This window comes from Xyrauchen texanus, chromosome 1 (assembly GCF_025860055.1).
Source record: "Xyrauchen texanus isolate HMW12.3.18 chromosome 1, RBS_HiC_50CHRs, whole genome shotgun sequence".
Taxonomy (NCBI): Eukaryota; Metazoa; Chordata; class Actinopteri; order Cypriniformes; family Catostomidae; genus Xyrauchen; species Xyrauchen texanus.
Window position 1 is genome coordinate 25,941,301 of NC_068276.1, and position 144,179 is coordinate 26,085,479.

Genomic DNA, 144,179 nt, shown 5'->3' on the forward strand with positions numbered 1-144,179 from the left:
GGTAAATACATATACTGTATATCATGCATATGTACTGTGTTTTTTATCTTTATGTTTTATTTAAAATAGCTTGTAGAAATGAGATTATTATTGTACTGTATCTTTTCTTTTTAAAAACTGCAAACTCATTGTGTTTGTGTTCATGCTGTTCCAAATCGCTCTTTCAAGCTTTATTCAATTTCTACTTCTCTTTTAACCTCCTCTAGCTTTCTGTTTTTCTTTCTCTGACTCTCATCCTGCTGTGGTATGTCAGGAGGTTTTGACATCGTTGTTTGTCATTGTGGTGTCTGCGATTGTGTGATGTCTGCAACGTTCATCTATGGTCAGCCATTGGTTTATCTGTCACCTGATAATAGGTTGAGGTTTTCAACTGACTAACAAACAGATGGATTACCCTCATCATTTAACCTCTTAACATCTGGCCTTTTTTGTGCTCTAGCTTGAAAATTACATAAAGATCTAAAGATCCTGGGTGAATGGCAAAGCAAAAGTAGTGAAAAAAGACTAAGTCAATGCATTGGCATCGCGTGTGCTCCAGGGTCTAACTCACAGTGAGCGAAGCCAGGGAGGGTGGTTCATTTCGGCTTGAATGACATGTCCGAGCCCCCTGGATGTGCAGTTGAACAGGGGGTTTGGTGAAAAAAGTTTGGGATTACGTGTTCTCTAAACCCTTAGTGATGGTGACTGAAGCCATGGAGGGTGGATCAGATCGCAGGTCCAAAAGCCGAGTTCTTTGTCGACAGTACGGCAGTAACACGCTATAACTGCACATTGTGCATAAAAGTGCAAGTCAGCATCAAGGATGTATACAACCCTCATATCATTGTTTTCGTCTTTTCATTAGCTACACGACCCATCAGTCAAATATTATCTAGCTTTTCACTGGCCGGCTTTATCCAGAGACAAAATGGATGACACAAATCTTTATGTCACTCGTGTCAACTGTCCTGTTTTGCTATTTAGCATGACTACACAATCACAACTGCACAGAACATTTTGAGGGAGGGCTTATTTTTGTTCGTAAGACCCTCGTAAATATCATGTTTGGGTGTTTTGCTACTGAAACTATACACAGTGCAAGATTTCACAGAGAATGAACATGAATGATAACTTGCATTAAATATATAAAACCTGAACAAAGACAGATTTATCAATATTTCTTCATATTTGTACATATTTGGACTAACATCTCTAATGGATTTTATTGTACTCGCAATGAAAAGCATACCGAAGTTTGGAGGATTGTGCTCATTTGTGTTTGGCTGGAAGACAATCAATGACAGAACTTTTTGGATTTTCACTCTTGACACGTTTAATAAAATCTTATTGTTGTAACTTTGTGATCGTCAAAATCTTTAGATCCAATCAAATTATATATTGGATGTCAATATTAGTTTACCATTTCACAGTTTAAACATGCATTAAACATAAATGAAATGTAAATAAATATTCAAACGGGTCATTTTCGACCCACCCGTCGTTAAAAGGTTAAAGACTGAATCATCAGATACATTTGCCTTGTGATTGCTTCTGGGAATTGGTCATTCTTCTGTCAGCATTATTATTTGGTTGACTAGTGACATGCTGTTTAAAGCTGGTCCCATGGGACCTGTGGTCATTTCTGGGACTGCCAGAGCTGCAAGTGATTAATTATTCTGGTTTATTTATAGCTTAGAGTGAAAGGTGGCCAGGGCTGCCTTAATCTGTACTGAAGAGTCCCAAAATCAAAGAAGCTCACAATTCCACATTTGCTTATTGATTGTACACTTATCAGAAAATGTGCTTTGACACAGAGCCACACTTCTATTGTGAAGCCTTTAGAGACATTGCTTGGGAAAAATGTCTGACAGCTTTAAATGTTATGTAACTACTGTACTATCAAATGTCTAGTTGGCGCACCCATGTATTTAAACTGTGTTTTGGAGTGCAGTCCAAATACTGAGCAGAAAGGAAGGAAACACAAATCAAGAGATAGCAGATAACATAGTCAATTTGCGAAAATGATAGGGTTCCACGCCATCTCCTTCAATCAGACAGAGACATATTGTATATCTATCAACCGAAACACACATAGACCAAAAAAGTGACATACAAATTATACAATTTAAAAGGTAAAATAAAAATTCAGTCCATTTTGTGTTTAACTCTGTTACACAAAAGTACAAATTAAATGTAAAGAATGGAACAAAATTACTTTAAAGGTCAACAATGCGTCATTTACTTTTATTCTGAAAATACACCTTGAAGAATATTTTTTTGAAGTTGTCTACATATAAAAACTGACCTAATAACATTCACTAGCACAGTCACCTTATAACACATTTTTAGTAAACCAACAGCTATAAATAATTGTATTCTTTACTATAGCTCTGCAAAATATAAAATTTGTATCCCACAAAATATTCACAACAAAAATAAATAAATAAATAATATCTATATATCTATCTATCTATATATATATATATATATATATATATATATATATATATATATATATACTGTATATATATATATATATATATATATATATATATATATATATATATATATATATATATAAATTATTTGACATCTCTAGAATTCTGACTCTTTTCATGAGCCTATAATGTATGTAACATCACAACAGCCAGTAAGAAAATATTAACAATGTAATGAACCAATCTGCTCTTGTCATTATTCAACATCCAGATTTCAAATAATAATTATATAAAAAAAATATATAAATATATTTTTGAATGCATGAATAACTGCATGTTTACACCTTACTAAGTACATCTACTAAAATACGGTAAGGACTGGTCAAATCATCACTTGGCCCGATATTCCTTAAGCCATAAATATCACCTGTACAGAGCAGTCTACAAACCAAAACAGCTGGAACACCTGAAATAGGATATGAAAAGTATCAAATTCTTGGTAATATTTTAAAATAGTTTATCTTAAAGGTGCAATATGTAAACAATTTCCAATCGCCAAAGTGGATCGAAACCTTAAAGTCCAGGGCCCCCCCGTGCAGTCGAGGGCCACTGGTAGTCAAGGGCCCCTGGGCACTGGCCCCATTGGCCCGGTTGGTAATCCATCCCTGGTCGAGCGAAAACTAGAATGAACATCGGCAGGGCATTCTGATTCCTAGAGGGACATTCGTTCAGTTTTGGGGATCAAAACCGACCCTGAAATAGTGTTCTTCTCATTGGACAGGTAAGCTTACATAACTGCAAAGCATGTGAAATATAGTGCCATAAGTGCAATCTGTGTAATTTTAGCTAACTTTATCTTGCCTGCTAATGCTGACGAATTGCAAGCTACCTTGCTTCGTAACTTTCAAATAATTTCAATGATCTCCTCTGTATACTAAAAGTCAGGTATACAGGATAAATTTAAGCAAATACGCTGGTTTCTTGATCGTTGAACAACATATGACATACAAAACATACAGTAGTGCAACATAACTGCAGTGCAACAGTAAACTGTCTGGTATAGTTCGGTAGTATGTAGCTGTGTATCAGTATGCTGTTAGCTGATAAGTAGTTTTAGTTTAGTCTCAAAGTTTGTAGTAAAACAATCATGACTGTGTAAATGTAATTATGTTACCTATTCTGCCAGCATGATGCCAGTGAATCACGTTCAGTCTCTTTGTGTGTTACGTCATTGTTTTGGATGCTCGCTCACTCATGTCCTTATGGAGTGTGTGCACGAGCATGAGCATGAGCAACAGGAAGCTTGCTGCAGTTCACTTAATGGCCACAGGTGTCATTAACAACAAGGGTTTCTGAGTCTTACATACTGCACCTTTAAGATTAAAAGGTGCACTCAGTGATTCCTCAGAAACAATGTTGATATTCAAACTCAACTGCCAAAACAAACACACCTCCCTTCAGTGTTCCTTTGGAAGCTCCACCCCCAATTTCATGCATTAATTCCTTTTACCTCTCTGAGGTCTGTCCACCATTGAAAAGCCTCGCCGTTAACACGGCTCCTAGTCCTCGACTTATAATCCTTCTTTTTGAGTTTATATTCATCTGACCTTTTTCTCTTGTTCTGTTTCTCAGCCATTTGTCCTCCTTGGAGTTTAGAAAGTTTGCATCAGCCAGATTTGCCGTCATTCTTCTAATTAATTTCACTCTCGCTCTGCCCCCAACCCCCAAATAAAAGACCCATGGTGGGAGAGTAATAGGAATGTGTGAAACAATTCCATAGCCATCCAGCAGAGGGTAAAACCCGTAATCTTACAAACGGTATCATTAATGACATTTGCCATTGTACCAGTAAGAATAAAGAACAGACACAAAAGAAATATTGCCACCACTAAACCATGATCCAGCAATGGTTTGGTTTTGCCCTCCTCTGGATGACAAAGACAAGAGACAGAAAAAAACAATCATTGTCAGACTCATAATAGCCTACTCAGGGGTAAAAAATCACACCCAAGTAGAAGTACTGTTACTTCCCAAACAATGTTGTGTGAGTAGAGTAAAAGTAGCTGTTCAAAAACTACTCAAGTAAGAGTAAAAGATTATTGTATTATTAAGTACTATTATTAGTGTTAAGTACTGAGTACCCAGTTGCAAAACGTATGCCCCATTATAATGAGCACTGTATGCCAACTTTTAAAATACATCACTTAACTGTGATAAACACTACATGAATCTGATTCCAATAAATAAAAGGGAGATATGATAACAGAAATGAAAAGATTTAAAAGTAATTTTCAATACACTGATCAACATTTAAAACCATAATGTATGAAACAAATACACTAAAATCAGTTTACGTGTAGGGATATTTCCCTTAATGCCGACAGAGCGTTACTGTTGTGCATAAACATGTTCAAACATTGCAAGGAATGCAAGGGTCTGAGCTGGTTGAATTCAACATTTGCAAACGAAAATATCATAAGTGTAAGTTCCTGGTTGACACTGACTGTGCTCACTTTTGACAGCACTTCTGACCAATAAATATACTTTGTGTATATAAAATGTATTGTCCCACTTGCAGATTAAAATTTCTGTGATGTGGCAAGCCAGCAGTCCAGGGGAGCAAACATGTAAGCCAATCATCTTACTTTTTTCAGTATACCCTATGCTTACTTTCAACAATTAGCAAGAGGTCATTGTATGTTCAGAGTGCGATAGAACACAATGGTGAAAAACAGGTAGAGCAACAGACAGGAAATTGAAACCATCACATCTGCTCTGCAGTAACATTCTGGTGACGTAATTGTTTGGTTTTAATGCATGCAGAGTGCATCACTGATCTTTGATGCACTGATCTTCAATCATGTATTTTCTGCATGGACAGGGCATTTATTTTGTGTTCATTTTTATATGCTATTCCTCATTATCAAAATGCAGGGGTGTAAAGTAACAAATTACAAATACTCACGTTACTGTAATTAACTAATTTTTCCCAAGAATTGTACTTTTTTAAGTAGTTTAATATTTTTATACTTTTACTTGAGAAAATTTTAAGTGCTGTAACTGTATTTTTACGTGCTATTTTCCCACCATTTGTGTTCGCTACTTTCCTGTCCTGATTAAATTTGTATCTATCAACATGATTATCTAGGGAGAGTCTCATGACTCCCGTCAAATCAAATCACATGTAAAAAACTTGAACAGCAGCTGCAAATCTGTCGCCAACTGTTTTGGATCCTGGAGAAGCCTCAAGCATAGTTCAACACCTGACCATCAAAGCTGCACCTGAAAGGGCTTTTCAAAGTGAAAAAGGCCAATTGCTTGATCGTGTCATGTGAGTTTAACTTGCTCAAGCCAGATATCAGCATTAATCCTGCCTCTAATTTTAAGAAACATATTGAGGTAAATTTCATATTTCTGCTTATTAGATTCTGTGTCTATAACGTAGCCTGTAATTTAACTATCTATCGATGAGATTATTGGGCTGCTGTGAGAGATTAATGCAATATTATCAATAGGGCTGGGCATTTAATGGTCTTGATGTTTATCGAAAAAAAGAGAGATGTCCGCGATATCGATGATAAACTTTTTAGTAATTTTCCACACTTAGCCCATGATATACACAGGGTTGTTCATTACAACAATCGCACAGACAACCACTGGTTGATTGATCTAGTTCAATTATAAAAGATTATTTCCTGAAGTCTGTCTCTGCATGCTGTTTGCGTGACAGGTGCTAATATTTGAGCGCTAATGCAGTTACATGCCTAAACAATCAAATACATTTAATAATTCCACCAATGCCTGTCTTGATGAAGCATTAATGTAAATGCAGTGGGTTTGGTCTAAAGTGAACGTATGTTGTTGGACATATCAAACGTTGGACTTGAAGTGTACACGTAATCGAATTGAGCACTGTCTAGTATGTCATATAAAGTCTATTAATCAAACAACAATTACAAGGAAATGAGAAAACTACTCACTTTTTTTGGCCAAATAACTTCAGTAGCTTTAAAAGTGTTAATGTAATAGAATAAATTATAATCATATTTTAAAAATAATAATATTTGTAATAATAGTGTTAGTTTTTTTATACTGAATACTGACCCCTGATGTAGAGATTGTGTTAATTTGTATAATAAATTATCAGGAAAGTATTCAGAAAATCATAAATTATCAGGAAAGTATCAGAAAATAATTTGTAATTATGCGGAGCCTTAATCATGTTTTTTTAATGCCTGATTGAAAAGTATCAACCTTTTTAGAGCAATACTTCAACAGAATATTCCACCAGTCACAAACTTCAGAAAATTGTGCGTCATGCATTAGAATGAGAAAACAACTATTTCTTGGCTTAAAAGATGCAAGAACTAAATCACCGTTGAACATTGTATCTCAAAAGTGTATCACAATGTGGCCCCCATGTGCTACTTACCCTCATGCCATCCCAGATGTGTATGACTTTCTTTCTTCAGAACACAAATTAAGATTTTCAGAAGAATATTTCAGCTCTGGTCCATACAAAACAGGTGAATGGATGCCAAAAGTTTGATGCTCCAAAAAGCACATAAAGGCAGCATAAAAGTAGCCTAATCCATGTTACTCCAGTGGTTAAATCCATGACTTCTTAAGTGATATGATGGTGTGGGTGAGAAACAGATCAATATTTAAGTCTATTTTTGCTAGATATGTTTCTCCCTGCCCAGTAGATGGCGATATGGATGAAGAATGTGAATCACCAAAAACAAAAGTAGAAGAAAGTGAAAGTTAAAGTGGAGATTGACTGAGCAGGGAGGAGAATTTCAAAATTTTTAATTGCAGCATATTGTTTTTATTATTAAGGGGCTTAGTTTTGCAACTCAGTACACCATACTCACTACTCATGAGTACGTTTAAATGAGCTACTCTTTTACTCTTACTTGAGTAGTTTTTAGGACAGCTACTTTTACTCTACTCAAACGAAATTTTTTAAGAAGTAACAGTACTTCTACTTGAGTGTTATTTTTCAGTACTCTTTCCACCCCTGGTGGGTACTACCTCAGACTTCAATATTGCAATATCAATTTCCTTCCTAATGTACATAGCGAAACCGCTTGTGCCTCAAGTCTGTTTGTATGAGCTTTCTGGTTTTACAAATCCAAACAGAGCAGTAAGAGTCTACTGCATCCTCTACTTTCTTTGACCCATTCTCAACAAGGCATTTGCTAAACAGCGATGATACTGTACTTCTGACATCTTATGTAATTCATCAGGAGAAAAGTGTAACTTGTGAACCACTTTAAACTGAATCAATTTGTGCCATACATTGACTGAGCTCCGATGGATATTGTCCAAACAGGCTTCCTATATCTCCTCTGCGATTTCAATCCCCCATTCCTCTCCCCAAGACATCCTAATGGAGTCAGTTGGTGTTGATGTAGCCTCCAGATCTTGAAAAAGGGCATAGAAAATAGACCCTGCACCCTTTGTGTATGGCTTTAGAGCTGTTAGATTCTCCAGAGGTGATGTCTGCGGTGCTGACTCATATACGAAAAAATCCAGCACACAAAAAGTAGCAAACAATATTAAAAGAGGCCATGCTTCTGGCATGCACTATCGTCTGATTAGGGAAAACAGCATTTCTCTGATCCAGGTGGGTACGCTCACTTCATGATGGCTGGACGTCTGTTACCTAGCTACTGCTCCTGGCAGTTGACAAACAATTTAAAATCCTCCATCCAAAATTAGGTATAAGAAATTTAGAAACAAAACATACTACGTTTCATTGATACAGTTGTGTGTACTGTTGATTAGAGTAATCGATGGGCAAAAAATAATACAAGTGGGGGTGATGGGGGGCCCCGAACCAATCGCGGAGGCCTAAACAAATGCTTAGTTTGTTTATTGGGTCAGGCCGGCCCTGCATGTCACAAAATGACTGTGGTTGAAAAGGTTTTTAGAGATCCTCTCGCCTTTTCAGTTGAAGTTCCTGATGAGCCTGTCATTTGCCCAGCTTCACGTTAGTGAATTAGAGGCAGGACTTCGATAAATATCAGCCAATCAGGACTGCTCTCTGGAGAGACACTAGTCATCATTCTATGAAATAACATCTCCGTTCCTCCTTTCAGGGAACTGGGCTACGTTTACAATAACCTAGACATTTCCTTGAAGAGTATTGCAACAATTTTCTATTATTAAGAAATCATTGACCCATTTGCAACACCTAATTAATTTAATTCCCATTAAAGATGTGATTAAAAAGAAGTTCAATTTTTGACTGTCGAGGGATTTGTCTCTCGCTGGTTGAGGCAGAGGGTCTAGCAAAAGTTTCTTATCTCTTTTCTGTAATGGATTGTCATCATGTCAACATGTTCCTTATTAGATACATTATTATATAATTTCATATGGAAAATAAACCACACAAAATCAAAAAATAATATCTTGGAGTTGTTGACTTTACCCTATTCAACCATGTTTTAAAATTAAATTGGATAAAAAGATTCATCAAAAATACAGACTCTATTTGGAACATAATTCCTAATTTTGTTTTTAATACAATTGGAGGAATTGCATTTTTAACTACCCATTAAATTAGCAAGATTTCACCAACAGGCCTTACTGTCATGGTTATTGGTTTATAAACATAATTTTTCACCTCACCTCTTTTTTTTAATCTTTTTTTTAACCTCTTTGGGTAAGAATCCGCTATTGTCACTTTTTCTGGTTGACTATAACTTCTATATTATGTCTTTGATGGGCATAAAAAACAAAAATCATTGAAAAGTCAAAAAATGCTTTCATTGTTTAACCTTTATATAGATTTTTTGTTTTCTCTCCCTCTGGCTTTTGGTTTTTTATTTGATAATTGTTGTATTTGTTTTTTTTTGTGTGTGTGTTTTTATTATTTCTACTGTTCTTGTTGTCACAATTTAATGGAAGATGTTTGGCATGAATAAAAAAATTGATTCCATCTGTGCTTGTAGAAAGGATGCAGTGGAAGAAAATACTGTAAAGTGATTAGTACTGTCCTCTACTGGAGAAAATCATGATTTTTCCTCATCAGACCAAATTTGCATTATCTTCCTTTAATATATCTTCATAAAGTTCATTCAGAAGTTAAACATTTTGTTTGAGGTAAAAATCTTTCTTGTGTCTCTATTATTTAGAATATATTCCTTCACAATCCTTTACAATTGTTTCTTGATCTTAAATATTCCTTATGCAGTTTTTTATTTCACAAACACATCCCATATAAAGAGGAATAAATCAGAATCTTAATATGCTTAATTGTGAGAACAAAGAGAGACTCACAGGTTTTGAAAGTACATAGCAGATTTTATTTTACCTCATATACGATACAATACAATACTACTTTATTAATCCTCGGAGGTAAATTGAGGCGTTACAGCAGCAGAGACATAGAGACCACAAAACAATAGCAATACAGTAAATGCAACATAATACAATAATAAATATGAAAAAAGACAAACAAAATTTTTCAGTAAATAATTAATCTCCATCGTCATACTACAGTAATGATAATAATGGAAATTAAAAAATGTAACTTGCAGAAATGTTATGTAAGCATGGCAGACAGTGATAATTTCTCTAAAAAGCCCAGTGCATCATATCACACACACACACACACACACACACACACACACACACACACACACACACACACACACACACACACACACACGCATACACACACACACACACACACACACATACACACACACACACACACACACACACACACAATGTCATTCCATATATATCCAACAACCTTGCTGCTCATATTATTGCTAGTCAATGCATACAACCCAATATATAAAAAAAGTTAAAAATAAATTCAGAACAATTTAAACAGTATATACACAATCAGGGCTGGACTGGCAATCTGGCATACCGGGCATATTCAGCTCATTGGCTCTGTCCAAATAACTTTGTGACAATCACATTCTTACAATTGCAAATATCAAAACCAGGTTTTCCTTCTGTTTTTGTAGCCATCTTAAATCTTGAAGTGATAGAACATTAAAATGTTATTTTAAAATGTAATTCAATTAAGTATGTTATTTGTTTTAATATCCTCTTAATTACTTTTACAATTTTACATTTTTGGCTTTGATGAGATGTGAAAATGAAACAACCCTGCTTCCAGAAATGATACATTCTCTTAACAATGTGTATCCATGTTTCTAGTTACTAGCTGATCTATTGTGCAATGTGTCTGTTCTGAGCAGTGTCTCAATAAATGTGTGAAGTAATCTAAGCCTAAGCAAGCAGAAGTCTTTGTGACCATAATTATTATTATTATTTAGTTTTTTTTGTGGTGCATTTTAGCCTATTGCACAGTATTAAATACTTATAAATGTTGAGATGGAGCATTTTTTAAAGCAATTATAGTCTTTACTGTATAAAAGTCTAGGGCATTCTAGGTTAGGGTTTGTGGACATGGCTCCCCCTACTGGAATTTAATTTTACTGGCAGGGATTCCCCAGCCAGATTTCAACTGTGGTTATATGCCAAACGCTATACCTAAATTTCTCAATGTGTATGCCTACCATATTGTTGAATACGGTTCTTACAACCTAAATTAAGATGTTCTGCAAATGTGAATGATTGTGTTGTGACAGAATCATTGCACTAATTTGCCTAAAATCCTGTTTGTACATCAACTTCATCTTAATTTCCACTCATTCTCTTGTGACTCCCCTGAATGAATACAATCTTACTGACATATTCCCTCCCTTTGCTACCAATTATACTGTTTACACCCCCTCTGTCTCCCACTGTGTTGTTTCATTTGCAGGCCGAGCCGAGGTCACCAAATGTGTCTAGATTCTTTCCTCCTGGCATTCTTCTTGTGTCAGGCGAAAATTTAGCACATTAATAAATCATAGCTGTTTTTGCACTTTTATGCATTTAAAAAAAGGTACAAATCAATTCAGTTTATGAATAGCCCTGCATTTAGTTTCTCTCCTATTCCCTTCAATCCTATTTTGCCAAGTACGTTTACAAATGGTAAATTTTTCCAGTTTTGGTTCTTTACTTCTTGCATGAATATTACACGGTATTAGTCTCTACGTGTGTGTGTGTGTGTGTGTGTGTGTGTGTGTGTGTTTGTGTTTTGTTGTTGTTTTTCCAAGAATTTAATTACCTTTAATTACACTGCCAGTCTAATGTCTGGAAAAAATTTAAAGTTCTTTAAAAAAAAGAAAGAAAAAAAAGATTTGACTAAAGGATTATGCGTAAAATGTAAAATTTTCCAACAATAGTCCTCCCTTAGACCCAGTCATACATTATACCCCTATTAACTTGTATTTTTTTTTTTTACACAAAATGACTGAGAGGCTTTTTATCCTAAAATTATGGAAAAAGGACTATTGCCTTGCCATTCTGAATGTAGCAAGTGGAAGACTAACACATGGTCAGTGAATAAGCATTACTTTAGAGATATCCTACTTACATCCAAACCTAATAACAACCAAACATACATAACAATTTAAGTGGTAACTAAGGTCCATCGAAACTGACTATAGTTGTACTGTTATTGCAAATATTTCTGCAGTAACAAAAAAAGTTTAATAAACAACAACAAAAAAATAGAAAGACTGAAAGCCTCTTGCACTGTTTGAAGGAAACACACACCGTATTTAAGGAATAGTTCACCCAAAAATGAAAACTCTCTCAGCATTTACACTCATGCCGTCACAGATGTGTATGACTTTATTTCTTCTGCTGAACACAAAGAGTTTTAGAAGAATATCTGAGTACTGTAGGTCCTCACAATGCAAGTGAGTAGGTACCAAAATTGTGAAGCTTCAAAAGCACATAAAATCAGCATAAAAGTAATACATATGACTAAAATTCTTCTTTTGTTTTTGGTGATTCACATTCTTCGAGCATATCGCCACCTACTGGGCAGGGAGGAGAATGTATAGTAAAAAATAACTTAAATATTGATTTATTTCTCACCCACACTTATGGCACTTCTGAAGATATAGATTTAACCACTGGATTCATATGGATTACTTTTATGATACGTTTATGTGTTATTTGACCTTAAGAGTTCTGGCCACCATTCACTTGCATGATATGAACCTACAGAGCTATGTTCTTCTAAAATAAAATTATTTGTGTTCTGCAGAAGAAATAAATTTGTACACATCTGTAAATGTATGAAAAGTAAATGATGAGAGAATTTTACATTTTAGATAAACTATAATATTGTGCACAGCAGTAAAAATAACTGTATGGTATTTTGGCGTAATAAATGGTTACCATTGTAATTTTTTTAAAAACAAAATTTTGGTAAAATACAGGCTGTTAAAAAAATATATAAAATAAATAAATACATAAAAAATGAAATAAATACAATAAAATAAAATGAATGTGTGAAGCTGTATCCTTCAGACTGGAAGTTTGGTGACGGGCAAGGCACCGCCTTCGCCCTGTTATCCCTCCCCTTCCATCCTCCGCGCGCACTGCTTTTCCTTCGTTGGGAAAATTCCTGCTGGAACATCCGCGGTGGATTGAACTCGACTGTTGTATCGGAACAACAACAGGCATCTGTGACACACGCCAGAGGATTTTCTTGCATGTTTTCACATATTGTTCAGGTAGGTGTATGATAGATCAGGGCGTGATCAGAGAGTGTGTTTCTGTGAATTAGGTGAGCAGCGGTGTCGAGTGACATTCAACACGACAGAAATGTGTACGCAGACGTCGATGTGGAAACGCTGAACTTCTCAAAAATGCCGTTTACCCGTAAATTGCTTCGCTGTTTACTCTACAACCGACGTGTCCCTGTAACAAAAACTATCTTGATCCATTGAGTGACCCCGTTGGAAACGTAGTTGTTAATAAGAGCTACTTGAATAAGAACCACTAAGGAGGGTGAAAAGGTGAAGTTTATGGAGGTGTCATTGTTGTTATTCTCTCTATAACTGTTATCACATTGTGTTTATAGCATTACATTGGTTATATTCTCTTAAAGTAAATAAGGCAGCAATGCAAAGCTTAAAGCTGATTCAGGTACAGAGACACTGTTCAGTGTACAGATCAAAGTTAACTTTTTGTTTAAATACGGAGTCATTTATTCGTGTTGTATGACATATCTAAGATGTTACAGACTTAAATTTAACATAAGAACCCTTGGCAATCCGTTTAAATGTAGACTTTATAAGGGCTGTGTTTGTAGCTTCCAATGCTTTATTGAAAAAGTACAGAATGTATTTAGTCTTGAAACAAAAGAGACCTACAATGCTATCTCTCCATCCACTTCTTCTGCTGTATATACAGTGTACATACAGCAGGCAGTGTTGGGTAACTTACTCTAATAAAGTAATTCATTACTAACTACTAATTAAACCTTCTACAGTGTAATGAAATTGCATTACTAATTACTTTGTCTGCAAAGTAATTGCATTACTAATTACTTTCTAAAACCCTTATCAACCTCAGGATAGACATGAAACTTCAAATAAATTATATGAAATCAAAGAAATTATTCATGAACTGGCCAAAGAATTTAAGGGGGCAGCGTTAAATTAGAAAACATAAACATTTTAACATTAGATGTTAAATTTAGATTTTAAATTCACTATTGTTTTATGTACAATTGTTCTATAGACTTTATGGTATTTAACACAATTGCATCAGAATTAACTATTTAAATTACTGAAACATTCAAAGGCATCCCTTTATTATTTTTCAATGAAAAATAATTTAATTACAGTAATTCATTACTTAGTAATGCATTGCACCCAACACTGCACTTAGGTTGAAGTCATTAAAACTAATTTTGTAACCACAGATTTCATATTAGCAAACTATAGTTTTGGCAAGTTGTTTAGGACATCTACTTAGTGCATGAAACGAGTCATTTTTCTAACAATTGTTTACAGACAGATTGTTTCACTTTTAATGGACTATATCACTATTCCAGTGGGGCAGAAGTTTACATTCACCAAGTTAACTGTGACTTTAAGCAGCTCGGAAAATTCCAGAAAATGATGTCAAGCCTTTAGGCAATTAGCTTCTGACAGGAGATGTACTGAATTGGAGGTGTACCTGTGGATTTATTTTAAGGCTTACCTTCAAACTCAGTGCCTCTTTGCTTGACTGATCAAGCTTTTGACACCTAGAACAATTTAGGGACTTGTACACAACTATTACACAAGGTGCAAACATCCATTGATGCTCAAGAAGACAACACACTGTGCTTAATATATGTAATTATCAGTAATGTAGATTCTGAAGAGCAGTACTAAATAAAAAAATATTTTATTTGTATAAATTCTGAAAGAGGTGTGAACATTTTAGACAAAAGGGAATGCAAATTCATTTTTTTCAACTATAAATACTGTTTATTAAACCTCAGATTAATGGGTTATCAGCTGTTGTACTACTTTGGCTTTCTAACTTGTTTCTGAACAGCAATCTAAATCGAGCAATTCTCTTATTTGGCAACTAAAAACAGCCATTTGGCTCCTTAATGTTTCAGTTTAAGAGCCAATGGCTCCCAAGTAATTTTTTTAGTCTGGAGCCCTGCCAGTTGTAAAACGGATAAAAAAGGGGACCGCCTCCGCTCAAAAACAGTGTTTAATTTGAGGTCGCACAAGTTTCATAAAGCTACAGCGATGCTCACTTTTTCCATTCTCAGAATAGCAAATCCATGACCACCAAGAAATACACTTTGGTAATAAATCCCCTAATAGCTGCTGAAGGATGTTATCCTTCAGAGTTATAATTATCCAGGAATATGGATTTGCTTTCTGAAAACACACCATGCACAGAAAAGATTTTAAATTGTGTGAGGAAAGAATTTGCCTATTTATTGTACATGGGACCAACGTTTCACATATTTCTCTTTCTTTTGTGTCTGTCTGTCTGCATGTTTTTTTCCTGCAGCAGTTTTTTTTAAACAAGTGTTCTTGATCCCACATTTGGAACATTCTGGTCGCCCACAGATGTAGTGATTTCTTCCTCCTCTCTCTCAGTTGCTCCTCTGCATCACTTCATGAAAAAGAGGAACAGTCAAGGCCACACTGAGCCTTGCCCTGTGGCGCCCTAACCACTACCATTCAATTGCAAAGTCCAATGACCAGACAAGATTGAGTTTGAATATAGCTTGTCAGTTCCAAGGACTCTGGTCTTGTGCAAAATAAGTCTCTGTGTCTTTAGATCTTAAAATCTAAAAATAGAGAACAGTCATGGTTTGTTTGGTAGACTAAATCTGCAAACGATTTTGTGATCTTTCTCTAGCAGGATCTTTGTAATAGTGATATTACTGTATTTAGATGTCAATGACCTTTGCATCATCTTGATTTCATTATGCATCTTGTTTTGGTCTAAAGGTAAAACCTGCTAGACACCCCTCAACTTCTCCTGTCATCCTGGCAGTGGTCAGCAGATGGTGGATTGCTTTGTGAAATACCTCTGTAAGCCACTGACCCTCCCTCTTTCTCAAGGAATTATCTTCCGTGACGGTAGCACACCAAGCATTGAGGCAGCTAGCCAGGCAGTTGGAAGGCGAAAAAGCACTAATGCCCTTTCTGCATTGCTTTTCGCTAAAAAGAGAACAATTCGAGTGAGTGATCGCAACCTCACATTTTCAGACAACTCAGACCTATCTGCATGCTGGCTGCACGTAGACGTGAAATCCAGAGAATGAGAGTGACTGTGATTTCATAGTAGGTGCTTGCATGTTTGTTTTTTTATTTATAAAGCTCTTCTTTGTCTAAGCTCATGTACAAAACCCACATCCTTTCCCCATATTTTGATGAAATGCTTCAAAGGCAACACCAAAGTACGTAGGGTAGTGAGATTGTTTCGTTCTACACTTGAGTTTCTGTGCTAAAGGGATAGTTTCTGTCATCATTTACTCACCCTCATACTGTTCCATACCACATGAAGATTTTGGTAGGTATGTGAGTCTCAGCCACCATTCACTTTGAATAATTTTTCCATACAACAAACGTGAATGGTGACTTAGTCTGTCAATTTGCCTAAAATCTCCTTTTGTGATCCATGGGAGGCAACATTAGAGAAAGTAAATTATTTGTAAAAAAAATTTGGTGAACTATTCCTTTATGAGCTTTGCAACTTTCACAGAAAACAACTGTTTTCAGTTGCATCCTGATCTGACTTTCATTCGTCATCCAGTGGTCCATACCCATCCCTTAACTCCTCATGCAGAGTTTGCTCACCTTTAAACCTTTCATTTTCTTCTTTCTGGTTCCCTTTCTCAGCCCTCCATCATCATAGGCTATAATCAGATGTGATACATTTGTAATGCAACCTCTGACGGAAATGTTTCTGTTTTACCCAGTTTAGGCATGTGCAGACAGAATTAATTGGCTACAAGAGATCTGCTTCTTCTGAATGACTGATTAATCTCTGAATGTGAAATACAACCTCTCTGATAGCGGATCAGCAGGAAACCAAACTGTGGTCATTGGAGTTGAGCTTATTGACCTACAGCCCTCTTGAGGTACCTCTCACCCCTATTGTGATAATTCCAGCCAGCTCTGTGTGACCGCAGAAATTTTGTGTGGCCTCTTGACAATTCTTGGCATCAGATACAATTTTACATTCTCTAGCTGTTTGGTATAGTCAGGTCAGGATTTTCCTGTGGAAGCCCCTAATTGGAAGTGACAGCTTTGGGCTTCTAAGCTCATGATTAGCATTTCTATGATACACTGTGATCCAGTGTGATTAGTACAAGTGTGCTGGTGAAGCCTCAAAAGTTTGAAATGTTTCAAAGGCAACACCAAAGTACGTAGAGCAGTGAGGTTGTTTCGTTCTACACTTGAGTTTCTGTGCTAAAGGGATAGTTTCTGTCATCATAGCAATGTTTTTTTTTTATGATACCACTGCCTTCTTTTGCCGCTAATAGTCTTTATCTAAGTATTTGAATTCAATTGAAGCCTATGCTACAGAGGGAGTAGAGACAATAATGCAGGATTTGCTCTTTTTGTGGGTTTATTGGTCTGACCATGTTGTGTTTGCCTTTGGTCTAAAGACCTGGAGAAATAAATGAAGCTTAGTATAATACATTTTTAGAAAATTCAGCCTGTGGTCTTGAGGACAGGTCAAGATAACTGCCCCAGTGGATGCTGCATGAGTTAACACTGCAAATCATATGTTTGGACAGACTTTTCCAAGCATTTGGCTCAACCAGCAGTTCCCAGTCACTTTTATAATGATAAATAATATAATGATAAAAGGCAAATAACAATAAAGCTTCTATTACATACCATTTACAAATATGCAGATATCTCGTTTAAACCGATGTAATTCAAAAACCCCATGAAAATACGACTCTGTCGTAAGGGAAAACAGGTAGTGTATTAAGGCACTCCCCATATGCGTTACTACTCAATGTCAAGTGGATGGAGTCTCAGGAAACCGAGGTTACATGCGTAACAGAGACGTTTCTTCCTCTCGAGCACTCATCTAACATCTTCCTCTGAAGTGCATATTCTATCAGCCAGAATTAAAACTTCAGGATCAGGATCAAAAGTTCCTCTGATTCACAAATCATGGCTGGCAGTTTGTGACGATCCTAACCATTTAAATTATCAGGAGATTGCTGCTCGTGCTGGATCAGAGATTATTCAGCAGAGACGGGCCACTTCTATTAAAATTAATGGGATAAATTGGAAAGCCCAACCAAGAGGCTCTAGCTCCCAATGGTCAACAGATGTAGAATAGAAGCCTGACTTACTGGTAAAAGAGCCAATCACCTTTTAGATACAGACATCGCTTGTCAATCATCTCGAGAACGCGCATTAGCTATACAATCCTGGAAATGTATGTTTTTTTTTTTTTGTGTAATCTGAGTTAAAGAAGCACAATTTATGATTCCAGCATTGTCAGATTTTCCTGCTGATTTGAAATATGTTCTTTGATCATAATCTTGACCAAAAGTTTTTAGATTTCGGTTTTCCCCATTCAAGTAGATAGGAGTTGCTCTGGCATGAGTGGAAATAGTCTACCGGGAGCGTTCCAAAAATGGCCGCCAGTGGACTGACTTGCTAGAAAGATTTTGGCTGGATCCGCACAAGCACGTGAGTGCATCTTCAAAGTAAAAGCACTTCACGTGTGCTGTAAGTAAATGTCATATTCAGTGTGCACTGTATGTACAATGTGTGTACTGTTATTTCCTTCCTAATATATTAGCAATATCTTCATGTGCAAATAAATTCAAAATTTGTATAAAATCCAAATTTGAAATTTAAAATGCAATATATTTTTTGTAGATTATTTTTTACAAAGTTAAAGTTTTGTGTGAAATTAAGTAAATATAGTGCTAAATAAGAGTGTGTTAAAAAACATTTAGCAATTTTTGTTTATTTACTATATTAAATTGTGTGATATATCGGCATTGTATCAACCTATCGGGCACCCTGCTATCCGATATAATATTGGCATCGGCCATTAAAAAACCCATATTGGTCGATCAATAATCATATCGAATCAAGATAATATTGAATCATGTACCTCATATCGTATATCAAACCAAATCGTTAGATAACCGTATCGTCCCATCCATAGTAACCAGAAAATATTTAAAAATATTTTGTTGGAGAATAAATGTTAGACTAAGAATAATATTCCTATTCTTGCATGAAGACTGTTGTACCATTTTGTGAACTGGTGCTCTGTTAATGTTCATTGCACCAGTATTCCTCTCACATTACAGCTTTGCTCCTCATCACTGGTGTTGTTTTGAATTATTGCAATATTCACTACATCAGTCTGCAAGCTCATTCAGATAAGCATTGGGTAAGCACATACTGTGCTCACATACAGGTAATGTTTTTTCAGCCCGTTAGGCCTTTTTTGTTGTGTTCCTGTTCTTCTGTCTCTTTCCCAGCTGTGTCTCTGGACTGTATATTATGGTGATGACCTCAGTGCTTAAGTTAACAGAGCCTGGTCAGGACCACACGAGCTGTTCTGAAAGACATGTGGAAAAAGCCGTTGTTTGTGAAGGTATCATGTGGAACTTGAAATGTTTTTCTGAATTATAATTTCTTAAAAATTGTTTCTTGTAAATTTTAAAAGAGAACATGTAAATTCGCAATATAGGCTATTCATGTTAATGAGACAAAACAATCTATGCCTAAGCATTACAAAAATAAAATGAACACAACAATTTTTCTGATCCTATTTGCTGTTAACCTGCATCTGTTGGATATTGAAGGCAATCTCGATAAAGATCATTGGCACTTTACTGTTGGAGCTGCAGGAAGGAAGTCTGAAAGAATGGGGGTCAGAGTCAAAAGGATGTTGTCTCAGGAGCGCATGACGCCCCTCACTCTCCTTACTGTAGAAACAACTATTCAACAGATCTTCAGAGTGGTTATAAGTCACCTTTTAGCCCTGCAGTAGAGGCCAATCCAGCTGGGAATAAATGCACTACATCATTGGATATTCTCTGCCTCCCTGTGGCCAATTAGCTTGCACCCTAGGCCCATAAGCAGTCTGCCAGATGCACCATAGCAGTGGTCTGTGGGTTTGAGAGGGAAGGGCTGTGGCATACAGTGGTTATTAAAGAGGCCCCTCTGTGAGTCCACACAAGCCTAGAGATTTGGACTGTTAGAGGAACCGGATCCTTCACAGACTGCAAATGTAAAGAATTTTGGAGATTTTGGTTTGGGATATTATGTTCAGTCAAGACCTTTTTAAGGCTTGTCAGACAGTAAATAAGGCATATTCTATTTAAAGAGCTTAAAGGAGTAGTTCACCCAAAAATTTAAATTCATTTTTTTCAGTAGAAAGGGAAGTGATAGTGACTCATTTTAAAGCTTAAGGAGGACTGAAAAGTATCATGAAAGCATCATTTGCCAAGTTGTCTGGGGGCATGTGACAGGTTTTGGTAAGAAACAACCTGAAATTTAAGTAGTTTTTCAGTGAAGGTTTGTTTCATGTTCATGGGCACTATTAGAGAAGCATGTTTACAGCATCTTGTGTTCACATGTGTTCATATGATTTAAAGTGGGTCAAAGATGACTAAAAAGATGACCTTTAGTGTTCTGTAGGAGAACCGGCTTTTCAATGTAAATAATATTTTAATTAGCAACTTAAAACAAGGACACCAACACACACATGACAGACATGTCCGTAAATGATCTCTCTCTGTCCCGCACGATCCCCTGCAGTCGACCTTTATCCCTCTCGGGAGGCTTGATTAGCCTAATACGGGACCTAGTGTGTAGGATCACGACCCGGCCCACCCTCCGCCCTGCCACAATGATATATAATATGAGATAAAAATAATATGAATGCTTAGATTATATTTTAACTAATGTTTATGCTGCCTCATCATCAACAAAGCTTGTGCTTGCAAATATGTGTTCAGGTTAAATGAGTAAAATGCACTTTAAATATGCCCATATTAGAAAATCAGCATATTATAATGATTTCTGAAGGATCATGGACACTGAAGACTGCAGTAATGATGCTGAAAATTCAGCTTTGATCACAAATTGCATTTTACAATATATTCATATAGAAAACTGTTCTTTTAAATTGTAAAAATATTTCACAATATCACTGTTTTTACTGTATTTTGGATCAAATAAATGCAGTCTTGGTGAGCAGAAGAGACTTCTTTTAAATGGTAGTAAACTTTTAAAAAGTAAAGTCTTTATGTAAAGTAAATATATAGTCAGATTACTTTTTAACTTAAAACTTGATTTTGTTCATTAAGTCTCCTCACATTCATTCTCTTTCTGTCACATTCCTCATTGATAGGCCCAGGGGAGGGGTCTTTTGTCTCCTCAGGTGTGAATTACATCAATATTCATGATAGTTCACGCCTCCTTGCATATGACCTTTCTAACACTAAACATGTCTTACAAAAGTTAAATTACTATATTGTTTTGTATTAATGAGTGATCAGGATGGTTTTCACATAATGTTGTAGCAAAAACTCCAAGATCCAGTTCTCAAAAGTCTTGTGGACAAATGTTTATTATGTGTTATATGGCCTTTTTTGAATGACTTAGAATTTTAATTTAAAAAAACCATACATAAACATTATTTTCTCAAAAATACAAGCATGTACACACATGTTGCTCACATATTATTGTTGCACAGTTTGTGCTGAATACAGTGTTATCAGACTTTAGCCATTCATTTGTTTTTTTAAGCAAATGAAAATTGCACAAATGTCAAGGCATGTCAAAATTATCCAGGGCCCAAAACACCCTCAAAACCCAGAGGGTTAATATTTTAGCAGATATGGGTATAATTATCATACCTTCAGAGGGCGAGTGAAGGATTCTGACTGGACGATATCTGGCATGGAATTGGTAGATATTGTGTGGATATTGTGTTTTACCACTGAGGATATAGATGAGAAAACCATGACATGGCTTTAATTTATGCTGGTGTGAGACATTTCTTTCATTGTTGTGTTAGGAGATACAATCAGCTTAAGGTCCCCAAAGTGTCCTCAGATTTCTTGTCAGTGGGTTCGTGGTTGACTGATTTAAAGACAGCTGTATGATTCTGTCCATTGAGAACACCGCTATGTGTGCTTGGCAAGAATGCATTTTGACTGCGAATACTGCTGAACCGGACCTCAATGAAGATGATTTATCTTAACAATCATCTGAGATTCAAAGACATTCTGTTTAAGCAGATTTGCTCTGGATCTCCTCAAATCAATAGAGGGAGGCTTTTCACAAGCTTGACAACTGACATGGTGAAAAAAGCCTCTCCTCTTGAACACCCATAACACTCTTTGGCCCAGCACTTTCTCTGTTGTTGAGCCTTAAGCAGACATGTTTACAACACTTTAATGGTTAGTCACAGATGCAGTGCAGTTGGTGTTGATGATATCTGTCTAATACAACACAATATTCCTGAGAGAAATAATAAGTGTCCCACCAACACTGTAAAACTAACACTGATGCACAACGGCTCACTTTTTAAGTTGACCGACATGTTGCCCGATATATACAGTACATAATGCTTTTTGCTCTGATGTGTTTATTAATGTTTTTGTTTTATGGCCCCATTTGGAGTAAATTCTAGAGACTGTTGTGCGTAAAAATCCTAGGAGATTTGCAGTTACAGAAATACTCAAACCAGCCCATCTGGCACCAATAATCAGGCCATGGTCCAAATCACTGAGACCTAGGGCTGGGCGATATGGCAAAAAATGTATCACGATATTCAATCACATTTGCACATTGCACATTTTTTTGAATTTCCAAATTCCAGTCTGGGGCCCAGGCACAGCCTATGCAGTTGTCTGAGGGATCTTCTATGAAAATATAACAATATTTTATAGAGTTTATCAATTGAGTGCAGTGGGATATGAATGTTATAAGATGATCTGTTCATTTTTAATCATAATGAAGGTATATACAGGTGAAACGGGTTTTCATAAGCTGTAAGCCATAATCATCAAAATTATATCAAATAAAGGCTTGAAATATCTTACTTTGCTTGTAATGAGTCTATATAATATATTAGTTTCACCTTTTAAGTTGAATTACTGAAATTAATGAACTTTTGCACGATATTCTAATTTTTCGAGTTTCACCTGTATATATATTACATTAAATGTATTTTCATATTTCTGTACATACAGATATCCAAGTATGGGGGCATAGAAGCCCTTGTGACTGAGGAATGATACTGTATGGGTGTTCAGGGGTATCTCAAGAGAGAAACTTTTGAAAATGTAAAAGTCTGAATGGACCATTTTTCTATTTTCATTAAAGTGAGAGACTAGACTACAAACTAGTAATTGTTTTGTCTTTCATCCTTGTCAGAGATGATGAAATCTGAATAATTTCACAAAATTAGAACAGAAATCTATTTGTTTATTATTAAAGGCTTGGAACATGCTGATTAATAAAACTAAGTTTAGAAAGAAAAAACATTATGATCTGAAGGCGCTCTGGAAACACGCACTTCATGTTTACGCATGTGGGGAAAAGAGGATGCAGGTGCAGCCCGGAACAGGGTATCAGTGAAGCGTGTTTCAGTGCTAGAGAAAAATATTCAAGAATATAGTGCAGAAAGATCAGATATGATGTAACCGGCACTGTTGTTTTGTCACGCTGCTCATTTGAGAAAACGAGAGGGCGCATCATCATGATGTCTTGCAGTCAAGATGGAATCAATCTGGGGTCCGGAACGGGAACGTGGTGACCTGTGTAGCGAAGGCAATAGCAACTTCATACAGTCTGAGGCTGCGTTTCCACTGAAGCAGAAGAAATCTGCACAAAGCCACTCCCAACACTAGGGAACCGCTTGCCCCTCTCTTCTGTCAATTTTACAATCCACCACACGAGCTTGACGCTCGACTTCCATAGGCAGGAATTGAAAGCGCTCACATTCGCACACTACGCGCCAGTGGAAACATACGATAAGAAAGACAAACTGCTAGCATTTTTAGCAACATGCATGTCTAGATGTAGAACACAGGCTAAATATCGAAAATTACTCAAAAGCTTATCATCGATATCATGGAGTTTTTTTATCATGATAAATATTGATACCGTTTTATCACCCAGCCCTACTTAGACCACATTTTTTCCCCATTCTGATGGTTGATGTGAACATTAACTAACTCTCCTGGATCGCATGGATGATTGTTGGTGCCAGATGGGCTAGTTTGAGTGTTTCTGTAACTGCTGATCTCTCTTGGGATGTTCACACAAACAACATTCTCTAGAATTTATTCAGAATGGTGCCAAAATAAAAAAAAAACATCACTGCCAGTGAGTGGCAGTTCTGTGGACAGAAATGCCTTGTTGATTATGAGGTCAACGGAGAATGGCCAGACTGGTTAGAACTGACAAAGTCTACAATAACTCAGATAAACTCTCTGTACAATTGTTGTGAGAAGAATAGCACCTCAGAATGCTATTTTGAGATGCAGGTTTGTGCTGTTTTAGTGGCATGAGGGGGACTGATACAATATTAGGCAGGTGGTTTTAATGTTTTGGCTGATCGGTGTAAACTTTGAAGGAAATAAGCATCATCAATCAGTGAAAAGTCCCCTTGGGTAAGGGAGTTTTCCATGCTGTGCTGTCAGAAGTTGATAGACTTTGCTTATGTGCTCATCTTTTGTATCTGCTTCATCTGTTTTTGGCCTTGAACACTTTCCATTGCAAACAGTATCATTTTTTCAAAGCTCACAAATAGCAACAGAAGACCACCCCCATAGACACTTCATCTCCCACTTGCGGATGTGTCTGAACAATTCCTCCTGTTCAGTTTATATTGGTTTTTGTCTTCAATTTGATCATAAAGCAGTTCTATATTTCCAGCCTTGTGAAAGTGCAGAAGTGGCTAGAAAAATGTGTTTGTCTGTCTAAAATGAACTTACTTTATGGCTGTGTTTATAGCACTCTATCCTTTAATCAAAGGAAAGTTTGGGAGAGAAATAGGGATGTTTGCTTTCTTTTTGGTGGAGAGTGTTCCGCTGATGGATTTTGTGTTCTCTGGCTGAACCACAGAATGATGTGACGCAACCTCAATTTTCTCCATTCATAACTAGAGGTCACATCAGGTTGTTGGATATTATTAAGAAATGTGTAAGTTAATATACCTGTCCTCCACTGTATAATTCTTTAAAATTAACTGAAATATGGTGCTATGAAAAAGTATTTGGCCCATTCTGATTTCTTCTGTTTTTGTGTATGTGTCATACACAATTTTCAAAGATTAAAACAAAATCGAACATAAAACAAAGGCAATCTGAGTAAACACAAAATACAGTTTTTAAATGATAATGTTAATTATTGAAGCAAAAAATTACCCTATACCAACTAAGCCTGTTTGAAAAAGTATTTGACCCTTAGTTACTAAATCTCCAAATCTATGAAACTGCATTCATAATTGGCTTCATCTGAACTAGACGCACCTAGGCCTGATTGCCAATCAAATCAACACCTAAATAGGTCTTTTCAGCAGCATGAAGTTGGCTAAAAGGTCCTACTCAGTAGCACTCTTTGCCAAGTTCGAAAGAAATTCCAGAAATTATGAGGAAAAAGGTGATTGAAATAGATCAGTCTGGGAAGGGTTACAAAGCTATTTCAAAGGCTCTGGGACTCCAAAGAACCACAGTGAGAGCTGTTATCTCCAAATAGAGATAACTTGGCACAGTAGTGTCAAAAACATCACCCAGAAGAACATCAAGTCTCATCTGAATTTTGCCAAAACACACCTTGATGATCCTCAAACCTTTTGGGAGAATGTTCTGTGGACTGATGAGTCGAAAGTGGAACTGTTTGAAAGACAGGTCCTGGCGTAAATCACAGTCCACCTCTGAATTGTTCAAAAGAAGCTAAATTTAAGTTTGGGAGGGGCCTAGTCAAAGTCCTGACTTGAACCCAATTGAGATGCTGTGGCAGGACCTTAAACGGGCAGTTCATGCTCAACCCTCCAATGTGGATGAACTAAAGCAGTTCTGCAAAGAAGAGTGGGCCAAAATTCCAGCACAGCATTGTGAAAGACTGATCTCCAGTTATTGGAAGCATTTGGTTGGAGTTGTTGCTGCTGAAGTAGGCACAACCAGCTATTAAGTTTAAGGAGGCAGTTAGTTTACCACATGGGTGATATAGGTGTTGGATAACTTTTTTGATTGAGTTAAAAAATATATATATATATGTATTTGAAAACTGTATTTGTTTTACTCAGGGTGCCGTTGTTTTACATTGTCATTTATCAGAAGATAAAAAACAATTTATTATGAAAAATGCATAAAAATAAAAGAGATCAGGAAAGGGGCAAATACTTTTTCCCAGCACTGTAGATTGATTGATTGTCTCAAGATTTCAGCAACTGAAATATATTTAATTACAATATATATAATTCATACTTGCAGTAAAACTTACCACAGACATCCAGTGGATGTCTTTTGATGTTTGTTGCAACAAGACTATTTTGGTGTGTGCGCGCTATGGTTGCTCCGATTCCAACATTTTGGCTTTGGTATGATAACAGCCCTGGTACCTCGTTATCGATACTAGGGCAACAAATACAAACCTGAGATTTTTGATTAAATTACACATAAAATTACTTGATTGAAAGAACTGCATATAGTCATACAGATTCTGTGTTTTCCATTTCCATTTTTCTGGATTCCATGTTAAATGTTTTAAAGAACTTTTATGATTAATACATGCAGCTTTAATCAAATGAAAAAATTATTAATTTTTAACAAATATAAATATTTTTGGTAAAATAAAATGCTCAACTGAGCTTTGCAGTATTGATGAAAACATGAAATAAAAAAATTAGATTACCTCAGACTCCAGGCTGCTATGGCTGAATCACAAGGTGCTGATATTCAGTTCACTTTTGTGATATTGCTTACAGATATTGTTTTTTTTTTTTTCCCCCGCTGGGTGCTGTCCCATCTACCTAACCTTCTCATTTTCTGTACCTTCACTGTTATCTACCTGCTGTTGTTTTGTCTGCTGTCTTTGTCCTCTGCCTTTATTGTTGCTTGTCTATTGTAAAGCGTCCTTGAGCTCTGGAAAGGCGCTATATAAATAAAACTTATTATTATAACTTATTATTATAGATGTAATTATCATAATACAACCATTTAATATTATACTACTGTTATTATGAGGTTTATTGCTCATTTTTGAATATATATTTTTTATACACGTTATATTTTTCTGTCTTCAATTTTCAGGCATAAATAGAGCTTTCATTCTAGCGGGACTTTTTTGACAGGTTATTTATATCAAGCTTCGCATTAATGCTGTAATACTCCTGTTGCTAAAATCTTGAGCTGCATCCGAGGAGGAGATTTGAGTGTTCACATCTTTTATACACACTAAACACACTGCATGAAAATCAAGCACCAGTAATGTGTGTTACGTTTGTGTGTGCGTACGCATGCGTGTGTCTGTGTGAAGTAGATAGGGCAGAGCGGCACCTTCCATTCATGTATATTTGTGTATTATTTATTTAAATTACACCCTTCTGCTGTTTAATGATCACGTTTGGCCATATCGAGATTTTATTTTATTTATATTTTCAAATTGTCAAATTTCATCTCAAAACTTTCACATCTCTTAACATTTTGCTAATGGCAACATACTGTAAAATGGTACCAAAATAAGCAACAAGATGATAACCGGTTAAATTATTTTGGTATCACGATATTTTGTTAGCACCGGTATACTGCACAACATTAGTGGGTACACGGTTGATTCATATTGTGTTCCTCATCTGATCCTCATTAGTGGAGGGGAACTTCAGGAGTCTGTCTGCGGGACTGTACACTGTCTTATCCCTCTCTGCATTTGTCGTAGACTTATGTCACACTGTACCACCAAAGAAATAGCCAAACCTCAAGCATATGGCCTTTATTATCCCTCTGTAAAACTGAGTATGTGTCAGTTGTTTGTCGGCTTTATTTTATTAGTTTGAAACAGGACAAGGAGTCAAAAAGCTTCTTTTGTTCCCAACAACTCCCATTTGAATCCAGACCGTTTGACCCTGCACGAGATGTAGTATTTTAAGGTGTTCATGGAAAAAAAAATATATATATTTTATTTACAATAATTTAGCTTCTACATTGCGAGTAAATCACTTGCATGTGCAACTAAATTTCACGCTACGCGACTAAAATCTGTCTGTTATTAGCCATTGTCGAGTACGTATTTGATTGGAGTTGTGTTGGATTGCGGTGTCTCCATCGCTTTAGTTGAGCCGTGATATGCCATAGGCCAATTACATTTTCAATGCATTTAACAGCGTCAACTCTGATTTTTGTTAAACTTTTCCATGGACTGTTTTCTCAACACTCTTATTTGTTCAAAAGTCTTTTTTTACAAGCAAGTCATACACATAATGCTCGTAAAAGTTTCCTTTTGCTTCATTCTGTGTATTGTGTGTTCAAAGACGAGAACCAAACACTCTTTAAATATCCTTTGTTATTTACTGTCAGTTGATGATTAAAAAGTAAAAAAGAAACTTTAATTCTAATATTATACATTGCACGGATAAAGGAAAAACAACCATGCAACTTGTCCTACTGCGCTCATTCAACTTTTGCTCTGCCTGTTCTCTTAAAGAGACAGATCAATGCAAGCTCAATGTAAATGTGCAAGTGCATATACATGTGATAAATAAATGTAATAAATGTATAAATACATAAATAATTTAAGGCATAATCATAATTTCCGAAATGTAATTGCTTAATTATTTTTTTCATAGTAGCTTTGATGTTGTAACATTTTATTTTAATTAGAGCTGTCAATCGATTTACATTTTTAATAGAATTAATTACATGGTGTCTCGATCAATTAATTGCGATTAATCGCATATACAAATATTTGCTGAGAAAGCCCATCATATAACAGTAATTCAGTATATAATGATTATACATATTTATATCAATATATAATTGAAAAAAGCGGCTTTAGGTTTACTACCATATTATTGATCATAAGTCAATCATTGGCATACAGTTCACAGATATCCATTTCACAAGTGAATTTGTCAATAAGTTGGAGATTTATTATGAGGGCTTGTTTATTGGCCCGTCAGTTTACACCTGCGTCATATGTCTCGGGTGTGTTGCGTCATAAACATAAAATGTTTAGGTCACTGTGTCAAGTTAAATACTCAATCTTTAAACACATCTTGAGATCCCTTAGATCGCATTTGCGCTCCTTCGAGTGTTTGGAACGTAAGAACGTAACGCATGTTTGTGTTGTGTGTCTGCTGAAGGTTGTTTTCTTCACTGTATAAACTGGGCGTTGCTCACACAGCTGAAATATCACTTACTGCCCTCTGGAGTAAACAGGTGGTACTACAAGCTTGCATTTCTCAGGAATCTTCCTTATTATGGTCCATGAGCATGCGATTAATTGCGTATATTTTATTACAAATTATTATTTTTCTAAAATAATTCTTACATGTGTTAATGTATTTTCATTATTGGGTTCAAACCTTGAGAATATTTTGTTAAAAATGTAAATGAATTTTGAAACGGTGACAACAGCTTATAACATTATTTAAAAATGCAATTTCATGACATCATATAAATTGATAGAATGTGAGATTTTAACTTTTTGGTTTTAAGACAGATTTGCCAGCTTGCCCTGTATTTTAGCATTGTTAACCGCACAGATTGTGCTGTTTGCATATACACCACATTTATAGCTGTTTCCGAGGAAGAGTAACTCTGATCTGGAGTGTGTGACTGATGGTTCAAAATCAATAGCCTGCCTACTGTGTCTAATGTAAATCACTCAGTACACTCGTCGATCAACTTCAGTCCAATTAGAGTGTTTATCACATCAGTTTCAGCACTTACACTGCTGGAATGGAACAAGTTCAGATCCCAAGGACAAGGTCTAAAGCTAATGTGGACATGAGTTTGTCTGTCAACAGTCTGCGATCAAAATTGCTGTACACAGTGGAATGGTTCTTTTTTCAGCTTTGTAGCAAAGGCAGGTTGGTCATTTAGTTTGGACATTGCAGATCATCATGGTTTAGGTTGGGAGCTATTTTATTATTTTATTTGCCCTGTACAGCATTCTGGACTGTGCCTAAATGGTCGCTTTTTCTGAGCGCTTTTCCTGACTTAATTGTGTTAGAGGTTGCACCATTGTGACTACAAAATTGTCCCACACTTATTTACGAGATAACATTTTCTGCTGCACATGGGAATCACCAAAAGCCAAATACACGAGGTGTGATGAAATGGTGCTACCCAGTTAAACCAGAAGATTCTGCCGTTACATGTTAGTTGACCATTATGCTCTCTCCTATGGTAAAGCAGCGAAGGGTGGTATCTCAAAACAAATCTCTGATTAAAACATGCAGTGCATTTTCGGGCCGCAGCACGAGAGCAGAGCAAGACTTGTGTCCTGTGCTGCACTGGCGAACCTGCTCAGCTCTGGCAAACCTGCTCTGCCCTCTCGCCACACTGTCCAAGTAGTAAACACAGTGCGAGTCATGCGACCAATTTCAATTCAACACAGAATTCTCAGTTATACACCCGTATGGAATGGGAACCTTAAAGGCTCCGTGCTGAAGCTAGTTGAAACCTGATTAAACAGCCCCGACATTCTAAACCGCAGTGACGAGGTAGACAGGAAAACATTCCATGTACAACAGTCATTACAAGCCTTTTTAATCCATCACTACCCTTATATTTACCTGTAGTTACTATATTCTAACACTAACTTTAGAAATGATGTTGTTTTGGCAGAAATGTTATATATAAATAATGTTACAACTTATAATTACTACACTCACCTAAAGGATTATTAGGAACACCATACTAATACTGTGTTTGACCACCTTTCGCCTTCAGAACTGCCTTAATTCTACGTGGCATTGATTCAACAAGGTGCTGAAAGCATTCTTTAGAAATGTTGGCCCATATTGATAGGATAGCATCTTGCAGTTGATGGAGATTTGTGGGATGCACATCCAGGGCATGAAGCTCCCGTTCCACCACATCCCAAAGATGCTCTATTGGGTTGAGATCTGGACTGTGGGGGTCATTTTAGTACAGTGAACTCATTGTCATGTTCAAGAAACCAGTTTGAAATGATTCGAGCTTTGTGACATGGTGCATTATCCTGCTGGAAGTAGCCATCAGAGGATGGGTACATGGTGGCCATAAAGGGATGGACATGGTCAGAAACAATGCTCAGGTAGGCCGTGGCATTTAAATGATGCCCAATTGGCACTAAGGGTCCTAAAGTGTGCCAAGAAAACATCCCCCACACCATTACACCACCACCACCAGCCTGCACAGTGGTAACAAGGCATGATGGATCCATGTTCTCATTCTGTTTACGCCAAATTCTGACTCTACCATCTGAATGTCTCAACAGAAATCGAGACTCATCAGACCAGGCAACATTTTTCCAGTCTTCAACTGTCCAATTTTGGTGAGCTCTTGCAAATTGTAGCCTCTTTTTCCTATTTGTAGTGGAGATGAGTGGTACCCAGTGGGGTCTTCTGCTGTTGTAGCCCATCCGCCTGAAGGTTGTGCATGTTGTGGCTTCACAAATGCTTTGCTGCATACCTCGGTTGTAACGAGTGGTTATTTCAGGCAAAGTTGCTCTTCTATCAGCTTGAATCAGTCGGCCCATTCTCCTCTGACCTCTAGCATCAACAAGGCATTTTCGCCCACAGGACTGCCACATACTGGATGTTTTTCCCTTTTCACACCATTCTTTGTAAACCCTAGAAATGGTTGTGCGTGAAAATCCCTGTAACTGAGCAGATTGTGAAATACTCAGACCGGCCCGTCTGGCACCAACAACCATGCCACGCTCAAATTGCTTAAATCACTTTCTGATTCACATCATTTTCTTTCCCATTCTGACATTCAGTTTGGAGTTCAGGAGATTGTCTTGACCAGGACCACACCCCTAAATGCATTGAAGCAACTGCCATGTGATTGGTTGATTAGATAATTGCATTAATGAGAAATTGAACAGGTGTTCCTAAATAATCCTTTAGGTGAGTGTATATTGCCATTTATAATTATATTAAATATTCTATATCAAGGGAATATAAGTCACTTTTATGGCTGTTGTTTATATAGTTTTTACATATGTTTAGGATAATGTTTATCATTACTAATTTCATAGTTTGCTTTTTAGAAAGTACAATTACATCTAACCATGGTATTGATGAAGCATGGTTTTACTGTGATTACCATAATCTTAGAAATACCTCAGTTTAACTCTCAATACTATGCAACAACTATAGTACATTTTATATGGGCAAGTACAAAGGACAATTTAACAAGAGTGTTAAAGCCTGGACCCCCATGAATTAAGGATGAAGCTATGAGTTTTCTCCTCTGTAAATGTTCAGTTCTAACAAACTTTAATTGAAGGAAAATGTTAATTCCGTAATTAAGAGCCTGATAAAAGGAAGACCACATCAGTAATTGAGTCCTACTTTCAGGATGTTTAAACAAACCCCTACATAAATTATGTGTTATTTATCTTTGTACAGATTGTATTGCTGTTAATATCAGTAAATGTACATCCCAACTCAAAATCAATGCTTCACTGTCATATGTGAAGAAAAAAAAAAAAAGTGTGTGTGTGTGTGTGTATATATATATATATATATATATATATATATATATATATATATATATATATATATATATATATATATATATATATATATTTTAACTGCATTTAGGATTCAATAATAACACTAATATTATTGTTTCTGTCTTTTATTTATTAATTTATTTGAGGCCTAAAACCTGCTAGTGCTACCTAATCATCTCTAGAAGTTGGTTGCACTGCTGCCACTGATCTAAATGTTAGTCTGGAGACCTGCACTGGATTTAAATAAACCAACTCATTGAGTCATTTGTTCATGTATCAGACATTACTGGTTGTGCTGTATGGTTTGAGGTGTAGATTCAGGAGTGTTGTTGCAGTGCCACTGAATAGTAATGCAGGAAACACTATTTTAGTACGGTGTTCCATCTAGAATATGCTTTCGAACTGTTAACGGAACCAAACGTCATGGCAATAATTTCACTCCGGTATTTTAAAAAAAATACAACCGGTCCCAAGTAAGATCTGGATCTCGGTTCCAAACATCAGTCATTTTATAAACGGAAACAACGTACTCTGATTGTTTTTGACTTCTGCAGCAGATTGAGTTTGATTATATTACAAGACATTATCTCCATTTCATACAATCTGCAAAAACTTGACATGGTATTCTGCTAACTTAGGTTTCTGCTGAGGTATTGGTTTTATTTTAGTTCCCTCAAGACTCCAGATTGAATTGTGCATCTGTGTGTGTGTGGTGTGATGAACTCTTGCACACTAAACACATTCCTTTTTACTTTTTTAATTGGGCCCTTTCAAATCTCAGGTGGAGTTCAGTTGGGATTTTTCTGCAGTTCCCCTCACAGGCTTGATTGTGTTTGATAACCCAAATGAGTCATTTTTATATGTTCAGTCATGGTAATGACAATGTGTTTGTAGTCTGAGGGATCTGTGCCATTACTATGATTGTGTTTGAGGTTTTGAAGTAGTGAGTTTTCTGTCTAGAGATTTAGTTCTGACTCAAAGAGAGTTTGATCTACTCTTATTACTCATTAAAATATCTCTCTCAATCTCCATAATGCTTGCCTAAAGCTGCTTTAAAGAAGATGAGCTTGGGGCTTTTTGGAAATGCATATATGGCTTCAATTTGAATACAGTGTTTTTAAAACTTTAAAGAACAAGAGGATCTGCTTTGCTTTAGGGATGCACTGAATTTTGGCTACCGATAATGGCAAAAAATGCTGTTTTTGGTTTTCGTCTGAAAAGGAAAGGCAGAACATTTTTACAGAACTTTATTTTAAAATCTGGGAACAAAAACACTCACATGGAGAAAAAGCATTTTTATGTTGCACATTAAAGTCCCCATATCCAGAAGTGAAGTGATCGCTCTCTTGTTCACTGGGGCTGCAGTGGGAACATGCTCACCAAAACTGGACATTGTAAGACAGGAAAAACATATCCTGGTCTGATAAATCTCGATTTCTGCTAATAATATTTAGAAGTTGTTTAATTATTCGAAACATAGTTTAATTTAAAATGATCATTTTTGGTTATCAGTTGTCCATAATATTCTGTTTTGCCCAAAATGCATCACTACTTTGCTTTTACATCCACCAATTAGTGTGGCCATGTAATACTCTAGTATGTGTGTATGGAATAAGTACTGCAGCAAAGTGTGTGTGTGTGTGTGTGTGTGTGTGTGTGTGTGTGCGTGTGTGCGTGTGCGTGCGTGCGTGCGTGCGTGCGTGCGTGCGTGCGTGCGTGCGTGCGTGCGTGCGCTTGTCATTGAGTCATTGCTCAGAAATGCACCATGTGTCTTAGATGAGCCACATACCTGAAACCTGGTGTCTGAAGAAACCCAACTATTTCCTGTTGACGCTGAAGAGCCAATTCTACATGACTGAACAAGATGCATGAGCAAGGTGCAAACTAATGGTCCCATCTTTTATGAGATGAATTTGGAGAGAAATAGTTGAACTGGGCACTTGTCCTGAAATATTCCAACCATGGCACACAAACAGGCTTGTTTGGTTGAATAATATGTGGTTTTCTATGAGTCTTTCACCACTACCCTCACTGGTCACAGGCACACTAGTCAACCATAGCCAGAGCTAAATATATAGTTGGGTGTGGATATATGAAGTTATTTAATGCTTGCACTGCAGTTCACTTGTAAATTTATTAGTAAATTACAAGCAGAGTTTCAGAAACTGATATTTGATGTGGAAACTTTGTTATATTTTAGAGTTGTTTCCACTTAAAAGGGCCACCTTAGTATTTCCCAGCTGATTTATTCTGGATAGTGCTAGTCTGCCTGGTTTACCATGCTGTTAACCATGCTGTAGGTGAAGCTGATTGACCAAGAAAGTCTTTCTGGTTGAGCTAGTTTAGAACCATGGTGCAGGAGTACACCAGCACTTCAGCATCCATTGCTAGGGACCAGGATCTAATGCAAATAGTGACAATACAGTACAGGCTGGTCTTTCTAGATGGGTTGTAAAATGTAAATTGGGCAATCACAATTCTGAGATTATTGGCATGAGACAATCCCATTTCTCAAGAAGTAGGTCTTAACATTAATACTCCTGAAAGCACTGCTCTGTTCAAGGAAATTTGCACATGTTCTACGATGTGGGCAGTATTGAACATTGGATACACTAATGCTGCCACCCAAGTCAAACACTCTATAAGTGCAAACACACTTGGGAAATAAGCTTGATTATGTACACATCCAAAAGCTAAGGTGGCTGCATTGATCTACCTTGACACTGGTTTCATGAAACCTGCAAGGCACCGTTTTATATCATGTCTAATAATGATAAACAAATTCAAGTGAGTTTTAGACATAACTAAGCAAGTATTTAGTAAGTACAATACTTATTAATTCGTAGAAATGGAGTCACAAAAAAACAATAATTAAACTACTTACTGTTTTCAGACATTGGATTCAAACATGCCTTGATGTCTTCCTACCTATTGCTTAGGAAGGACAGCGTTTTTCAGCATTCGGACACAGCCTATGTAATGCTGCTGATATGTCTCTGTGGTGGTATGGGCCCACAGATGGACTTGCTTGTATATATGCAATATGACCACACTCCGTATGCTTTGCACAACATCAGGTTTTTTTTTGTTTGCTTCTTGAAGAGGAGCGGTGGTCTAGTTTTTTGTAATTTGTGGATTGCATGCAAAGCTCTGTTTACAGTGTGCTCTTTTCCTGAAATGCATGCTATGATTGAGTTATTTTGTTTGATGTTTGCTCATTCTCGCTGGCTTCATTTTAAAGCTTAATCTAAAATGTAATCAGTGTCATATTTAGACGGGAGAAAGCAAACAAACAAAAAAAAGAAAACAGAATGTGCTTTGAAATTAAAACAAAAATCAGTTTCTCCTGTAGCATTATGACCTAAGGTTTTTGCACTCCTGTTCCACTCTTTCCATCTATCTCAAACCACCTGCATTCCTCACCAGCTTATTGGCATGTTTATCTGAACCCCTACTTTATCACAGAAATACATCAATTGATTTAGGTTTTTTTTTTTTTTTTTGTAGAGATCTTTTGTACATTCCTTCTCTCTTATCTCTTGTGCTCAGAGGAGCTGGAAAACATAATCTTCTAAAGTGAGCAATTGACATGCTGACCCCTTGAGAGCTGTCCAAATCTCTGCCTCATTTCACAATCACATGAATTATGAGGAAGTTTGCTATTAAGTGCACTGGGTGCATCTGTGCCAACCACATGCCCACACTGTGGCAGTCAATAATCTTTTTGTTCCGAACAAGTTTATGAACTGACAGTTAATTGGCCTTTTGTCATGGTCACTTGATTGAGCACGCTCTCTTGCGCTCTGTCTTTCTCAGGCATGTAAACAGAGAGTGGGTTTGTGTGATGACATATGGTTAGAATAAAAACGTAGGTGCTAGGTTTAAATAGCTTTTTTCTGTCTTTGATATTTATTTGTAAAAAATATGGTTAGCAGTTTGAAATTGTTTTAAAAACAAAAACAATAAATGATGGAAAATCTGCATTTTAACATAACCTCTGCACAAGTACATGAACGTTCCGACATATCAGAACGTAATTCGTAACGCAACAAAAGTGCTGTTCATGTTACATTCTCATCATTGACGTAAGGGCTGCTGTAGCGGACATTTTTGTAAAACTATGTTCAGTTTTCTTTTTCAGGTCAATATTGTCACAGCAGAGAAGCAGTTTAAAGCGATTCTTGTTAAGCAACTAATTAAACTAATTAAATAAGTTGATTAAACCATCACATTATTATGTCCCATTTAATGGTACAGAAATGAAGATTACTCTTGAGTACTGACATTTGTAACTGCCACAGTATCGAGAACACACATTAAGAATATATAAAGGGACCGCCAAGGATTCACATTTGCATTCTTTCTTCGAATATGTTTCTGGCCTTATAATTTATGACATGAACATAGCACTTAAAAGTTATCAGTTTGAATTTGTAAAGATCCAAAGCAGTCAATTTGTTTTTATGCATATGTGACAAACGATTTGTTAATTTATTGATCAAGATTATTGTGAGGTGGCAACTGAAGTTCAGCATGAAGCTTACCGTGTGAATCTTGATTTGGCAGAGCAGTTTATTTCTGAAGGGGTATTTTGTCTGTATGATTAACACTTGTCTACAGCCAATTGAAATCAAGCCAAGAATTAAACTGAAAATGTCACCTCTTAATGACCCCATGGTGAGGTCTGGAAAATCAACTCTCCTCAGTTTATTAAACCATGAAATGTGGCTTTTATGGATGTAACCTGGGCAGTGACACAGCTGAGATGATGAGGGGAAAGAAGAGAGGTCAAAAGGAAATTTGGCACTGAGATTATGAAGACTGGAATATTTATAGTGAAAATGTGACTAGAGATGAATTGCGGAGCGAAGGATAGCTCGCAGAGTAGGCCTACGGTAAGGCACAAGATCCTGCATACTGCAACTCTTAAGACAATAAAAATAAAGTTTACTTTGGTTTTGACACTCATTTGAGCAAACGAAGTGGGAGCTCATATGGTTGAATCAGCAAATGATTGATTTAGTTTTGTTTTTATGTCAAGATCAGCCATTTTTCTGCTGCTGTGTTTAAAAACACTCTTGAACTGTGTCAAGGATGGGACTGATATGATGTGTGTACAGATATCAAAAGAAACCCTTAAACTGCGGTTCTGTTAACTTTAGTGACACAGAGCTCTACTGAGAAACTCTTTCTGAAAGGAAACGCAGGTGGTTGATGTTATATGCTTTTTTACATGACAATAGTGTCATGCACTTTAACAAAATGACCGTGTAATTTAAGAATAAATGTAATATTTATAATTAAATAGTCCATTAGTAGAAAATATGGAAAAATCAATCAATTTCAAGATCGATTCAATTTTAGCAGCTTCAATCTTTTTCTTTTTTTTTTTCCGCCCTTTTTGCATAACACATTTTAAGACATAACATCAAGAGGAAAAAAAGATAATTGTGGATGTGGAAATTGTACACTAATGTTCACATGAACCAGGGGGTGTTGTTTATTTCTGTTAACAGGTATTTTCTATTATAAATATCCTTTTGGATATTTTATTTCTGTTGGTTTGCAGTAGAGGTTTGAATCTTCACTGGCCTCACGATTCGATTACGATTCAATGGGTAGCGATTTTATTATAAATACGATTCTCGATGCATCTCGTCCTTCAATATCTTTCTTTTTTCAGTTTCTTCAAAATCATTTTTTTTACTCAATTTTTTGACTTTTCTGCTTTTTATTTAACAGCTGTTTTAAAAATCTGAATGTGTCGCATTACATGAACTGGCCTTTTACATTCAGTTTGAGCTGTGAAGAAAACATGGAACATCCAAATGCTTCATAGTTTAAAAGAGTGTCTCAGTTTTTCAGTTTCTTTTTTTAGAACCTTTTTTTAGACCAAAAAAATCTCTTAAAAGCACAAAAAAATATTGGTTCTCCATCAAAGCACACTGAATACTATTGTAAATAATTTTACGTTATTTAATTGTTATTTAATATTAATCTATTCCATGCTATTCATTTTAATTTTTAAGCTCAAATGAAAGTTGCTGGTCCAGGATGAGAGATATATCTGCTTCTCCTCTCCTCACCTGCACAGTTGAGAGTAAAGTGATTTAAATAGCGCAGTTGTTGCTTCAGAAATGTATCAAAACATCACCAAAATCTTCCAAACTGCTGCCTCTTCATTATTTTCTTCTGTGTTTCCCCGTTGTGTGTAAATCGGTGCAATTATGGGTGCGAGCTCGTCTTTCATGTTGTTTGTTTGCTTCTTTATCTTAATAAACTCTCCCATAGTTTTGTGAGAATTTTGGGATTGTAGTTTAATTCGGGCACAAATGGTCATGTGTTTGATACACCTGGTCTGCAAACGTGTTTGTGCACTTGACTTTAATGTATGCACTTAACACGTGTCTTTGTTTCCACATCTGTTTTTGGCACGCACCACTGCTCTGCTGTGATTTAAACTGAACTCAGAATCGATTTTGATTCTTTTGTATGAATCGTGATGCATCGCAGAAACCATTTTTTCCAACAGCTCTAGTTAGCATAAATTAAGTGTTTCCCCTAGGATTTTTTTCTGCAGCCGTGCTGTTATGCACGCGTCCACAAGCCTGCAACGCCGGACACGTATTAAATCCTGTTGGTTGACAAATAGTTTAAAACAAGGTGTCAAACTCCATTTCAGCCTGGGCCACATCAATGATATTTGTGCCCTCAAATGATCGGTTGAAAATGTCGTGCCAGCAGGTGCTTTGGTAGCACCCATGCAAATAATATCACATGTTATGTGAATTGAAATGCACATTTGACAGTATAGCATCACCTACAACACCTCATTTTTATATGGCTAAATTGAAATATTCTGACAGTGTGATGAAGTTGGGTTCCTTGATTCCTTGTTTATTTAGCTATTTATTTTATTTGTATTTATTCTCTATTTAAATGGTCAGCCATTGACTGATACTGACCATAAAGTACTGATGTTTATTTAGCTATTTTTTGCATTTTTATTTATTATTTGTTTTCTCAGTGTTCATTTCTAGAATATGTTGAAAATTTAAAATAATAAGTAAAAATATATGTTTAAGAAAGCAGCCTATGTCTTTAAAAAAGACTACCTTTTGCATAGTCATATCGGTGCAAAATCAGTGCACAATCCACATAGAAAAGGTCTGTTTACATTCCAGCTCAAATATTTTGTATATCGGCCACCATATCGGTAATCTGTGAATTCCCACCCTCTAAAATCGGTATCGGTCTCAAAAATTACATATTGGTCAGGCTCTAGTTACTACAGTAAATCCTTGGTACATTTTTGTAAGCAGTGTGATCTTTGAATTGAAAAGGCCTCTAATTTATGTTTTTGAATTAAAAGCCTTTTAGAATGTGGGGCTGTTTGTTTTAAACTAATTTCATCACTGAGACATTTGGAGTTTTGCAACAGACAATTCTGTGCCACATTCAAATGGTTTTCACAATCCCCGACACAAATCTCATTGGTTCACTAGCACATTTAAAATATTCTGTTAGTTTGAGACCAGTCCGCGAATTACCACACCTGCTCTGCCCTCGTGCTGCTATGATTAAGCCATGTTGATAGTCAGTGTAGCGCTGTTTCATTCCACTTTTGAAGCGAGCAAAATGCACTCCCAAATATACAGATGACGGGAAGGCTCATTTATATTCACGAGGAAAGCGCTAACTGATTGTTCAGTGAAACATTCCGAACCCCTACCATCCTACGTTTCAGAAATGACCCGGTGAGCCACTTGAAATTAAGTGAGTTTGACACGTCTTTTGCATTGACGTCACTGTAAGTGTGTGTATTTGTGTATGTATGTGGTGGGGTCTCTTTCACATTGTATAAAGCACACAGCTGACTGGGGCTGGCTAGCATTATGCTATGTAAGAATATTTAATGAACCATGTGAAATCCAAACAGCTGCGCTCATAATTCGGCAGTGGCACAGCACTGCTGCAAAATGCATATAGGGGAAACACTGATATATGTTCCCTATCGAGAGGTCTCTCCTATTGCGTAAGTAGCTTACGCTATGGGAAAACTCCATTTCTCGAGAAATATTGAAGTCTTTATGAGGCAGCTCGGTCATTGGCTGTGCTGCGGCAACTTGCTCGAACCAATGACGGGGCGACTCTGAATGCGCGACCAATGAGCGCGCTCTTCGCGCCCGCCCACTCAGAGCCAGCCAAGATTAGCATGGCTAAGGCTATATATTAGGCGCCCCGTCATGAGAGTTCTTTAGATTTAATCTCCTTCAGCAAAGACCTTCTCTTCGCTGGATCCTCCGGATTGTTGGAGTCTTTCGCCCGCCGTCGAAAAGCCTACAGCAGGACCGCTAAGAGGACGCCAGCGCCTTCAGCCGCCTTCGAAGCCTTCTGCTACGCCATTCGGCGCGCATCGCTATATCCTTTTACTGCAAGCGCTCGCCTCTGCAACGCTTTTGATTGAGTAAAGAGTAATTTTTCAAGGCGTTGTTGCAAATGCCTTCAGCCTGCGCCTCGTGCAGAGGCCCTCTTCCTGACGGGGATCGTCACATCATTTGCACTCGCTGCCTGGGACCTGACCACGCAGAAGCTGCTCTCACTCAAGGCGGATGCCCCGAATGTGACTCCCTGGGCCTCACCGAGCTGCGCGTTCGCTTTGCCGCCTTCGCCGCGAACGAGCCTGCTACCACCGTGCTGCCGTCCCCTCTGTTCGAGCCGCGCAAGAAAAAGCGCCGCTCGCGGAGGCCGCCAGAGCACGCGGACTTCAGTGACGTCACGCCGGGCCAGTCCCCACGTGCTTCACCACTACCCGAGAACTCCCCGCCGCCAGTCCATTTCAACGCAGGCGGACCAGCACCCCTCCAACAGAGCGGTGGGTCTCGTCTTGTTCGGCGCATCAGGGGACGACGGTGAAAAGGATGACAGCCTTTCCATTGACGCTGCATCCGACGACTGGCCGGGCTCGGCCGTCGACATTAGCGGACACGAGCACGGGCACCAGCATGGACTCAGAGATCGTCCGCATCCTGTCTAAAACGGTAAGAGAGTTCACTGAACGCTTCACTGAAGCTCGGAAGGATTCGCAGGCTATGCGTCACTTCCTGCCCAAGCGCTCCAGCTCGTCACAGAGCCGCCAGAGACCGCAGCAGCAGCGAGCCAGGGTGGCGCCTCCCGTCTCATAACGTGTAAAACATTACCCAGTCCCCTTACAGGCGGCTGGAAATGTCTGTACAGCAGTCAATGGGCCAGTCACAGAATTCGCTCACCTGCAATCAAACGCCGTTTTAACACACTAAAGTGTGCATTCCCACATATCAATACTGTCCAAACAGTGCCAAATACTTCCCCAGCTCGAGCTGGACGCCCCATAAATGTAGATCGTGTGCCTATTGTCATGTATGCACCACTACACACAAGCACTGTTCCCACAGTTATACACACTTCCCCAGTAAAAGCGGGAAATACTATAAAGGTTTGAGCGTGCCTGCTGTGATGCATGCACCCCCACACACACACACACTGTATGCATGGCCAAAAACCCTGCCGCGAGCGGGAGGCTTTATGAAAGTGGCGCGCGTGCCTACTACAGTATATGCACCCCCACCCGTAAACACTGTCTATATAGTTTTCAAACATTTCTCCAGCTCATGCTGCGAGCATTACGGAGATAGCGCGCGTGCCTGTGATTTCACACGCACCCCTGCACTCGGCACTCAACACAGCTGCTCAGCGCGCGCCCGCGCCTCTGAGAGCTGTAAGCTCAGTGTTAGCATATTTTCTGCCTGTGTCACTAAGGGGTCACGTGTCCACACTAAAGTGCGCATTCCCACATGTCAATACTGTCCAAACAGTGCCGAATACTTCCCCAGCTCAGCTGGAGGCTCCATAAATGTAGATCGTGTGCCTATTGTCATGTATGCACCACTACACACAAGCACTGTTCCCACAGTTATAAACACTTCCCCAGTAAAAGCGGAAATACTATAAAAGTAGCTGCGTGCCTGCTGCCATGCATGCACCCCTACACACAAACACTGTATGCATAGCCAAAAAAAAAAAAACCCCGCCGCGAGTGGAAGACTTTATGAAAGTGGCGCGCGTGCCTACTACAGTATATGCACCCCCACCCATAAGCGCAGTCCATACAGTTTCAAACAGTTCTCCTTCTCATGCCGCAAACATCACAGATGTGATGCGCGAGCCAAGAGACTGTTCATACAGTTTCAAGCATTTCTCCGACTCATGCTGCAAGCATTTCGGAGATAGCGCGTGTGCCTGTACTCTCACATGCACCCCTGCACTCGGCACTCAACATGGCTGCTCAGCGCGCACCTGCGCCTCTGAGAGCTGTAAACTCAGTGTTAGCACAAGGCAATTTGCCGGTGGGGCCCATACGTCACTGCGACACGCCCCCAGCCAGCATTCAGCCCATATCTGTGCGAGCAAAAGCCTGGGAAAAAATCCCCGACATGCCGAAATGGGTTTTGAACATAATAAAACACGGTTACTCACTTCAATTCGCTCGCAGACCACCCCGCTTTTCAGCGGTGGTCGAGACGAAAGTGAGGAAAGATGTGTCACATGTTCTACGCACCGAGGTGCTCAAACTGATAGAGAAGGGCGCTATAGAAACTGTTCCTCCCTCTATGAGCGAGGCAGGTTTTTACAGCCGCTATTTTCTCATCCCGAAAAAGGACGGTGGTCAAACGATTTCAAAGAATGCTCGGTCTCATGGCCTCGGCATCGGCGGTACTCCAGCTAGGATTGTTACACATGCGTCCTCTCCAGCGCTGGCTCAAGAGCCGTGTCCCCACTCACGCGTGGCGCTCGGGCCACTTTTTGATCAGAGCGAATCATGGCTGTATAAAAGCCCTGACGCCCTGGAAAGCCGTCAACTGGTATCAAACCGGCGTGAGTCTGGGCGTAAATACGCAGAGAAAAATTATCAAGACAGATGCCTCCAAAATAGGATGGGGGGCCCTTTACGAGGGCAGGCCTGTCTCCGGCTTTTGTTCAAACCCGGAAAAGTGCCTACATATAAACTGTCTGGAAATGAAAGCGGTCGCCTTGGCTCTCAGAGCCCTGCTTCCGTACCTGAAAAACGAACACGTCCAAGTCTGGCCGAGCCGCCCCTTTTATGCTTTTCCCCTGATCGCGATACTACCTCAGGTCATCAGTCGGATCAGGGAAGTGAAATGTGCAGTGCTCCTGGTAGCCCCACTCTGGAACAACCAGACGTGGTTTCCAGAACTGATGCAGATGATGCAATCTGCCCCATGGTCGATTCCATTGAGGCTAGACCTCCTCAGGCAGGCCAACGGGATGATTCTTCATCCCCACCCCGATCTGTGGGCCCTCCATGCATGGCCCCTCAACGGGTTCCCGAGAACCTCCCCAGTGGAGTTTTGAGAACCATCACTGAGGCGAGCGCCTCTACGAGGCTTATATGCCCAAAAGTGGAAAGTGTTCAGTGACTGGTGTGATACCAAGAGCTTGAACCCCAAATCGTGCGAGATACCAAGTGTACTCGCCTTTTTGCAAGAGCTGCTGGAGGCGGGCCGCACACCCTCCACGCTCAAAGTCTATGTGGCTGCCATAGCGGCGTCACACAATCCTGATAAAGGACGTTCATTAGGGAAAAACCACCTAATCATTCGTTTCCTAAGAGGCGCTAGGAGGATGAACCCTCCTCGCCCCCTCTCGGTGCCGATCTGGGACCTGGCCACGGTCCTGGACGCACTCAAGAGTGCCCCGTTCGAACCTCTCCGAACCGTGCACCTTAAACAGCTCTTGCTCAAAACTGCGCTCTTGCTGGCGCTCGCCTCAGTCAAGAGAGTGGGCGACCTGCACGCGCTGTCATCAAGTGCTGCTTGCCTGGAATTTGGACCTAACAACTGCAGTGTTGTCCTTAGGCCAAAGCACGGGTATATTCCTAAAGTGCTCTCCACACCCTTCAGAGTACAGGTGATATCTCTGGCAGCGCTATCGTCCCCAGCAGACGAAAGTGACGCTAATTTACTCTGCCCGGTCAGGGCGCTCAGAGTATATTTGGAACGTTCTGCCTTGTTCAGACAGACGGAACAATTATTTGTATGCTTTGGCGGCCGCACTAAAGGTCTCGCAGTCTCAAAGCAAAGAATATCAGCTGGATAGTGGATGCTATAAGCTAGCTTATGAAGCCAAGGGCCTTCAATGCCCCTTAGGCGTCAGAGCTCACTCTACGAGGAGCATGGCCTCCTTGTGGGCGTGGTCGAGTGGGATACCCATTGAAGATATTTGTGCGGCGGCGGGCTGGGCCTCGCCTTTGACATTTATCAGGTTTTATAACCTACAGGTCCCCTCATTGCATTCCAACATTCTATCAGCCTGACTGTAGAATGGACTGGAGTATGTATATGCTGAGCATTATCTCCTCCCTTATAAGGTCCGTCTCTGACCGACTTAGAGGGTTTTTTATGCATATCAGTACATAGAAAAATGCATTCCAACATTCTTTCAGCCTGACTGTAGAATGGACTAGAGTATGTATATGCTGAGCATTATCTCCTCCCTTACAAGGTCCGTCTCTGACTGACTTAGAGGATTTTTTATGCATATCAGTACATAGAAAACTCAGTACATAAGATATGTGCTTGTGTTTGTACTATGAGCGCCCCACCATGGACCACCCTGGAAGGGCTCTATACTATCCCATTATGTAGCTCGCCGTTGGCCGGCTCGTGGAATAATCACTTTGCTTTAAGGCTCAGGCATCTGCCTCTGGCTTTATAGAGCGAAGTCAGCACGCACGGCGTTTTACATGGTGTTCCCATAGCGTAAGCTACTTACGCTAATAGGAGAGACCTCTCGATAGGGAACGACTCGGTTACTAACGTAACCTCGGTTCCCTGAGAGGAGGGAACGAGTATTGCGTAAGCTGCCGTGCTTGTGCCTGGTCAGTTCAGCTTCAGTCGATTGAACCTAAAGAACTCTCATGACGGGCGCCTAATATATAGCCTTAGCCATGCTAATCTTGGCTGGCTCGGAGCACGCGGGCACGAAGCGCGCGCTCATTGGTCGCGCATTCAGAGCCGCCCCATCATTGGTTCGAGCAAGTTGCCGCAGCACAGCCAATGACCGAGCTGCCTCGCTCATTGCTGTCTGCTGTACAGTTGCAATGCGTTTTACATAAAGACTTCAATATTTCTCGAGAAACGGAGTTTTCCCATAGCGTAAGCTACTTACGCAATACTCGTTCCCTCCTCTCAGGGAACCGAGGATACGTTAGTAACCGAGTCGTTTTTGATACTAGGGGTGGGCAATATGACCAAAATCCTATATCACGATTTTAGTAATTTTCTATCACGATAACAATATACATCACAATATAGTTTCGTTTTTTTGAAAAATCAATAACATTATATTATATGTTAAGCCATGTCACAATGTGTAAATTTGACGAAACCAGCCAGTGAATTAAATACTTTATAAATGAAAACTTAAGTTTCTCTTTAGTTTAAACTTGACAGTCAAAGTAAAAAAATTAGGGCTGTCGATTTAACACTTTAATTCAGTGCGATTAATTTGACAAAAAATAACACGTTAAAAATTTTTCGCAATTAATCACTCCATAATTAATCGCTCCATAATAAGGAAGATTCCTGAGAAATGCAAGCTTGTAGTACCACCTGTTTACTTCAGAGGGCAGTAAGTGAAATTACAGCTGTATGAGCAATGCCCAGTTTATACAGTGAAGAAAACACTTCAGTAGGAAGAACAACAGATACATGCGTTAAGTTCTTGCATTCAAAACACTTCAAGGAGCGCAAATGCGATCTAAGGGATCTCAAGATGTGTTTAAAGATTGAGTATTAAACTATATATAACTTGAAACAGTGACCTAAACATTTTATGTTTATGACGCAACACACCCGAGACGTCTGACGCAGGTGTAGATTTACGGGTCATTAAACAAGCCCTCATAATAAATCTCCAACTGATTGACAAGTTCACTTGTGAAATGGATATCTGTGAACTGTATGCCAATGATTGACTTATGATCAATAATATGGTAGTAAACAATACATTGTATTCTAAAGCCGCTTTTTGTATCGTCTTATCAATGTTTAACTCTTCTGCTACAGGAATGTAAAGCATTTTAATTATCTGAATATTTGTTATTGTATGTGTGTGTGTGTATGTGTGTGTGTATATATAATTTTTAAATATATAAAGATAACTATATACATATTTATATCAATTTATAATTATACAATCTTTATATATTGAGTTATTGTTATATGAGGGGCTTTCTCAGCAAATATTTGTATATGCAATTAATCGGGACACCATGTAATTAATTTGATTAAAAATGTTAATCGATAGACAGCCCTAAAAAAAACACAAAATAAATGGCACATGTCAGTCTGATGCTGTGCATCAATTTTAATTTTTCTTTTTGTAATTATTGTTGTAATTATTGTTATTATTATGATTATTGTTTTAACTTTCCTCAAGAAATGTAACTTCTCGAAGCAATGCAATAAGTAAAATAATAAATACAAAAATGAATAAAACGTGTAATTAAGCTCTTTGTGTTTTTACTAATCTCTATAAAGAACATTTGGAAAATATGTCTGATTTGTTTCCTGATATCAGACATCATTCAAACAGATTGGTGCGTGAGTATTGAAGTCATCCCAGTCCCTTCATTTGTGGTCCTGTGACAGACAAAGTGCATATTACACACGCTACTTATTCTGGTTTCTCTCTGTTAATTTTAGAAAAGGTTTTGAAGAAAACCTTTTAAGAAAAATCCACTTAAGATTGAGATAAACCAGAACGAGTAGTGGTTGTAATATGCGCTTTGTCTGTCACAGGATCACAAATGAACCACTATGGAGGACGCACTTTTTTTCTTGATAATCTCCTCATCTTCTCATTCAAATTATTTTGAGGAATGAGCAGTTCCTCTGCCTTCCTCCATTTATCCGAGTGTGTAATGTGTGTGTTATGTGCTCTACGCATTTCTCATGTGGCACTTTTTGCGTTACCACGATAGAGACGATAATCCAAAATGTATACTGGTTGGCAAATTTCTACCGGTCTATCATGTCTACCGGTATATCGCCCACCCCATTAGATACTATTTTAATTATAAATTGTCATTTACATTTTTTTTAGAACATAATGATCTGTCACATCATTTGTTATTTTGAGTGTTTATTTAAAATGTGACAAAAATGAGGTTAGGGTGCTTTCACACTTGGTTCGATTGCTTGGTCTGAACCCAATTTTGTTTATCCCCCCTTCCCCCGCTTGTCTCGGTTCACATAAAATGATTTGGGTCTGAACCACGGTCCGATTTTGTCATCAACATGAGTAGCTACAAGCGGCAACTGTTTACCACTGTAACTAGGTAACAACTTAAAGATATCAGCTTCACTGGGTTTGAAGTGTTCGTTTCTTTGGATTTACGACCAAATCTTGACATAAATGGAACAACACTTGTGCTTGTCTGCCACAGATGCATCAAATGTGCTGTGATGTGAAGGATGTTAGTGTTTGTCTGCCGCAAGCCTGTTAATTCATTACAAGAGATGTGAAGAATGTGAGCTACTCTCTGAAGGTGATTTATTTGGAAACGAGCAAGAATGAGAAATGCATTATACCATATTAATTGCAACCGGGAGCCTGCAAAGATGCAAATTATACATTATCCCTGCAGCTTTACTTTTTAGTCTCATTTAGCCATTTCATGGATCATAATCTTTGGTTGCAGAAGTGTAGTCTTCCTCACTGTGAAGAGAGACTGGTCTGCTTAGCTTATTTCTTGCTTTCACTGGATGTTTGTAAATCAAGCATCATGTCTTAGAACCATGTCTGTGTAGTGAACGAGAAAACAGTCAGTCAAAGACATGTACAAAGAGAGTGGACCCTGACAAACCCTCTGAGCTGTAAATAAGCGTAATTTATTTAATCAGTGGCAGAAATTCCACTCAGTAGAGAAACGTCCTCTGCCATCTGCCCCTGCCACAAAGACTTTCCCTCTTTCCCCTCCTCCCATTCTCTTTTCCTCCCTTTCCTCCTGCATTTTGTCATACCTGCTCCACTGACTGTCCCATTTCCTCTCTCTCTCTCTCTCTCTCTCTCTCTCTCTCTCTCTCTCTCTCTCTCTCTCCTACAGCTTCTTTTCATACCTTTCCTCCCTTCTTTGACTGTCTACATTATTAATTCTGGCTTGGGTTATTTCAGTCCATTTCCATTGTACATACTCCAGTATGTTATCACACACATGCATCTGTTAGCTTTTAACATCTGATCCTTATTCCCACATCAACCTACACCCACTCCATATAAGCAGACTGAGTACCATTAGCCATGGCAAGAGGAATGCACTGTTCATTGAGCCACACACATTGTTCCCAACTTGAACCCATCAAACATGCCTGTATGGACTGTCGATGATATTTAACATCATTTTGTCGGATGTAGTCAACACAATAGTCCTAACTCTGTTTTCAGTAATGAGATGCTGGCCGATCTGGGAAGATTGGGCTCTCTTCAGATGTGTTTGGTAGACTATGTCCTGTTTAGTGACAGAGTGAAGGATTGGGTTTAACCTTGTGTGACCCCACGTACACAAGCATGGACATTGTATTTTGCCTTCGCTTTATGCAACACATAATTTAAATACATTTTTAATTATTTAAACTGACTGATCTCAGTTCAGAAAAAGGCTGAATCATGTAACAAAACATCATGGTGTCGATCACAGGAGTTTTTCTTTGGGAGATACTCAAACAAAACTGCATCTGGTAAGAAACCTATTTAAGATTTAACATTGAAACCCATTTGAGTAAAAAGATTACAGTCTCTAGTTTGATCTGATATGCCATTTTTTACATTTGAAACGGCACACTGCTAAACCATGTACACTAATGTGTACTTTATCAAATTGTTTCCTTAGAAATCCTATATTTACTGTGCATTATCACATTGAGGATCAATTGGTTCATCCAAAAGCCAGAGGCTTTATATGAATGAAAATAAGGTGCATTTTGAACTGTTGTGAGATCAGTGCAGACAGACAGCACACTGGAGGATGAGAAATCAGGAGTAAAAGTGTGCAAACTTCGGGAAGGAGACGTAGTCCATGATGGGCATGGTATTTCTATAGAGCAGGGGTGGGCAACTATTTTGGTAAAGGGGCCACATTGGGCTTTATGTAGTGCATGGGGGGGCCACATTTGATTCCTTTTGAGATACAATGTTCTGTGTTACAATGTTGGTTTTTGTATCTTTTTAGCCCAGAAATAGTTGTGTACTCAATTTTCTGAAGTGTATCTGTGACTAATGGGACTAGTCTGCATTTGCCTTAAGTATTGTATTGCTCTACAAAGATAGATACTTTTCTATCAGGCATTAAAAAACTGAATAAAGGCTGATCTTATAAAATGTATTTTACCATCTGTTAATGTATTATTCAATTTAACAATCTCTACATCAGGGGTCTTTTTTATTAATATATATTTTTTTGTATTTATCGAACTATTAATGTTTGTTCGCAAAGTGGGCGAGTTTACTTATTTTTTTTCTAAAACATTACCGGTTTACATGCTAAAAGGGTCATGATGCAGGTCTCCTCTATGGTTTGACTTTCAGCACACAACTGAATAACACAGACTGCATGACTATGATAAATGATTACTGAAAGAGCTAGATTAACATACAGGTGCGAAGGGACTTCAGCATTCCTAAATTGCACTAATAAAAAATACATATTCGTCTCTGGATTCCTTTTGTTCGCATGTCAATGAGGCAGAGATCTACTTTTATATATAATTTAATCACTGAGAAGGTTTACCTGCAAAGTAGCACCAAACATCACAAGCAGCCACAAGAATGGACACAGAGTAGCCGTATAACACTTTTCATTAAGCAGAATATTGCACTACAGATCGCTAAGTTTGTTCAAAGGGGAAATCGAGACGGAAAAAGCACACTTGCGTGCATTGTTGCCAGATTGCACAAAATACGTTTAACATTAGGCAGACTATTTCCAATTTGATTAAGTATAAATCTCAAACTGAAGGTGTTGTGTCTCTTATTTGGCAACCGCGACCATGTTTAACGCTTGTGGAGACACGTTAGGTCCCAATGCAAGTTAACTGAAATATCCAATGAAAAAAAAAATGTATATTTTACAATAAATGAGTCACGGGCCACATTGTACCATGTGGAGGGCCTGATCTGGCCCACGGGCTGTATGTTGCCCATGTCTGCTATACAGTGTGAGGCCAGAGACTATTTAGCACATACGAGTCACTTGTATTTAAATGAATGGGAGAAATCAGAATGCCCAACGAAGGAGCTCTAGCACCCAACAGTCAATGGATGTAGAAAGGAAGTCCCTCCTTGCAGGTAAAAGAGCTAATCACATTTTTGATGCAGACATCACCTGTCAATCAACTCTCTAACACGGATGGGCATTTCATGTTTTTGCGTAATATGAGGTAAACATTCGGTTGAGTGAAACGTAATTGATTCATGTGTTAATACACACTACATTTAAAAAAAAATCAGGAAACGTTTTAAGACTAGTCTTCAACTGGACATGACAAGATATACAGGATGAAATACTTGCTCAATTCAATAACTTATGCAGCTGAACTGTTCCATGTAACGGCTCCAAGTAACTGGGAGAATGGGATTAGCCTATAAAAATTAACCACCACTTCCCTTCACCCACACACCCTCACTACAAAATCACACCCTCCAAAGACATGTAAAAGGAACAGCCTTTTATGTTTTCTAACAGAGCCTGTGGCTAATTCAGAGACAGATGTGATATGACACCTTTTTCAGTGATATCTGTCCACTAGTAGGGATGGTTTCTGTGTGGTTTTCCACAAAATCACCTACAACACCTTTTAGGTATTTGTGTGTGGTTGGCAGATTCTACATCTCTCTTAATTAAACCCACTAGTGAATGATTGACTGATTTTGTTCGTTTTCTTGGATGGCTCTAATGCAGCTTTGTGAGTCTTTCATTTACATTTACATGTATGCATTTGGCAGATGCTTTTATCCAAAGCGACTTACAGTGCACTTATTACAGGGACAATTCCCCCCGGAGCAACCTGGAGTTAAGTGCCTTGCTCAAGGACACAATGGTGGTGGCTGTGGGGATCGAACCAGCGACCTTCTGATTAACAGTTATTTGCTTCAGCCCACTACGCCACCACCACACCACTTTTTCCTTTTCCTATTAAATGAGAAGTAGAAGTCTGGTTAATGAGCACACTACAGGACTATGCACATGAAAGAGATCCTGTTTGCATTTGTGCTTTTGTTAATAAATTGGCATCAAGTATGTTGTCGCCTGTCTCTCATGACTGACAGTTCTCTGTATGCCTCACTCCACATTCTGGGAGGATTTACTGGGATGTCATTATACTGTGAAATTCAGGTATAATCCAGTAATGGAATTATCTCCTTTTTCTCACTAATAATACCTCCCTTACTGCATGTGTTGTGGCAAGGGATCTGCAAAACTACCTTTTTTTCAAAATGGACTGGTCAACTTTTTGGAATCCCTGTTGAGCTGTTTTATGGCTCACCTGTGCATGCTCTTGCATCCAAAAACTGATAGAGGGAAAGAAGGCGAATGGAACGGAATGTAGGTGTCTCCTGTGTTTTGTTTTTTTTCAACACGACACGCTGCCTTGAAAAAAAAAAGAAAAGAGGTGTCCGTTTAGCAGCTTTATAATTAATGCTTTATTTGTTGCTGAGCCTAGACCTGATCAATTGAAGCAACCCCAGATCATAACCATTATTTAAATGACTTTTGTTTTGGCCAGTCAGTGTAGTTGTTCTCGACTAGGCAGGTGTTAGATGACTAGTCGACATTTTCAACCATTCCTAGTTCTGTCACTGCTTCTCCCTTGACTTTTCACCTGCTTTTATCTTTGTATGTCCTAATTTTGCTCCCTGTTTTCCCTCTTCATCTTAATGTAATGCAAATTTTTTGGGGCAAAGAAGGCCTCTTTTCCTTAACCCTATGTACATGTGAAGTAGCTTCTTCCCAATAGCTGTTTAATATCTTTCTTTGGTTGATACATTACATGGGTTTCAAGCTTGACCTCAAACTCCTAAGCTACCCATACTAGATTTTGATATGAAAAGTTATAATTTCGTTATTTTACTAACCCAACTAATGACTCGGCGCTTTATCAGTAGGCTGCACGACACGTGAAGCATTTTTTTTTTTTAGCTTTCACTTAAGAGTTGTGAACTTTTTATTTTAATATATCTCTTTACATAAATACTATTTTCCACTTAAAAACTATAATTTCGTTATTTACTCACTGATGAGCAAAAGGTCGAGGCAGAAATGACCATGTACCTGCAGGAAATGGCCATTGATGGGGAAGAGGACCCGCTGACTTGGTGGAAAACGAACGACAAAAGGTTTCCGTTCATGGCAAGATTAGCACGGAAATATCTGTGCATATGTGCTACCAGTACTCCATCAGAGCTGGTCTTCAGCACAGCGGGTAGTGTAGTTACTCCAATCCGCAGCTTATTAAAACCAGATAAAGTGAATATGTTGGTATTTCTGGCCAGAAACATCGAAATTTAAACATGGTCTATGGTGAAAGATATTACAATTCTTTACGCATTTTTCGCCATCCGTTGCGGAGCTATTCGATTTTGCATATTATTTTTTAAACGTTCATTTGTGTAGTTCATATGACCACTTTACAATATTTCAATAACATAATTTATTTTGTAGCCTGTGCTGAAGTTAATTGTGCTGCTAATTATAAGTGAAATGTTAATGCCGAGTTTCGGTCTGAGTGTTGTACCGTTTTCTAGTTCTTTATTTGTTGTTCTTCTATGTTTTAATAAATGTGTGTTATTCATATTCACCTTGTTTCTTTCATTTGATTTGACATTATGGATTTATGGCCAAGGAAATTTTTCTTTAAAAGTATTAACCAGACAAAAGTTATTTGATGTACGCTGGTCTGGGTTTATCTTAAACTGCCGCTTCAGTGTATACAAGAGCTATGTGACAATGAGCAAGATCTGAGACACTACAACTACTAATAATTAATTAATAAAGTCTATTTTCTAGTAGCCTACAACATAAAATATTTTAATCTAAATGTACAGTGTAAGACATGTAAAAAAAAAGACAAGAAGCTAACAATGTCAAGATCAATATTTGTGCAGCCTGCCTGACACGGTATTTTCACAGACTAACACGTCACGTCTCTGGCATATACTACAGTATTTAAAATAGCATATATGCATTAGTTATATTCTCAATTTAATTTACAGAGCAATCCCTGCAAAGTTTTTAGGTTAACTATAGAAGAGACTTGGATTAGTGAGTCACACTAGCAAGACTCGCAAAAGGGGCATGGCATCACAATGGTGGCTCGACATCGTGATGTTGGTCAGCTATCACGATGGACGATGATATCGTCCATCGGCACAACACTACTATGTAAAGCTTCTAACTCACTGATCCATTAAAATCCTCTTGGGATTCAGGCTTTGATCAAATTACCAATGATTACTTTCACAAGAGGCCACTCAAAGAGTGTGACAGGTTGGGGTAACCACTAAATGAACCTTTTCCTGATGTCTTGCAAAGTCGGTGAACTGATATCTGTCCCTCTCTTTGTAGTTTTCATTCACAGGATGTGAGAAAGTGTCATATAACTAGGATTTGGCACAGTTTTTTAGAGGGCATGTAGGTTATTGACATTACAAGACACATTTTTTCAGTAAATAATTTGACAGCATATCACAAAAACACATGACCATGAACCTTGAGCTTTGAAAAAGAGGCCTTTTTATGAAACTGGTACAACGACAAACTCTCTTCTTGGCTTGCTGATGTCCTTCAGATATATTATGTTCTTTCTGGTTGAATGAAATCTGCTTCACCATAAAGGTGTCCAAAGAAATTTGTTCCAAACTTGCAAAACAGACACTCCATATGTTACCCATTTCTCAAACCAAATTTATTTAAACACTGCTAACCCCAGTATTATGCTTGACCTACAGATTTCATGGCTAGTAGTGTATATAGTGTTGCTACAAAACATATGTTCACATTTAAAGCTTGAAACCTGTGATTTATTTAACATTTTCAAGATTCTGTTTAGAAATGATTAATCACTGATGGAAATTTCTGTATATGCTACTAATGCTCTATTTGATTAACAGTATAAACATTTTTTATGACAGTTTACTCTCTTTGATCTTTGCATGACAGTCTGGGCACATAAAAGCACGCCCTGTCAATCACCTGTGTCGTACTGTGCATAGATTTTGCAGATATTCCATTGCTCAATTTTACAGTCTTTACAGAAAACATGCCTGGAGGGGCTTTAGTTGGAAGTTTTGGCATGTCTACATTTTTCTGGTTTGTGAATCGTTAGCATTTTAATCAGTGGTGCCTCAGTGTGAGCTAATGACAAGCTTGACAAAGGAAAGCTGAACCTGTTTACACGTTCTGTCATTTCTTCATACATTTTTGTGGAGAAAATACTTTTCTTCTATTTATTTAGAATTGATGGGTATTTATTGTGATGTCTAGTTGAAAAATGAACATTATTTTGTATTGATATAAGACCACAAAATGAAACCTTCAAATGTCTCTGTTTTTCTAGGCTGCATTAAGACCCTGTTTACACCTAATATTCAGATACAGTTTTGGTAATCCAATCACATTTGGTCAGTGCTGAATACAGGTCTAAATGGGGTCTAAAATATTTGTTATCGGATCACAAAAACCACATACAAATGTGGTAAAAAACGCATATCATCGCATATATCATCCGTCCTGTATGCGTCACAGCAGCAGTGAAGCAAATGCCCTCACCTGTCAATCAACTGCTGCGCTGAAACAAGAGTTTAATCTTTGCCGGTTACTAGCTGTTTAAAAGGAAATGACCATCTGATCAGAACATTTTAAAAAGTGTAAATATACACAAGCATGAGAATTTCACGGATCTTCTTCAGTGTGTCTGATATCAATATTCAGGGACACTTATGAGAAGCATGAATATCTGCAGCTCAGGTTAATACAACTAATTCACTAAAATAATGGACAAGGCTGCTCAAAATGTTGCTTTTGTGGTTGCATAAAATTTGAGCTGGATCTGGGAGAAATAGCGTGCCATTTTTTGCGTGCTTTCTTTGTCTTTTCTTACTTGTAGCAGTTTATCATCATGCAGTAATAGACTGACATAGTTATTGATGTATGTCGTCATAACACAGAGTCCCTTCCGTCGAAATGTAATCACAAATGGTCACAGGAGAGGCATTTAAGTAACTAGCTGTACACAGTGATGCATCTCACCTGTCCACATGTGTTTGGATCACCCGAGACGCATCTTATGACAGATGTAAACAGGGTATATGAGTTCTAATGCTTGTGGTTTTGGCTTAGTCCAGTGGGTTGATGTTTAAAGTAAAATGGCGGTGTCTGGTTGCTGACAATTGTTTCAGCTGGGTACTTGTATAAAACCAGATATTGTAAAGCTGTGCTCTGCTGCCATTGGTCTATGAGTGTGTGGGTGAATGGGTGATTGGGACACAGTGTAAAGCACTTTGGTAACATCTGAGGTTAGAACCACTAGACCACTGTCTAGATGGGATGCTGTTTTTATGTTACACTATGTAAGATTGGTTTGTTAGAAATTAACAAAATTTAATTTATTATCAAATAAACCAACAATCTGTCTTCCAAACCATGTTTTTGCCTTACCTCAATTGACTATGGTAAGCCTATAAATATTTGTATTTTAGACCTGTCCGGATGGATTTGGCGGGAAATTGCATACATCTGTAGTCGTCCATGCGTGTTTACATCAAATCTGTAAATAAAGAAATTTAGGTCCTGCTAGCTACTACAGCGCATGAATATGTCCAGTAATAAGCGTGGTAAGGGTTTTAAATAAATCAAAACAACAGTGGAAGACATGCTACTTACCTGCTCGTAAGATATATTTTTCAGATATCCATCTTTTTCTTTCTTTCATTATTTTATTTTTTGAGGGGATGTCATTAGTGACATTCACTTTGATAAGATGATCACCTGTAACCATGGTTACACCAGCCATCAGATTCATCCACGCAGAAGAACAGAGCCTCATGTAATTACATAAACAATGTTCCTCCGCAAGTAACTTGCCATTTAATGCTTCAACTGCAAGAGGACCAAAAGTTACATAGTGTAGCTTTAAAGACTGTTGGCTGTGACCTTAAACCTTTCAGCAAGTTCACTTAGCTGTAGAGATAAGCAGCTTTTAAGACATGCTTATTTACACTTGGCAAGAACTCTTTCTTCCTCCGAAACACCGGAAGATCTTTTATCAAGATTGTGTGGAACGTGAAATTATTGTTGTCACTTTCACAGTCTGCGGTCAGAGACCACATGCACTATGAGCACACAAACTTCCATTTCCTTTAGAGGGAAAATTCTTCTGAAAACCACAATGATCATGGGTTACTGTCAAGGTGTGCTTTCACTTTCATGCGCCTGAAATAATCCACTAATGGTAGTACAGAACATTTCTAATTTATGTAAAGGAGCATGTACATTACTGTGCCAAGGTCTTAGGCACATAAGATGATTCACAAAAACATTTGTCTTAAGATGGTTATTTATATATTCAGCTTTAGTGTGTGAATGGGAAATTTACAATTTAGACTCCCAAAATGTATTTGGCAAATAGAAAAGAAGAACAGGGAGTCCTGCAACAGATGTCATGGTCCCCACAGAGCCCCCCACTGAATATTGAGACAGTCCGGGATTACAAGAAGAGACTGAAGCAATTGAGACAGCCTAAATAGAAGCTTGGAACATCCTATCTGCCAACAACCAAGAAAAACTGTATCCAGGTATACCTAGGAGATTATGTGCTGCAAAGGTGGTCACACCGAATATTGATTCAGCTTTTTTTATGTTTACTGGACTTTGTATGACATTAATTGATAAATGAAAACTATTTATGTCATTATTTTTGAAGACATCCTCACTATGCAACATTATTCCCAAGTGCCTATAACATTTGAAAAGTAGTGTATATAAATAAATACATTGGGTTCTGTCATCGTTTGGATATTTCAGAACATTTCTGTAGAGTGACTTTTCCTTGAATATCAATATCATGTTGAGTAGAGTGATTCTATGCTCTCAATCCCAATAATATATTATTTTTAGCTCCGCTTCACCATTCCACATGGTGGATTCTCTTTGTTTTCAGACAAATCCAAGCCCAGATTGAATCTGCAGACATTTTCCACATCTTCTGCTCTGATTTTGAGGGACATTTTTTGTTATTTTGGTAAATATGTGTTAAAGCTGAGAGTACTTTTAGTCTTCTTGGTAGCTAAAAGCATGATTACATTTGAAAATAAAATAAACACACAAAGGGGGATTTGTAGAATTTTATGTATGTACAAATTTAGTTTATTACTAGGACTGTCGATATATTGTGTTAACTTTGTGCCATTCATTATTTTTAAATTTGTTAAAAGATTAAGGCAATTATTCATGCCCCTGATCCAAACATAAATGACATAATAAGGTATGTTCCTACAATTGGAGCAATTAAAGTTTTGTGTGAATAGTACATTCTCCGTAAATATTGACATACTGTGTTAATTGCTATTAATTTGATTTAACATTTGAATCAATTGACAGCCCAATTTATTACATAATTTCTATTTGCAATACATTACTATTTAAAGTTGTATGTTTTTATTTGACATATTAATTACTTTTCATTTTTGTGCATGCTTCCAGATACAAACTCGCATAAAGGTAAACGTTTCCAGACTAGCTGATAAATATAAGGATATTTATTGACAAAATATTATATGAGTAAAATAATTATATATTCTCTGAGTTTTAATGAGCTAGCTATCGTTGACCTCCCTGATGAAATAGGTGTAGAAAAATAATGTACTATACTAGTTAAACCATCATCATAAAATCATGAAGATGCACCAAACATACACTATTTTTGTTATTACATTTTATTAACCTCAAAATAGTGAAGTTTGCCTTTGTCTAAAAAACAAATGAGTTACCTTGGCATTGGCAAATTTGAGAGTCGTGACTGTCGGCACGTACTAAAGCTATTCCACAAGCACGGTTAAGCGAGGTTTGATAACCGTGCCAGGAACGGTTTTTAATTGTGCTGTGCCGAACCGTGCTCGAAATGAAATGGTTCAGGAATCATTCCTCACCATGCTTCGACCTGTTCGGCCTGTGGTGGAAAAGAGGATTTTGTTTCCTAGCTGCTGAACTGATATTAGCTGCATCTTGTTTCAAAGAATGGTGCTAGGTAGGACACGTCCTTTATAGGCAGCAGTATACCTAGCGTCCTCAACTTCAAATTAACGTTGTTTAAACAATATGGCCTTCGCATGACAAATGGAACGTTTTATGACTTCTATGACAGCACTCATCGTTCTCAACCTGCCTGGTGAGAATGGAATCTCTGTGTTAAACTTTACGAGGGTTATAACGATGTAGAGAAAAAAAATAATTTTGCTGCTGTACTTTTATATTTACTTCATAATAATTTTTACATTATTGTGGCAGGGCGGAGGGCGTGGCCGGGTCGTGATCATACACACTCTGTCCCTTATTAGGCTAATCAAGCCTATGTTAACGATCTCTCTCTCCCGCACAATCCTCCGCAGTCGACCTTTATCCCTCTCGGAGGCTTGATTAGCCTGATAAGGGACCGGGTGTGTATGATCACGAACCGGCCCCGCCCTCCGCCCTGCAACAATTATATATTATTATAATTTTACATATTAAATATTTACTCCCATCTACTGAGGAGATTTGTATGACTTCTGCTGAAAACAAATTAACAAATGATTTTTAGAAGAATATCTCAGCTCTGTAGGTCCATACAATGCAAGTGAATGGTGGCCAGGCCAAAAGGAGATAAAGTCAGTATACAGGTAATCATACATAAGACACCGGTGTTTTAATCAATGTCTTCTAAAGTGATCCAGTCAGTTTTGGGTGAGAACAGAGCAAAATATAACTGTTTTCACTGTACATTTTGCCTTTGCAGTCTCTAGGCACAATCATGGTTTCAAGCTATAGGAAGTATAATCGAGCTTGAAATCATGATCGCCAAGGAGACTGCTGTCAAGGTAGTGAAAAAGGAGATACATTTTGGTCTATTCTCACCCAAAACTGATTGGATCGCGTCAGAAGACATTGATTTTAACCACTGGAGTTTGATGGATTGTTTATGCTGACTTTATCTGCTTTTTGGAGCTTCAAAGATTGTGTCACCATTCACTTGCATTGAATGGAACTACAGAGCTGAGATATTCTTCTATAAATCTTTGTTTGTGTTCTGCAGAAGAATTAAAGTCATACACATCTTAGATGGCACGAGGATGAATAAATGATGAGAGAATTTTCATTTTTGGGTGAACTAACCCTATAACTTGATACAACATCTAAAAAATGTGGTACTTCTTCAAAAACACTAAACAGAAAACTGAGACATGGTGTAACAATCAAAGTTGCTATCTAGCGCATGTTGATAGTAGAAAAACAATGGCAAAACAGTGTAGACTGATGCAGAAATGCATTTGATGTAAACTGACCCTAATTCTACAGAAATCTGCAAAGCTTTCTTTGTAATTATTAAGGTTCAGAATTCACGTGGACCTGTTGAAAGCACACTCACTCACAGCTCTGAGTTTATGAAAACACTCTGCTTTGTCCTGATTTAAGAGTTCTCCTGCAGCTATGTTACGACAGGCATGGCTGATGAATCAAGGAACAAAAGAGTTCTACTACTGGCTTTATGTCAAGAAGTGACAGTAGGTCCTCTGAAGTGAAATGGTCCACAGCCATCAGAACGGATTTAACTTTCTCTGGGTCCTGTGAATGACAACACTCCTCAGTTTTCCCATGGGCACCTCCAAGCTACAGAGCCACTGGAGAGAAAAAAAAAAGACAATTAATAGTGTTCAACAGGTGGTTTATTTGATGTCCCTGCATCGAAGAACTCCTCACTGGTGGGCTGTTATGACGTTCAGATTTGCAGTTCTTTGGTTGCTGAGTTGGGGGAGATGAGATATTGGTCCTTGGTGTGTGGTCTCAGATGTTTGAACTGTTCTTGTCACTTGAAACATAGGTCTTGCAGATTTCAGATTTAATGTTTAAACTGAGAAGGACTTACTGTTCTTAGTTTTGCTGAAGCACAACTGCACATTGTTCTAACCATTTTTCTTTGAAATGCCAAGCATAATAGTGCTAATTTTCGTGGTCTCAGATAATGTTCACTATTTTCTCTTCAAAGATAATCTTTTCTTTAAGCAGTTCTCTCTTGATTTTCTCATTTTGAGAAGAGAATACCCCTGTTTAACCTACTTTGTCTTGGCAAAGGCTTTGAACAAACTCTTTGAGCATAAACTGGACTAGTCTTTGTGTACACTCCATTATGCCTGTCAGCCTCATTATGTTGTGGTGTGGGGTACTGTAAGCTTCCAGATGTTCCCTTGGCAATGAAATATGACCTGAAATGGGTGAGTCAGCAATGGTGAATCAAACTGATGGCAGCAAATTTGTGGCTTTATGATTTCCTGTAGAGGGTGTAAAAATTTGGAGCAGTGTTTGGGGGAAAACATTTGGCAGGAGGTAAACCACTCCATCCTCAGAGACAGTTCTGTGATCATACCTCCTTGATTAACCTCTGGCTTTGTAGTTTTGCATGAAGTATGGTCTATTCATATTGTAATTATTAAGCAAGTGTTCCTTGATTTGATCAAGTGCTTGAGTGCTTTGGAATCTGTTCAATAAAGCAAAGAGCTTTATTTATTTGAACAAAATAAAACAAGATCTGTCATTGTTTACTTACCTCTTAATGTTTTGCTAGTGAACCCCATGGCTATTTGGTTTAGTCTAGACCAGACCCAAAGCAGTAGCATAAACCTGCCTTGATCAGATTGAAAATTCATGCTGGCCATAATGGCTCTTATCAGCAGAGGTGACACAATCCTTTGGTAATGTTTATCTTTTATATTTTTTATGAACTTGCAATCGCAATATATGGGATGAATACAGAATCAAAATTATTCAAATTTAATCGATAAATTACATACATGCATCTTACTATCCACACACAAATGCCTTTCAACTTGTGTCTGTGAAATTAAATGAATGTGCAGCGATTTGTACAAATTGAGACTTATTTGTTCCCTTTTGTGTAAATGTAACACAATTTGCGTGTCTAACCAAAGGAAGATGTTCCAAATTAAACACAAATTGGCTTTGTGAAGCATTGAACATGCATTTGTGGATCAAGTGACACACATGCATTCATTGACATGTTTTTGTGTCTATTCTGTTTTATTCATTTTAATTTTGAGACTTTTGTTTCACTGTTTTTATCTTTGCTGTACCATACACAAACAACTACCAATGAATAAGTCCTAAATGCATTCATAAATATGGGCACATCTACCCACCAATTTGAGAAAACTTCACAAATGCATGTTATTAGCCTTATACAAATGTCTTTTTACTTGTGCCATTGTTATTTATTATTAAATGAATGTGCACCTATTTGTACCAAAATAGACATATTTGAGAATATAAATGACCCCTTTTGTACAAATAAATCACAGTTTGTGGATGCAACCAAATGAAGATGTTCCAAATGAAACACAAAATGGTCTTGTGAAGTATCAATTGTGCATTTGTGGATCAAGTAACACGTGTGCATTCATTGACATCTTTTTATGTGTTTTCTGTATTCATTCATTTGAATATTGAGACTTCCTTTCCACTGGTTTTGCCTTGCACAATCCACACATAACTTTGTGTAATAAAAGCAGCTACCACTAGACGGTGGTCTTATTTTATAGATGTACCATCAGACAGGGTGTGGTTTATTCAGAAGGCCACTCTGTATGCAAAGTTTACAACGCCACTTCAAACAAACAGTGTCTGAGGTCAGCAGAATGAATGATATGTTTGTCTAAATTTTTCTCATATATAATGAAGGATAATGTCCTGTCACATTGTAAAAGGGTAAAAAAGCCAATTTGAATGTGTAATTCCTGGTAACAATATGTTTGTGTTACATGTCAGACGGTTTCTAGCTAACATGATTCCAACATTTGGCCATCCGGGTCTTTGTCCCAGGTCAGTCTGCTACTTCAATCTTAACCATGTTTCTAGACTGACACAATGGGAAATATCTTTTTGTGTAGTCAAAGCATGAGTACAATTCTTAATGTTGTAGTATCCCATAGGGCTGTGCGAAATGGGGATATACATCGTGGCAATGGAATAAAGTGTCAATAAAGTGTATGCGAATATTTGTGCATGCAATGGTCCACTTGGCTGAAGTTGAGACGATAGTGAGAGAAACGAACAAACATACACGGAGAAAGATGAACAAATAGATTGGAGGACGACTCCGAAACAAGTCAAACACACGAGAAGGAATATATTTTAGCATTGAATTGTGCGGTCTCACATTATTGGACGAGAGCCATTTATCACCTGCTGTTAACTAATGTTAACATTGACACCTTCAAGCTTTCCTTCCAACTGTTCTCCCGCAAGCACAGAGAGAGAAGTGATCACAATTACATCAGGAATTCATAAATAACACATTTATCAACAGTGCATTTATATCAAGTAGACTATAAAGTTACCAAAACTGTTTCCAGTATCTAATGGAAGACAAAATCCAAAACAAAACCGTGATTGAGGCCTTTGCTTCAGAATCAAAGCTAATTCTAATATTCAAATAGAAAAGCATATTTGCGTTTGTATTGAAAAGAGATGCAGAGTAGATAAAACGTAATTTTTTATATTTATTTATTGATGAAGTTTTTCATTGTAATGGACATGACAGGTCTTTCATTTGGCTACATTAGGCATCATTTTAAATAATTAAAGGAACTTATTTTTTCACAAGTTTTTGAATCACTTCCGTTAAAATGTGTAGGTTTTATTCCATATACAGATCATTACTGACCAAAAATTGTAATCATATTACCATTGTTTTTTTATATCACCCACCCCAATCACACCCTATTTTGTTTCTCCTGGAACAAATATTCTATTGTGATATACTGCTCTGGAAAAAATTAAGAGACCACTGCAAAAGTATCAGTTTCTCTGGATTTACTATTGTATGTGTTTGAGTAAAATTACATTTGTTGTTTTATTCTATAAAGTACTGACAACATTTCTTCCAAATTCCAAATAGAAATATTGTCATTTAGAGCATTTATTTGCATAAAATGAGAACTTAAAAATATGTTTTCAGACCTTGAATAATGCACATAAAACAAGTTTGTATTCATTTTTCAACAAAATACTATTGTTTTTAACTTAGAGTTCAGAAATCAATCTTCGGTGGAATAACCCTGATTTTCAATCACAGCTTCCATGCATCTTGGCATGCTCTCTACAAGTCTTTCATATTGCTATGGGGTGACTTTACGCCACTCCTGGCTTGTGGCCAATCATCTTCCTCTTGATCACATTCCAGAGGTTTTCAATGAGATTCAGGTCTAGAGATTGGGCTTGCCATGACAGGGTCTTGATCCGGTGGTCCTCCATCCACACATCGGTTGACCCAGTTGTGTGGCATGGAACATTGTCCTTCCAGGATAAACGTTTACGTGACTTGAAATGTCGAGAAATGTTGTCAGTACTTTATACAATAAAACAAAAATGTTAATTTACCCTACCTAAACACCTGGCACTGTTGCATCGTGTCTCACAGTCAGAAGCTGTTACTTCTTGGGCTCATAAATCAATACGATTATCTAAAACTTACAGCATTGTTTAGAATTGTTTTATTGAGAGAAATAAAAAGCATTAATGCAGAAAGCAGCCCAGCTAGATGTGCCTTTACAAAACTTGATTCCTGATAACAGACAATACCATAAATACCTTTTATATTAAGGTTTGAACAAGATCTGCTGTTCTAAAAAGTTCTTTTTTTCATGTCATGTAAATGTATTTAATAAAAAAAATGAAATGTCCAATAAGGCTATAAAAATGAATTTCAAAAGCATTCTTTAACACTTTCCATAACTGTTGTTATGGAAGACTGGCTTCGTGATATTCATTAGAAATACAAATGTTTTCAACCTTGTAAACCATGTGTATTACATTTATTCACCGAGGAGGTATGTGGCTGTGAGTTACAGGAGGACCAAAGATTGCATCACAAAAAGATGGACACAGCTGCAGGGCTTTTGTGCAACTGGTAAGACATAAGGCTTCATGGCAGCAATGTTGTTGTTTTTTTCTATTATATTTTATACAGGAAGTATCTGTTATGTTAATCTGTCCAGATTGCTCTTACCCTGACTACAGGTACCAGTCCCAGACAACTGACACTACACCATGCAGTAGCAATGAGGAAGGGTAACCTCAAGTAATGTGCCAAGTGTGATGTTCTATTCCATTGTTTGTGTGTGTGTGTGTACATAAAATGTGTATTTTAAAGACATTGTTTCAACCCAAACAGATCAACATTACATTTTCATTTAGTTTGACCTGACAAAGACTAATTCAGGGTAAAACATTGCATTTAAACTGAAAGGTTAGCATTGTGAAAGTATTTTTCAATGGATATTAAGTTGCAGAGGTGCACCTGCATTTATTAGCTGTTAGTTTCAAATGTTGTATATGTGCATATAAATGTAATACCTCTTCAGCCACTAGACTTGCGTTTGAGTCATTTTTATATTGACATGCTTTCTTACAACCTTAATAAATTCAAATGTCTTTGTAAAATGATTAATGAAATATTTAAAGGGATAGCTAACCCAAATATGAAAACTTTGATCATTTACTCCCGTCCCAAGAAATAAAATGTTTGGCAGTCTGTATAGAGACTGACAGCCACAGTCCCCATTCACATTCGACATTAAACAATTTACAATTTGTGTTCTACAGGGGAAAAAAAATTAGATCATATGGGTTTGAAACAACATGAGGGTAATGACCCTTTACATTTTTTGATTGAGCAATTATAAGTGCAGCCAAAAGAAGACTATGTTAATTATTTAGGTAAATGTTTATTGCACTCATTATTTGAATACATGGAAATATTACTTATTTCTGACTTCACATACGAGAACAATAAAGGAGCATTTTATACATTTTATGTATCCTGTATTAGAGCTGGAACCACTCCCGTTTGGGAGCAGGTGAATCAGTGCTTGAAGTTGAAAGCACAGAGAAAAATCTGAAAGACAACAATGAGTCAATGATCATTGTCTGAGTCTGAAATAGTATTTAATGGAATACATATTTATTGCCTTGCTGGGAGATTTATATATATATAAAACATGGAAACCAATTCTTACAACAGCAGATCTTGTACAAACCTTAATATAAAGGTATTTATGGTATGTCTGTTGTCATGATTCATGTTTTGTAAAGGCATTTCTAGCTGTGCTGCTGTTCTTCTGCATTAATGCTTTTTATTTCTCTCAATAAAAAATACAAAACAATGCAGTAAGGTTTGGATAATCGTATTGTGTTAAATGAGATATCCAAATGGAAGACCTGTCATGTCCATTACAATGAAAAACTATCAATAAATAAATATAAAAAAGTTTTATCTACTCTGCATCTCTTTTTCAATACAAACGCAAATATGCTTTTCTATTTGAATATTAGAATTAGCTTTGATTCTGAAGCAAAGGCCTCAATCACTGTTTTGTTTTGGATTTTGTCTTCCTTTAGATACTGGAAACAGTTTTGGTAACTTTATAGTCTATTTGATATAAATGCACTGTTGATAAATGTGTTGTTTATGAATTCCTGATGTAATTGTGATCACTTCTCTCTCTGTGCTTGCGGGAGAACAGTTGGAAGGAAAGCTTGAAGGTGTCAATGTTAACATTATTAACAGCAGATGATAAATGGCTCTCGTCCAATAATGTGAGACCGCCATAGGCGGAAATCGCAGGGGGGCATTTTAATGCTAAAATATATTCCTTCTCGTGTGTTTGACTTGTTTCGGAGTTGTCCTCCAATCTGTTTGTTCATCTTTCTCGTGTATGTTTGTTCGTCTCTCTCACTATCGTCTCAACTTCAGCCAAGTGGACCATTGCATGCACAGATATTTGCATACCACGATATAGAAACAGTTCTAGCGATTGACACTTTATTCCATCGCCACAATATATATATCACCATTTCGCACAGCCCTATGGGATACTACAACGTTAAACATTGCATACAGAGTGGCCTTCTGAATAAACCACACCCTGTCTGATGGTACATCTGTAAAATAAGACCACCGTCTAGTGGTAGCTGCTTTTATTACACAAAGTTACGTGTGGATTGTGCAAGGCAAAACCAGTGGAAAGGAAGTCTCAATATTCAAATGAATGAATACAGAAAACACATAAAAAGATGTCAATGAATGCACACGTGTCACTTGATCCACAAATGCACAATTGATACTTCACAAGACCATTTTGTGTTTCATTTGGAACATTTGGTTGCATCCACAAACTGTGATTTATTTGTACAAAAGGGAACATTTTTGTTCACAAATATGTCTGTATTTGTACAAATAGGTGCACGTTCATTTAATTCAGAATTTCACAGACACAAGTTGAAAGGCATTTGTGTGATGCATCTTTGACATTAATCGGATTGATTAATTGACATTTGTGAATAATTTTGGTACTATATTCATCCCTTACAGTACAGTATATTGGAAGCATAGTTCCCTATCGAGAGGTCTCTCCTATTGCGTAAGTAGCTTACGCTATGGGAAAACTCCGTTTCTCGAGCAATATTGAAGTCTTTATGTAAAACGCATTGCAACTGCACAGCAGACAGTAATGAGCGAGGCAGCTCGGTCATTGGCTGTGCTGCGGCAACTGCTCGAACCAATGACGGGGCGACTCTGAACGCGCGACCAATGTGCGCGTGCCTCGCGTTCGCGCGCTCAGAGCTCCCGAGAACCCCCCAGTGGAGTTTTGAGAACCATCACTGAGGCGCGAGCACCCTCTACGAGGCGCTTATATGCCCAAAAGTGGAAAGTGTTCAGTGACTGGTGTGATACCAAGAGCTTGAACCCCAAATCGTGTGAGATACCAAGTGTACTCGCCTTTTTGCAAGAGCTGCTGGAGGCGGGCTGCACACCCTCCACGCTCAAAGTCTATGTGGCTGCCATAGCGGCGTTGCACAATCCTGATAAAGGACATTCATTAGGGAAAAACGATCTAATCATTCGTTTCCTAAGAGGCGCTAGGAGGATGAACCCTCCTCGCTCCCCCTCGGTGCCGATCTGGGACCTGGCCACGGTCCTGGACACACTCAAGAGTGCCCCGTTAGAACCTCTCCGAACCGTGCACCTTAAACAGCAAAACTGCGCACTTGCTGGCGCTCGCTTCAGTCAAGAGAGTGGGCGACCTGCACGCGCTGTCATCAAGTGCTGCTTGCCTGGAATTTGGACCTAACGACTGCAGAGTTGTCCTTAGGCCAAAGCACGGGTATATTCCTAAAGTGCTCTCCACACCCTTCAGAGCACAGGTGATATCTCTGGCAGTGCTATCGTCCCCAGCAGACGAAAGCGACGCTAATTTACTCTGCCCCGTCAGGGCGCTCAGAGTATATTTGGAACGTTCTGCCCTGTTCAGACAGACGGAACAATTATTCGTATGCTTTGGCGGCCGCACTAAAGGTCTCGCAGTCTCAAAGCAAAGAATATTGCGCTGGATAGTGGATGCTATAGCGCTAGCTTATGAAGCCAAGGGCCTTCAATGCCCCTTAGGCGTCAGAGCGCACTCTACGAGGAGCATGGCCTCCTCGTGGGCTTGGTCGAGTGGGATACCCATTGAAGATATTTGTGCGGCGGCGGGCTGGGCCTCGCCTTCAACATTTATCAGGTTTTATAACCTACAGGTCCCCTCATTGCATTCCAACATTCTATCAGCCTGACTGTAGAATGGACTGGAGTATGTATATGCTGAGCATTATCTCCTCCCTTACAAGGTCCGTCTCTGACTGACTTAAAGGATTTTTTTTATGCATATCAGCACATAGAAAACTCAGTACATAAGATATGTGCTTGTGTTTGTACTATGAGCGCCCCACCATGGACCACCTTGGAAGGGCGCTCTATACTATCCCATTATGTAGCTCGCCGTTGGCCGGCTCGTGGAATAATCACTTTGCTTTAAGGCTCAGGCATCTGCCTCTGGCTTTATAGAGCTGAAGTCAGCACGCGACTGCGTTTTACATGGTGTTCCCATAGCGTAAGCTAGTTACGCAATAGGAGAGACCTCTCGATAGGGAACGACTCGGTTACTAACGTAACCTCGGTTCCCTGAGAGGAGGGAACGAGTATTGCGTAAGCTGCCGTGCTTGTGCTTGGTCAGTTCAGCTTCAGTCGATTGAACCTAAAGGAACTCGTATGACGGGTGCCCATTATATAGCCTGGCTATGCTAATTTCGGCGGGCTCTGAGCGCGCGAACGCGAGGCGCGCACCCATTGGTCGCGCGTTCAGAGTCGCCCCGTCATTGGTTCGAGCAGTTGCTGCAGCACAGCCAATGACCGAGCTGCCTCGCTCATTACTGTCTGCTGTGCAGCTGCAATGCGTTTTACATAAAGACTTCAATATTGCTCGAGAAACGGAGTTTTCCCATAGCGTAAGCTACTTACGCAATACTCGTTCCCTCCTCTCAGGGAACCGAGGTTACATTTTCCGAGTCGTTTTCCCTGTTGTCAAATATGTACAGATGAACTCCCAAAGATGGAATAAGTTAAAATTTTTACTTAAAGAAAAAGACAAACCTGAACCTTCAACTAAAATCTGTCACTTTTTAGCAAGTCTTAGCTTTTGCTTTAAATAAATTATCTGCTCTTTCTTCATCCTCAAAGTCTAGCTGTCAGCAGTATGGCAGGTTCTCCCTTTTCTTGCACTCTTTTTCTCACCTCTTTCACTTTATTTGCTTGTTTTTCCATGCTGCTCATGTTTCTCCTGGAGATGCTGCATAGATTGCATCATTAGAGTTAATCAGGGTCTTCTGTGAAAGCCTCTGAAGCTAATTAAAAGTTTCTGCCACCTCATGTTTTGTCACTAGCATGGTTTCAATCCATGCAGTATGGATTGCTGGTGTGCTTTCATATGAAGCTGTCATGCTTTGACACTTTGTCTTCCACATCCTGTTCACAGAAGCTCTTCGGCATGACAACTACTTCATCTCCAACATATCTTTCTACAGCTGTAGCTCAGAAAGCAGACACACATCTCCTCCCAGAAGATAAACCATGTATCCTGAGCCGATTTGTTGATCCAGGGCCCTGATTTATTGTCCCATTTGACACAGAGTGGCAGCAGTTGTTGTTTGCTACCAAAACTTACAGTATGTGCACCTATGGGGGCGGGGCGGGGGGCTTTGCATGAGTGGTATTTTAAGAGAAGGCTATGCCTTTGCTGCCTGCCCCTCTATGTTGTAATGCACAAGTCTGCAGTTCACAAAGCCACAGGCCTGGCCCATAAACGTACTCTGGATTTGAACAGCTCCTCTAGGTGGGAGGGAGTGTGGGTGTTTGTTTAGTGCAAGCAGCTCTAAAATACTTTGAGAGAGCTATCAGTTAGCATACCCATTCATCTCTATTGCGTTACTCAGCAGGGACAGGGTCCCTGCGACTGAACTGGAAGTAGGTGCCATCTTAGCACCAGTTTTCTCTACAGCCGCAGAAAAATGATGTCCTCACAACACATAGTGTGGGCGTTAATAATTCATTATATAAACTTACCCCTGGAACTTTACACCAGACCCTGTAGTGTGGTGATCAGCACAATTGAAAGCTGCACACATTGGCATGATGGCTTTTAATGCAAAATAAAATGCATGCATTGGCGGCCAAAAGTTTGGGATAATGTACAGATTTTGCTGCTTAGGAAGGAAATTGTTTCTTTTATTCACTAAAGTGGTGCATAAAGTGTGTATTGAGGATCAATATTTTTGATACAACATCAGTATTGGAAGTATCAATACTTTAGAATCGATCCACACTTCCCTACTTTTCACTTTGAATATGGAATGCACATGATGTGTTTCAGGGTAGCAAATGCTCAATATGAAAAGCATGTCTTGTAATGCTTTTAGTGCTGGCACTGCCGATGGAAATATAATTAATCTGAATTGTCTGGTAATCATTAGCTGATGCTTTAAAAGATCAAAGGCAGTAGGTACAAGGTTGAAATTATGTTAAATTTGAGTTCGAGCATCAACAGACCCTCTACGGGAGAACAAGCTGCTCAGCATGCTTGTAAGAATTGACATGCTTATGCTGACTTCAAGAGATGCAAAGAACTTAACTTTTGTCACAAGTCCCATCAGCGTTTGTTTTATAAGAGGTCCTTTCTACAGCACTGACTCACTGTTGTGTGTTTGTTTGTAGTGTGTGTATACAAGTGTAATGTCCCCGCTGGACACATCGCAAGGGTTCCGCCCTCTAACCAGTCTTCAGAACTCACACGGAGTTGAATAAATATATGTTTGAAATCAATCGCATGCGTTAATCCTGACAGCACTAGTAAAAAGCCATGTGAAGATGAAAATTTCTCTTTTTGTGTTCCACTATGACTGTCTCGTTAAGCCTTGTTTAAACGAGACAGCCTTTGTAGGACAAACAAAAACAGAACGGAACATGGTTGCTTTGACAGCACGTCACTCTTAAACAAGCGTGAGCGCTTTGAGTGAGAAGGGAACAATAAAGGCTCTTTGGAAGGTAATGTATGAGGTCAATTTTAGGAGAGTTATAATGATGTAAAGAGAAAAGAAAATAAACTTTACAGGTGTACTTTTAGTCTAATACTTTATTTTAATTATATATTAATATAATTATACATATTATATACTCTGCACCCATCTACTGAGGTATTTTAACTTGGAAATTAACATTCCTTGATGTTGTTTGAACATCATATTTACGGGCAAATTGGCGTCATTTCTTTTTAGACATTTCCGTTGAAAAGCAAAGAATTGTGGATTGTGAGTGCTAACAAAGATACACCACATGCATCCTCCGAATTCCCGTGAAAGGTCTCATTCGAAGTGCCCTACTCGCTTTTCTGAAACAAGACAGCCTTGATGACGTATGCGGCTGAGAAATGCGACCTCCGGAGGATGTATCATTCCAAATGAGAGGGAGCCATTGTCTGCATGTATCTAAATGTAAAAAAAAAAAACAATTCTGTCTCGTGATGCTTCATTTTCATTTTGGCCCAGACAGATGATATGCTCAGTTGCCTTATAGCCAATAAGTTAAAAGTAAGATGGAGGGTTGTTTTTAAAAATATAATAAATTATATTTTTACTCTGTAAAAACCACCTTAAACTTTTCACAAACATGAGGTCCTACTTCCTGAAGCTGTAAAGCTGTAATTCTTTCCTCACAGCAGTTGAGAGATGCTGGCTGCTCTAGCTAAAGACTTTGACCTTGTACCTCCTTCGCTGTCTCCCTATACTCTTCCTACCCCTCTAACAGCTTTCTGGTTTTAAGTAAATACAGCCTGTGTGTGGAAGAGTGAGAAAGTAAAAGCAATTCTAAATCAAAGCTGCTCTGGGTTGCCATGGTGTGATTTGGATTGTTTGGCAATTTAAATACTGTTGGCCATATTGCATTGACATGTTGACAGAGAAGGTTTTTTTTTTGTGCCTCCATTGTCAGTTAGTCAGTAATTCTGTGACTGGAGGACAGGAGCTGCTTTATATTTTGTCTGTTCCAGAGCCAATTTTGAATTGTTTTGTGACATTTAAAGGTTTTGCATTGCTGGCATACTGTATGTCCTCTGTTGGTCTATCTTCTAAATTTTGCTTTCCATTTTGCTTTCGCTTCACAGAAGACCATCATTTTAAAGTGGATCATGGCATCCTGATCAAATCTTCTCCATTTCTGTCTTCTCTTTCCCTGAACCTGTCATTGGCTGAGTAATGAACTACACACCCAGCCCCCACATGACAGATGCTGCCAAGTCTGGCGGGGGCTTGTTGTGCGGCTTGGGCTTGAGCCCGGATCGGGTGCGCTCCCCGGACAGCCTGACCCACACGCCCAGCCCATCAGGAGGAACACCCAGCTCTAGCCCTCCTCTGCTGCTGTCTCCAGGGCTGGGCTGCGATGGTGGCGGGGACTGGGAGAGCCGCGAGGAGCTGCGCCTGCGTGAACTGGAGGAGGCTCGGGCACGGGCGGCTCAGATGGAGAAGACTATGCGCTGGTGGTCAGACTGTACGGCCAACTGGAGGGAGAAGTGGAGTAAGGTGCGGGCTGAGCGTAACAGGGCACGGGATGAGGTCAGGCAGCTGAGGCAGCGTCTGGATGCCCTCACCAAGGAGCTGACGGGGGCAAGACGAGAACGGCAAGAGCTTGCGGCGGAAAACGAACAGCTGCGACTGGAGGCCCAAAGGGTCCAGGCTGAACAGAACTCCCCAACTGATTCTTCCACTGCACCAGCATCAAACTCCTCAACGGCCTCCATGCACTCAGACCAGCCAATGGGACCAGATGGAAATCAGCAGAACCAGGATGAGGAGAGAGTGACCAATGGACCAGGCTCTCCAGAGCAGGAGCCTGTGAGAGATGTAGGCACTGACAAACCAGACAGGCAAAAGGTTGGTGTTTTCCTTAACCAGATGTACAGGAACCAAGTGGAAAAGGTCATTTCAGTAATTCAGGTGCATTTTGAACACAATTAGGGCTGTTGAGATGTAATCCTACATCAGTATAGCACAATACTTTTTCCTCTCTATATTGCATCAGTACTTTAGATACCTGTATCGCTATTTTTATTAATCAAATTGTGTATTCATATCATGACCAACAGTTCAATAATGAAGCAGGTTTACTAAAGCTGTGCCCTCACTAGCAGCACCTGTCAGACTTCCTGAATTGCTGTACTGTTGACATTACACAACACAATTGTAATTTGTTCTCTTCTTGTACTACACAACATAATTCCAGACGATTTAACAACCTAATTCTCTCACAGAAATGTTTGGGACTCTTTTGCGTGTTTGACTCAGTTTCAATCAAAATCCTGCTATGATCTTGTTGTGTATTGCGTTGTTTTTAATCGTGACATATATGGATCAAATACCCACTGATACCCAGTCCTACTAACCATTGAAAAAAGCTGAACAACGTGACTTTACTAGGGGTGAAGCGAAAGCATCAAGTGATAAATCACATCCCTTCCATGCGTATCTGATTTTTTTTGTCCTAACCAGCCATGACAGTCAACTTCACCTCAACGTTCACTGTCTGTCCCATCCACAATAAAATATCTTTGATCTAAAATCCCACTCTACACACAGTAGCTATATGATAAACCTCCATAATGTTCCCTATTGACTGTATTTCACTTTCAGAGAGGACAGAAAATTTGCTTGACATATCATTCCTTGTTAGGAAGAAAAATAGCGAATGATCAGAAAAGAGAATTTGCAATGAAAGCATATGCTCAGACCACATAAAACACCTTTAGAATGACCATTGTCTAAGATATCAACTCTGTGCCCAGGTGCACTGTTTTAAATAGGTCAAGCACAGACTTGGTTTGGTGCACTTCCTTGCGCTTGCTTTACCTGACTTGCTGCTTTCGCTTGTGTGCTGGTTTCAATTCTTTTGTCCTATTATTAGAAGCACCCCACTCCCAACACAGTCCCTGCATGTTTCACCCATGAGGCCACAGCCAGGGGTACTGCGGCAGTCCCCACTACCCAGCAATTCACCTTTCATTTCCAGACTTGCTTGAGCAAGTGTTTTTTCATTAATGTGTTTTTAATAAAACCTTTTACACATGTGGTTTAATCTGCTGAGTGCATTAACATGAACCTGTTCATGCTGTTTTTAGTTGTCAAATATATGCTAAGAAAGTGCACCCACACATGCACCAGCAGAGAGAGGGAATGGAAAAATTAATGTTAGTGTCAAACTTGACCTTCATAATCGCAAAAATGATGGATGTATATTTCTACACAGATATCAACAGGGGGTCCCTGTCGGCCTTGATGGTTAAAGAGTCTCTCTGACTGCTGTGAACACTGTGGCGATTACCTGCTAAGAGCAAAACTGCCATTGCATTTTCTATAAGCCAGCACCGAGACAACCATATTTTCTGTAGATGGAGTAGGCGTCTACATTCAATCTTTGCTGAATAAACAAACACTGTTAGCTTACTTAGTCTGATTCAAACTCGATTGTTAGATACTATCCTATTTCCTGACGCTCCATATCTGGTTCCACACACAAGCATGCTGAGTGCTTCCACATTTGAGACTATCCAGTGTATAAGTATTCGTCTGGGTCCCCCTGGTGGTAATGAGCTGTTTCACTCTTACCTCTATTACCCAATGGTGACTGTTCTGGAGATCTCAGGAAGTTGGCAGCACAGTTTGTGTCTCATGTCTGTCTCCTGAGGCCAAGTCTTTGATATGTAATCCCTACAGTCTGTAGGAAGGAAAGAGGACAGTTGGAGCATAGAACTTTAAAGCTGTTTTTTATTATTATCTCCAAGGAGCTTGTGAATTTAATTCATGCACAGGAACTGAGGTGTGATGTGATATTAGTTATGTGGATGGCATAGAAAATGCCTCTCCTCTGCTTTGGTTTAGTAAGGAGAATAGAAAACATTAAAATGTGTATGCTTTTAATTTCTTTTCATGGTCTTGGAATGTTGGAATATGAATTTATTTTGACAGTTTAGTGAAAAGTTGGTTCTTTCTTTCTTGGCTTTTTTCTTTCTTTACCTTTTTTCTTTCTTTATTTCTTGCTTTCTCTCTGTCTGTCTATCTGTTGTTTATTTTTTCTTTCTATCCTCTCAGGAGTTGGAGATATTGGAGGCTCTTCTCAGGGCAAAGTCAGAGGCTCCAGACACATGGGACATTCGCAGTGCCAGTAGCTTGCGCTCTGTTCTCAGTCGGCAGGATCGAAGCAGATTGTTGTGGGAGGACCTGGCTACACTGGAGGAAGACTCCAGCAAACTCAATGCCCTCCAGCTACGCTTGGATGAGTCCCAGAAGGTCCTGCTGAAAGAACGAGAGTAAGAGATCATTATCCAGGTGGCACCTATACATGCATCACGGCAAACCTGATGTATAAAATAATGGACAAAAAAAATCTAACCTATATCACTCCTGCTATTATTGTAGAGTTTGTCCGTCTGACCTTTGTGGCATTGTTAAAGATGTGTTGTGCATGTAAAACATGCCGGTCTTGTGTCTCTTTTGCAGTGATAAACATGCGCTCATTAAGAACATTGAGAAGCTGGAGGCTGAACTGAGCCAATGGAAACTCAAATATGAGGAACTGAACAAGAGCAAACACGAGACTCTAAAGCAGGTGAGGAACCCTCATTATTATTCAGCCACAAAGTGGACTTTCTGAACATCACCGAGATAAACGTTCCAAATCAGATCAGCATGACCAACTTGCACATTACATTTCCTTTTAGTCCTGGCAGACTCCATCTTACCAAACTGGCATGCATATAGTGTATCATCACAATTACTCTTCAGGAACTTGCAATGGTTCCAAACCAATGGAAAACTAAGATGAAGCTGCTTTACATCATGAACAGCTGTGGAACATTTAGCTTAATGGCTTCATTTGTTTGATGTAGCTATTTTAAACAAATTGTTTTATTGTTGTTGCTTTTCCAGTGCTGGTCAAGACAACAATTGCTGAGCTTAATGGAGAACATTAGTGTTTTGGCTTCGCTCTGTATTTGAATTTTGTGGACCACTAAAATGCTATTCTCACAAGGAACTGATCTCCAGCAATTTCATGTCAAAAGAGCATGAAATCAGGGGCCTTTCATCTGACCTTTTTCCAGGCAATTTATGGTCAGCATTAATCAGTAAGAAGAAAGCACTAAGATTGCATTAATTGAAGGAATATTAATTCCTTCAATTAGTATTCCTCATATCTATATTCTTCCTGATATGAGTCTGCCACAAGTCCTCCATACAGTCATACTTGCTTCAGACACACACACACACTTACATACACTATCAGTAACAAGTTTGGACACACCTTCTCATTCTTAGGACTATTTTCAACATTTTAGATTAGAACAACAGTAAAGCCATCAAAACTATGATATAACACAAAGGGGGTTTTGGTGTGTGTGTGTGTGTGTGTGTGTGTGTGTGTGTGTGTGTGTGTGTGTGTGTGTGTGTGTGTGTGTGTGTGTGTGTGCATGCGTGTTCAAAATTCTTTCAAGAGTGTCCGCAATTTTGATGGGGTAGTGTACATCAACATTATTGTTACGAGTATGTATGCACCTCATGGTTGTCTGATATTATTCCACCAGGGGGCAGTTTTCCTCTATTCAAGAGATGTTTTGGGATTGTGATTTCCTACTTAGGATTTCATTCACTCACAATTTTATGAAAGACAGCCACACTGATGGGACTCAGAGAAACATTAAATCTCAATACAAGCCTTCCATAGATGGAATAAGGAACTGATTCAGCATCATATACCTTGAATTTAAACAATTGCATTATAGTGGAGAGAATGCGAGTGAAACATGTGGAATAGAAAATGGGTTGCAGTTATTAAAAAGAGAAGCACATAAGGATGAGCGATAGAATGCCATTAGATGAGTAAGAAGAGTGTAACGCATACATGAGTGCTTGTGTGTGCATGCGTGTGTGTGTGTGTGTCCTATGCTACACACACTAGTGTAATAGATGAGCTGCCTGTCCCCACCTAGCTATGTGAGCTCACGACCTGCAGCAAATATTAATCACTGGATTTGAGTCACAGTACACAGGGTGTGAGACATGTGTAGAGATCACACTTTAGCTGTAGAGCTCGAATGTCATTTCAAGTTAATTTAATGGGCACAGACTTTCACAGAGTTTCAACAACTGTGAAATGAGAGTTGAAAACCCAGAGACTTTCTCAATTGCAATGTTATAATAATTTGTTTGAATACCAATGACATCCTCAGACATATATTTGCATACTCAGAAACTGAAAGGTAGTTGAATACCATAGATAGTCTCTAATAAAGTAAAGGGCAATAGGTTCTACTCCAGATCATATTTGCAGTAAAAATATCTGAACTCTTGGATTGACTTTGTGATTTTGGAAAAACACGTGGTCATAAAATTCGATCTGATCTTCCACCGAGTGGCCCAAACTCGAAAGATATGCTTTTGCATGACCTCATGAGTGATTTACACCAGACATCCCAAGAATATTGTTCAACTGAAACAGATTTTTAAAAAGGAATGGTGCAAAATTTCTCCGGATCATTGTGCAGGTCTAATTGGCAGTTAAAGGAAATGTTTGGTGGTGGTTATTGCTGAAAAAAGGAATGTCAACCAGTGAAAATCCAAGGTACACATATTTTTCTACCTGCACTCTTAATATTTACATAGTGCTATTAAAATTAAGACATGAAAACATATCAGTGTTTGTGTGTCTTTTTGTTTTAGCAGATTGTGTTTATTGATTTAGACTTAGTTGAAGATCAGATCAAATTTGATACATTTGCAGTATGCAGAAATCAAGGTAAATCCAAGGGTTCACATTCTTATTCCTGCAATGTTACATAAGTGCTGTTCTTTCGATCTCTTTAACGCAGCTGAACATGCTGAAGGAGGTGCATCAGGACGAGCTGGGCCGCATGTCTGAAGATCTGGAGGATGAGCTGGGTGCTCGTACCAGCATGGACAAGAAACTGGCAGAGCTTCGTACAGAGGTGAAACACATATACACTTACTGTCCCCTGCCTTTCACAGCTGTACTCTTGCATGGGCCAGCCAGTTCACAGTCACCCCAGGATAGAGTGTGATCTACATCAAAGCTAAACACCTTCTGGGCTTTTAACATCATCCGCTGTCTTTCCTCTGTTTTGAAACATGTGATGCCAGCCTCTGCACCCCCTGTTAGTCAAGCCGGCCGAATGAAAGAACGCTTCTCGAACACATTCCCAGCATGATTTGTGTTCGGTGGGGTGTTGAAGAGATGAACCTGGCTGGAGAGAGTGACATTATGCACTTCAATGCACTTCTGAATGAGCGCTGCCTCTCCCGCATTTCCGCTCAGATCCTCTCTGTTCCCTCATCTCCAAAAACTCACAGTGACCTCCCTTAATCTTTGCCCTCAGGAGTCATGACATTTAACAGACACTGCCTCCTCTCAGCGGGCAAATGACATTATGGTCTGGGAAGAGTTTAGGATATGTCACGAAGTCAGCCAGTACGTACTTGAATCTTAAAGAGATGGTTTCCAATTAAACTGCTTTTAGCAGTAGGTCAGAACTGGGAAATCATGGAGAGCTCTTCACTTAGTTCAAAATTATTCTGTGCTAATAGGAGTCCAGTGTGCTAATGTAACATTATTGTCTCCATATTTTATATATTCACCGATCTGCATATTTTTATAAAACGTTTAACAGCAACACTGTAAACCGTTGCAACAGTTTTTTTTGTATCAGCCTTAAAGCCTGTTCACAACAAGTACGAAAAGAAATGATGCACCAAAATGTGGTAAATCGCCAGATTATGTCTGACATTGTGTCTGATGTGAATTTATTTAATTGTTTTTCTCTGAAAAAAGTTAACATATCTGAAAGACATTTAAATACTCTTTCATGTCATTCACATGCTTTACGACAAAGTACAACCCATCGATAAAGATATAAATGTTTCACTTGCTTTAATGAAACATTAAACCCAAAATTTTATCAGATAATTTGTAAGTCCTGAAATGGGACAGTATAGTTATTGTAATAATGTTGGTAATAATAATATAAGTAGTTTTGCTATTATAATAAATATGTTGCTGCCATATTTTACTTCACAGATTTCTCCTCTTTTCGTAGCTGTTATGGCCTTTAAAATTCTGTGCTGTGGTTTTAAATGACTCGTTTCACAATACAAATCAACAGCTTTACAAAGAATAGTTACAAATATCAGCAGCTCAGCATCTATCTAGAATGCTGATAAGTTTTTTTTTTTTCCACTGCAAAAATAACAACAAAAACTCAGATCATTGTAGTATATATTCACATTTGGTGTGAAGAGGTTCATGGGAATGCTTTTTTAAAATCTTGTAGTGCCAAGAATTCATACTGAAAATTCTTTCCTTCAACTATCATTGTCCCCTGAAAATAGTATATGTTTCTCTCTTTTTCCTTCTATCTTACTGAATGTACTGGATCAACTGTGCCTGTGTGTGCAGATGGAACGTCTGCAGGTGGAAAATGCAGCAGAGTGGGGTCGTCGGGAGCGTCTGGAGACAGAAAAGCTGGCTCTGGAGAGGGAAAACAAAAAGCTGCGTGCCCAGATGGAAGACCTGGAGGAGCAGCTGGCACGCAAGCGCAGGCAGGCCGCCAGCGCCCTGGACACCGACCTCAAGACTATCCAGTGTGAGCTGTTTGAGAGGAACAAGGTGAGAAGAGGAGGAGGGTGCAGTCCACAGAGTAAACTCAGACAAACAATCCTCCATGTATCATGTATATGCATGAGTAAACAGCCATTGGGCATTTCTTGTCATCTCAACATTAGCATAGTTTCTCTGATACTGTGTAGCGTATGATAGAGATGAATAAATTGGGGAGGTGGATTGAAAAGTTTCAGAGGCTAGTCCCTCAATAAATCCAGCCAGTGTCAGTAAGTTTACATGCAATTAAAAAGTTGATTTTCAGTCTTGTATTAAATGCATGTAAATGCTTCAGTCTGCCTGAAACCATAAATCTTTTATAAATTGTATAATGGAAAAAAGAATAATTTTTCAGGCTGGCCCAGTCAAGAATTTTAAAAACTAAAAAATACAGAAAAAAAGTCAATATCTCTTATCAAAAAGGCGATTGACTTTTTTAACTGACAGGTGAGACTTCTATTACTATCCATTTGTCTAGTGACTCATCTTCCCCTCTAGTACTGTCTCTGTCTGTGTCAGCATTACCACAAGATTGTGGATGTGAACAACGGCTGCCGAAAAGTTTTGTGTGCAGATTGTAAAAGGTTTTGATACAGGGTTTGGCTTATGTAAATTGGCTATGTTGATGTGTTTTGAGGAAATTGTACAGTGTTTTTGTGAGATGCTGCCTATTAAAGTAGTGTGGCAGGAAATCGAGACGCTTATGGCCAGAGCCCTTATGAGCAGCCATTAGTGCAGGTAGAGATTTATGAAGTGATCCAAAGCTCCCTTCATACAGGCACTGTAAATCACTCGCTCGTCTGCTCTCTCTTCTCCCTTGAAAGTAAGAAAGATTTAAAGAGAATGGTGAAGAGGGCGAGAGATGAATATGAGCAGAGAGAGTTGGTTTAGAGGTGAGAGGTATCCTGAGAGGAAAAAATGGAGAAAGAGGCTAAGAGTGAGTTTCGAATGTCAATTACACCATTTAAAGAGGAAGTAAACAAGGGAAAAAGGATATTGTGCCAGGAAATGCACTTGTAATCCCTGCATGCAAGGCTATGTGTGTTGGCTTATGTGCTAAATGCACAACATATGGCCATTTGAGAATGGTGACGCATTTGCGTGTGTGTGTGTCTGTGTGTGTGCGTGTGTGTGTGTCCACATGCTGTTGCACATTACCACACGATTGATGTCCTGAAAGTGGCTGCCGGCCTCCAGTCTAGGAGAGAAATCAGAGATTGATGAGCTTGCTCAGGAGCTGTTGAAGCAAATGGATCGATAAGGACAGGAGCGGAGAAACAGGCCACGCCGCTGAGGACAACGCACCATCACTGACAAAAAGAACAAAGTGTGATTGATACTGAGATCATATCCCTGTCCAGTCACTTTCTTGTGCGTTTCTTCGGCCCCCTGCCTCAGATATATACCATCTCTTCTGCGTTAAACCCAGCATGAGCAAAAGACTGGAAAAAGGCTGAATGTGTTTGTGTGTCCATGTATTCCCTATGTTGTGGGGACCAAATGTTCCCACAAGGGTGTGTGTGTGTGTGTGTGTGTGTGTGTGTGTGTATGGTGTTTGCTATCCATACAAGAAATTACATTTTGGGTGCATCTCATCTCACTCCCTAGCTACCTGTGTTATGAATCAGTATACGCAACATTTTACGAGGTCGTGCGTTAAAACAGAGCTAGTAATAATCAACAATATCGCCGTATACAAAACACTATATTTTTGTTGTAGATGTTGCAAAGTAAAGTGCTATTATGAAAGACAACATGCATCAGTGAACAAATTAAAATTACAGAAGTGTGTATTTTTTATTTTCTTCTAACAGCTCTAATTCTTTGAGGTTTATCCACCTTTTTCCAAAACATTACATGTACCACATTCATACCCTAAGCCTACCGGTCTCCAGTGTTTTCACTTGCATCGGCATATGTTCTTGGCAGATAATGTGATATTTAGCTTATTACATTTTTACAAATTGGGAAAAAAGCATATTGCTCCATAGTTCCGATACTAGTCACGTTGGCCATCTTTTGACAGTGCTTCACCCGTCAAAGTTTAAGGAGTGGGAAGAAGACATGAAGCTATGACCTGAGGCTAGTTACGTTGATATTATAAAACTTTGAGTTTTATGACAGCCAACAACTGCACAAGTTGAGGCCGAACACATTTTTAATTCCAACTAAAACTTAAAATGGTTGTTGCTCTCCATCTGGATCGCTGGTTTCGAGTGTTTTTCCATTGCTTCTAAATATGAAGGCATCCAGTAATTGTTCAGGAAAACTGTGGATGGGATGTTTCCCTTTCTTGTACATTTTAAATGGAAGATAATTATAAACAAAATGTCTTTTAAAGAGACTATAAGGGTTTGACTTCATAAATGTACATACACGCTCGTCCTCTGCCGACTTGACATCTTTTCTGGTAAGGGAACATAGCAAGCAGCAAAGCATGCTGGTTTTTAACAGTACATTCTGGACATTTTTAGGGGGTACAAGTGTCTGTGCACTGGGATGATTTGAGAATGGCCAGTGGTGCCCTGACTACTAGGATGAGACACATTTTTAGTGTGTTTGTTCTCAAGTGTTTCTCTATGGCCTGGATCATCTGGCAGGATGTGTATTTTGCCATTTTGGCCAAGGCTCACTCAAAGCTTTCTGTCAAACTATAGGAGCGGTGCATGCACACACAGCTGCAGGTCGGCACATCACACATACAGTACATCAAAAAGTCTCCCGCAGGTGGATGTTCTGCTGTTGGCTGTTGTTTTTGCTGTCGTCTCCGTTTTTTTATCATAGAGACTGACGGCTTTGTTTGGGCCTGTGACCTCTTACCAACACAGAGACACTTCAAAGTAAGCGAATGTGAACATTTGTTTGGGGCTAATACATGATGACTCTGGATTTCCAACAAACACAAAAAACAAGTAGGTTTCCATCCAGATGGAGGAACGTTCTTTTTTATTCCTAAAGGATTTGTTGAGTCTAGAGTAGACAAGCTTTGAACTGGAGTCAAAGTCTGTCTCTTGCTCCTGGATCAAAGAAAAGTCTGTCTGTATATGTGAAGATCAGTTTAATGCAGTCATTTTTTTTTCTCTCTCTTGCTCTCACTCCTTTCATCGTTTATCTCTCTGCAAATCATTTATACACTTTTAGTCAAATGATGGGATTAACCTAATTTGTTATTACCGTTTCCCACATTTTACAATAATTTTTAAGTCTTGAATCTAATGAAATGACACAAATGTAAATGTGGGAATTGTGTAGTGAACATATACATGTTAATTAAATCAAAACTGTCTTATATTTTTGGTACTTCAAAATAGACACACTTTGTGTAAATCAAAGCTTGGCAACCAGCATAATTGATGTGCTACCTGGAATGCCTTTTAAAAAGTATTGAAGGTGTTCACATGTATGCTTAGCACTTGTTGGCTTTCTGATCCAAAACCATCAACAAATGTCAAATAATTGATCAAATCAATTAAGTTTTGTAAAGATTCGTACATAGGCAGTTTAGGTTAGACTACAAAACTAGTTTCACACATTTTAAGCCTATGGCCAGAAACATACTTTATACAATTACACATTTGCACAATGTGAGCACTTGGCCGATAGAACATGCATTCGTTCTTGGGTTACATTGGCAGTAACAAACTGGGGCCAAATGAGTTTCCTTAAAAAGTCTTAGCAGTTAAACTGGATGTGTTATTATTCAGTTAAGTTCCTATCAATACATTGACTACCTTCCTTGCTATGCAATATTCTCTTCAAACTGTTTGTCTGCCTTTACAGTAGTTGACTGGAAAGAGAAAAATCACAGTAGAAGTGGGCAGTTCACACTAATGTTCACTATAGCGCCACTTGCTGTAACGTTGATATTGCAATGCATACTTGTGTTTTGTTCACGTAAATGCGAAGAGTCTGTTTCAGCCTTAAGCCTTTAGATCAAAAGCCTTTTTAAGATCATGGGAAACATATTGAGTCATCTGTACATACTTTTAACTGGTATATCTCTCAATCTTTTTTGTTTTTTCTTTACATCACTCTTTCTTTGTCTCTCATCTATTTCGTCTTCTCTCCATATACAGATGTGTTCTTCACGTTGTGTTCAACAGCCTGCTTCTTCTTAAACTCCAACATCTGGCCAGCCACTTGCTCCTCCACACAGGTGTTTATCCCTCCTGCTCTGATGGCATATAGAGACCAAGTGTGTTCACCAATCACAATGATTAATGAGGCTGTATTTGCTGCTCATTTGTTGCTTCTGACAGCAGTTGCTCCCACATTCTGATGGAAATGTGGTAAACCGTACCGACAGACAATGTGGGAGCCCATGTGTTCTGTTTTGCCTCTCCGACTTTGGAAGCAGCATATGAATCAGTGTGTCCATGTGTGCGTGTATATGAGCTCCTCTAGAGTGCTACATCTGGAGTAAGCTAATGTGAAATTAATTGTCTTGCCTTTCAGATTCTGGGCTGCTTCTCCAGAGGTTATCCATTTGGGCCTGGTGGGTTACTTTCACCATGGTCGCCCTTTACTTATTGAGGAGTCACACACACATTTTCTTTTCCTTTTCTTCTCTTTTGCATCCTACATTCTTTGCTTGCCCCCCTCCTTCTGTCTTTTTCATCTGAATTGTTTACAGTTTTTCCATTTTTACCCAATGCAAGAGTGCAGAGATGTCTTTCAGTCAAGTCTTAAGTCTCTGACAAGTCTGAGTCAAGTCTTGAATCTTTTAGCACGAGTCCGAGTCTAGTTTCGAGTCACCCATCATGACATCTTTCATTTTATATATATATATATATTTTTTTTTTTAATGATTTATTTTATCTCACATAAAAATCCTATTTGCAGCCAAGAGTAAATACTGGAATTTCTGAGAAAATTCCACTATGATTCTACCAATAATCCACCGGTAGCATCAAGTAAATAATAAGAAGGGGTAATTGTGTTTCTGACCAGTAAAATTGATTGAGTCTGAAACCTTGTCACAAAGCATTTTTTTACTTTTATTTTTTAAATAGGACTATGCATCAGGAATATTAAGTCAAAGTGATTAAGGGATTATACATGATTCACATTGAGTACATGATTCCAACAGTGCTAATGACTTCTAATATTCTATTTATTATATTTTAAGCTTGTTATTCTTACTAGTACCCTATTCATATAATTCTGTTACACTTTGTAGAATTAGTAGTAGTAGTCATGTCATATTTTAGATGATAGTTTTTATCCACATTTTTCCTACGTACTGTTATTCTTATTGAGAAATAAGATTGTTAACTTCCATTGTCAAGTTGACACAGCTGTTGTTGCGGCATACATGCATTCATTATTTCGTTGTGGTGTTGGGATTTTGAGGAGAACGTGTATGATTTCGTAAGGACATACATCAGTCACTATATCAGTGTGTTACTGATTGATAATAAATTGCAAAAAAGTCATAAAGACAAAGACAGTGTGAACAAAACCGGTGTGCTGTTTTTCCCAGATGCAGTTGAGATTTAATCTAAGCACAAATGCAACATTTCGAGCAAAATTATTGGTTGTTTTAATGGAGTACCTGTGTTAGTTCAGCTTCAGATGCGTGTACATGTCATCTGGTCACCCTGCATGATCACATCAGAGAAGAGCTGTGAAGTTCTCATACTTGGGTATGTAATGACTTTTTCAAGCTTATTTCCGATTATTTCCGGACGATTATTTCCTTTTAAATGTGCACATAAATGTAAAAATTAGTTCGGGGGGGGGGGGGGGATTCCGTGATTGATTGTTCGGGACGCATCTTAATGCCGTTTTAAACCTCAACTGCGATGTGGTTTTTGACTACCTCTGTATGTGTTTTTGTGTCACATGGTGTAATTTCATTGTGGTCGCGATTATGGGTTCTAAGGGTTGTATGGCCCCGTTCTTTTATAATAAGCTCAGAGAACAGAGCGAAACTCATCTGATTTAATAAATGCGTCAACTGTTGAAATGTTAATCTCGATATTATCTGTATATGAAAGACTCGTCATGTTCACAAGTCATTTCAAGTCAAGTCTGAAGTCATTTGAGGTCGAGTCCATGTCGAGTCTGAATTCTGTAAAAGTGCGACTCCAGTCTGAGTCTCTAACTCAAGTGCCCATCTCTGCAAGAGTGTAAAGGTGAATTTGCGCACCACTAGTAATGCCAAATGGAATTGCAAAAATTATGTTTTTACCAAATACATTGTAGAAAAAAGGCGCATTGCAACAAGTTACCTGCGACAAATAATTTGTCTGTCCATGGTGAGTGAAAATGCTGCACGTTGCCACACAGCCATAGCCAGTTTGAACGTATTTGAAGTTTAATATACAATGATTTGAAGTGGGATTTATGTGGACTAATGAGATCTCACTGTGGCCAGGGCCATTTTCACTGTTTGGACAAACAGATAGTTCCCATTGCAAATGCATTGCATTGGTTGAGCCAGAAGTGAACAATAAAGCTCTTGGACTGTTCAAATAAAGAGACATTTTCAAACAAAAAGCTCAGAGCCATAGAGCTTGTACATAATATTGTAATGGCTTACTTAAAAATCTATCTCCGCACATTAAACCGGATAAGAGAATGTATTTTAATGTGCATTACACACACTACCTTTAAACTGCAGTCAGCAGATTACTTATTAACATAATTGAAAATCTACATGCACCCCTGTGTCTTTCCCAGTGCAAATTATGATTTATATTAAACCACCATAAAGTTGTTCAGGATGCTGTGGGGGAGTATTTTCAGTACTTCTCTGTTGGTTGTATTTATTGGGACCAGGACAGTGGATCCACACATCAGTCAGCTGTCCCAGGATCGCAGGCCAGTCTGTAGAGCCCTATTAGCGCTGGTCTGAGTTCAAAATGAACCCATTAGCACCTAGTGCTACGGTTTATTTATTAGCCACTAAGGCTATTGTCCCAGTTAGCCAGCACTGACAACATGCCATTAATGCTGATCTACAGCCCATTGTCTAACCCAAAGGGACAAAAGGCAAGTTGTGGAATGCATAATTTAAACAATCCATGTTTTTTTTTTCAGATTCTTTTCCATTGGTATGTTGGCCAAGTATTTGAAATCTGGGGTAGTCTTTTTTTCATCTGCATATTTGTAGATTTTGAATATTTAAAATGAAAGCTGATGGATTTTTTTCTATGTTAAAATACATTTGCCTATCCCAGTTAATATGCAGAGACAACAGAAATTAAGCCATTTATATGCTGATTTCACCAAAAAAGTGTTAACACTGTGACCCTGTGGCACAGTCACATTGGCTTAACCAATTGCATGAGTTTGTGGTGGGGCTATATATTTTTCCGACCAATGGTGGACAGAGTGAGTTTTCGGGAACCCTTTTTTTGCTATTTTTGCAGTTCCGGTTGACTTTAGTGGTGCAGAAATTACACACTTTAGCTTTAAGATATATAAGCCTAGACGTTGGAATGTGAGGGCTGAGCAGCGCTGATACCAATGTCTCTGTCCAAGGATTTTTTTTATTTTTTATTGAGAGAGCTTTTGGTCAGCAAAAAAGCCTCCTCTCAGGACCGATAAGAAGGAAAAGTGGGGGAGGAGAAATGAAGGTTAAACAAAAGGCACTCTGAAAAGAGAGAGAGAGACTGATGGAGATGACGATATGAGAATAATGTGCCGAAAGAGTGTGCAGTGTTCATCTCACTTACAATAGAGAGAAAAAGGATGGACAATACAATCACAGAGGACAGTGGTTGCACAATGTGAAATTACTTTGTGGTAATGAAGGTGAGACATAGAAGGTGAATAGAAGAGGTGACGTGAGAGCGAGAAAGTGAAAAGGGAATCAGAGTAATAAATAATTGGAACATCAAGATTGAATAAGAATGGAGAGAGGGGGAAGAGCAGGTGAAATAGTCTCGGTTTAAATCTGCTCTAGGAGTTAAAGGTTGTGATGTTTCAGGGGTGCTGTGCTGTCATGATGAGGCATTTCTTGCATGCTCCAATTAATATCCACTGGAACGCCTACAGCAGCACACTAACCCCTCCTATTAAGATCACTCCAGCACAAGGCCAGCGGAGGTCACAGTTGTTTTTGTGAGTTTGCGTCTGTCTTTAGGCATTTCAATAAATGTTTTATTTAACCTAGTTTAGATACTGTGGCTAAATAGTATTTTAAATTCAAGGCTTTATTTTGTCTAATAAGCAATGGGGCATAGTAAAATGGCACATTTCTACTTCTGTTCCCTGTTAGCGCAATCCTTTTTGCCACATCTGCCAATGGAAGGTCAATAGACCCTTTTCAAAGACTGTGATGTGTTTCTGCCTTGAGGCCCCTACATTATACGAAATTGAAAAATGAACAGGTGTGATGCAATTTAGGTCTGAGATAACAAAATCTGGCCAAAGCGAATATTTTTGCATGTGTTGTTTTGGTGGTTTGAAATAGCTTTTGGGGCTGAAATTTTGGGAAAATATCTTTCTGGCTGCTAAACACATTCTTTTTGCCATTGGTCCATGTTATCATTAGGTGTGACCTGGTGCTCCACCTACTTCGAGGCCAACAGCAAATTCTGTTTATGTTGTTCCTTCAGTTAAGATCAGTTAACATGAGCACACTGGCATGTAGAGTTATTAACCCTCTGGGGTCGATGGACGCGCCTGCGCATCCTGCTGGATATTTTCGTCATTACAGCGGAAACAACTTAAAATACTAAAAAGTCATTTTGGGGCATACACTTATCTGTAAGACATCATTAGAGACTATAAAGGGTCTACTTTTATTTGTGTGCACTCACAATAACAACAAAACCTTGTACTTTTGTAAAATAAAGAAAATAAAAGGGTGAGCTTTCAGCATTCTCTGTGTCAGCGAGCATATTTCTGAAACGCGTCACAAAAATGAACTGAAACTCCACAACTACTTATCACACAAACATGAAACATATGACTAAAGAAAGCTTAAGATTTCTACTTTTAAAATGTAAAACAAATATTCTCCTGCAATGTAAACAAATATTGTCCTGCAATGCAATCTGTATGAAACAAAGCGATATACAGTTTCTCCTGGCTCTGCAAATTATCTCTAATGTGATCACACCCACCAGTAGAGTGGGCCATTCAAACGCTAATGTGCTGAGACGATCAAATCAAATGGTAAACGCCCCCGACTGTGTCTTAAAAACAAAGTCATTCACTTATCTGCACGTTTTTAAGACAGCACGATACACAAGTGAGAAAAGTCCTGGATAGTAAGGAAGAGTTACAATTTTCCTCAGAAGAAGAGCGGGACTCCGATGAACGTTTGTATTTTGAAGAGAGATTTGATCCAGCCAAGGATACAATTTCAGATGAGTAAGTCATTTAGTTTTCATTAGTTGACATGCTATTTTATATAAACGTACAAATTTTACTAGTGGGACTATTTTCAGACATGCCAGCCAGGATTCAGAGTACTGAAATTTGAAATATGTCCTAATAAGCAAGTTTTAGTTACATTAAACCGCTCATGTACTTTCATTTAAAATACAATATAATTTTTTTGTTTTGTGTTTTTTGAGTAAATAGCGTTTTATTATAATTTGTTTTTAGCAATTTTCTTTTTGTTTACTAAATTAAATTGTGTGATTTATCAGCATTTTATTGGCCTATTGGCCACCTTGCTCGCTGGATAACGGCATTGGCCATTAATAACACCATACCCTTCCATCACTAGTAAAAAAGGTGTAGTGTTTATGTTAGTAAGAAAATACTTTCTTTTGCAAAGCAACCTAAAATTTGCATTCTTCATAACTGTACCTCCCTAAACTGTATGTGTTGGTCCAATTATGGACCATTGTCTGCTTCATGAGTGCATTTAAACTTACCTTGGTGTTTTGCGCAGAAACCGCTCATGTACTTTCATTGAGTGTTTTTGAATTCTCCGTATCAGGCTGTGTCATGTGTCTGGCAGTGCAGCGATTGGATGGAAAGTCATTGTAATTTTGAAGCCAACTTCATGCCTTTAACTTCGCTATCTTTGAGTTAGCATCTTGTATGTGAATATATAAGGGGCTCATCTGTATAACAACTTTTGGCCTATGACTGCATAGCAGAGGCTGAGCCTAACTTGTTGTAATGTGGATGTTATTGAAAAATTGTAGGTTAGTTACAAGCTCCTGAATCTGATTAAACCCTTTATCAAGCAGAGGGATTTGTATGATCAATTATTTCCCCTAAATAATATTATAACTGTATATACTGTAGTATTCCAAATCCTTGTCTGCCTATTCAGCTGTGGGTAAATGGCCCCTATTTAAGCTTTACACCATTTGTAAAGCATGTAGAAAAGCCCTGCTCTTGTTATAGGTTGCATGAAAGTTAAATGGAATAGAATATTCTAAGACTGTACATTTGTTTATATATCCATCTTTTAGAAAAGGAGTGTGTGACAGTCAGAGACAGGTGATTGTCTCTAGTGTTGTGAGGTGCTCTCTGCACAGTAGGCCAAATGTTTAAGCAAATTTCAAGATCTGAAAGCCAGTAAGGGGGAAACATTTAACGGTCTTTCCCCATGCGGCTGTACAACCTTAACCTGCCTTCCATGTCTTTATTCATTTACTCAGTGTGTATGTGTGTGCCTGTATGCATGTGTCTGTGTACCTTTATATTACTTGTAATATACCATGTAAAAGTATTTTTTAATCTTCATATCCTCTCATTGTATTCCCACATGAGTAGTGTGTGTGTGTGTGTGTGTGTGTGTGTGTGTGTGTGTGTGTGTGCGTGTATTTATCACTTTGTGGGTACCAAATGTCCCCATAAGGATAGTAAAACCCGAAAGTTTTGACCTTGTGGGGACATTTTGTCGGTCCCCATGAGGAAAACAGCTTATAAATCATACTAAATTATGTTTTTTGAAAATGTAAAAATGCAGAAAGTTTTCTGTGAGGGTTAGGTTTAGGGGTTGGGTTAGGTTTAGGGGATAGAATATAAAGTTTGTACAGTATAAAAACCATTATGTCTATGGAAAGTCCCCATAAAACATGGAAACACAACAAGTGTGTGTGTGTGTGTGAGTGAGATCAGGTGTTTGTTCCACTCTCACTGGCTTGCATTTCTCACCTTCCATTTCCTTCTGCTGCAGTAAATTTCTGTAGCATCATGGATCATTCATCAAGCATGGCATGTTTTATTCATCCAGCTCTCTCCTTCCTTCCACTCTCTTTCTGTCTTTCACTATCAAAACACTTACCAAAGATGGCTAGGCCCAGATTAAAATTTAAACATTTAAGTGGAGAAGGCTGTTAAATCACAGGCTCCCTTTTTTATGTGACGTCATTTTTTATTTTACTTTCCCCCCACTGAAAATGTATTCTTCAAGTTCAGGTTTGTTTCTGTCATCTGTCTCTCCTCATGCTGAACTGTAACTTTCCTTTGAAGTGTTTCAAAGTGATCCACACTTTTTTCATCTGGTTGTCTGTCTCTCTATCATTACATGCAACAGTATGTAAGACAACTGAGAGGATTTGATAGTGTTTTAATATCGGAATACGGCTGTTTTGACGTTTTAAATAGGCTTGTTTACCCAAACATATCTATATATATTATTAAATATTGTGTCACCTACTCACCCTATTGTCTCTGAAATTGCCATATTCAATCTCATTGGCTGATTTTACTGTACTTCTTGAAGGAAAATAAAAATAGTTAACAAGGTGCCAGGTTGATAAAAGGAGTGACTTTTGAGTGAGATATAATCACCGGATTTAGGTGATTCAGGTTACTGGCATACAATTTTTGAAAGATACTTAACTAAGAATGAGTTGCTCCTGGTTATTTGCACGGACTGTCTGTGCTGCTTTAGCGTTCGATTCACTAAAGGCATTGGGCAAATGAGGAAACTGCGTAAATGTGGGAACAAAATCTGTGCTGAACACAATTTGCATGTGCAATTTCAATTTTCCTGGCTGATTTTTAGTGCAATAAAACAGAGGATGCAGAGCAGACCACTGTAGTCTGACAAACTGGTGAGACTGTACAGCATCACTCCACTACTGTGATCTAGACACCTGAGTCATCTCTTTAACATGCTGAATGTGTGCTTGAGTTCACAGCACATCTGGGTATATACCAGGTTATTATAACACTCTTTAACATCATTTGATAAATTTCTAAATTATAATTATGTGATTACTTCTGCCATGATCGATAGAAAATTTGTACAAACCTCTCTTTTAGATGAAATTCAGTTTACTGCCTGCTTTCATCTGGCAGTAATAGTGCAATGTAAATTACACTGGGCATTTTTGTGAATAATAGTAATAAAAATAGAAGCGCTATAATAATGAGCCTAATTTACATAGAAAGGTGACGTAGCTTGCAGGGAAAGGAATGAAAATTACTTAATTTGAAGCTGAAGTATGTAATTTTTGCACCACAAGCACCAACAAGTGGAATTGCAAAAATAAACCGTATTCAAAATAGCTTTCTGAATACGTCCTCCATCTGCCGTTGGTAAAAACAAAGAGATAGTAGTCCCACCCCCAACTCAGCATTAGTTTAGCAGTGTTGGTGGGGCGGGCCACTCTAAACAAACACAGGAATTTTCAAAATGCCAGTGAGAAAGAATGCTTACAATTTTCAAGAAAAATAACCTATGAATGGCTTACTTGTTCTTTTCATTATGGAATGCCAAATTCCCACTACTTACAAGGTCCTTGTGGTGGTGTAATTACCTCAATCCGGGTGGCGGAGGACAAGCCTCAGTTGCCTCCGCTTCTGAGACTCTGAGAGTTCTGAGACTCCGCATGTGGAGGCTCATGCCACTGTCCGCGATCCACGTACAACTTACCATGCTCCCTATTGAGAACGAGAATCATTTATTTGCAACCACAAAGTTGTTACGCCACGCCTTCCTAGCAATCGGCCAATTTGGCTGGAGTCACTCAGCACACCCTGGATTCGAACTCGCTACTCCAGGGGTGGTAGACAGCGTCAATACTCACTGAGCTACCCAGGCCCCATATGAATGGCTTACTTATGGTTTTATAGTCTGCATTTTAAGCTGGGATAGGAGAAAGTATTTTAACATAGAAAAAGGTAACATTTTTTAGCTTTAAATATTGAACCGCAGCACTAAATCAGTGCTGATAGCATCTGCTTAAACTGAAATAGTAGTCTTATTTAAGGCACTAATTTGCAAGTAAACTAGATAAACACGAGTAGAAGTGTATGTCCCACTTACTTCTGTGTTATCTCTGAGAAAATGTCAGTATTAATACTTTTGTACGTGCAACAGTTCTATCACAAAATACATACATTTTCTGCTGTACAGCCATTCCTGGAGTCTTCTGCTGTGGTTTTTGTTTCACTTCTCTCTGTTATTGTGGTATGATCTATTTCTGATAAACCCATCCCTAAACAACATGTATAAACAAACTGTGGCAGGTGTTTTTGCATGTCTGTCCTTTACATTTAGATGGTCCTGTGAAATCATGCTGTCTCTGTGACAGCTCTAGGCTCTGTAAACACTTTTATAGCCAGTGAAAAAATCATCAGAAATGCTTCCTACCTGTCAGTCATTTTAAACATTCAGGTTTGCTGACATGACTGCAGATGATGGGTTTTGGAGAGAGGAGGTGTCATTTGAATTTAGTAAAACTGTTTCTAATAAACAGTTAGCAAAAGCACTTTTATAATGTTTCATATACCCTTCTCCTTTTACCTCTCGTGACTCACACATGTACACATACCCATACACACATGCACACAGCACCTTGGCAGGTCGTATTGAGGGATGTGCTCTACATACAGATCGGTGTGATTTGCTCTGGGGTTAACTATGCAGTGTCTCGCTCAGTAAAAATACAAGTAGATCTTGTCCTCCTTTCTAGTGACTCAGAAATCAATAGAACACAGCAACATGGGATTCTCACTGTACCTGTTGGCTTAGTAAGTGTGGATGTGTGGATTTAACTAGCTGCTTTGGGGTCAAAATTGTCCCCAGATCTTAAATAAATCTGACAAAATCTTCCTTTGGGGATATCCTTGAATATAATTAATAAATAAGGTAAATAATGTTTTCTTTTATCAAAGAAAGTTTTTTTTAAGGTTAAGGATAGAGTTATAATCAACTATCACAGTCTATATGTCCTCATTAAGCTATGTAAATATAGAGGTGTGTGTGTGTGTGTGTGTGTGTGTGTGTGTGTGTGCGTGTTTCTCCAGCCTTCCCTCATGCTGATCCACTACTGTCTTTTGAATTTTTTTTTTTTTTTACTTTAGGATAAAATCTTTTAATACCAGTATTTTAATGAAATAGCGAATAGAGAACCAATGGTACTAAACAAGCACATATATCCATATGTGCACACAAATGCTTCCACTCTAAAGCAAACAGACAGTTTGCCTGGCTGCTCTTGTGATGGGGGAGGTCCATTATAAATTAGATTTGTCTAGCTACTTGATTACCTCTTAAATTATTAATGGTTTCTTGTGCTTCCTTTGGCTTCCTTCCCCCTCAATCTCCAAAGACTCTCCCTCTCTTTGTTCCTCACTCACAGAGGGGTTTATATGAGCTTAGTGTGTGTACAGAAACTAGAGAAGGTCAGAGCACTGTTAAGTAAATCATACTGGGTCAGTTCTCACCTAGGCATGTGCAACATTCTGGACAGTTCTTGACTCAGCTGTTGATATTAATGTTAGTGATTGGTTTTGGTTTCACCATGTACAAATAATTGCATGTCTTAAAACACACACTGTAGTGTCACACCATAACTGTTGTTGCCAATTTTTATGAACAATATTTGAATACAGATAACCTCTGTTTTATAAATGGCATTGCTTGAAAACATGTTACATTCTAAGCTTAAGATTGCATGCAAGCATAAGCAAAATAAACCTGACAGTATAGATGATACAATAAAGCTATAGATGTTTAACTCTCTTCCTCAGCTGTAGTGTTAGCTTGCTGAAGATAATGGAATTTTGGTCAAATGCATCCTATTTTCTCTTTGTAATAATAGTCATCTGAACGGGTCCTCCCTGAGTATTTCATGGTAGCCTGTTCATTCTCTCCTCCACCTTGTAGAATGTTTACATCTCCTCCCAATGCAAAAACTCTGGTAGGTGAGCACCTTGAGTATGTGTGATTACTTTGTCTGTTGTGCCTCTCAGCTTTGATAAGACGTCATGCTGAAGCTGTTAGTTTAACTCGATTTCCCAGCTGTAATGTAGTAGTAATTTGAGTGATCATGTTGTGAGAGACAACATGCTGATGACTTCAAAGAAACCGTTCGCTGACTAACAGACTCTATGAACATCAGCTGAACTGGCTCAAAACGTGTAAAAATGGTCTTTTGTCGCCACCTGCTGGCTAAAATATTTAATGTCACAGGGATAAATGAAAAGACACACACTAGCTCTTTTGCACATCTGCCTCCTCTTACACTTTGGTTTAGAATGGCACGAACACAAGTGAAGTGATACAAACAGTGAAGCGTTGCCTGATGTATCAGTACTCATGGAACGTCTCTCGTCCAATCAGATTTGCGGACCGGAAGTAACTGTAACAGCATTAGAACGTTTTAGTGGAAATATTTGTGGTCCTACTGCAGTTGTGTTCAGTACAAAAACCTTTCTTTTGAGCCATGGTGGGCCAAATGTTACTTTATTGCATACTGTTTCAAGGTTTCTGTTGACTCCCATGGCAGCAGAACAACACTAACAAACACTAAAGGGGCTTACGGACCTTCATTTGGCAACATGATGTTCTTTGTTGGTTGTGAGATGTTTTATTTGGTGATTAGATATTACCTGTGTTCCCCCTCACAGTCTCTTCTGCTGTGATTCGAGCTGAAGCACAGTGTCCTTTTGTATTAATGTCTGGGAAAGAATATTGCTTTGTTTTCTTTACTTGTAAGTTTTAACAGATCTGTGGCTGTCATTCGCAAACAGTTTCAGAAGTCAAGGTTCTCTTACGAGAGGTTATCTCGTATTGCGTAAGCTAGCTTACGCTTACGGGAAAGATTCATCTTTTCTGAGATATTGAAGCCAAAATATTATCCTTAATTTTTGTATCCATTGTCAACGCAGTGCGACTGCTGCAGCCTATAGACGAGCTTGGGCGAACTCGCATCCAATGAGAGGCGTCCGCGCGCTCACTGCATCAAAGCCCGCCAAAATGGGCGTGACTAGCGTGCATATAAGCGTAGTTCGTAGGCTGGAACCCTGATTTTCATCTCTTCAGCGAAGCTCTTCGCATCTCTGAACTGGAAGCCACGTCGCCGTTTGAGGGGCATCAAGCAAGCGTGGACAGCGCCTTCAGCGTCGCCACCTTCAGCCGTCCTGTGAGCTACGCCATCCAGTGACGTATCCTTTTTAAAGCAAGCTAGTTCTTACGAACTTCACAAAAGAGTACGAGCGTCTTTTTAAAGATGCCTCGCTCCACTTGCGCCTCATGCCGCGCCCCTCTCAGCACCGGAGACCGCCACGTCATCTGCGCTCTCTGCCTGGGACTGGGGCATGCAGAGCTCGCCCTCGCTGAAGGCGGATGCGTTCTCTGCGAGGAGCTTCCGATGTCGACCCTGCGGGCTCGACTCGAGCGCTCAGGACCGAGCCGCCGCGCGCCTTCCATTCAGCCGCGCAGAAAAAGCGCCGCTCTCAAAGGCTGCCGGAACCAGTGGTAGAAGCGATTGCCTCGCCGGAGCCCCTCCCTCGAGCATCGCCTTCACCCTCCCCGCCCACCCGGGACGCGCAGTTGCCGCCGAGCGGCTGCTCTGCTGCCATCTCGGACGAAGAAGCGGAGGATAAGGGCTGTTCCATCATGGCTTCGGACAGCGAGGAGTGGTCAGGCTCACACGCCTTCTCCTCGGCCCAGGAATCCAGCAGGACCAGCGCCGAGTCGGAGGGGAACTAACGCGCCTCCTCACACAGGCCGTCGACCGCCTCGGGCTCGAGTGGTCACCGCCCCCTGAGCAGGCTCCCAACAGACTCCACGCCGCACCTTTGCCTGCCCTCCGCGAGATGGCGGTCTAAGCTGGTGCTCCCGTCTAAGGCCTGCAGAACTACTTCCACCTGTGTTGGCCGCGCCTATACCGCCGCCGGCCAAGCCGCATCATGGTCATTCCATGGCCGTCTTACAGACAGAGGCTGTTTCAGATCTGACTAGCCGACATGGGAGAAGCTGAACGCACTACGCGCCGCTCTCTCTGTCCGGTCTCTTCGGTTCCGCGGTGAGTGGCATTGTTGACCGTTTCTCGAAGCCCAAGCCATGAATCTCTTTCTGCCTTGTCGCGCTAGCTCCTCTGCAGGCCGCCCACGTGACCAGCCTCCTGCACGAGCCTCTTCACAGCGCCCAGCTCAACAAGCCAGACTTCTCAGCGTCGACAGGGCGGCCGCCCTCGATCAGCGCTCAGACAGCCGCCGCAGACCGCCGCCTCCTGCGGGCCTCAGCCTAAGATTGTACTGAAACCTGAGCAACCGAAGTCCTCCTAGCGTTGTTGAGAAAACGACGGCTCAGTCCCGCCACGGCCGGACCACCGTCAAAGCTTCGCCCCTGTCAGTCCCCTTCTCTCAGGCTACTGCAGTGGTGGATTCAGCAGCCAACAAGCCGGTGATACTACCCGTTTGCCTGCACTCAAACGCCGTTTTCACGGCGACCCAAAGAAATCTTGTAAAGAGTAAACATGCCTTATGTGTAGAAAATGTGCCCACAATCCAGTGCTCACCCCTACACACAAGCATTACACATCCCGTGTCCCTATCAGAGCACAGTCACATAAGCGGTTACGACCGCTCGAGTGTTAGAGTTAATAAGCGCCCACGAGCCCGTGCGCGCGCCCCTCCTCTGCCCGCTCTGTCACACGGCCAGCTGTATGTAAGTCCTGTACGCCCCCTGTCAGTCCCCTTCTCTCAGGCTACTGCAGTGGTGGATTCAGCAGCCAACAAGCCGGTGATATTACCCGCTTGCCTGCACTCAAACGCCGTTTCCACGGCGACCCAAAATAAAGCCTTATGTGTAGAAAATGTGCCCATAATCCAGTGTTCACCCCTACACATAAGCATTACACGTCCCGTGTCCCTATCAGAGCACACTCACATAAAGCGGTTACGACCCGCTCGAGTGTTAGGGTTAATAAGCGCGCCCATTCTCTGGCCGCTCTGTCACACGACCAGCCTTATGTGTAGAAAATGTGCCCACAATCCAGTGTTCACCTCTACACACAAGCATTACACGTTCCGTGTCCCCGTCAGAGCACACTCAAAAGCGGTTACGAACCACTCGAGTGTTAGAGTCAATAAATGCCCATTCTCTGCCCGCTCTGTCACATGGCCAGCAAACACTTCTCTGTATGTAAGTCCCGTGCCCGTGGCTATGCTTGCGCATCACTTAACAGACGTGACTCTTTCCCCATTCACCTCAATCGGGAAGTCACTCACAGAACAGCCTGTCCATGCTGGCTGCGAGCAGTCCAGCATAAGCACAGTAAGCGCGCTCACACATTCTGTTCAGCGCGCTGTGTAGGGCTCACTCCACTAGAGGCATGGCATCCTCGTGGGCATGGTCCAGCGGGATTTCCATTCACGACATATGTGTGGCAGCGGGATGGACTTCCCCCTCCACCTTTGTCAGAGCGATTTGGCCATTCACCCTCTAACATTACGCTTCAAAGCGTGGAAAGATATTCCAGGGATATCCGAATGGGTGTTAAGCACAATAAAACAGGGCTATTTGCTACAGTTCGATCGCCGTCCTCCTTGCTTCAGAGCGCGGCTCGAAACTACTGTGAACACGGAAGCAGCATGCATGCTTCGTTCAGAAATAGCAAACCTTCTGTGCAAAAGGGCCATAGAGAGAGTGCCGCCTCCCCTGAGCGAGTCGGGGTTTTACAGCCGTTATTTTCTTGTCCCCAAGAAAGACGGCGGCCTCAGACCAATATTAGATCTCAGGGTTTTGAACAAAGCGCTTGCAAAAGACCGTTCAAAATGCTTACAACCAGCAAACTCCTCGGCGTATGTGCGCCAGGGGACTGGTTTATTTCTCTCGATCTGAAAAATGCATACTTTCAGATTCAGATAAATCCCCATCACAGGCCATTCTTGAGATTCGCGTTCGACGGCCAGGTTTATCAATACACCGTCCTTCCGTTCGGCCTGTCCTTAGCACCCCGTACTTTCACGAAGTGCATGGACGCTGGCGCTCGCACCCCTCGCGGAGTCAGGGTTTGCGAATTCTGAACTATTTGGACGATTGGCTGATTTTGGCACAATCACATACGGAGCTTCTGTCTCACAGGACAGTTCTCCTCAGTCATCTGAACAGTTTGGGCCTTGCAGTCAATTGGACCAAGAGCTCACTACAGCCCAGTCAGGCAATTTCCTTCCTTGGAATAGAACTAGACTCAGTGGCAATGACGGCTCGCTTATCTACACAGCGCGCGTGTGCAGCGACTAGCCGCGTCATTTCAGATGAACAGCCTCACACCTCTGAAGAAATTTCAGAGAGTGCTAGGCTACATGGCCTCAGCCGCAGCAGTACTTCAGCTGGGTTTACTGCACATGCGCCCGCTTCAGCATTGACTAAACACCTGCGCGCGGGATTGGGCCACAGGCCGCCAGCCCATCAAGGTGACTCAGACCTGTATTTCAGCTCTGCAGCCCTGGACAGTGGCCAAATGGTATCAGCGGGGAGTGACAATGGGAGCTGTATCTCGCCGAAAAGTCATCTCGACAGACGCGTCCAACACGGGTTGGGGCGCGGTCTGCGAGGGCTCTCTGGTTTTCGGCCTATGGTCAGTTCAGGAAAAGCTCCTTCACATAAATTGTCTGGAAATGATAGCGGTCGAGTACGCTTTCTCCCGGTCATTCAGGGTCACCACGTCCTGGTCCGTTCGGACAACAGATCTGTGGTATCCTACCTAAACCGTCAGGGCGGTGTCAGATCCAGGAACCTCTTCCATCTGACGAAACGCATACTGAGTTGGTCCCAGTGCCACCGGCGCTCGCTGAGGGAGACGCACGTGCCAGGCCACCTGAACGACAGCCCGGACAGACTGTCCAGAGACAATATTCCCCCAGGGGAATGGTCCCTGCACGCTCAAACAGTCCAGACGTTATGGCACCTATTCGGCAGAGCAGAGATAGACCTCTTTGCATCCAAAGAGAACTCTCACTGCCCAATATTTTTCTCGAAAAGCGAGGATGCGCTGGCCCAGGACTGGCCCAGATGCCCGCTTTACGCCTTCCCTCCCGTCTCGCTATTGCCACAGGTAATGCAGAGGATCAGGGAAACGCGTCACTCGGTGCTCCTCATAGCCTCGCGTTGGGAGAATCAGACATGGTTCCCGGAACTGACAGCGCCGTGGCCCATCCAAGTGAGAGCAGATCTCCTCTCTCAAGCTCACGGCACAATCTGGCATTCCCACACAGAGCGCTGGGCGCTGCATGCGTGGGTGATCAACGACTACCCGTCGCTCTGCCAGAAGGAGTAATAAACACCATCATACACACTAGAGCCCCTTCCACGAGAAGACTCTATGCGTCAAAATGGTCTCTGTTCTCAAAATGGTGCACCGACAGAGACCTGGACCCGCGGACATGTGGGGTGTCGTCGCGCCCCCCATCGGTTCCTATCTGGGATCTTTCTATAGTTCTCGAAACTATGAAAGCCCCCCCTTTCGAACCACTTCGAACCACTGTCATCAGTCAAACGTGTGGAAAACCTTCACGCGCTGTCTGTCAGCGCTGCGTGTCTTGAGTTTGTACCAAGTGACTCCAAGGTCATTTTAAAGCCTATACATGGCTATGTTCCAAAGGTGATCGGTACTCCTTTCAGAGCACAGGTCATTTCCCTATCGGCGCTGCCAGCACCCGATAGCGAACGCGACGCCAATCTCCTTTGCCCGGTCAGAGCACTGAGATTGTATACTGCGCGCTCCGCCGCTTTCAGACGCTCTGAGCAGCTTTTCGTTTCGTTCAGAGGGCGCACCAAAGGTCTCGCCGCCTCGAAACAGACACTATCTAGATGGATAGTGGACGCTATTGCTGCTGCATACGCGTCAAAAGACCTGCCATGCCCGTAGGGCATTAGGGCTCACTCCACTAGAGGCATGGCATCCTCGTGGGCATGGTCCAGCGGGATTTCCATTCACGACATATGTGTGGCAGCGGGATGGACTTCCCCTCCACCTTTGTCAGATTTTACAATATGGAAGTGCCCGCTCTGCAGGCAAAACTACTAGCGGTTTAATACGCTACAGCTCCCCTGGTGAGCTGCACTGATGGGACACATTCCACACAGACCGGCACCGCCGCTCTGTCGTTCCCTTCCCACTATGTGCTTATGTATTACACAATCAATGACCCGCATTCTTGCCGGCCAAATATTATTTCCCCACTCATAAGGGCTCCCCGGGTCCCCCTTAATTCCCTGGGGCTCATACAGTGGATGCTTGAGCGCACGGCGTTGACAATGGGTTCCCGTAGCGTAAGCTAGCTTACGCAATACGAGAGAACCTCTCGTAAGAGAACGTATCGGTTACCTAACGTAACCTGGGTTCTCTCTAGATGAGGGAACGAGTATTGTGTAGCCGGCCATGCTCGCGCCACGAGCGACTTTTCGCTTCAGTCAATGAAAACCAGGGTTCCAGCCTACGAACTACGCTTATATGCACTCTAGTCACGCCCATTTTGGCAGGCTTTGATGCAGTGAGCGCGCGGACGCCTCTCATTGGATGCGAGTTCGCCCAAGCTCATCTATAGGCTGCAGCAGTTGCCGCAGAGCAACCTATGAGCTCGCTAGCTAGCCCGCTCAAGGTCTGCAGCTGCTGCACTGCGTTGACAATGGATACAAAAATTAAGGATAATTTTTTGGCTTCAATATCTCAGAAAAGATGAATCTTTCCCGTAGCGTAAGCTAGCTTACGCAATACTCGTTCCCTCATCTAGAGAGAACCGAGGTTACGTTAGGTAACCGATACGTTTTTGCAGAATAACATCTTATGGGTCTTGAATGAGACCTCGTAATCTTATGACACAATGGGTGAGTGATAATGGAAGTTCTCTGCAGTCTGGTACTGTATTTGAAGCATAGTGTCAATTACTTTGCCTCTCTTGCAGGAGCTGGCAGATTTGCGACATGTCCACTCCAAGGTTAAGAAGCAGTACCAGGAGAAGATGGCCGAGCTGACTCATGCTAACAGGCGTGTTGAGCAGCATGAGACTGAAGTTAAGAAGCTCAGACTGAGGGTGGAGGAGCTGAAGAAAGAGCTGGGCCAGGCTGAAGATGAGGTACAAGTGGACTAAAACTTCCAATATTTTATGGCATTCTACAGATTATTGCTTGAAGAATACTCTACCTAAGTATTAGCTGATCTCCCAGTTTGTAGATGTTTTGGGCATTTTCCAGCTGGTCAGGCTGGGAGACCAACTAGCAGACCAGCTAAACCAGCTGAGCACCAGTTTGGCAAGGCTGAAGAGACCAGATTAAACCAGCTAAGACCAGTAAATCTGGTTAAACAAAAATTCAGCTTTGGTTTATCTTTGGTTTTCTTTGTGCTGCTTATTTTATTTAATTAAAATCATAAATTATTCATGTGTTTTAGTTGGATGAAGCACATAACCAGACCAGAAAGCTTCAGAGATCCCTAGATGAGCAGGTAGAGCAATCAGAGAACCTTCAAGTTCAGCTGGAGCACCTACAATCCAGGTAACCACAAAGATAAATGCACATTGACTCTCTCTGAGTCAAATAGTGTGCTACATTTGTGATTAATGTGAGAAGTTCAGTTCCCATTTGATCAGTTATAAATTCAGGATAAGCTTCCCTGTTACACAGCATCAAGATGGCAGGTTTACTGTGTAAACTGTCAACAATTCATCTAGCTTATTCTCTCTTTCAGTTTCTCTCTCTCTTAATTTTCTGCCTCATTCAGCTAGCACCTACCCGCAGCCAATCCTGAGCTGCCTGGCTGTGGGTTACCGTAGTAACAGGGAGACTTGAAGTAGTGTTGTGGGCACAGGGCCCTCTGCAGCTGGAGAAAACAGTGACAGGCATGTCAGCATGGCGGTGCTTGTTGGGACTTTGATGGAAAGCTTCTAATGATTAAGACATTCACATAGCAAAATTCCTCCACAACTGTCTGGTTACAGTATATATGAATAAATTGTTGTATGTGATCAAAACATGTTGATCTACAATGTGCAGTCTGGGTGATTTGGTATTTTACATTGGATATTGCAAGATAACTTTGTGCAATGGTTTTAGGAAGAGATGTCATTTGGATTCAATCCAAATTGTTTTTTAGCAAATAGACACAGTGCTGACTCTCATGTGTGATGTAATGACTTTGTAATTTAAACAAAATGTCTACATTTTCTGATAAAATCGTGAGTGATGCTTGCCATGCAAATCTCACTGCCATGATGCTAAGGTGTTGTAAGTGGTTTCCATGGTATTGATATGCTGCTTTTTATGTGTTCTGAGTGGTTTCTGCTGTGTTTTAGGTGGCTGCTATTAGGGATGGGCTCGAGTACTCGGAAGGTGATAGCAATGGTCTATCAAGAAAACAATGATCGTTAATGAAAATGCGTGTCTTAATCAAAAGTGACTTCATTCGAAGTTCAGCGACAACTACACACAAGTGTCAAAGAGGGGCCTTATTTTTACAGTGTTTGAACACCTGTCTCTGCAAACGTTAGCTAAACAAGTTTTATTATCGTGAAATACATTAACTTTGGATATTATTTAATGGAAGTTAATGTTTATTGACTCAGTAAATCTTCCTGGGTGCCGACATGTTTGCCTGACGTCACACACCTGTATCTCAATGAAGTACGAGTTGAAGAAAACTGCCTGTAGAACTCGTGACATGACTTATGTGTGATTATCAAATCGTTAGGACAGTGATTTATTTAAATAAATAAACTGTCTGAGCATGTCATAGCATGTCCATACTTACATGCTAAACGGGGTCAATTATTGCACGGTGGTTTCAGAGCAGTTCTGTGTTTGATTCACAAAAACTCTATCTATCTGCGGTGACTGATGTGCTCTTCTGAGTTTGGTTCGGTGTGCTAACATGTGCATTATATTTAAAGTTCCCAGAATTACTTTAATTGCACATTTGTGTAATTTCACATAACTCTATATTTTGCCACTACAATTTACTATACAAATTTAAAATAGCCCCATGACTGCAGGTTTTTGTGGACAGCAAGGCAGATGAAAGTGTTTCACTGGATTAAAAGGCTGTTGTCAATTGAACTACAAACAACAGAAACTTCTGTCCCTTCAGGTTAAGCTTCTGCCAAACTAAAGGTTTGGGGGTTTAACTGGACTGCATAGCAATGCCATGAGCATTTAAGAAATAAATTACTATTGAGTAATAATTATATAATAATTTCTTAGCATTATTATTATATTGGAATAACATAATATTTAAGTTGACTGGGTTTAAAAAAAAAAATCATTTTAAAGTTAGCTGACCCTTTTACAAATTGAACAAAAAAAAAAAGAAAAAAGTACAAAGCAGACAGATGCAGTGTGATTTTGATGGGATTTTTTCCCCTCTTTATCACCATTTTATTTATATACAGCCATGGACAAAAGAATTGGCAGTGACATCAATTTTGTATTTCGCAAATGTTTCTGCTTCAGTTGTTGTGGTGTTGATTCACATTGTTTCTAGATTATTGTGCAGTGATCAGATGCATTTTAAATTATTGCAAAAAGCTTAATTGTTCAAAAAAAATGAACTCAAATTTTACTGTTATTTGGTATTCTCTTCTGGAATTTGGTTCCTGGCACAAAATGACCAGCCAACATCATTTCACTAATCATATCAGCAGCACCTGGGTAAGTGTGAATGAGTACTAGTCAGGTGAAATCACTCTATCATTCTGTTTGGATTATAAGAGCAGACTGATTGCTATAAAATGAGGGAAGAATTGCTTCTGGTCATTGTGTACTTGTTCGCAATGGTTACCTCTAAAGAAAGACGTGCAGCCATCATCGCTTTGCATCCAAATGGCCTCAAGTGCAAGGAAATTGCTGCAAAGAATATTGCACCTGAAAGAACCATTTACCGGATCATCAAGGAGATAGGTTCAACTGCAGTGGAGAAGGCTTCAGGACATCCCAGACTGTCCAGCAAGCGCCAGGACCGTCTCCTCCTGAGGAGTCAGCTATGGAATCATGTCACCACCAGTGCAGAGCTTCCTCAATATTGGCAGCAGGATGGTGTGAGTGGATCTGCACGCACAGTGAGGCGAAGAATTTTGGACAATGGCCTGCTGTCAAGAAGGGCAGCAAAGAAGCCACTTCTCTCCAAGAAAAACATCAAGGAAAGACTGAATTTCTGCAGGAACTACAAGGATTGGATGGCAGAAGACTGGTGCAAAGATATTTCCTCTGAGGAAGCCCCCTTCCGACTGTTTGGGACATCTGCAAAATCAATAGTCCGGAGAAGAAATGGTGAACGCTACCATGAGTCTTGTGTCGTGCCAACAGTAAAGCATCCTGAGACCATCCATGTGTGGGGTTGCTTTTCATCCAAGGGAGTGGGCTCTCTCACAATTCTGCCCAAAATCACTGCCATGAATAAAGAAAGGTATCAAAACATCCTGCAAGAGCAACTTCTCCCAATGATCCAGGAGCAATTTGGTGATGATTTGTGCATTTTCCAGCATGATGGAGCACCATGTCACAAGGCAAGAGTGATAATGAAGTGGCTCGGAGATCATAACAAATTTTGGATCTGTGGCCAGGCAACTTCCCGGATCTTAATCCCATTGAGATCCTGTGGTCAATCCTCAAAAGGCGAGTGGACAAACAGAGCCCACAAACTGTGATCAAATCAGAGCACTAATAAGTCAACAATGGATCGCCATCAGTCAGGATTTGGCACAGAAGCTGATATCCAGCATGCCAGAGCGAATTGCAAAAAAGAGGTTATGAAGAACAAGGGTCAACACTGTAAATATTGACTCTTTGCATAAATTGAGTGTGTTTGCCAATAAAAGCCTTTAAATCTTATGAAACGCTTATCATTGTTTTCCAGTATACATAGAAACATGTGAAAAAATGATCTACAAATACTGAAGCAGCAAACACAAAATGTATGTAACTCCCAATACTTTTGGCCACAGCTGTAGTTTGTTTCACACAGGAGGACTCATGTGTGAAACCCTTTCTAGAATAGTATTTCTGGTCAGCATGGGCAAACATGCTTTAATTTTGGTCAAAATGAATCACACTTGTTTTGTTATTGTTTTATTTTTCACATTTGTCAACAATTTTTCATGTTTGTCAAATTACAGTTCAAATCACAATATTTTTCAAAATAAATGCGATTAGATTCTTTGTCCAAATTGTTCAGCCCTAACCGCTCGAGTTTCCGAGTTGAAAGTCTGACAAAAAGTGGCGTTCCATTGCACTTTTCCTAGTAGGAATTTGGAAATTCTGACTCTCCGAATTGAATGGAACACAGCATGAATCATCACAGCAACAAACTCCCAATTCAGCTCACTGTGACTGTCTGACCGGGGGACAGATAGCGCTCACACACCAGGTGAGTTCTTCTTTTAAAACAGCTAGATGAAGCTCAGCTGTATGGAATAAAAAATGCAGGGTCTTTAAAACTATTTTCAACTTAACATGTCGTATTAAAAACATGATTGTTTTGTCTCCAGTCAAGTTACCTGCGGTTTGCAAATACACTGTTCTGCAAGCCACAATGAAAAACGTTGCTAATTAAAATAATTACAGTAACCTGTAACACGAGCAGAGAGACGTGGTTTCTGAGCATACTTTCATTGAGTTGGTCATCGAGTCTTCACATAAAGACAAAATATATAGCAATATATTTTCATTATGCTATTTAAAAAAAAAACGTTTCACTTTGTAACTTTGTAACTTTGTAGATTATGCTATAACAAGCATAATAAGGAAGAGGTGAGACACTGGAAAAACTAGACGCATTGGAGCAGCCAAAGATGCATATCTGACATATTGAAACATGTAACACATGAGTAAAGGATGCGAGTACAGTCAGACCGTTCCTTTGAGAGTAGGCTAGGGTTCTGTGTTACCGCAGTGATAGAGGAAGGGAGAAACAGCCTAATGGTGGATGGGCAACAGATGGAGCTGAGTGCTTGTCCAAGTTGTCATGGAGACAGAGGATGGTCTAGTAGAGGCTGGAGTAAGGGGTTGTCAGGGTGACTGGACAAGACTAACAATTACAGTATTGAAGGGTTAGTTCACTCAAAAATTACAATTAGGTTGTCATGTACTTGCTCTGATTCATCTTTACAAACCTGTATGATTTAATTTCTTCCTTGGAACACAAAAGGAGATGTTAGGTAAAATGTTATGGACTCACTGTCTCAGTCACCATTGACTTTCATTGTATGTAGAAAAGATGTAGTTAAACTGTGTTCCATGGATGAAAGGAAATGCGGTATATATGGGTTTGGGACAAAATGAGGTAAATGAGAATTTTCATTTTGTGTGATCTATCCCTTTAAGGAACTGATGGCACTTCATTCATTGACAGGACATTCAAATTAGCATCTTTGTCCAGCGGGCTATGATTCCGCCACTTCATACCCTGCATTAAAAAAAAAAACAAACAACAATATCTACTCTGTACATAATGGCCAAAACAGTAGAGAATCAGATCTCATGATTGAGGTCTGCCTTTCATGCAGGGATACTCACCCGGCATCCTGCTCGCAGCAGCTCTGTCTGTCTGTTAGTCTCACAGCACGAGACTGCATCTCAGCTTAGCCCACAGGCAGCACCATTTGGCACCCCCACTGTGCCTATTTGCTTCTTTCTTCAGTGCAAAGCTGTGAACTCAGTCTCTCATCTCTTTGTTTCACCTCAGCAGCTTGTTGTCTGACTCCCTGCCTTCCCACCTTCCTCGCTCTTTCTCTTCCCCTCCTTCCTCTCACCTTCATTAGTGTCCTCACTGCTACGTTGTCTCGCTCCTCTCTCATATCCCTCCCTGCTCTATTGTCTTTCTTCCTTAGGTCTCTCTATATTTTAGGCTGCAAAAAAATCGGTTTCTTAATCAGTGCTTTTTTCAGTAAAACCCTTACAAAAAGTTACATTTAGGCCATTGAGAAACAAAATTGTGTACAATAATTTAGACTTGTTTTTAGAGTTTATTCATCATAAACTATATTTATCATTTTAAACATAAACGTCACTACATTTTATTGCATTTATGCTTGAAAGGGAAAAAAAAACTTTTTGCTGTGTTTTCTATTTCTCATTTCCTCAGTCTATTCAGAGAGTAGATTGACTGTGTGCGCTTCAGTCTGTAATCATGAACTTGGTGTGTAAATCAATACATTAATGCAGGCAATGTTCCAAAGCCTTGCAGGAAGTAGGATAGTGTGCCAGCTCTGGATCCATTGTCACACAGACTGGCACACATGATCACACATGATCATGCACACACTCATGCACATACTCAATTGTGCTGCACATGCACATTACTTTTATGCTGTCTAAATATGCCTTTTGGACCGTCAAATTGCCAACAGCCTGATGGCACCCGTTTACTTACATAATAATGGCATACAGAGCTTCAGCATTTTTCAAAAAATCTTAATATGTGTTCTGTTGAGGAAAGACAGTTATACACAGTACATCAGTGTAATTGAATAATGATAGAATTAAAATTTTTGGGTGAGCTGTCCCTTTAAGCAGGGTCTGTTAACAGCAGAGAGTTCAGAGGTGGAAGGAGGATGAAAGTTTGTGTCGGTGTGCTTGTGTGTTTAAGTGAATAGCATTGGTTCTAAGTAAAGCACTTTGTAGCATGATATCATGAAAGCACTGAGGAATGTGACAGATACGGTTCTCCATGGTGGAATGAACTACACAGAGACAGAGATGGTCATGGAGCTGTGCATGAGATAGATGTGATCTGGAAAGCTGATGGTATGAAACTGTGGGGCTTTAATGTAGCTCATCAGTTCTGTTCTTATCGGAGTTTCCAGACATTTAAAGGCAAGCACTTAATGCGCACCTCCACTGAGTGACAGGCAACTTATCAGCTTTCAGCAGGAGAGAGAGTGAACAAATATTTCTGCATAATTTTGTACTTGTGTGTGTGTGTGTGTGTGTGTGTGTGTGTGTGTGTGTGGGGGGGGGTCATAATGAAAATGTCTTTGGTGTAGAATGGGATTATCGTGTATGTGACATGTGATTTCATGTTTGTTCATTCAGCCATGCCTGACTGACATGTTCTTTATTGTACATGTCTCAGTGCCAGTTGTGTTGAGGTGAAAGAATTACCTAGCTGCTTTCCCATTGGACAAAATTGTTTTCTTCTAGTTTGGTTGTGCAGAAGTGAACTCCATAAAAGCAGGACAGATAATAAATACACAACCGTGAGTCTAATTTGTTTGTTAATCCCAATTTTCAAAAAAATAAATGACAATGCAGATTTGCCAATCATAACTTGGGGATTGTAAATAGGTTGTTGACACAAAATGTCAAGCAGTGACGGCATATTTTAAAACAAAATTGTATCACTGATCATTTTATGTATTTTAAGAAATAATTATTCATTAATTAGACTTTTAACTGTTTAGAGGGTTACACAATTATTTTTGTTTCTGATTTTATGCCCCAGGATTTTTTACAATTACTTTGAACTTGAAACATATTCATCATAGTAGGGGTGGATTGAAGTATTATTTTGTGTAAATTGCATTTTTAATGTATTTTGAATAACAAAAAATAGTATTACATCATTGACCCTTTTTTGAAACTTGTTTTGTATTTTTTATTTTTTATTTAATAAATAAAACAACTGAAAGCACCTAAAATATACACTCCCAGAACATTCAAACTTTTGGATTTCAAAAATGAATGGAATTGAATTTCATTGCATTAGAAAACAAAATATCAAACCAAGTGGCATATGCAAACAAACAATGCTACACATTTTCACTGATTTAACTGATCCCAAGGTCATTTTTAGGGATGTATGAAGTCAGTTCCCCTCATGTTCACACAGCTGTCCTAGCAGAACAACCACATGTGAAGTTCATCACATTGACTATGGATATGTTCTGCTTAATTTGACCATCTGAAAGTGTCCAGATTTTACCACTTAATTTTAAACAATATACAGTATATTGTATTATGGTAATCCTAACAAACTTCTTGCATCTGTTTTGCATGAGTAGGCTACTATATGCTTGTGATGTCTTTAAGTAAAATGCTATGTTCTTTGATATTCGTTAAAAAATACCAAGACATTTATAAGTGAAAATTGTCAAAGTGGCCAAATATTTCTTGGGGCCACTATATATGTACATTTTGTTGTTGGGGAAAAAATTATCCATGTAATCTTTCTTCTACCATATGCTGAAATATTCAGTGGCTTGTAGATAAAGCCAGAAGACATGAGTCATTGTGTGGGCTCAACAAGAATCTCTTTTGTTTGTCTGTTTGTGTGTCTCTGTATTTAGAATTTTGTATCAATTGAAGCCCTATTAAGTTTTAGGCTCAGTCAAAAAGCTTTTAGCCCCTGAGTGAGCCACTGAGGTCCAAAGAGTGTAATGTGTAATTTAGCAGTGTTTACTGTTTCCTGACAGAAGGTCACTCTCCTGTGGAGGATCCCTGGCCCATATACGCACTCATGTCGCTGACAGCTAAGAGGCTTTTCGTCTGTTCAGTTATGCAAACAATAACAATATAGTGAGTCATCAGCTAGTCACAGGATATATATATATATATATGGATATATAGATATATAGATATATATAGATGGATAGATTTTTTTGCTTATTCCATTTCTTCACCTCCAAGTGTTCCTTTCTTTTCTGAAGAACCGCAGGAGGATAATTATGATTGAAGTAGATTTTTTTTTGTTGACTCACAAAGATATCCTTTTTCTTCCATGCCTTCCGGATCACTTCTTGCATGTTGTACCGGAGGAATTTCACTACAATCGATCTGGGTCTCATGTTCACTTCAGGTTTCGGTGGGCTCTCTCCACATACAGTTCTGTATCCGGAGGAAAATCCAAAGTGTCTCGTAAAATTGTTCAATGTAGTCAGTCATGGAATTTCTCTCTGCATCCTCCGGCACATTGTATATCCTTATATTATCTTTTGTTGACCTGCCCTCTTGATCAATCTGTTTGTTTTCCAGCTGAGACTGAAGTTTTATCATTTTTTGCAGTTTTAATTTCTTCAATGCGATCTTCTGCGTGACTGATTCTCTGGTTTGTGTTGTTTAATTCAATCTTGATTTCATCCAGCTGATGATTGTTCTCTTTGCAAAAGTTTTGAATTTCCTCCAGGATTCGTTCCAGATTGATTTGCGTGTTATCCGGGTGAGACTGCTGGCGATTAGCATCTTGTTTTTGTGCAAACGCATGTGTCGCGCCGCCTTGCTGTCTACCTTAATTTTCCAGGACCTATGTGTTAGTTTTGCTGCCATTCCCACAGTCGCCAGAACCGGAAGCCCTACTTCCTCCATTTATAACATCCAAACATCATATACTTTTATTTTTGCAAGTAGTTCAGTGCCAGTGGTACAGTCACTTCAAATCTCAGAGCTGATATTTTTGGATTTATTTTTATTTAAAAAAAATAATAATAATTAAATCGTATTTCTTGTGTATATTCTAATGGATGCTATTGAGGTACTAAGAGCCATCCTCAGTGTTGCAGCAGTTCTAATAATAAACAAGATCAGGTCGGTTCAAGGAGTATTTACAGTGGCCCCAGAAAAACTTTGAAAACTTAAGCCACATTTAAAAATGCATGAGTTTCATTACATTATTTCATAAAATATAAAAACACATGGCATGTGCATTTCTGCACCACTTTTGCAGTTCCTTTTATGCAAATGGACTGATTTTTAGTAGATGTACTGTGTGGAGTTCATGCTGGTGACCTAGTAGAGTAACCACATATGTAGTTTATCACATTAACCATAGACATATATAATTTTACAACCAATGTGTCAGTACTTTTTGTTTTCATTTTGAACAGTGTATCTATTGTTTTATGACTTCAAACCCAACACACCTCTGTTGTGCTAAAAAGGCGTGCTAGTGCCATCTTTCTTTAAAATAAATTCCTCTTGGTTTGATCATTTGTCAACAATTGCAGTGCTACTCATACAGTTTAAGTATAACTTCAGTGTCCAAATACATTTTGAGGCCACTAATTACTATACCTGATTTCACATTTTCTCTCTTTTTTTTATCTGTTTCTCTGTTGGAAAGATTAAGGCGTCAGCAGAATCCTGGCCTTTTTGGTAAGATGAGGACATCTGCTTCGACACGTTTTGGGCCTGAAGATGGAGATGGACCCCCTTGTGACCTTGATGATGAGGAGGAGGATGAACTGCAGCTCCAGATCCCCTAAACTGTTCATTTCACACCTGGGAATGTATGAAAGACTCACGGATCACATCCTAGCATTTCAATTGCCCCTTCATTTCATCTCTCAGCTGGAACCTGAAGTGGATAAAGACTTAGGGAAAAAAACGGACTAAACCACAACTCCATGCTCTTCTGCAGACAGATAAACACAACAATGATTTTTCAGTATTCTGTTTTCAACAGCTTAAAATGTGTGCCAGAGCCAAACAAGTGCTTTTAACTGTGTCCAAAGTCTTTTTTGAAAGTCTACTGGTGTCCACACCAATGTAGTGTTGGATACAGTCCAAGATCGCACATAAATTATAGATATATATGTATACATGGATATATATACAGTACAGTTTCATAGACCATTAACTGAGTGAAATTGATCTATTGTCATGACAGAATTCAGTGATTACATATACCAAATTGTGTCTTATGCTATGCTTAAGCTATTTATTAATGACTATATGTTTTGGGAATATCATGACCCTGGGATTTAGTACCAATTTGGCCCATTTGAATCCTGGTGTAAAAGCAATAAGCACAAGCATGCTTTGGCTCAAGCCTGAAATAAGCCCTTTGAAAGCCCTCACTTCATTCACATCTCCCATCTGATATCTGGCCTCAGATGATCTCTGAAAGTACCCATGAATAAGTATCCATAATCCTGTGTCTCTGTTACTGTACATGTATGCATCCCTGTTCCTCACCTACTTTCCACTTTTTATTTTCCAGCTCCTGAATTATAATTTTTATCATCCATTTTAAATGTTCTCTTTTGCTCTTCCCATTCATTTTAATTTCCCATTTAATCTTTTGTCAGCTCTTCCACACAGCCCCATCCGTTAACACTAACTCTCACACCAATATTCAAAACAAGCCATTCGGAACATGATTATGTTTTTTTTGTGTGTCAGGGGAACGTTTAATTTGTGCTGTGTTGTTACTGAAGAATAAGCAAGTGCTGTTGTTCAGCAGTAGTCCTGCTTAATTGTCCCAAAGCTTTTCTTAGTGACCACAAAAAAAGTGTTTGAGTCTTTGCAGTGGAGTACTGGTGTTGTTTTATATTGGCAATAGGAAGGGTATTTTTTGTATTTGTTTGTGTTTGTATTTTACCGTAATAAATGTTAAGTGTATATATACTGCCAGTGAACCATTATTTTGTGTCATAGCATTGTGATTTAATCTACTTAAGTGAGTGTGTGAGAATTTAAGACTAGACTTTATTAAAATCATACAGATCATTGCACCTGTGTCTCTTTTTGACATCTTAAAGTAGATGTATTTTCTGTGACACTAGCATAACCATCAGAATTACAAAAATTAAATATTGCTTTCAAACAGATTTCTGAATACATTTCTGCTTTTGGTCGAACAAACATATATTCCCTGGACCCAAAGTTCATTGCATTGGTTAAGTTAATGTTGCTGTGTTGGACTGGATGGGTCACTCAAAAAACAAATCAATGTTTGAAAGTGCCACAGAGAAACAGTGGAAATCAACATTATAATGGGCAAGTTTAGCAGGTAGTTATAGATCGGCATTGGATGTTTCAATAGAGCACAACTGTTACACTCAAGGTTAATTTTGGTTTAAAAGAGTTTATTTATTTCAAGAAGTCTTGATCATATAGCGGTCCCCAAAATTAAAAAAAACATAATAATAATTTAAAAATATGATGTATATATTGTGTCATATATATTGTCATCAACAAACATGTGGGTTTAAAAAAAAAAAAAAAGAAGGTACAGGAGGACTCAAACACACAAGGTTCAAACTAGGTTATTTTAATGCTTAACTCAAATAGCAAAAAGCTTCAACACAAAACAGTCAAGTTCTTTCAAACAGCCAACTCTCTCCCTCAGAGAGGCTGGCTCATTAAATAGGGCAACTTATTTCAGTGGCAACAGCTCTGTGAGCTAGTGAATTGATGATGGGGCCCAAAGATGATGTGGAGGCATACTTGTACGCCTTTGAGACTACTGCACTTAGAGAAAAATGGCCAAAGGACCAATAGGATAGAATATTGCTCTATGACTGCCAATGACTATGACAGACAGATTTCCATGTGCACAGTTATTTAATTAATAAGCCTCGTTCTGACGGCGGTGGATGAAGCACACCTGATGTGAATAATGCTTCATAACTGCTGTCTTTAAAACGCAGAGCGCACCTCTTTTCGGGGAGTGGGCTTCAAATCTCCATGTTTGCACACACTGGGAGTGAGAATGGCAGATTCCCCCTATTATGAACACTATTCCCCCTGGACACTATTATTATGCCCGTTATGGACATTTTACTTTTATTATTGTTTCCAATAAATGCCTCTCCGAGGCTTGACGCCACACCCACTGTGTCTGTCTCTTGCTCATCCTGCCACAGTGGTGGAGAATGTGGGCACTTATGTGGGCAGAGACAGCACAGTTTGGCACCAACAGTGAAGTCTCACTTCATCTCATTTGCCAGTTAGATGGAAAGCCTGGAGTGGGATGGAGTAAACACGAGGACAGCCTCTCAGCTGCGGTAAAGGGTAAGTGACATTTAATAAGCATTTACTCTGTGGCTGGCTGAGGCTGTCATATAAATTTTTTGTTTTTATTGTGTTCCCACCCGGGTGCAAGTGAGAGACCATAAGGCCTGTTTGAGCTTAAGAGTGTGCACCTCTGGCTCCGGACACCATGGTTGGATATGAGCGTTGTGGGAGGTGCCGACGGGGGGGTATGTGGTAGAATGATCCGCCCCTCTGACTCGTCATCGTCGCCCTGCCTCCTAGGGCCACCCTTCAGCCAGGCTCATGACAGGAGTTGGGCAAGAGAGCGAGAAAAGGTGCATAATTACTGTGCACACTGGCATTTTTGCATGGCCTGGACAAGAGCTGGGAGGGTTGAGACGAGTTGATGTGCCAACGGATCCCCTCCTCGAAACCCTGGGCAGATTCGGCAGATTCGTCAGGTGAGAATTGCACACGTCACGGCCGATGGGCTAGAGGCTGGGCCACCTTCCCCTCTCCCCTGCCGCTGGCACTGACACTTTATTATCCCCTTTATGGACATTTTACTTTTATTATTATTTCCAATAAATGCCTCTCCGAGGCATGACGCCACACCAACTGTGTCTGTCTTTTGCTCACCGCTACAGTCTGGTCAGGGCTGCCATTTTGTTTTGTAGTCCCCATGCTGGAACCTCCTTGAAGACATACTCCCTTCAAATGACACCCCCTCTCGTGATGCCACACACACCCTTCTTTGCTCAGAGGCCTGTGGTTTCGGAGAGAATGTGTAGAGGGCATCTCTTCGTGAGAGTGCATTTACGTTGCCATGGCAAGGGTCAGACCTCTGAATGACTGAGAAGTTAAATGCTTGGATGCTTAAGATCCAGCAAGTTACCCTCCCATTGGTCTCTTTATTTTTGACCAGTCACTGCAAAGAGGCATGGTCCGTTACCAGCATGAGTTTCTGCCCTAGGAGGTAGTAACAAAGTGTCTCCAAAGCCCATATGACTCCCAGACATTCCTTTTCTAGTGTGGAGTAATTCATCTCATGCTTTGGTAACTTTCTGCTTACAGTATATTGATAACTGGGTGTTCCTCATCTTCTTGAGTTTGGGTCAGTACAGCCCCAAGAAACAAACTCTTTCTTGAAATCCGCTGCCACTAGGACTGGATGAGAATTCAAGGCCCTCTTCAGCTGCGCAAACACTTCCTCTGCCTTCTCAGACCACTTCATCCTGGAGTGTCTCATTGTGGTCAGTTTTGAAAGGGGAGCAACCAGACTAGCAAAGTTAGGGACAAATCTCCTGTATTTGTTGGCTAGGCCTAGGAATGACTTAAGTGTCTATATCTTTGTGACTGACCTAGGTCAGGCTTGAATGGAATAGATTTTGGCCTCCTGGGGTTTGACTAGGCCTCGTCCTATGGTGTATCCGAGGTAGTTTGTCTCACTGTATGCTAGTTTGCATTTTTTGTGGTTAGCCCAAAGAGAAACAAATTTCTGGTGATTTTCCCAGTCTGGGTTATATATGACCACATCATCCAAATAGGCTGCAGCAAGGTCCATAAGAAGTTGGGCTCCATGAAGGCTGAATGGTAGGTGAGTATAGTGGTTTAGCCCATCTGGGATAGCAAAGGCAGTCTTTTCCCTGGATGCTACAGAAAGAGGAACTTGCCAATACCCTTTGGTTAAGTCAAGTGTGGCAATAAACTTAGCCTTGCCCAGATGGTCAATCAACTCATCAACAGGTGGCATTGGATAAGCATTGAACTGCGACACTTTATTTAGCTTCCTGAAATCATTACAAAATCTCACTCTGCAATCTGGCTTGGGTACCAGCACAAAAGGACTCGACCAGACACTCTGAGATTCTTCAGTGACCTCCAGCTCCAGCATTTTTCTTGCCTCCATGCTGATGGCTTCTTGATGTGCTTCAGGGACACTCTGTAGGGGCACTAGTTTACAACTTTGATAGGTTAAATGTGAATTTCATGTTGGATCACTTGGGTGAGATTGGGGAAGGAGGAAAATACATATTTATAGTGGTCTACCCACTTGGTATGTCTCCTGCCTCTGTTGTGGTGTCAGCTTTGGACTCACTCTCACTTCTCTAGTCTTTTTGGGAAGAAGTCAACCTAACAAAGCATCTCTTGGATGCCATCTTTTCAAATGTTTTTTTCTGGATTTATTTTATCTAACTGCTTCAATCTGTAATTCACCTCCCCAATTCTCTACACAACTTCAAATGGCCTTTGCAAGGTGGCGAGAAACTTACATTCTACTATGGGGATGAGAACTAACACCTTGTCCCCTACCTGGAACACACTGGTCAGTGCTGTATGGTTGGATGTGGACTGTTGTTCCCTATGAGCCTTCTCCATATGCTCCATGACAATGGGATACACAGCTGTCTTCCTCTCTCTCATTGTTCCCACGTGTTCAATAAGTGTTGTGTGAGGACAGTTCCTCCCAAGCTTCTCTGGCAGTGTCTAACACACCTCATGGCATGTGTGGGTACAGTAATTCAAAAGGGAAGAACCCAGTAGAGGCCTGGGTACCTCTCTCACTGAAAATAGTAGTTAGGAGTTAGGGCAGGAGCTGGTCACAGTTCTGTCCATCCTTGTCTGTGATCTTGTGAAGCATGTGTTTGAGGGTTTTGATAAAGAGCTCCAAAGTCCATCTCTTTAAGGATGGTATACAGAGGTTCTTAACGGTTTGATCTTCAAGAGGGTATTCAGTTCCCTGACAACTCTTGTCATGAATGGGGACCCTTGATCTGTTAGGATCTCTTTTGGTATCCCTACCCTTCTACTGAAGAGGAAGAGCTCGTTGGCCACCGGTTTGGCTGTGGCCTTTCGAAGGGGCACTGCATCTGGGTGGCGCAAAGCATAGTCCAGCTTAACTAATATGTATTGGTGTCCCCATCACTCTTGAAAAGGGGCCCCACAATACCCATTCCAACTCTTTTAAACGGGATCTCAATAATTGTCAGGGTGTTTCGCAATGTGGGCTTTGGTGATACTTGCTAACATTCCAGACTGCTGCAGCAATAATTATATACCTCTTTATGAATGCATGGCCAAAAGAATCACTGTAAGATTCTTTCTTTAGTTTTGTCTACACCTTAGTGGGCTCCAAGTAGGTGAGTATTAGCTAGATGTAACACTGTTGATCTATAGGGCTGTGGCACTAACAGCTGCTCAAGGGTGTCCTCCCCCATTTTGTTTACCTGATAGAGTAGGCCATTTTTACTGCAAAATGGGGATATATCTGGGGACCTTGCTCCTTGTCTACCCCCTCCATTACCCTAACATTTCTCAATGCATTAAACAGTATTGGGTCATGTAACTGTGTCATACCATACTGTCATGGTAGTGGAGGGGCCTGTACTTTGACTCCACTTCCCCAGCGCTCTCCTGTGATGACGACTCCTTCTCAGAGACCATCTCTGTCTCCTCTAGAACACCCCCTGGGTTTGCACGAATCTGGACTGGAAAACAACATTTGGTCATGTTATGTACATACTGACCCTCCTGGGCAGTATCTCTCCTGTATTTAGATTTACCTCCTAGTATGTCTTTCCACAAAACATGTAAAATTGGGCATTCCCTGCCAGTAAGCACTTTTACTGGCAATGTGTCCACTACTCCTGCTTTGACATCACATTTCCCCTTGGTGGTAATAAGTGTGAGTGCAGTGGTGGGGTACACACAAGTATCTTAATGAGAGTGAGAAAATGGCAGTGAGCTTTCCATAGAGATCTCTGCTGGGCCGACTAGTGACTTGTGAACAAGGGTAATCATGCTATGAGTCTAGTACTGCTTCCACATCCAGGCTATTTACAGTCACAGGGCAAGCCTTGGCTTGAAAGGTTGTGGGTCCCATCAACGCTACTAAAAGATTAGTTTGTTGGCCACTCGAGGAGTCTGCTGTTGGCATGGGTTAATCTGGCTTGTCACACTGCCAGGAGATGTGGCCTAACTCTCCACATTTGTAGCATGTTCTAGGGCTGTAGTCTGAGAAACCCTTTTGTTGCTCATGTTGACTGGTATTTCAATTTCTCCATGTTTTTGTCTGGCTCTAGCCATTTCTTAGTGAGACACATCAGCTCATTCAACTGTGCAAATGGAGATCTGTCTGTCATAGTCATTGGCAGTCATAGAGCAACATTTTATCCTACTGGTCCTTTGGCCATTTTTCTCTAAGTGCAGTAGTCTCAAAGTCGTACAAGTATGCCTCCACATCATCTTTGGGCCCCATCATCAAGTCACTAGCTCGCACTTGTTAATATCTGGGGCCATTTTTAGATGCAGCTCCTTTGCTTTCAATTCATTTGCACATCTTTGTTCCTCTACTAGAGCTGTATTGGTTTGCTGCTGGATCCTATTACATTATATTTCTTTCAATAATTCCTCCATTGTAGTGTCGTGGTCTTTTGTACTTAAAAGAGAATTGTGCTGACAGGTCCTCACACTCTTCCCCCTGGAAATCAGCAATTACCCACTTGGAACTGCATTCTAATGACCCCATATAGCTGGAAGATTGAAGGCACTGATGGAGGTGCAGCAGGCAATGAGGTTTAGACTGCTACCTTTGCATCTGACTGAATAGATGATGATTTTATATATATATATATATATATATATATATATATATATATATATATATATATATATATATATATGGTCAGCCACAACATTAAAACCACCTGCCTAATATTGTGTAGGTCCCCCTCATGCCACCAAAATAGCTCTGACCTGTCAAGGCATGGACTCCACAAGACCTCTGAAGGTGTCCTGTGGTATCTGGCACTAAGCCGTTATCAGCAGATCCTTTAAGTCCTGTAAGTTGTGAGGTGGGGCCTCCATGTATTGGATTTTTGCAGTGTGGCACTACTGAAAGAAAATCCGTTGCCATGAAGAGGTGTACGTGGTCTGCAACAATCTTTAGGTAGGTGGTAAATGTCATAGTAACATGCACATGAATGCCAGGACCCAAGGTGTTCCCAGCAGAACATTGCCCAGTGCATCACACTGCCTCCGCCGATCTGCGTTCTTCTCATGGTGCATCTTGCTGCTTCCAACACATAAAATTCAAGAACTGACTGTTCACTTTCTGCCTAATATATCCCACCCCTTGACAGGTGCCATTGTAATGAGATAATACATTTTATTCACTTCACCTGTCAGTGGTTTTAATGTTGTGGCTTGTGTGTGTGTGTGTGTGTGTGTGTGTGTGTGTGTGTGTGTGTGTGTGTGTGTGTGTGTGTGTGTTGCCCTTTTCAAAATACATTTAAGCATTGAAAAGGCAGTTGCAAGGTCAATGTGCTGGTGCACTGAAGCATAGCATTTGCCAGAAACTGAACTGCCCAATCATTAACGATGTAATTTTCCAAGCTAGGATGTCCCTACACACCTATTATTATTGCGTGTGTTTAAATATATGTTTAGAATCTTAACTGCATTACGTTGTGTTCTTTTTCATTGGATATTTTGGCTGTTAATTATGCTTTAAGGCAAGTTCCCGGTCCATTACAATGATGATAGTGCCTAGACATAGCAGTATTCGCACTCAATGACCAATACACACCTCTTAATATAGTTTTTATTCCCTATTTTTCCTCTTTTTACCTTGTTTTTACTTCTTACATCCTCACTTACAATCATCTCCCTCTCTTCTCCAGCCATGTATGACAGATGCTGACTGAGTCTTTCCCTGGCACTGAAAGAGACAAGACAAGGAATTAACTTTTTTTGGTGCCTAATGTACTGTGTCCTCAGTTCTACCTGCACTTATGGTTAATGTAGCAAGTCATAATATGAAGCAGGCTAAGACTAAAATAACATCCTTGCTCCTTCCCAGCCTCTTAATGATTTCCAATAATCCACATTTCAAACTCAAAGAATCAAAGCACTTTTCTGGAAGCCGATTTAAACATTTGCATCTTGAAGGCCAGTTAAATGACAGTTTAAAAACATGCATGCATTAAGAACGCTATGGTAATATTTATATTTAGATAAAAACGTTTTCCAAACTGAGAGCTAGAGCACACTCACACTAATAGTTCTTCTTCGCACCATCCACACTTAATATTGAATGTCAGCAGCCTGTGGAGCTTATTGTGTTTTATGTAATAAGATACATCATATAGTGACGATAGGTTTTCTTGTGTACCTACCCTATTACATGTCATGCATCTGGTTATGCTGTTTACTGTATATGTAAGGGTAGGTAAACCTAGGGGCAGGGATGCTGTATAATTTAAATGCAATAGTTTTCAGTTATAGATACCATTGAGATAATTCACTATTCACAGATTTAACTCAATAAATCAGCTTATTGAAATGAATCGAGTCCTCATCTCATGTTAATTGTCTTGATTTTATACATATGTTTCAAAATTAAAATTGATTTGTTTAGGAGAAAATCTTTTTTTATTTAGAATAAATTACTGCATGCACCTCAAGAAATTATGAAAATGTTAAGTTTACTTGGTGCTTGCCCAATCAAAACTCACAGCTATGATGCTAGAGTGCTGCTATGCAGTTGTTCTTAATAAGGTACACAAAGGCGTTCATAATAGTGCTGTTTGGTATTTAGAGTGTTCTGGGTGGTTGCTAGTAAAAGAGCCCACCCCCAAGTGTCTAACCTGTCTCATAGAATCAAGTTACTATAGCTATATTTTTGCATAATCATTTTTACGTGGCTCATTGTACATTTTGCATCAGATTCCTGGTGAAATAGACACTAGAAGGGCTACAAAAACAATTAATTGTATTCACTTTCACACAAATAAAATGGCAGATTATCAGTTCATAAAAACTTTTCACCCACTTACTATACTATAGTACACTATATTATTATAGTGCATGACTTGTATGGCAATACATTTTAATGTTTAATTAATGTTTGATTAAGGATTAATGACATTTACAAGCTTGTTCAAGCCTGATAAAACTGTAGGTAGCTCAACTGATAAGAGCGTTGCACATTAGCTATTCAAAAGACTGTGGTTCGAGTCCTGAAGAGCATGTAACATGTCGAAAAGATTCATAGAATCACAGACATAAAATGGTGTGATCGCTTCAGCAATAGCATTTTTCATGACACAAATGCTTTGTACGACACTATCGATTAGGTTTAAGGCTTAGGGTAGGGAGGTTGGTAGAGCATTAACCTGAAAAAGCATCTGTTTGGGGAAAAAAAATAGCACCACACAGTGGACATTTCACCTTGGAATTTACTTGCAATATGTTTAAGGTACCAATATCATTTGGCAAATGTTTACCACAATCAAAATATTTTCATGCTGCAAGTATGTTTTGTCCCTATACAGTGGAATATCACCCCCACCCGGTCAATTTGTAATCCGTTATGTAAAAATGGGAAGTCTGATTGCTAAGAAAATTAATAGCACACCTCTCCTCAACAAAGCAAACCATTCATGAATGTACTGTTGCACAACCGGTTTAATACTGAGGGAAAGTGTCACATCCATGTCTGCATGACTAGGCACACTTTATAGACAAGTAAAATAAATTATGGATACCTTTCTGATTCTGAGAAATGTACATTCTGTTAAATTCTCACTGATGTCATACAGTGGTATATTTGGCATATCTGCTAGAAAACTCCTCAGAGAAACTTATTGGTTTCTGAGAGCAGTTAATAACAATGCATGTTGAGGAGAAAATGAATGGTAAGTTAAACTTCTAACTTGCTTGTAAAGAAATCGTATCAAATAAAAAATATTTTGGTCTTTTTTAATGGTTTAATTTGCACCTAAAATTTCTATTCTCCTAATATCCTCAGGTTCTCAATTTATTCTGGTTGTCTGGGCTGGTTGGCTATGTGGCATCACTTAATATGGACTGTACTTGCAAAATAGATTTTTTTTCCAGATGCAGAGGGTATGCATTCAGTATTCATAGATATGCAAACAATGGCAACTTACATTACCAGGTGTGTTACTACTTGAATATCCTATACTTTGCTGGTTCTGTGTTCAAATCCCTCTTTTTCTCTCTTTTAAAGATTATTATGCCTTTTAACATGCATGCAAATTGACCACATACACAACATTTTTAAATGTCATTTTGGCAGGGCGGAGGGCGGGGCCGGGTCTTGATCCTACACATCCGGTCCTGTATTAGGCTAATCAAGTCTCGGTAAGGGATAAAGGTCGACGTTTATCCCTTACGGAGGCTTGATTAGCCACAGTCACGATTTGGGCTTCCGGTTATGGCGGCGTAGAAGTCACGCGGTGAAATCAGCTAAACTTCTAACCCTATTCCAGTGAGGATACGACACACTGTCCTTGCTCACGTAACCTGCAACTTTAAAGAGGGGAAATGGGTCCCAAAAATGACTCAACACTCAAGTCGACAAAAACAAACAGTCTATTATCGAAAACTGTGCCTGCAAAACCTCAACGAATGCTAATGCTAACCATGACGATAACCAGGATGCTACCTCACCGCCACCGAGGTTCATCAGTGAAATGGACAAAGTGTTCAATCGAATTCAAGCTCTATTGGATCAAAAACTGACCACACTTTCTGACTCAATGGAAATGGCTCGTTAGCGACACCAGAGCGCTGGATCATCGAGTCACAACCCTTGAAGAGGATCATGTCAGTCACAAAGAAAGCCTAAACTTCCTGCACCAAGATTACGCTGAGTACAAGAAAATAATAGAGGAGGAGATGACCAGCTTAAGAGAAACGTTTGATGACCAGGAGACAGGACCTGAGGCTGGTGGGCTTTCCAGAGGGAGTGGAGGGTAATGACCCAATTGCCTTTTTACAAAACTGGCTTCCTAAAATGGTGGGCTTGGATGAAGACCACTGTATAGAAATTGAACATGCTCACCGTGCGCTCCAGCAACACCCCGGGGAAGGCGGCCTCCCACGGGCTATCGTGGTCCGGATCCTCCGCTTCCTAGACACTGCGAAGATCCTTGATGCAGCGCGGAAGATAGGGTCTCTTCTCTACGGCAACTCCAAAATCATGATATTCCGAGACATGTCCACATCGCTGTATAAGAAGAGGAAAGCGTTTGCCCCGCTAAAAAAGAAACTCCACGACAAGAACATATCCTTCCGATTGCTGTATCCAACAAATCTGAGCCTGACTCTTCCAGAGGGGAGACGCACCTTCAGCTGCCCGCTTACCACGGAGAACTACATGAAGAATCATCACCCCGACATACTGGCTTAATCGCAGGACTGTCAACTTATTGTCGGTGCTTGACAAGTTTGTTGTAAGTAGCTGCTGACTAAATAATAACCTGAGCTGCATCGACTCTTCTCACAAACTATAAACAACTGTATAACTGGTCAATTAGGTCCGGTTACCTGAGCAGAGGCTTAACTGCGCATGCGCACAATACTGACCACTTCACTTGCGTTCAGAGACGTCCATTGTACAGACCGAATGATAATCACTTAACTATACTATAGGTTAAAAATTTTCACATTTGTTTACCTCTTTCTGGCTCAGTTTGGCCTATGCATCCATATCCATCACTATAAGGCTAAGTTTGACATAGTTAAGTTGTAAAATGAACAGTGTTACTGTTCGAAGTTGTTTCCATACTCAAATGGATGTAATTATACCCTAGCTCGGCACGGGGTAGTTTGATTTCACAAGATAGGAAAACAGAATGTCATCGCGTTACGAAGAATTGGGGTTCTACTATCTACAGGTTATTCCTTAATTATTATTTATTTTTTTTTTTTCTCCTCTTAGTCCTTTTTTCTTTTATGTTTTTCTTCTGTTTATCATTACTATGCTATGCTGGCTCGGGTTATGTATCTCTCCACTTTTACACTGGCCCTCAATATTAAAATAATGATAACTTATTTGGAAGTTGGAGGGGACAGGGTTAAATGGTTTATTGTAACATGGCTTTACTGGACTCACGGGTTGGGGAAATGACAAGTGCAGCTCTTAGGTATTTGACTTGGAACACTAATGGCATCAATGTACTATCAAAACGTAAAAAGGTATTTTAACTTCCTGAAAAATCATAAAATAGATATAGCTCTATTGCAGGAGACACATTTGACTGATCGTGAACACGCTAAACTTAACCCGACAATGGCAAGGACAGGTGTTTTATGCATCATATACGTCTCAATCAAGGGGAGTTGCCTCTCTGATTGGAAAAAATGTGCCATTGCAGGTAGATAACGTTGAGAAAGACAAAGAAGGCAGATACTTGATACTTAAAGGCTTTATAGTGGGTGAACCTATTACATTGATTAATGCCTATGGCCCCAATAATGATTGCCCTCAATTCTTCCAAAATTTGTTTCTCATGATCGAATGCTCCTCAAATGAGCTCGTTATAGGTGGGGATTTGAATCAGTTTTGAACCCAGAAAAGGACCGTTCATCTTCTAACCCCAAAACTCTAACCCAAGCAGCCAAGGCACTTCATTGAGAAATGACTGACCTCAAACTGGTAGATATTTGGAGGGAATTGAATAAAACGTTACGTGAGTACTCGTTCTACTCCCATGTTCATAATATTTACTCCAGAATAAATGTCTTTCTTATTCATAGTGAGATAATCGACCTTATAGACTTAAAAGCTTACTTGAGAGGTGTTACCATAAGCTATGCATCATGGAAAAAGAGGCATCATTTGTTAAAAATTAAGACACTCGAATCAGAGATTAGGATCCTTGAGAGGGAACATTTTCAGTCTCAAAATGGGGAGACCTTCAACACTCTTAAATAACAAAAGGATTGAGTACGACATGCTAACATCACGAGTGGTTGAAAATGCTATGGCCAGAACCAAACAACAATATTATGAACATGGGGACAAATGTGGAAAACTGTTAGCCTGGCAGATCCGAAAAGAGGATAGCTCAAGATATATCCCCTCAATTAAGACCAAGGCAGGTGTCACTTTAGTCCGCAAACCTAAATTAATCAATGAGGCCTTTAGGGACTTCTATGTGGATTTATACTCCTCTCAGGGTGTGGATATTTGTAAAATCGATAATTTTTTGAGGGAATTTCTGTGCCGGGGGTGGCTGGGGGGACATGGGACAATCTGGAGGCAGAGATTACTAATCAGGAAGTTTTGGATGCAATAGGAAGGCTTTCTGGCGGGAAATCGCCAGGGCCTGATGGCTTTCCTATGGACTTTTACAAAGCTTTTGCATCTGACCTTATTACCCCCCTGATGGATATGCTCAGACATGCAATTGAGATTAACCAGCTACCCAAAACATTAGAACAAGCCCTGATCATTGTCTTGCTGAAGCCAGGCAAGGACCCAAAATTGTGTGGATCCTACAGACCCATTTCCCTCCTATAATCATAGAATATAAGATATTTACTAAGGTTATAGCCACTAGATTGGAAAATGTATTGCCTAGTCTTATAAATAAGGATCAGACCAGTTTCATTAAAAATCGCTTTTCCTCTGACAACATCCGTAGATTTTTTTTATATAATTCACTGCGCTAAGGACATCAATACCCCTGTAGTTGCCCTGTCATTAGATGCTGAAAAGGCATTTGATCACCTGGAGTGGCCCTTTCTTTTTGCAGTCTTGGAAAAAATGAACATTGGTCCAAATTTAATCAAAATGATTCAGATACTCTAACTCAATCCATCAGCAAGGATACAGACAAATGCTTATATATCGCCTCTCTTTCCCTTGTCACGAGGAACACATCAGGGCTGTCCCTTGCTTTTCTCTCTGGCAATAGAGCCCCTCGCAATCGCTATAAAAGCACACTCTACTATTGAAGGCATTGTGGTGGAGCAGGAAAGGCATGTAATTTCTTTTTACGCCGATGATATCATGTTGTACCTGACCAACGTAGCATCGTCACTTGCCACCCTCAGTAATTTATTAGAGGATTATGGCTGTGTCTCTGGCTACAAAATAAACATAAACAAAAGTATGATATTGCCTCTTAATACTGTGGCACAACAACTACCAAGAGATAACATCTTATTTAGATGGGAACCACACAAGATTTGTTATCTAGGGGTGCAGATACCCAACAAACTAGACCAGGTTTTCCCTCCCTCTCAATTACGGCCCCCTGTTTAAAAACGTAGAAGTGAACTTGGAAAGGTGGAAGTCTCTACCTCTTTCCCTAATTGGACGAGTAAACAGCATAAAAATTAGTGTCCTACCTAAATTTCTTTACCTATTTCAAGCACTCCCAACACCAGTTCCAAAAGCCTTCTTTAAAAAATTGGACATCCAAATCTCTAGATTTCTGTGGAACGGTAAAGCTCCAAGAGTGAAGCTAAAAACGCTGTCGCCCCACTGAACAGGGAGGGCTTAACCTACCTGATTTTCAGCTATACTATATGGCTGCCCAATCTAAAGCTATTTGGACTTGGATCAAAAACCTAGAACACCCTCCAGCATGGAAACAAATTGAACAATCCCATACAAAGGAAGCAATATCAAGTATCCCATTTATCCCCTCTTACCATAGCTTGAAAACTGTAACGAACCCAGTGATCAAACATACAACCAAAATATGGCACGATATTAGAGTAAAACTTCAAAGTGTTCAAAAAATATATAGAGCCACCCCATTCCACTTTAACCCAGCTCTACCAGAGTCATTGAGAGATGTAATTACAAAGGACTGGTATAACAGACGTATTTGTACATTTGGGCACCTATATGAGCAAGATCACTTGAAGTCCTTTGAACAACTGAAATCCTCCTACGGGCTTCCTTCTATTCGTTTTTTAAGTTCTTGCAAGTCAGGGACTATATCAGAGTGCAGCAGGGAGGGAAACTTGTCAACCTGGTAGATTTTAAGATAGACATTATGATACAGGAAAAACAAGATCCTAAAGGTTTTCTGTATTTTGCCTATAAGAGGCTTATGTCTCTTATGGAAAATAAAGCTATCAGTGGAACTTGATTTGTGGTAGCTCTCAATCATTCTCTCATAATAGTCGACATAAACTATTACAGTTCAACCTTATTCACAGAGTTTATTATACACCTGAACGCCTCCATAAGATAAGTAGTAACTATCCAGAACACTGCCCTAGGTGTAAAGTTGAAACAGGATCTCTTGTACATATGTTTTGGACATGTAAATGTCTGGAGAACTATTGGCTATCTGTTCTGGACATTGTTAAAAAAATAGTGGGGATGGAGATCCCAACCAACTCAAGGCTGATACTGGGGGACAACTCAGTTTTGCCAACCGACTTGAGGGGCCATACACGCTTTGTCAGACTAGCCCTTATTGCGGCTAATAAATGTATAGCCATTCGCTGGAACAGTGAGAAGCCCCTGGGTTATCCATGTGGCTCAAAGAGCTGTCATCATACATACCTTCAGAAAAGATCATGTTTAACCTCAAGAAGAAGCCATATCTTTTTGATAGATGCTGGGGAGATTTTGTAACCTTTTTACACAATAGACCTTCTCTCAGAGATGATGCCCATACTTGAAGCTCACTCCCGTTTGAGACCATACTCAGCCAGGGGCACTGCAGCCTTATTGCCTATTGTTATTACTTTAGCCTTTGAACACAACGAGTGTGCATAGAATGTCCATCTCCGGAACTGACAACTAATATCTTTTTTATACACTTATTATTTTGTTAACTTTTTTTTATTATTATTATTATTTTTAATTATATTTATTTATTTACTTTTTTTTCTTTTTCTTTCTCTCTCAAATTAATGTAATACTTAATACCACTATTACTTTTATGTTGTAGTTTGCTGTTTGAGGAGGGGAGGGGGAGGGTGGGGGTGGGGTGGAGGATGATGGAGGGTCATTGTTAATGCTGATTGCATTGTACTTTATGTTGTACTGATCTCATTTGTACTGCCGTCTATCTATGTACGAAAAGTAAATGAAAATGAAAATAAATAAAGTGTTTAAAAAATTACAAAAATGTCACGATTTGTCCTTTTCATGACACTTCTTATTAGCTGGTGTCATCTCAACTGAGACAGCACACCTAAAGTGAAATCCAGATATTGTACTGGAAAAAAACATGCTCACTTACTTTTAAAGCAGGCACTACACTTGTAGCATTTGTTTTGAAACACTCCAGGTTTCAAAACAAATGCTCCAAACGATGAGGTTTGTGGCTTGCTGTAGAACGTGTATGTCCATATGCAGCTTTCAGTAAGTAAAGAAATTATGTTAAATAAAAACAGACATTCTGATTTAATTTTAGTGATGGAAAAAAGGCAGGAAAAGCGCTTGGTGACAGAATCACTAGGGATTATGTCTTGTCAGTTCTTCAGTAAAAGAAAAAGCTCAAACTGGTCACATGACGAGAACACAAGAGCCCGCATCGGCGACAGAATAAAAACAACAGCAGGGAGTCCCAATGTCAAGTGAATAATGGCCTCCTGATAGATGCTTTGTCTCCCTCCACCTGGCCATTGATTACGTTAATGAAGCGCACGCTTGAAAATCACTGGAAAAATCAGCTAGTGTGGTGCCGGCTTAAGACTCATGTGAAGTAAGTGTAAGTGTGTTTACAGTGTAAAAATTAGACATCAGGATTGTCAGTGTATTAAAACCATCTGCTTGAAAGACAATTTAGAGAGACTGGAAAATAAATCCTGCAGTGTAACCTAATAGTCAACCATTTTTTATTTCATATTAGAAGAGATTATATTTGTAATTTTAATTTTAATTTTTATATTTTAAATTTTTATATTTTAAATTTTAATTTTCTTAAATGTGGACGTGACGCCATGCAAGGATCGGATGTGTTAATGGCGAGCTCTGTGCACTTTGATAGTTTTAATACTTTTTTTCCGATTAAATTTTTTTTATTGATTCGTACATATAACAATGAAAAACAAAACATATGTACACTGAATCAACATTTAACCCCCACAATTACCCATCCCCAAACACCAACACCACCCTGACCCCCAATGAACATCCTTGTGGTCACACATAAATACAAACACACACACACACACACACAAAAAAAAAAAAATATATATATATATATATATATATATATATATATATATATATATATATATATATATATAATCATACACATTTAAAACTATACTTCTCTCTCCACAGCCTCAACACGAGAGTCCCCCAAAAATGCCAAATAACTGCTCCATTTCCTATCAAACAAATCCCAGATCCCCAACCTTCTACATGACGACACCTCGAAAGCTGCCACCCTATCTATCTCCACATACCACTCCCGAAACGAGGGTGATCCAGCCAACTTTCATCCTCTTAAAATAGTCTGTCTGTCTAACATAACACTGGTCAGGACCCATTGCCTAAAATACAGAGTCTGGAGCTAAATTAAATTTGAGTTCCCAATACTTCTCACGCAAAACTCTGAACCTTCTGTGACCGTATGAAACTTTGACCAAATCGAGGCTTAAAGGTTCTTGACTACGCCACCTGGTGCCTCTCACACCAAGATATACTTTCCACATTAACTGCTAAATACCTAATCTAAGGCAAGCAGGTTCATAGAAATACACCCAAGATAGACTAGACAGAGACGTGCTTCCAAAAAATAACAATACTTTAATAATCAAATATTATAATTAAAAGAGCCACACCATCATGATAGAGGCACAGTAGGTGCAAACAAAAAGGCTTGGCCTAAAGGGAGAGACCAAGACTGGTATTGGCTGCTACCAGAGACAATGTAATTGACCATTCAACAAGGCAATACTGACTCACTGTCAAGGTAGGCTACCGGTCCGGGATAAGCGTGAAGTTCACCAACCGTGTTCTGAACTCTGGTGCCTACAAATCAAATACATATACACACCCAGCACGCACACACATAGGCACCGCCACTACAAGCAAGTGATTCAATCAATATTGTGAGGTGCAGTTTACCACTACAATACGCGGTGCAGTGCGCGAAGACGGACCCAGGAACCTCTCCTGTGAGCAGCTACCCTAGTACTCTAGAGGAGGGAGACAGGGACGAAGAGGTTGTTATCTATAGCAGGGTGGATAGAATATACAGCTGGGCTAAATCTTAACAGGACTATGTAAAATACTGGAACAGCCAATACCACTTCAGTCGGACGGGGCACTAGGCGAAGGCCACGGCAACATAACCAAACAAAAGAAAATATAAAAGAAAGGCAAAACTATCAATACACTTAATAATAGGCAAGGCAAAGCAGCAGGAGCAATCTGCCTTTTAGATGTTGCGTCTTAATTGCGGTACAGCTACCCGGCGGATGCCTTGCCCAAGACCTTCGGTAGTACACAGCACGACTACCCGGAAGCGTCTGGCAATCAATCTGACACCTTGGTTGCACAAGGGAACCACGTATCCAAACAGTAACAAGACTGTAAACTTATCTGGACACCAGGGAATCTCTCTTAGCCCGTAGTAAAAACGGTTTTATAGAAACTGGCCTAGCTGCCAATGAATTGTTAGCCACTCAGCGGCTAGCTGAGCACAGTGACGTCAGGGGGCTACCGTAGCTGCAGAGGGACAAACTTCATCTAGACAGTGTCTACTCTGCCGGTTACACTTCAAACAAAATTCTTGGATCTTAACACAAGACTAATAAACTTTGGTTGTATCACCATCTTCTGATTAGCATCGCCAGCAGGTGGGTGTGTCTTTAAAATCAAACCTATACAATCTAGAGGGGGTCCAATAGAAGCTATGTAAACTCTTAAATTGCATCAGACACACCCTTGCATTTCTAGATACAGACTTTACTTTTTAAGAATCCTGGCCCACACTCCCTCCTCCAATACCAAGTTTAAATCTTTCTCCCATAATATCTTGAGAGAAGTTATAGCTCCATCCCCAGACTCTGAATTATCAGGGAGTAATACACTGATGCCTCATGACCTTTTCCAAAAGCAGTAATCACCACTCCCAGAGTATCTGCTGCTTTAGGGGGTGTAAGCTACTAGTACAGAGCAGGTGGCACAGCTGGAAATACCTGAAGAACTGATCTGGCAATCCCAAAATGTTGAACCAAATTTTCAAAGGATCTCAACACTCCACTCTCATAAAGGTCACAAGAGTTTAGTAACCCCCCTCACAATCCACTCTGATCAGCAGAATGGGGACTTATTAATACATAATTTTGGGTTCAGACATATGCTTGAGGCAACATTTAAATAAATGTCTGAATTAAACTCACTGGACACTTTTGTCCATACCGAGAGCAAATGCAAGATAACGGGGTGTAACTTAACTTCTCCGATTAGTTTGACAGAAAGGCTTTTCTATGGCAAAGAACGGTAAAGAACTTCCTGTTCAATGCAAAACCAGGGAGGGTCTCTCTCAGGTGGAAGCGACCAATGAGCCAAATGTCTGAGACCGAATGCATAATAATAAGACAAAATCTTGGGTAGGCCTAGCCCACCTTTGTCAATTGACCTATGTAACTTGTTGAAATGTAATCTGGGACATTTACCATTCCAAATGAAGGACTTCACTATGCTATCAAATTGCTTGAAATTTGAGAGGGGGACATCTACAGGAAGAGACTGTAGCAGATAGTTGAATTTTGTATTACAATTCATTTTAATAACATTAACCTTCCCAATCATATATAAATGTAATAAAGCCCACCTGCCCACATCACTCAAAAAGCTTTTTATTAAAGGGTCAAAATTAACTCTAACTAAATCACACAAATTTGCTGGAAATAAAATGCCCAAATACTTTATGCCCTGTTTGGGCCACTGAAAGACACGCGGCTGAAAAGTTGTTACTGGGCGGTACCCTGTCAGAGCCAAAGCTTCGAATTTAAACCAATTGACTCTGTGTCCTGAGAACTTGGAAAAGGAATTAATAATTTTGTGGAGGCAAGGAGTAGATCTAGTGGGGTCAGAGATGAATTATAATATACAGTTGAAAATAATATCAACTGTATAAAGCAAAAGCTAATGCGCCATACCTCCCGCCACCACCCCTGGAAAATCATCTTCCTTTCTTATCATGGCTGCTAATGGTTCCAGTGTAAGACAGAACAATAATGGGGAAAGAGGGCAACCCTGCCGGGTGCTCCTATCCAATGTTTTCATAGGCTAGGTGGGTAGTAATGTGTTACATTTACTCCGTTACATTTACTTGAATTCAATTTTACTTTTAGAGTATATTTAAAAGTGGGTACTTTTTACTCTCACTGAAGAAAATTTCGAATAATTTTTTACAATCTTTGTAATCATTGATCATTGTAATCTTTACAATGTGTGGCGTTACTGTCGTTAGATTACTGAGTTTAATTTGAATTAATGTGTAATTTATTGAGAGATTACTGAATGGGACTTTTACAAGAGTGGAAGTTCACAGCTGCGTGCGATGAGACGCTCCCACTTGAGTGATGAGACAGTCACTCAAGTCATCAGTGCAGCAGCATCAATCTCTTGAAAGTGAAACACTCTTCGCTCCACACAGTGAAAAAAGTAGTTTCATCATGCAATGCCTTCATTTAACACCAAGACAAGCTGATATTTCAATATATCATAAAAATCATAAAGTCACAGCTCCAACTTCACGCTGAGGTAAGTTTTGGCTCTAATTCTAACACTGGCTTTTCAGTGTAATGAGATGGTATTTACAGAGATGATTCTGTAACTGGGCTCTTCTGACATCAGTTTTTAAGTGTACATTTTTAAATCAGTGCAGCAATATATATCAGTGTGTTTTGTCCCGCATGTCATAAGCAGTATTTCCCCTTCTGTCACTCTCTCCACGTTGTGTCAGAGAAGCGACACTAGGGGTCTCTCTTGAGCGCCGATATTCACCTCTGGACTATGAAAAAAGGCCAATGAGAGTTGGCAACCAGTATTTGCATGTCCCGCCCCCGGACATACGGGTATTTAAGCGGCGCAAATACGGGAGTTCATTCAGAAAATTTCTTCAGAGCCGATGGTCGTGTCTGCAACTGCTGCGTGTACACACCGAGTTCCAGTTATCCCTCTGCTGCATGCTGTTGGATTCTACGGCGCACAACAGCGGCTTTCTCCTGTTTGCACAGCTGTGCATTCCTGCTCCTGGGCACATCGACAGTGCAGATTTAAAAACTCTCACAAGTTTTTTTCCTAAAAGAGTGATTTTATTTAAAAGAGTAATTTCCTCTAAAAGAGCAAAACACAGCGGCGTTGAACGTCCTTTTTAGGACGCGTCTTTATAAAGATGCCCTTCCGCCCATGTGTTGTTCCTGGATGCGGTAGAGTGCTCTCTGCTTCCGACGGCCACAGGCGCTGTCTCGTGTGTCTGGGTAGCGATCACACCGAGGCTGCGTTTGTGGATGGTTCATGTTCTCACTGCGAGAACATGACCATGACAACGTTGCGGTCGCGGCTTGCTTACAACCGTGAGCAAGCCACTCCAGCCGCCCCCCATGTCGCTCCTTCTTCCCACGGGATTGAGGACGATGCGGCTGGCAATGGAGGCGATTTGGGGATGGCAGCGGGTGCAGCTCGCCGGTACGCCCCTCGGACCACCCGCGCCCGACACGCTCGTTGATTCCCGTCCGTGCTCGAGGTAGCGGTGACTCGCCTCACAGCCAGTCGGCCGACCCTCTTGTGATGGAAGCCGATGAGCTCGCCGCGGCATCGGAGGGCGGGTTATCTGATGCTGAGGACTCCCCTGGGCTGCCGCTTTCAGGCCTGCACGCCCAGGCTGAGGCTGACGCACAGATGACGGACATGCTTTCCCGGGCATCCGACAGTGTGGGCTTGGATTGGAACCCTCCATCCTCCCCACAACCATCACGGCTCGACGACTGGTTCCTGGGGTCTGGGCGCCACTCACAGCCTCGTCCCCCCGGTCCCGTTTTTCCCGGAAGTGCATAACGAGCTGACGTCTTCATGGAGAGCACCCCTCTCCACTCGTCACATCGCCACAGGCTCGTCCGCCCTCACCACCCTCGATGGCGGAGCGCGCCATGGGTACGAGGCGATTCCCCAGGTGGATAGGGCGGTTGCGATCCATCTATGCCCCGGTACCCCTACCACCTGGCGAGGTCGCCCCGTACTCCCTTCCCGGACCTGTAGAGCAACCTCCTCGCTGACAGCGAAGGCCTACAGCGCCACCGGACGCGCCGCTTCCGCCCTGCATGCCATGGCTCTCCTGCAGGTCCACCAAGCCAAGGCACTACGCGACATGCACGGGGGTAGCCCTGATCCTGACACGCTGCAGGAACTCCGCTCAGCGACCGACCTCGCCCTGAGAGCGATGAAGGTCACAGCGCAAGCGCTCAGGCAGGCGATGGCCACGCTAGTGGTCCAGGAACGTCAACTGTGGCTGAACATGGTCGAGATGCGTGAAGCCGACAAGACTCGCTTCCTCAACGCCCCTGTCTCCCAGTTCGGCCTCTTCGGTGACACCGTCGAGGACTTTGCCCAGCAGTTCTCCATGGTGAAGAAGCAGACGGAGGCCATATCTCACATCATGCCTCGCCGCAAGCCTGCCGCCACAGCCCATGCACCGTCTGCTCGCCGAGGGCATCCTCCCGCGGCCAGAAGGCAAGCCCCTGCTCCGCCTCAACCCGGGCCCAGCTCTCAGCCCCAGTGTCGAGCAAACCGCGGGAAGTGCACGCCCCCTGTCTCACGGACACCCTCGAGGACCCGGAAGGCTCCCAGGCGCTCCTGAGACAACGCATCCAGAGCCCAAGACGTTAGCTCCAGAGGTGATAAGACTGCTCCGTCCCCCGGTGGAGGGCCAAGAGGAGAATCCTTTGTTTTTTCATTTGCCGCAACCCCTAACACGGGCTGCGGTACCCAAATTCTCAATAAAAGAGCTATTTCCTTTGTCTCTGGGGCACATGGCCCGCAAATGCCGTTCTCACGGCACTCTGCTTTCAGGCGTCAACAGTCCCGGCTCCATGGACGCGGTGTCCCCGCCTTCAGCGCCACGACTGTACCCCGGCCGGCCGGTTCAGATGAGTCCAGAGGACGCCAACACCAGACCTCCTCCTCAGTCACGAACCCGCCGGGTGCGCGGAGCAAGGTAAGTGCTTTGAGTTTATTCTCAGCACCAGAGCCTCGGGACGCCACGTTGCCTCCTGACGCCGCGTTACCTGTTCCGCACCGCTGCAAAGCCCGCCGGTACGCCCAAAAACCCGTCCCCTTGGTGCCCCTAGCACGGAGTTTAGAGGCGTGGCTTTCACTGCCCAACCCATCACGCTGGCTGCACCGGACCATTCGACTCAGTTACGCAATTCAGTTTGCCAGGTCTCCGCCCCCCTTCATTGGCGTGCATTTTTCCGCAGTACACGGCCAACATGCCCTCTCCCTGCGCGAAGAAATCGCCTCCCTTCTATTAAAGGACGCGATAGAGCCTGTCCCTCCAACCGAAACGAAGAAGGGTTTCTAAAGCCCTTACTTCGTTGTACCCAAGAAAGCCGGCGGCTTACGACCAATCTTGGACCTGCGAGTTCTCAATCGGACCTTGTCCAAACTCCAGTTCAAAATGCTCACCCAGAAACAAATTCTATCTGGCGTCCGGCATCTCGATTGGTTCGCAGCAGTAGACCTGAAGGACGCGTACTTCCACGTCTCAATTCGCCCTCAACACCGCCCCTTCCTAAGGTTCGCGTTCGACGGTCAGGCGTATCAGTACAAAGTCCTCCCCTTCGGCCTGTCTCTGTCCCCTCGCGTCTTCACGAAAGTCGCAGAGGCAGCTCTTGCCCCGCTCTGAGAAGCCGGCATACACATACTCAATTACCTCGACGACTGGCTCATACTGGCCCACTCCCGAGAGTTACTATGCGCACACAGAGACCAGGTGCTCAGCCACCTCAGCCGTTTGGGGTTTCAGGTCAACTGGGAAAAGAGCAAGCTCTCCCCGGTCCAGAGCATCTCTTTTCTCAGTCTGGAGTTAGACTCAGTCCCAATGACAGCACGTCTCTCCAACGAGCGTGCTCAGTCAGTGCTGAAATGCCTCGCTTTCTTCAAGCCAGGCGCCATGGTCCTGCTAAAACGTTTCCAACAGCTCCTGGGGCATATGGCATCCTCACGCGGCGCGCGCTGGGGTTGATGCATATGAGACCACTTCAGCACTGGCTCCGGACTCGAGTCCCGAGAAGAGCATGGCGCTGCGGCACACACAACATAAAAGTTACCTCTGCCTGCTGCCAAACCTTCAAACCCTGGACAGACCTCTGCTTCCTAAGGGCAGGAGTACCCTTGCAGCAGGTGTCCCGACGCGTTCTGGTCACATCCAACGCCTCCAAATTGGGTTGGGGCGCCGTATGCAACGGGCGCGCAACCGCAGGCCGGTGGAACCGAGGCCCGCTGCACTGGCACATCAACTGCCTAGAGCTGCTGGCTGTTTTTCTGGCCCTGCAGAAGTTTCTTCCGTTAATTCGGAACAAACACGTCCTAGTCAGGACAGACAGCACCACGGTCCTAGCCTACATAAACCGCCAAGGCAGAGTACGCTCCCTCCACATGTCACAGCTCGCCCGTCATCTCCTCCTTTGGAGTCAGCAGCGACTGGAGTCACTGCGCGCCACTCACATCCCTGGCAACCGCAATGTGATAGCGGACGCGCTGTCAAGACGAAGCTTGCCTGGCGGAGAGTGGAGGCTCCACCCCCAGTCAGTCCAGCTGATTTGGGACCGGTTCGGCAAGGCTCAGGTAGACCTGTTTGCCTCCCAAGAAACCTCCCACTGCCCACTCTGGTATGCCTGGACAGAGGCTCCCCTCGGGGCAGATGCGTTGGCACACAGCTGGCCTGCGGGGCTGCGCAAGTACGCATTCCCCCCAGTGAGCCTTCTTGCACAGGTGCTATGCAAGGTCAGGGAGGAGGAGGAGCAAGTCATTCTGGTAGCCCCTTACTGGCCTACCCAGACTTGGTTTTCGGACCTCACGCTCCTCACGACAGCCCCTCCCTGGCGAATTCCCCTGAGGAAGGACCTTCTTTCTCAGGGACGGGGCACGCTCTGGCACCCGCACCCAGACCTCTGGAACCTCCACGTCTGGCCCTTGGACAGGATGCGGAAGATCTAGCCGGCCTACCACTGACCGTCATAGATACAATCAATCAAGCCAGAGCCACCTCTACCAGGCATCTCTACGCTCTAAAGTGGCATCTGTTCGCGGACTGGTGTTCTTCCCGAGCCGAAGACCCACAGAAGTGCGCAGTTAGGTCAGTGCTCGTGTTTCTTCAGGAGAGGCTGGAGAGGAGGCTGTCCCCTCCACCCTCAAGGTGTATGTCGCCGCTATCGCTGCCCACCACTGACACGGTAGACGGCAAGTCTCTTGGTAAGCACGACTTAATCGTCAGGTTCCTAAAAGGTGCCCGGAGGATAACTCCTCCCGGCCTAACCTGTTCCCCTCCTGGGATCTCTCGGTCGTCCTCACGGGCCTCCAGAGACCCCCTTCGAGCCGCTTGACTCAGCTGGACTCAGGGCCCTCTCTCTCAAGACTGCCCTGCTGATCGGCTCGCTTCCATCAAGAGGGTCGGGGACCTGCATGCGTTCTCTGTTAGCGACGCTTGCCTGGAGTTCGGTCCGGCAGATACTTTCGTGATCCTAAGACCGCGACCGGGCTATGTGCCCAAGGTTCCTACCACGCCCTTCAGGGATCAGGTGGTGAACCTGCAAGCGCTGTCCCGGGAGGAGGCAGACCCAGCCCTTTCACTGCTGTGTCCAGTACGTGCTTTACGTATTTATCTGGACCGCACACAGAGCACCAGACGCTCTGAGCAGCTCTTCGTCTGCTTTGAGGGACAGCAGAAAGGGAATGCTGTCTCCAAGCAGAGACTCGCCCACTGGGTTGTCGACGCCATTTCCCTGGCTTATCACACCCAGGCCGTGCCCCTCCCTTGCGGGTCCGAGCTCACTCCACCAGGAGTGTTGCGTCCTCATGGGCACTGGCTAGGGGCACTGCCCTAGCAGACATTTGTAGAGCAGCGGGCTGGGCAACACCTAACACTTTTGCGAGATTCTACAATCTCTCAGTTGAGTCAGAATCGTCCCGTGTTTTCTCAGGTACCGAGCCCGTAGAACTCGGTGGCACGCCCACGATCTGACCGGGTGAATCGCTTGCACCTAGCTCCTTCCCCTAACCAGGGGAAACAGTGCGCCTTCATTCCCAGGAGATCTCAGGTTTGGGACACTGGTCGATTCCTCCCTAGCCCTCGTGGGTCGCAGTTCAGCGGCGGAACTCACTGACCCAAACCACTGCGGGTACCGCAAGCTACCCTTTACTGGTATAGGTGCTCCACAGGTAAGGCCTCCTTCGGACTCCCCCTGTGTGTAACACCACGGTTCTGTCCCCTCTGGCGAGCTGACTCCCGTGTTTCCCTTAGGCAGTCATGGCAGTCATGGCAGTCATGGCTGCCTCGGCTGCTGTGCTGTATGTTCCCCCCTCTATGAGGCTGGATCCACCACCGCACCGACTTTTCCACATAGGCCCTAAGCAGGCCTCTGATGGTCTTGCCACTTAAACTTGCCTCCCCTCTCTGGTAGGCGTGGCCTCCAGCAGAGTCTTCTCCGCCCTGAATAAGGGCTAAGATCCCCTTCCCTCAATGCGTGTAAGGGCCCCGGCCTTAGTTGCTCTATGCGAGAAACATAGAGAGAAAAGAGGCCCGGCCAGGCTTGGCCCGTTCCCAGGTTGGCGGCCAGCACCTTGTTCCCCTCTAGGGTAATGATAAGGAATCCTGATGGCTTAAATGGGGCATTGATCCTTACGTGCAGCCTGATACAGTTGGTCGTCCTGCACGTAAGGATACCTGCTCGCTCCTGCATCAGCAGTTCACGTACACGGCTCAGCGCATGGCACTTTTATAAGTGGACCCCTAGTGTCGCTACTCTGACACAACGTGGAGAGAGCGACAGAAGGGGAACGTCTAGGTTACGTATGTAACCTCCGTTTCATGTACTGCTTGTACCTCTTCCACATGGTGGATTGTGGGAAATTAACCGACATCGAGTGTACTTGAAATGTACACTAGAAATTAGTGTGCATTGTGTGTAAAAATGAGTGAACAAAAGTAGGGAACGAGTGGCTCACTCTAAAATAGTGCACTGTATAGTGGATAGGAGCGGTTTCAGACACAGGTAGGCTGCCTTCTCTGCATTTAGAGAGTGGCGGTACTGCTGTACAGAACTAACGATCTAAATACTTATGACACTGAAAACTGTAACTACACTGAAATAAGAATCCACACAGGACTTTCACTTTCTTCTTGTGTTTTTGTTGATTCACATTCGTCTCTGCATATCTCCCCCTTCTGTCTGCCAAAAAATGACAAATATTGATCTGTTTCTCACCCACACCTATCATATCACTTCTGAAGACATGGATTTAACCACTGGAGTCTTATGGATTACTTTTATACTGCCTTTATGTGCTTTTTGGAGCATCAAATATTTGGCCTACAGAGCTAAAATATTCTTTTAAAAATCAGAATTTGTGTTCTGCAGAAGAAAGGAAGTCATACACATCTGGGATGGCATGAGGGTGAGTAAATGATGAGAGAATTTTTATTTTTGGGTAAACTATCTCTTTAAAGTGACAGCTCAGCCAATATTATGTCATCATTTCTCTACCCTCATGTTTTTCCAAACCAGTGTGAGGCTTTTTATTATGTGGCACACAAAATATGTTAGACAGAATGTTAAGGACTGACAGTCTCAGTCACCATTCACTTTCAAAATATATTTATTCCAAAAAAAAAACATTAACTGAAAGTAAATAGTGACTCAGGCAAACATTCTGTCTAATACCCCCTTATTGTGTTGCATGGAAAAGTCCCTCATTTCATCTGTTGTTTATTGCTCAATTGGAAATATGTTAGTGTCAGATCACACCCTGGTGTGTTTAGAGGTGTTGCCACATACGAAGAAAAATAAATCATGTAGTTGGTGCTTTAATGTATCCTTTTTGCAAAATCCTGAATTCCAACAAATGCTTAAGGCTGAAATCAATGTCTATATGGAGACCAATTGGTCCTCAGTATACTCTGTGGGTGTTGCCTGGGAGGCACTTAAGGTGAACAAATGGATTGCTTTCAGATTATTTTACTCTGGATAGGGGCACCGGCAGGGTTGCCCTCTTTACACATTATTGTTTTGTCTTACCCTGGAACCATTAGCAGCTGCAATAAGAAAGGAAGATGATTTTCCAGGGGTGATTGTGGGAGGTGTGGTGCATAAGCTTTTGCTTTACGCAGATGATATTTTATTTGATGAGTTAATTGGTCTAAATCTGAAGCTTTGTCTCTGACAGCATTCTGCCTGGTAACGGCTTTTCAGCTGGGTGCCTTCCAGTGACCCAAACAAGGCATTAAGTATTTGGATATTTTTTTCCAAGCAAATTTGTGTGATTTAGTTTAATTTTGACCCTTTAATAAAAAGGTTTCCGAGTGATGTGGGCAGGTGGGCTTCATTACATTTATCTATGACTGGGAAGGTTAATGTTTTTAAAATTAATTGTTTTCCAAAATTCAACTATCTGCTACAGTCTCTTCCTATAGATGTCCCCCTCTCAAATTTAAAGCAATTTGATAACATAGCATTCTTCATTCAAGTCCTTCATTTATAATGATAAACGTCCCAGATTACATTTCAGTAAGTTGCATAGGCCGATTAACGATTTTGTCTTATTATTATGCATTCGGTCTCAGACATTTGGCCCAATCGTCGCTTCCACCTGAGAGAGCCCATCCCTGGTTTTGTATTGAACAGGAAGTTCTTGCCAATCACTATTGCAAAGCCTTTCTATCAAACTAATTGGAGAAGTTAAGTTAAACCCCATTATCTTGCATTTGCACGTGGTATGGACAAAAGTGTCCAGTGTGTTTAATTCAGACATTTATTTAAATGTTGCCTCGAGCATATGTCTGAACCCAAAATTATGTATTAATAAGTCCCCATTCTGCTGATCAGAGTGGATTGTAAGGAGGGTTAATAAACTCTGATACCTTTATGAGAATTGGAGTGTTGAGATCCTTTGAAAATTTGGTTCAACATTTTGGGATTCCCAGGTCTCAATTTTGTAGGTAACAATTTTGTATTTTGACAGCTGCGCCATCAGCTCTGTACTATTTTTGGTGGTGTGTTAAGATCCATTAATTTTGGTTGAGGGTTCAGAGTTTTATATGTCTGTATTTTACTACCAACAGTACTTTAGGCGATGGGGCGGTCATAACTATAGGGAATAAGTACATAAACAATTGGGTCCTAGCCAGTGTTATGATTGGCAGACAGGTGATCCTTAGGGGATGGAAGTCGGCTGGAGTGCCCTCATTTCAGTAGTGGTACACGGAGATGGGTAAGGTAGCAGCATTTGAGGTAATGTCATGTAGAACGCTAGGCAGCCTGGATTTTTGTAATAAAAAATGGAGCATTTATTTGGCCTTTTTGGGGGGCTCTCAGGGAGAGATATTGGAGAGGGATTTGTATGTTTTTTGTTTTTGGAGGTGTGTGTAATGTTACCAAGCAGGCTGAAGACACAGGAGCAGATGAAGACGATGAAGTGTGAGAACCCAAGTGCATTTTATTTACATGAAGAGTAATATATCCAAAAACGTGAATCCAAAACAAAACAAAAAGACTTGACTTGAAAAATTTTTACATTAACACAATACTTGACAACCGACAATGGGAAACATGAGGGCTAAATACATGAACATGGGAAACTACAAGACAGAGACAACAAATGACAATACTAAACTAATGAACATGATAACAAGGCAATGAAACAAGAACCAATGATAAAACAGAACTGATATCAAGACTCATAAACATAGACCAACGGAGAGACAGCACTAATAAACAAAGTGGAACAAGAGGGTCACATGACAAGGAACCAATAAGAGCAAAACACATGAAAACATTGCAGGAACAGAAAATCACATGACAGGAACAAGGAACTAAGTTTTCAACATAAAAGACATGGAAAAAAACACACAAAAATGTGACTGTGTGCTTTTTGTGTGTGTGTGTGTGTGTGTGTGTGTGTGTGTGTGTGTGTGTGTGTGTGTGTGTGTGTGTGTGTGTGTGTGTGTGTGTGTGTGTGTGTGTCATTGTCAATTTATCATAGTTTCATATAATTTGATTCCACATTTTCTGTTATGTCTGTTTGGCTTGTTGTTGTATGGAATCAGTACAAATTGTTAATAAAAACAACAAAAAAATTACATGTGGAAATATGTCCAGCATGTCTGACCTTACTCATTTACTTGTTCTTCCTCTTTGCCCTCATATTAAAGTCCAATTCTAGGCTATATATGCACTCAAGATCTGTGCAAGCAACAAACATCTTTTTTATAAAAAATATGTTGTTCTGTCTTTTGTGTCAGAATTAATTTAGCATGTATTAAAGATTGACTAAATTAACCCATTTGTTAATTTAACACTGGCTCAAAAAGCAGCATCAGTCAGTTTGAGTAAAAAAAATATTAATTTGACAATTAAAAGAATCAGTTCTAAATAACTGATGCTAGGTTAATCCAAGCTCAGATTGCTATTGTTCTTGGATGCTGATGAGAAAAAACTAATTCAAATAGCTGAATTGCCAACAAGCCAGGAAGATTAGAGTTAGTAATTACATGCTTGTCCTCTGTATCTGCCTGTTCATTCTAAACAGCTTTAAACTATTTGGTGTTTTTTTCTTCTTATATGTTTTTTACCATCATTGCTGAAGTTATCATCATACTTATATTCTTTACAGAAAACAAAGTCTGTACCTTTTTAAAAAAAATAAAATGAGGGGCCTTGATAGCTCAGCAGGTAAAGATGCTGACTACCACACGTGGAGTTGCAAGTTGGAATACAGGGCATGCCGAGTGATGAGTGTGGTTGCTAGGGTGGGTAGAGTCACATCGAGTTAACCTCCTCATGGTCGCTATAATGTGGTTCTCGCTCTCGGTGGGGCGCGTGGTGAGTTGTGTTTGGATGCCGCAGAGAATATTGATGCAGAGGCAAATGAGATTCGTCCTCCGCCAATTGGATTGAGGCGAGTCACTATGCTACCACGAGGAATTAGAGCGCGTTGGGAAATGGGCATTCCAAATTGGGGAGAAAAATAATGTCCTGATCATGTTTGTCCCTTTACCGAGATAGACCAGCTGAAACAAGTGAACATGACAGGCTCATCAACTGAAATCTCCATCATGGCTAATACAGCGAGTCTGCAAACCCTTCACTGTGCTTTCAACTTCAAATGAATGCACCTGGTGCCAACTTTGACAGACAGGAGGAATAAAAAAATAAACAATTGTTTCACAGACAGCAGGACTTTTGTCCCCCATCTCTATTTTAAATTCCCTTCTCTTCCTCAACTATTGCAGAGCTGTCTTTCCGAGGCATTTGACAACAGAGAGATACCTATAGTAAGCATCCACCAGTGCAAACACTATTTCCTCCATATCTCTCCCCAGCATGTTGTGAGAGTTACGAGATAGCA

The 144,179-nt window shown here is 40.3% G+C and overlaps 1 protein-coding gene across 9 annotated transcripts; it reads left to right on the forward strand.

Moving 5' to 3' along the window:
• Nucleotides 1-12,874: 12,874 nt before the first annotated feature.
• On the forward strand, nucleotides 12,875-113,585 carry LOC127622779 (coiled-coil domain-containing protein 102A-like). Of its 9 annotated transcripts, none has more exons than XM_052096898.1 (11): nucleotides 12,879-13,021; nucleotides 15,761-15,993; nucleotides 16,735-16,896; nucleotides 72,410-73,175; nucleotides 75,387-75,604; nucleotides 75,795-75,903; nucleotides 78,161-78,277; nucleotides 79,762-79,971; nucleotides 102,034-102,204; nucleotides 102,519-102,622; nucleotides 112,173-113,585. In XM_052096898.1, the coding sequence occupies exons 4-11, from the start codon at nucleotides 72,501-72,503 to the stop codon at nucleotides 112,312-112,314; spliced, it is 1,746 nt and encodes a 581-aa protein (XP_051952858.1). In that variant the 5' UTR covers nucleotides 12,879-13,021; nucleotides 15,761-15,993; nucleotides 16,735-16,896; nucleotides 72,410-72,500; the 3' UTR covers nucleotides 112,315-113,585. The 9 variants fall into 9 exon arrangements, with proteins under 9 accessions (XP_051953027.1, XP_051952858.1, XP_051952939.1 ...); XM_052096979.1 differs by having other exon boundaries at nucleotides 16,740-16,896; XM_052097519.1 differs by lacking the exon at nucleotides 112,173-113,585 and adding an exon at nucleotides 102,849-103,803.
• The last annotated feature ends 30,594 nt before the right edge of the window (nucleotides 113,586-144,179 follow it).

Excerpts from the sequence above, each read along its gene's own strand:
- LOC127622779 (XM_052097067.1), top strand. The coding sequence starts at position 72,501 with ATGAACTACACACCCAGCCCCCACATGACAGATGCTGCCAAGTCTGGC. Across the intron at positions 79,972-102,033 it reads AGCTGTTTGAGAGGAACAAG|GAGCTGGCAGATTTGCGACA; the intron begins GTGAGAAGAGGA and ends CCTCTCTTGCAG. Across the intron at positions 102,623-112,172 it reads CTGGAGCACCTACAATCCAG|ATTAAGGCGTCAGCAGAATC; the intron begins GTAACCACAAAG and ends TCTGTTGGAAAG.